Genomic DNA, 144,179 nt, shown 5'->3' with positions numbered 1-144,179 from the left:
TTTTTTGACGAAACGTAAGTGGGCTCTTCTCTTAGGTGCGAAATCAAGAGAGAGAGAGAGAGAGAGAGAGAGATAGAGACGGAGGGAGAGAGAGGAGAGAAAACGTTCCGTTCAAGCGGGTAACGTTGTGCTCGAGTTACTCTCGTCCCTAGTCTCTGTACGGGGAGAAAGGATAAAACGTTTTTAGTTTTATTCTCGTCCCCAGGCAATGTACGGTGAGAGATTGAAAACGTAGTTTTGAATGAACTAGTGTTTATTCTCTTCCCCAACCACTGAATTTTTTATCTTAAAAGATGTTTACTGTTTTTTTGCTGGTATTAATGTGCTTGCATTATACGACTGATTTCGCATTTACTACCTTTTGATGAGGGAAGAATTGCGTGCTTCAGGTAGAAATCAGTAAAAGTTTCGATTTCAGTGAAATAAGTGCAAAACAGAAAATCGTAGTGATAAAGTGATATTGCGCAAAGTGTTACAGTGTTGCGCCGAGGGTTCGTCTGTTCGTGCCTGTCGTTCACCTAGTCCGGGACCTCTTGCAAGCTCCCAAGCCCAGGGGAGAAGTAATGTCGTACGACTTATGGGTTCGAGAGGCCTTGATCAGCGAACAGACGTTTCCCTCTATGGTATCGGGTGTATCTTACCAAGATCTCCCCTACCATAAGGCGAGAGAGACAATTTTCTCCTCGTCATCCGAAGGCTTTTCGCATAAGAAACCTGAAACAAGGTTTCGAGGCCCTTAAGCGAAAGTCAGTCCTTTCAGGACAGGTCCAGCGTCCTGGTTGCAGCCATTAGGACAGCTCTGACCCTATGCAGTCATCGGATAACTGCTCGCCGCCTAACAAAAGCGTAACACAGACTCCGAGAGTCTTTTTGTTGGCAAAGTGTTGCGGTCACAGACGTTACCCTCGTCTCTTACCGCAACCATTTCCGTTGATCCTAAATGGGTTGTACGGCAAGACATGCAGAATAAGCTTGCCTCCCTTATGGAAGACTATTCTGCCGATTAGTCCGTTGAGCCTAGCCGTTTATCTCATCGAGATCCTGGCTTTCAGCCAACCTAACGTTCCTTTGTGCGTCCTGTTGACGTTGGCGTAGCTAAGTCACGTCAGTCAGGTTGTTTAGAACCACACTCGATGCGGTCTCGTGTGGATTTTCAGCCACATTTGGACGTTAGGCCACTTGCTGATGCTCCTGTTGACGTTCAGGACGTTCGCTAACAATCGGAGTTGACTTGTTTTGACGCTGTGCGTCAACCTCCGCATTCTAGAGTTGTTTTGACTGCTCAGTCTAGGCGGTCAAAGCAGTCTCGAGTGGACGCTGTGCGTCCTCACGCACCTGTTGTTGTTGACAGTTCACAGACTGTCAAGCAGTTACATGACGTTGCGTCCTGGTCTCTCGCACCTGTTGTTGTTGACAGTTCACAGACTGTCAAGCAGTTACATGACGTTGCGTCCTGGTCCGCTACTAATGCACCAGTGCGTGTGGACTCTGCTTGTAAAGCATTGCCACCACGGTAGGTCTCTCCCTTGCTTGAGACTCAGCTATTATCGGACAAGGTTCCTTTAGATGAGGAAGTTGCTGTTCCCCCTCCTACTGATATTCCCTTGAGGACTCTGTCAGACGGAGAGGAGCCTAAAGCTGCTTAGCCCTCTATGGACTTTAAATAAATCATGCTGATTTTTAAGGATCTTTGTCCGGATCTATTTGTAACTGCTGCTCCTCGTTCGCCTAAACGTCAGAGCTTACACTAGGCCTAGCTACTTCGAAGCCGTTGTTTTATAAGCTAGTGCTCTTTCGCTCTCCTAGAGAGCTTTACGTTTGCTAGGCGACTGGTTTATCACCAGGAGGAGTTTGGGGGATACAGCCTTTGCTTTCCCTTCTTTTAAACTGGCTTATAGAGCGAGAGTCTGATATGACACGAGAGAAGTTCTCGGCTTGGGAGTTCCTGCCTCTGCCCAGATAGACTTCTCAAATCTCGTAGACTCTCCCTGGCGCCTGGCCAGGAGACGCTCCAAGATTTTACAGGTCAACTTCACAGCTGTTTTTGAGCCTTTGAAGGTTTGCTGTACAATTATGTCATGCATAAACAAGGCTTTCAAGGATGGCTCCAATGATCTGACAGCCACGTTCTCTGCAGGGACAAGTCCCTCAGGGATGGCTCCATGATTTGGCAGCCATGTTTACTGCAGGAGTACGTAAGAGGCAAGTGCGCTCAATGTGTTCATTGTCAAGACAAACTTCACGATGAAGTCTACCAGGCTGTCTTGACAGCATTTATGGAAGGCGACTGGATGGTCTCTCTCGACCTTCAGGAGACATACTTCCACATTCCTATACACCCGGATTCCCAACCGTTTCTGAGGTTTGTTTACAGGAATGTGGGGTACCAGTTTCGAGCTATCGGAGATCAGAGCCTCCCTGTACTTGGACGTCTGGCTTCTCAGAGCCTCTTCCAGTCATCGCTGTCTGAAGGATCTCAGTTGGACTCTAGATCTGGCCAAGGAATTGGGACTCCTAGTCAATTTGGAAAAGTCACAGCTGGTCCCATCCCAAACTATTCTGTATTTAGGGATGGAGATTCACAGTCAAGTTTTTCGGGCTTTTCCGTCAGCCCCCAGAATAGATCAAGCCCTGCTCTCCATCCAGAAGATGCTGAAGAAAGAACGCTGCTCAGTCAGGCTGTGGATGAGTCTGGTAGGGACGCTGTCATCCCTGGAGCAATTTGTCTCGCTAGGAAGGCTACACCTCCGTCCTCTTCAATTCCATCTGGCTTTTCACTGGAAAAAGGACAAGACGCTAGAGGCGGTCTCGATCCCGATTTCCGAAAAGATAAGTCTTGTCTGACTTGGTGGAAGGACAATATCAGCCTACGAGAGGGTCTTCCCCTGGCAGTTCAGATACCCAACCACGTTCTCTTCTCGGACGCATCGGACTTGGGCTGGGGCGCGACGCTGGACGGTCGGGAATGCTCAGGTCTGTGGAACTCGAGTCAGAGGAGCATGCATATCAACAGCAAGGAGCTTTTGGCGGTTCATCTGGCCTTGATAAGCTTCGAGAATCTCCTTCGAGGCAAGGTGGTGGAGGTAAACTCGGACAACACCACGGCCTTGGCGTACATTTACAAACAGGAAGGTACCCACTCACTGACTTTGTACGAGGTCGCAAGGGACCTGCTCATCTGGTCAAAAGATCGAGGCATCTCCCTAGTAACGAGGTTCATCCAGGGCGACTTGAACGTCCTAGCAGATTGTCTCAGTCGGAGAGGTCAAGTAATTCCAATCGAATGGACCCTCCACAAGGATGTGTGCAAGAGACTTTGGGCGACTTGGGGTCAACCCACCATAGATCTCTTTGCAACCTCGCTGACCAAGAGGCTTCCAATCTATTGCTCTCCAGTCCCGGACCCAGCAGCAATACATATAGATGCCTTCCTCCTAGATTGGTCACATCTGGATCTTTACGCATTCCCACCATTCAAGATTGTCAACAAGGTACTGCAGAAGTTCGCCTCTCACGAAGGGACAAGGTTGACGTTAGTTGCTCCCCTCTGGCCCGCGAGAGAATGGTTCACCGAGGTACTTCGATGGTTAGTAGACGTTCCCAGAAGTCTTCCTCTAAGAGTAGACCTTCTACGTCAGCCACACGTAAAGAAGGTACACCAAAGCCTCCACGCTCTTCGTCTGACTGCCTTCAGACTATCGAAAGACTCTCGAGAGCTAGAGGCTTTTCGAAGGAGGCAGCCAGTGCGATTGCTAGAGCAAGGAGAGCTTCTACCATTAGAGTCTACCAATCGAAGTGGGAAGTCTTCCGAGACTGGTGCAAGTCAGTTTCTGTATCCTCGACCAGTACCTCTGTAGCCCAAATAGCTGATTTTCTCTTATACCTGAGAAAAGGACGATCCCTTTCAGCTCCCACTATCAAGGGCTACAGAAGCATGTTGGCATCGGTCTTCCGGCATAGAGGCTTAGATCTTTCCAACAATAAAGATCTGCAAGACCTCCTTAAGTCTTTCGAGACCACTAAGGAGCGTCGTTTGGCTACTCCTGGGTGGAATTTAGACATGGTCCTAAGATTCCTCATGTCAGACAGGTTTGAGCCTTTACAGTCAGCCTCCCTGAAAGATCTCACTCTTAAGACTCTTTTCCTGGTATGCTTAGCCTTAGCTAAAAGAGTCAGTGAGATTCATGCCTTCAGCAAGAACATCGGATTTTCGTCAGAAAAAGCCACTTGTTCTCTGCAACTTGGTTTTCTAGCCAAAAATGAGCTACCTTCTCGTCCTTGGCCTAAATCTTTCGATATTCCCAGCTTATCGGAGATCGTAGGCAATGAACTAGAAAGAGTCTTATGCCCTGTTAGAGCTCTTAAGTTCTACTTAGCTCGTACTAAACCTTTACGAGGCCAATCTGAAGCTTTATGGTGTTCGTTAAGAAACCATCCTTGCCTATGTCAAAGAATGCTTTGTCATGTTTTATCAGATTGTTAATACGAGAAGCTCATTCACACTTGAGTGAGGAAGACCGATCTTTGCTTAAGGTTAAGACGCACGAGGTTAGAGCTGTAGCAACTTCCGTGGCCTTTAAGCAAAATAGATCTCTGCAAAGTATCATGGACGCAACCTATTGGAGAAGCAAGTCAGTGTTCGCGTCATGTTACTTAAAAGATGTCCAGTCTCTTTACGAGAACTGCTACACACTGGGACCATTCGTAGCAGCAAGTGCAGTAGTGGGTGAGGGCTCAACCACTACAATTCCCTAATTCCATATCCTTTTAATCTGTCTCTTGAAATGTTTTAATGTTTTTATGGGTTGTCCGTAAGGCTAAGAAGCCTTTCGCATCCTGGTTGATTTGGCGGGTGGTCAAAGTCATTTCTTGAGAGCGCCCAGATTAGGGGTTTGATGAGGTCCTGTTGTATGGGTTGCAGCCCTTGATACTTCAGCTCCTGGGGGTCTGTCAGCATCCTAAGAGGATCGCGGGGCTCCGTAAGGAAGACGTACTTACAAGGCAGAGTAATTGTCTAAGTCGACTTCCTTACCAGGTACCTATTTATTTTGGTTTTGTTATATTGATAACTGTCAAAATGAAATAAAAAACTCTTAGCTTATACGATGTAAACATATTTAACTGGTCTCTACCCACCACCCTGGGTGTGAATCAGCTATTATATATTCACCGGCTAAGTTAAATATTTAAAAATGATATTTTAATTATAAAATAAATTTTTAAATATACTTACCCGGTGAATATATAAATTAAACGACCCTCCCTTCCTCCCCAATAGAGACGCAGTGGGATGAGAAGAAATTGAGTCTTTGTTTACATCGAGAGAGTGGTATCTGGCCGACAGTTGGCGCTGGTGGGCACACCCGCAACCTGTATAGCGATCGCTGGCGAGTTTTTACTGTTTTTTGTCTGTCGAGCAACAGAGTTGCAGCTATTATATATTCACCGGGTAAGTATATTCAAAAATTTATTTTATAATTAAAATATCATTTTTGAGTACTTGTTCTTATATGAATATCAGCTATCGTCCCTTAATAGGAGAATGATTTCAATGACAGGCATCAGAGTCTTCACATCGATTTCGGTTGTAGGGTAGCATTGTTATTACTACCTAAGCTGTGACTCTAGTTGGAAAGGCAGAATGCTACAAGAAGATGCTCTTGTGGTTGTTTCTGACCGATCTGGTCTAACACATTTCAACTACTCCTGATTGGTGATGCACCCTCTCACCTGTCTGGCCAGGGAAGTAGCACATCTAAGCCCTGTTTATTCCGTAACCAAAATACAAACCTTAGCTATTTAAATAGGGGATTACTTTCGGCGTAGCCAAAAGGATGAGCCATTAGAATTTTAACGAGGGTTTACTACCCCTCGCTAGTTAGCATGTAGGTAGGGGAGGGGTAGCTAGGTATCCCTCCCCCCCCTCACACACCGGTGACTAGCTCGCTTTGCTTTTGGCTCGGGTGATGAACAGACGTGTCTGCTCCCACTCTCGCTTGACAGCCTTTGATCTTTTTTTTTTTTTTTGCTTTTTCTTTGCAGTTGTGTGTTTGGAAGTTGGCCTCTGCTATGGATCTCCTACGCGCCCACGCCACCATCTCCTACGCGCCATCGCTCCCCAGCACGTCCACGCACCCACGAGCCTGCTCGCTATAGATCACCTGCGCGCAAGCGCACCGTCACCTGTGTGCAGTCACTCACCTGCGCGCCATCGCTCTCCTGCGCGCCATCGCTCGCCTGCGCGCCATCGCTCGCCTGCGCGCCATCGCTCGCCTGCGCGCCATCGCTTGCCTGCGCGCCATCGCTCGCCTGCTCGCCAGCGCTCACCCGCGTGCCCTCGCCCGCGCGCCCGCGCCTTCATCTCCACATGCGCGAACCTGGGATTATTCCATCGCGCCAGCGCGATTCCCACCGGGTTTCGCTGCACGAGCCCCCGAGCAAGACTTCAGGAACGAGATAAGCCCGGTCGTCTTCTTCACCCCACCCCTCCCCCCTCCCCCCCCGGCAAGTGCAGATCAGCGCGCTCGCAGGAGGAGGGGAGGTCTTAAGATAGGTCCAGGCACCAATCTTCTTCCCTTTCTTTCCAGGCAGGCCCCGTTGTAGTATCTACTCCGAAGGATCGCCCAATCCCCTTCCCTCCAGAGGGAGTCTCTGACACTGCGTCTGTCAGTAAGCAGCCATGGTTTGGGTCCCTTATCATAGCTGTCGTCCAGGCTGTCAAGCCTGCCTTCTCTGAGTTGGGCCTCAAACCAAGGGCAGCTCCGACCCCACTGAAGAGGAAGAGAGGAGTAGAGGTCTTTGTGACTTCTCCCAGGGTCAAGCTGGCTCCTAAGAAATCCGTAAGGAAGGCTCCTTCCCCCCTTCAGACTTTCTCTCCATCTCCTGTGGATGAGGATTTTCCGTCCTCAGGGGAGTCTACCGAGGTGAGGCCTTCTCCCATCGCACCAATGAGAGAAACCCCACCTCGAGCAGGAGAATCGTCTCGAGTTGGAGCGGAGAAGAGCCCTCAGACTTCGTTATTGGAGTCCTGTATCCTTCCTAGGAGGGAACCGAAGGACTCTATTAGACCATCCCTAAGTCTTCTTCCAGGATTCGACTGGAGCCAACGAGACCCGCGGAGAACGTCCACGTGTCCCCCCAAGTAGAGCCTTTGGAGACGGGAGACTTTGCTGCCAGTCCTCCAGGGGGGAGAGCAGCAGGAGTCAGACATACCTTCTGGCAGGTCTTGACCCTGATGAGGCATCTCAACGGGTTCCCAGACCCCAAGATTCCTCCTCGTAAGGGCAAGGACACGGTCCTGGACCGAGTCTTTGGCACTCAGAAACCCGCTAAGGCCATTGCGGCTTTTCCCTGTTCCCAAGGGGTGAAGAGTGCCAGGGATAAGGTTGAGGGCGAGCTCTCCGAGCTCGCCTCCTCCTGCCGTTCCACTGCTAGCAACAAGCTCCTCCCGCCTCCTCATGTCCACCAGAGGAGGTATTTTGAGATCATGGAGGAGTCTTGCTTAGCTCTTCCTTTGCACCACTCTGTGCTAGAGCTTACCAAGGGAGTCCCTCTTGAGAGACACTCTAGCCAGCAAGTGACTTTTTCGGCGACAGAGATCCTAAGCCAGGAGAAGGTCGCGAAGTGTGCCATGCAGGTTACTTCGTGGCTGGACGTCTGGTTGGGGTCTCATGACATCCTGCTGCGATCCGAGGATCTGTCCAAGGAGAGCACCAGGAAGGCCCTGGAGACCTTTCTTTCGGGCACTCGCACCATTGAGTTTCTGGCCCACCAAGTCTCGAATTTGTGGGCCAATTCGATCTTGAAACGACGTGATGCGGTGGCAGAAAGGTTCCATTCGAAGGTCCCGGCTGTCGAAGTCAGCAGGCTCAGACATTCTTCCCTTTTGGGAAAGAGTCTGTTTGAGCCCAAAGATGTGGAACAGGCAGCTGAGAGGTGGAGGAAATCCAATCAGGACTCTCTCCTCCAAAGGGCTCTCACAACGAAGCCCTACAAACCTCCAGCCCAGCCCCTCAACAACCTCGCCCGTCCAAGACGACGAAACCGGCAGTGGCAGCAAAGACGACGGTGTCCAAACAGCAGCCCTTTCCTGTCAAAGACAAGAAAGGCAAAAAGTCCTCCAGGTGAGGCAAGAATCCTAGAGGGAGTGGCCGAGGCCGCAAACACTACGATTGGCAGTCCCCCTGCATGTCCACTAGTGGGGGGATGCCTACAAAGTTGCGCAATCAGGTGGCAGCAACTCTGGGCCGATTCCTGGACGATTTCCATAATCGGTCAGGGATATCGCATCCCGTTCACAACATCTCTACCTCCCCTGACAGCGAATCCAGTGTCATTGAGCTCCTATGCCATGGGATCGGTAAAGGGGCTAGACCTACGGGCAGAAGTCAAGACCATGTTAAAGAAGGATGCTCTCCAAGAGGTCGTCGACGGTTCCCCAGGCTTCTTCAGTCGACACTTTCTTGTAAAGAAGGCGTCTTGAGGCTGGAGACCAGTCATCGACCTGTCAGCTCTGAACAGGTTTGTCAAACAGACATCGTTCAGCATGGAGACGGCAGACACGGTCAGACTTGCGGTGAAACCACAAGACTTCATGTGTACACTGGATCTGAAGGACGCGTACTTCCAGATCCCAGTCCATCCGTCTTCAAGGAAGTACCTAAGATTCTGCTTAGACAACAAGGTATACCAGTTCAAGGTGCTGTGATTCAGTCTCTCCACAGCACCACAGGTTTTCACCAGTGTTCACCCTAATATCATCGTGGGCACACAAGATCGGCATCCGTCTCCTCCGTTATCTGGACAACTGGCTGATCCTAGCAGAGTCGGAGTCAGCCCTTCTTCGACACCGAGACAAACTTCTGGGACTTTGCAAAGATCTAGGGATCATGGTAAATCTCAAGAAGTCTTCTCTGCTTCCTTCTCAAAGACTGGTATATCTAGGCATGATCATAAACACCAATCTCCACAAAGCCTTCCCATCAGACAACAGGATAGCAAGGCTGAGGAGGGTCGCGAATCCTTTCCTCAGACGAGAAGAGCTCCCAGCCCAATCGTGGTTACGTCTCCTCGGTCACCTCTCATCCCTGGCCCGTCTAGTTCCCAATGGTCGCCTCAGAATGAGATCTCTCCAGTGGCGACTCAAGTCCCGGTGGAATCAGGGTCTCAATTCCCCGGACGTCATGATCCCTATGGGTCCTGCGGAACAGACAGACTTTCAGTGGTGGGTGGCAGATGAAAACCTACAAAGGGGAGTGGATCTTCTCGTCCTCCCCCCCAGATTTGATGCTGTTTTCGGACGCCTCCAAGAAAGGGGGGGGGGGGGCATGTTCCGAATCACAGGACCTCAGGCTTGTGGTGAGAATCAGAAAAGTGCCTCCATATAAATCTGCCAGAAATGAAGGCCGTATTCCTGGCCCTTCAACAGTTCCAACAATACCTGGCGCGTCACTCTGTGGTGGTGATGAGCGACAACACCACAGTAGTGGCTTACATCAACAAGCAAGGAGGTACCTTTTCAAAGCAGCTATCCCATCTCGCAGTAGAGATACTGAGATGGACCGAAGTCCACTCGATTCCACTATTGGCTCGCTTCATTCCAGGCAAGAGGAATGTGCTCGCCGACAGTCTTAGCAGAGTGTCTCAGATAGTGAGTACCGAGTGGTCTTTGGATCATCTAGTAGCCAACAGAGTCCTGACTTTGTGGGGTTCCCTGACTGTGGATCTGTTCGCTACAGCGCTGAACTTCAAGCTCCCGCTGTACTGCTCCCCAGTCCCGGATCCCAAGGCACTCTGGCAAGATGCCTTCCAACAACGGTGGGACAACATCGACGTGTACGCCTTTCCCCCGTTCTGTCTGATGAGGAAGGTGCTCAACAAGACCAGAATATCGGTCAATCTCTCAATGACCCGTATAGCTCCGCTATGGCATCATGCGGAATGGTTTCCAGACCTTCTGCAATTCCTAACGGAACTTCCGAGAGAACTCCCTCCACGACACGAGCTACTCAATCAACCACACGCCAACATCTTTCACAAAGCCGTAGCTTCGCTTCGACTTCACACCTGGAGACTATCCAGCATCTCCTCACTGAGAGAGGATTTTCGCAACAAGTTGCGAACAGGATGTCTGGACACCTGCGAAAGTCATCCTCAGGGGTCTACCAGGCAAAGTGGCGAGTTTTCTGTGATTGGTGTCGTGGAAGGGGTATCTCTCCACTCGATGCCACTATTCCAGCAATAGCGGAGTTCCTCGTGTATTTGCGAGAAGAAATGCGCCTTTCAGTCTCGGCAGTGAAAGGCTATCGCTCAGCTTTAAGTCTTGCCATCAGGCTCAAAGGAGTGGACATTTCTTCTTCGCTGGAACTTTCCCTACTCATACGAAGTTATGAACTTACCTGCCCTCAGTCGGAAGTGAGACCTCCTCCATGGAACATGGTTCGAGTTCTCAGGTCTCTTAAGAGACCTCCCTACGAACCATTACGCTAGGCTTCAGATCGCCATCTAACTTGGAAGACGGTGTTCCTACTAGCTTTGGCCTCGGCCAAGCGAGTCAGCGAACTTAATTGTCTCTCGTATGACATCGCCCATTCAAGGGGATGGGGGGAGGTAACGTTCAGATTCGTCCCTGAGTTTGTTGCTAAGACTCAGAATCCGGGAGTGGCCGACCCTCGGTTCGACTCTTTCAGGTTTCGAGTCTTCGTTCTGTAACAGGTGACCCAGACCGTCTCCTACTGTGCCCAGTAAGGAGTCTGTGGCTATATCTCAAAAGAACGGCTGCAGTTCGTTCCCAAGTGCAGGCATTGTTTGTGAGCACTGGGAGAACAAAGAGGAGGGTTACCAAGAATACTATCTCAGCATGGATTCGTAGGGTAATCCATCTGTCCATGAATCCTGACCCTCCTCCGTCACGTCGCCCTAGAGCACATGATGTCAGGGGCGTAGCTACGTCGCTGGCCTTCAAGAAGAACTTCAGTGATGCAGGTTCTACAAGCAGGGGTGTGGAAGCATCAGATGACCTTCACAGCCCACTACCTACAAGACGTGACCCACAGGAGGCTCGATACGTTCGCTATCGTCCCTGTGGTGGCTGCACAACAGCTGGTTTAAACCTCATGCTCCTTAATGGACAAGTAGCAGAAGGTTGAGGGCATTATTACCTGGTCTTAGTCTGCATGAATAAAAAGGTTTGTCTGGCCCTTATTCTTTTCCTCATCCTCCCCTCTCTTGGGGAAAGCAGCATCCTGGGTTCTCTGCACAGCTGACCTCAAACCACTGCAGGTAAACCATGCTTCCTTGTGTTCCTAGTATTAAGCTAATACTGTCACATCCCCATACCCTGACGAGGTGGTATTGGGAGAGTCCTAGCCTAAAGTTTCCATCTAAAGGACTACAGGTCAACTTCTTAGGACAAGTTACACTTCAGACCTTCACACACAGCTTATGTAAGCTGCAGCCCTTGCGCAGCAAGGTTCTAGCGAGGTGCAGGGACTCCTTATTGTTGAGTGCTGACACACTCAGATACTGAGTCCCCGCAAAGCCAAAAGCCAGTACTGGCCGGGACTTGCCACCCTTCCTAAGGGGTGAGTCACCCATATCAAATAGCGTGGTTTGTATTTCAGTTACGGAACAAATGACAAATTTGTAGGTAATTTGTATTTTTCCTAACTATACGAACCTTAGCTATTTAATCAAACTTACCAGCCAGCCCTGTCCCCCTTGAAGTCCTACCTCCAAGCAAAGTGAGCTCAAGCACAGGTGTGTGTGGGGGGGGGGTTAGCAAGCTACCCTCCCTACTCCCCGCTAACTAGCGGTGGGGTAGTAAACCCTCGTTAAAATTCTAATGTGTCGTCATTTCAGCTACGCCGAAAGTAATTACCCATATTAAATAGCTAAGGTTTGTATAGTTAGGAAAAATACAAATTACCTACGAATTTGTCATTTTAGTATTGTAGCTTAGGATTTGTTGACATGGAATGAGATTAGATTATCCAGGTACATTTAACCTCAATTTAAGAAAGATGTCTACGTTATATTTTCAACTCTGTATGAATATAATGTGAGCCTCTGGAGGAAAATTGAGAGTAGCTACATTTTCTCTTAGTTTGCTGGAAAGGAAATCACTCTGAACGTTTCCTTTAGTTGCATGGGTTAAATAGGGAACCCATCCCTGTTTATTCTTGGCATAATGATTTCACATTGATTAATCTGTTATGGGACTTTGCTGAAACTGTTTCTTTTGTTATCACAGTATAATGGGTCTTGAGAAATTCTCAGTTTAATTTGCATCCGATGTGTTGGAGAAGTTTAGTTTGTTTTTGTTGTCGGTGTATCAGGATGCGGTTGGGACAGAATTTAGGTTGGCAAAATACAGTACCTTAAAATGGAAATAATTTAACCCTTTTACCCCTAGGCTATTTGGAAATTTCCAACCTTTAACCCCAAGGGGGTTATTTTTTTCCCAGCACATTTTGCAGTATATTTTTTTAAAATGCTCTTAACAGCCTTAATTTTTGTCATAGAGAGGTCAGGTTGGTCTCATTCTCTTGGAAAATGCCTGAAGTTTCTCAAAAAATTATCAAAAATCTGAAAAAAAAAAATTTTTATAGCATTTTTTTGCAAGGATGCACCGGTACATCCATGGGGGTAAAGGGATGGCTTTTGTGAAACGTACCAGTACGTCCTTAGGGGGGAAAAGGGTTAATAAGATGTGCAGTCGTACCGTAAATTATGAATTAAGGACAACCTGGTACAGTTATTGGAATCTGATCAACGCAAAGTGCTGAGGAGGAATGAGGATGGGGGGTGGGGAGATGGAGGGGTAGAGAGTGGGAATGTTGATGAAGGAGAGGTCTAATTGGTGAGGGATCTATGGTCGTGGTTCAATCACGCCCCAGTTTTCTATACCGACACTCAAAGAGTGAGTGAGCTGGGTTTATTCCTGGCATTCCGTGCATCTCTCTTTTTTTTCTCTGGTATATTCAGCAATAACTATGCCTTAGAAATGGTGCTAGAGGAGCATTTCACGGAGCGACACAGGTTCTTCGCCCAGAAATAGATTTTTCCTTTGTCAAAATCCCTTTATCTCTTGGTTTACAAAATAAGCAGGAAATAACTTTACTCTTCATTTTAATTTAATGTAAAGGTCAGGTAGTTGCCCTCCAAGGGAGGTACTGATAGCTGCATTTTGGTATCTAACCCTTCCACCCCCAATGGACGTACTGATACGTTTCACAAAACTCATCTCTTTACCCCCATGGACGTACTGGTACGTCCTTGCAAAAAAATGTTATTTACAATTTTTTGCATATTTTTTATAACTTTATAAGAAATTTCAGGCCTTTCACAAAATAATGAGACCAACTTGACCTCTCTATGACAAAAATTAAGGCTGTTAGAGCAATTTAAAAAATGTATATTGCAAAATGTGCTTGAAAAAAAAGAAACGCCTGGCGGTTAAGGGTTGGAAAGTTCCAAGTAGCCTGGGGGTAAAAGGGTTAAGGGTACCTTGGTACCAATACCACGCCTTTAGTGCCTTTCAGTCCCACCTTGAAGGGTGTGCGCTGCCTGTGCTAACTCGTCAGTGTAGGGGAATGTAAGAGCTGTCCCATCTGGCACATAACTGGCTGGAGTGAAGCTGGGGTGTCAGGGCAGTATTATTATTATTATTATTATTACTATCCAAGCTACAACCCTAGTTGGATAAGCAAGATGCTATAAGCCCAGGGGCTCCAACAGGGAAAAATAGCCCAGTGAGGAAAGGAAATAAATAAATGAAGAGAACAAATTAACAATAAATTGTTCTAAAAAAAGTAACGTCAAAACAGACATGTCACATATAAACTATAAACATCAAAAACAAATATGTCATAAATAAACTATAAAAAGACTCATGTCTGCCTGGTCAACAAAAAAGCATTTGTCATCCCCTTTTCCATAGTCTTTTTACGCATTTGAGAAGCATCACACAAACTTACCTTAGTCGTGTATTTGGTCTTACTGCTTCCTAGGGAGCTTTTATCATCCTTCATATAATGGACTGCTCTCGAAATAAGGACTCCTGTCCTCGGTGATGACTTGGGGACACTAAAGTAAACTATAATACATTAATGATAATTTGTTCACATTCAGGGTTTTATAAGGGCTTATTTCATACATTTATTTTGCTCATTTCCAATTTTTGTATTTAATGTGTGATGGCATTTACAAGTTTCTACTTCAATGTCAGTTGTAACCAAAGTAGCGTCTGAAATATTTCAATATAGCTATTTTTTTTTTCTTTTTTTTTCTTAATTAAAATCCTGTAAATCTTGTGGGTGTTGCAAGTGGCTTTATATTGTTCTTGAACGGATGCAATGATATATTCTTCTGGTTATTTACAGAATTCATCATATAAATCAATGCACAACCAACTTCTTAAGTATTTGCTAACACCTAAAAACTTTTCCCATTCAGGCCAAATTAAGGATATTTATCTGCTTGAAAAATAGGGAAATATTCAAACAATTGATAGTTCAAAGGTTGCATTTTAAAATACATTTTTGCTTTGACAATTATGCATTAATGCAGTTGAACGATTTCTGCTTATTAATGGCGTTGCTTTCAAAAAAGGTGTGGAAGAGTTCCGGCTAGTTCTTCGCGCTCTGAATTTTCTATTTTAAATATGTAACTTCCCTGGTAGTTACATATATATAGCTTAATCCCGCCGATTCGTCGCACGCAAGGCAGAAATGCAAAATTCGCGGCAATCGCCGACAGATTATTATTATTATTGTTATGTATTATTAAATGCTAAGCTACAACCCTAGTTGGAAAAGCAGGATGCTATAAGCCCAGGGGCCCCAAAAGAGAAAATAGCCCAGTGAGGAAAGGAAACAAGGAAAAATAGAATATTTTAAAAATAGTAACATCATTGAAATAAATATTTCCTATATAAACGATAAAAACTTCAACAAAACAGAAGGAAAATAAAAAAGATAGAACAGTGTGCCAGAGTGTACCCTTAAGCAAGAGAACTCTAACCCAAGACAGTGGAAGACCATGGTAAAGAGGCTATAGCACTACCTAAGACAAGGGAACAATGGTTTGATTTTGGAGCGTCCTTCTCCTAGAAGAGCTGCTTACCATAGCTAAAGAGTCTCTTCTACCCTTACCAAGAGGAAAGTAGCCACTGAACAATTAAATTGCCGTAGTTAACCCCTTGGGTGAAGAAGAATTGTTTGGTAATCTCATTGTTATCAGGTGTGTGAGGACTGAGGAGAATATCTAATGAATAGGCCAGACTATTCGGTGTCTGTGTAGGCAAAGGGAAAGATCCGTAACCAGAGAGAAGGATCAAATGTAGTACTGTTTGGCCAGTCAAAGGACCCCCTAACTCTCTAGCGGTAGTATCTCAGGTGCTCAGGTGGCCAGGTGATTATACCTGTGCGCCCTCTAACCAGGTACCTGGAACTATTCCCATGTATCCTCAGAAGTTCTATGCCGTCATTCTAGCAACACGTCGGAAATTCACTCTACTCTGTTTGGGTTTGCTTAACTACAAATTGGTGAAGTACCCATTGTTTTGTTTTTATGGCTTTCGCTGATATTGGATTTTCCTTTCTTTTTCTCACGAATAAGATAGTTTTTTTTGTTGGTCCAACTTGGACAGTTTATTTCAACTTGATTTTCAAGATGGCTGCCTCTGTTGTTAGATTTTTTGTGTAGGGCTGCAAGACCGGCTTCCAAAAGCTGCTCTTGATCCCCCACTGAGTATGTAGAAATGCAGAGGGCGTGTGTGTATTTTTCTTTTGGAATATGATCGCTATGTTCGTAAGCTTGAAAGGGATAGGATCAAGGATTTTTTCCCCCTACTTTAAAAACTAACGAACAACTCTTAAGGAAATCATTCCGTCAACACTATGACGTCACAATCATGTGACGTAAACTCTTAGCAGGGCGAGATCTGAATGCCTTGAAGGAAATCGTTCCGCCAGCGCTATTACGTCACAAATCATGTGACGTAAACGCTACGTAGAATGACTTGCAAATATGTAAATTCTTTTCTTTTTCTTGCAAGACATGTGAAAAATACTAACTAAGCATAAGTATTTTAATTCTTATAATGTAGGGAAATATATTTTTAAGTAAATATTTGTCCTATTAGTATACTTCCTTTAGTTAATCATCGATTTATATAGAGATTTCACTAGCGTACAGTCAATTTACGCTACGTAGTACTCTTGACGATCATTACAGTTTCACAATACTGTGTATCGTTATTTAATATTTCGATATTGAGAATACTAATATTAATCGTATAGCCTATTGAATTTTCATTCTAGCCCTTTGTGAAAGAGTATTTCTCTCGCATCGGGCAGGTCTAATTATGGTCTGATGTGAAATAGTTAAAAGTGCTAGTGTTCAGTGCTTAACAGTGCAGTGGAGGGTACGGCTGCTCGGACCTGTCTTTCTCCTAGCCCTGGACCTCTTCCATGCTCCCCAACCCCTGGGAGAAGGAATGTTGACATGCGAAGGGAGGCGAGAGGCGTTAGCCCCCAAGCAGTCGTCCCCTCGAGCGTACCTGTTGACGCTTCCCAGGACGCTCGCCCTTGCCATGGGAAAAGCGAGGTAAAAGTGCTCACAGGCGAGGCTGGTGTCTTGCGTTTTTCTCTTCCTGCTAGACAAGAAGAGAGTGGCTCGTCAGAAGCCTCGGACGTCTTGAGACCGAGAGTCAAGATCGCGAACGTCATAGACACTCCCTCGCAGCAGGCTGGACGCAAGCATGACGCACCACTAGCAGTATGCCTGTCAAAGATTCATCGGTCATTACGTCCCTGTTTGACATTTACAAGTCGCAAACAAAGGAAGCTCGCAATTGTATTCAGCCATGGTGGAGAGATGTCAGTGTAGGTGGGTGGACCAAGCGTCGGACTGTTGAGTGAAGGTTACTCCAGAGGCATATGGTCCGTGCGAATGACGAAAGGCATACCTTTAAAAAATGGCGAAAGTGACGGAGAGGTTAATACACCGCCAGTAAATTCATGGTTGAACGTTGAGTATCTGGATTCCACTTTGGACAGTTTTCTGTTGAAGAAGACCAGGCGCGGTGAGCCGTTGACCACCTCCCCGAGTACTGCACCAATAGCGACATCGCTGTTTTCGGTGGAGAGAAGGAGAGAGGCATGTGGCACAGAAAAAGTGAGAGCAGCAGCAGTTAATGGGGCATTCTTTTCATTGCAGAAGGCCTCTTCTTGAAGGGGACCCCTCTTGAGGTCTTTTGGCATGCCCTTAAGGGAAGTGTAGAGGGTTGTAAGAGTGGCGCCGATGGCTGGCAGGAAACGGTGATAGTAGTTGATCATGCCCAAGAATTCCTGCAATGTTTGGATGAAAGAGGTGGTGGGGAAGTTCTGAACGGCTGCTATCTCCTCAGGGAGGGGATGGACTCATTCAGGAGTGATACGGTACTCCAAGAATGATACTGTACTTTGTTGGGGCCGAAGGTACACTTGTAGCACCAAACTATAAGGTCGTACCGTTGTAGGCGGTGGAGCACGATGCGTAGATGACGGAGTTGTTCCTCTTTGGAGGAAGAGAGCACAAGTACTGTATTCGGTTAACGTAACATACACAGAAGGGGAGGTCCCCAAAGATGCCTTCCATAGGGTGTTGAAAAGTGGCCCCAGTATTATGAAGGTCAAAACAGGAGTAACTGAAGATGTATGTACCAAACGGGGTGGTGTTGGCAATCTACTATGCATATCAGACCCTATGACATACTGTTTTTCGCAAATATCTTTGAGACGAAGACTCGGATCAGCATGGTGCTTTGGCAAAGATTGTTTCACACACTCCGCTAATTTTTGACACTACTGTGCTTTGTCAAATGCTGCTAATTATGGCGTTGACTCTTGACTGTGAAGTCAAAAACCTGCGTGAGCCATTTACACATTCGAACAGGTGAGGCGTGATGTAGTAGTGACGTCCATTCATCCACTAACTCCGCCCCTGCCTTCCCGTACTACCACCATCCCTCCCTTTCCCTCCCTCCTACCCCACTCCTACTCTCTCTTCCCACCCTCTTTCTCCTCCATACCTCCCTTTCCTCTCCCTCAATCCCCCCTTCTCTCTCTCTCTCTCTCTCTCTCTCTCTCTCTCTCTCTCTCTCTCTCTCTCTCTCTCTCTCTCTCTCTCTCTCTCTCTCTCACACATGACTTATTTATAATGGCAGATAACTCGAATGTATATATGTTAAGTATGGTAGGGTGTTTTATGCACGACCCTGATTCCTGTTCCAGCGCAACTTGCTGTTGCTTAATTATTGTATGAGGTTTGTTTGACAATTATTCAACCATTGAAAGTTATACAAGTATGCGACCCTAATACCCATAGGTTACGTTGAACGTATGATGGGATGAAGTATGTAGCTGACGCTTGGTCATTTATAGGAAATCGTGTAAGAGATGGAAAGGAAAAGGGTGGAACTGAAATGGGTATCTGATGCAGAGTAAAAACTTGAAACGAAATTGAAGTGATAAATACAGTATATGAATAATTTATTCTATTGTTAGGAAAAGGCTGCCATATGTTAAAAAGTCATTGCAGACATAAATAGACAGCGAGTATATGATGGCTGGATTAATACTATAAATAACTGACCACATATTTTACTTTTAATATTCACTCTCGAGGTTGATGCAGACGGGATCAACACCTTCTCGTATGTTGTCAGAGGACCAATACTCGTCCTCGAAGGCTCTGGCTCGTCTCACCGCTCCTGCCCACACCTCCTTTGTTGCGCACAGCTTGGCTTCTTGCAGCCTCACTTGTAGATCTGCCCGGGTAAATCTCTGCAAGGTGGAGCGCACATACCGCTTCATGGCGCCCCACACCTGTTCAATGGCGTTAAGCTCGGGATGTGCAGGTGGTAGTCGGACGACTTCATGTCCACATTCACGGATGACATTGTCAACTGTGTACCTTGGTTCTGGTCGGTTCTTCCTGCAGAGTTGAAGAAGCTCCAGGCGTGTGGCGTGGTGCGGGAAGGGGATTATGCGGCTCGCCAGCCAATTCACCAACTCTGCTTTCTTGGTGGCGGTGGTGGTGCAGTGACTTTCCTCCGTCAACTGGCTGTGGTAAGGCGCGTTGTCCAACACCAAAACCGATGGTTCATCTAAGGACGGTAGAAGTTGCAACGTGAGCCAGCGGAGGAATAGAGTGCTGTTCATTTCCCCGTGGTATTTACCGGTTTTGTTTTTTGCAGGGAAGCACAGAAATGAATAATTTACAAAACCGTGTTCTGTGCCACCTGCTACTACCACAAATCACTCCCCTTCTGCAGGTGGCACTAGTAGCAGGCTGGGATGTGTCTACCCACTCCCTGTTGTGCTGCATTCGAGTGGTGAACCATGTCTCATCCACGTATACTACTTGTCTTCCCTCCTTACGATGTCGCTGGAGTGCTCGGAGAGCCCCAACACGGCGACACACAACATCTAGCGACTCCTTCCTTAGGTACGTTTTCCTCTGTGAAATCCCGTAGCGGAATCCCATGTTGTGCAGCACTCGCCACATCGTCATTTCTGAGGTTTCCCCTGGAATAATACTTGCCGTCTTCAAACTCTCAGTCAGGGTGCCAATAGTAAAGGTTTCCTTTGCTGCAAACTTGGCATGGACATGGCGGCAAATTGCACCAACAGTGAAACTGTCAAAAACAGGTGGTGTGGCAGGGGGCAGCGGTGTCACAAGGGGAGTGGCTGTCCCGCATGATGAATCTGGCCGAGAACGTGTGCTTCGCTGAACCAGCAACCGCACTGCATTTGTGGTCATTCCCATGACCTCTGCAACACGATCATAGGGCCTGTTGGGGAAAGGAAATTGGATAAGATAACATGTTCAAAACTATTATGTTGAGATTTTTTTTTTTTACCAGGCAACAATCAAAATAATGTTCCCTTTTATTTTCATAGATAGCTGTGAAAGATATTGACTGGTTCATCTGTAACTATGGAATACAACTTTGATTCATTTCTTAGCTATTCAAACTTATCCTCAGTTTCCTTTCAATATGCTCTTGCTTGAAGATAAGGAAGAGTCGTAGTGCGATGACTCCTTTGCACCCACGCGGACATCGCTGCATGTTGGCCATGGTTGATAGTGATGAAATACTTCTCCACAGGACTTTGCCATCAGCCGTATATCGGCCACACGCCAGTTACTTTCCATGTTACCTTCTGCACTTACCGAATACGGTATAACCGTCAAAGAAGCAAGAACATCGATTACGATTGTTTGCATAAACGATCAAACCTTACTCGGCATATAATTTTTATTAATAGTCATTAATTCGTCATACTTGTCTGGCTTCATATACCGTGTAGCCTCGAGAGAGAGAGAGAGAGAGAGAGAGAGAGAGAGAGAGAGAGAGGGGAAAATGAGGAAGGGGTAAGGGGGGTATGGAGGAGAAAGAGGTAGGGGGATAAGGAGGGTGCCAAGAGGGGAGGAAAAGGAGTAGGGGAAGCCGGGAGTGGAGGTAGTGGGTGGATAGACGTCACAAATACGTCACGCCTCACCTGTTCAAATGTGTAGTAGCTCACGCAGGTTTTTGACTTCACAGTCAAGAGTAAATGCCATAATTAGCCGCATTTTACAGTGTACAATGGTGTTAAAAATTAGCGGAGTGTGTGAAACAATCTGTGCTAAAGCACCATGCTGATCCGAGTCTTCCGTTTCAAAGATATTTGCGAAAAACAGTATGTCATAGGGTCTGATATGCATAGGAGGAGATGGCACCTGATAATACCCCTTTAGGAGGTCGAGCATGAAGAAAACCTTTACTTTGTGCAAGTAAGATGTCACGTTAGCGATGTTTGGGAGCAGGTAGTGATCCGGTTCTGTCTGCATGTTCAAATGCCTGTAATCCCCCATATGGACAAGAGAGTCATCTATCTTCAGGACGATGTGTAAGGGTGACGATCATGGGCTTGAGGCTTTTTGGCAAAGGCCCATTTCTTCCATTTCAGCGAACATTTGTTTAGCAGCTGCCAAATGATCTGGTGTAAGATGCCTGAATCTGGCTAACACTGGGAGCCCTGTTGTCTTGATATGGTGATAAATACTGTGTTTGCCAGGAACTGTGGGAGTTTGGTGAAGTTCTTGATGGAAGACTTCCGGGTACGAGTGAGGGGGTGAGCGTAGTCATCCGTGGAGAGCGAGGTTGGAAGGGGTGGGTTTAAGAGGTGCTGACGAGTAAGAGTCTGCGTCGAATAACCGTTAACGAGGAAGAGTCTGTATTGACTAACCGTCGGTGAGCGACATCAACCAGGCGGTAGAAATGTGAGAAGAAATCTGCACCCAGGATTGTCAATGTACCGTCAGCAACGAGAACTTCCAATGATATTTGGCGCTTCTAAACGATAATGTGAGGGTCTTGTATCTGTAGGTGGGCATCGCAGATCCATTGACAGCTACCAGGCAGGTGCCTGTACCTGCATCATGTAAAAAGAAAAGATTAGTGACAGGGGAGGCCACTGTCACAAGCAATGACCTACTTATACATTTTTTGGCTTCTGACAATCGTTTGCAATTTCTTCGCAGCAGCCATGTATCTGAATGATAGTGGCTGCTATCGATGGGCGTCAGTAAGTAGCAGTAGAGGTTGTTGGTTGGGGCGTAAGTGAGTTGTGGCATATATGGGTGGTGGGCGGCTTTGTCGTCGCTCGGACACATCACGGTGTGGGTATCTATGTCCTACTGCATTCACTTCGGCTTTGATCGATGTTGATTAGTTGTCCTCTTCGTCAGGAGTAGAGCTATTGGTGGAGGTCTTGAAGGTGGTGAAGTAGCTGTTCATTAGGATGTCGACTTTGGTCATCAGGTCCTTCATGGGCAAAATATTGTCATCGGATATGGTAGTGAGTAACCGTTTGGCTAGGCGTCGTACCCTAAGGGCATAAAGTAAGTTCACCTCTTGGGGAAAGCCATCTGCGGCATGTAGGCGAGCATTACTGGTCATTTCCGTGAAAGCGAGCGAAGCCTTGATCCCCCAACGGTTATTGAGAGAGCTGAAAAAGTTTGGCTGTACGGGCGATTGGCGATGGGGAGTACTGCTTCAGGGGGTATGTTTTGAAGGCGCCGTACGCTATTGGCGTGTCTCCTTGTCGCAAAGCCAATCTGAGATTTCCGGAAAAGTGTCTTCAGGGATCGCCGCAAGAACGTTAGTTTGCTTTTGTGTTTGGGTCAGTCAGACGAAACTGAACTTGGGCATGCTGGAACCAGGGGAACCCAAAGGGAACGCTTTTTGCTGATGAAGGGCGGCAGTTTCTTTGAGGCGGCGTGTGTCGAAGAGTCAGGTTCGGTGGGCGGCATTGTAACAAGTAGGATACAGGAGTGAGGGGGAAGGCAGGAGGAAGCTGGTACAGTGAACCCTCGTTTATCGCGGTAGATAGGTTCCAGACGCGGGCGCGATAGGTGAAAATCCGCGAAGTAGTGACATCATATTTACCTATTTATTTAACATGTATATTCGGACTTTTAAAACCTTCCCTTGTACGTAGTACTGTTAACAAACCACCCTTTAATGTACAGAACACTTAATGCATGTACTACAGCACCCTAAACTAAAACAGGCACAAATATTAAAGGCGATTTTATATCATGCGTTTCCTAAACACCTAAAAAGCACGATAAAAAATGGCAACCAATGTTTTGTTTACGTTCATCTCTGATCATAATGAAGAAACAAACTCATTTAGTGTACAGTACACATATATGTATAGGTTAGTTTTTGCATCGATTATATTGATTATACAGTACTGTACTGTATGTTGATTTGTTTATTACATGTACCAATGTTTTAGTTTACGTATTTTTCTTAGGACTTCCAAATGAAATGTTTTTCTTTATGACGCCGCCTGAAACAACGGCGTGTACGCTCAGTAAACAACCACGCTCAGAACAAACAAGGCATTTAACGCGCATGATGATAGTGATAAATAATGATACAGTACATACAGTATTTACAGTAAAAGCATTTACAAAATGTTACCTTACAAATATAAATTATACAGTATTGTACGTAGCAAAGCAGGAAAACAATTTACGAGAGAGAGAGAGAGAGAGAGAGAGAGAGAGAGAGAGAGAGAGAGAGATTGTTTTACGTACGTAAATGTAAATTTTAAACAAAAAAAATATGATAGGTTACAACATGTAGACTTTTAAAACCTTCCCTTTAACTTAATGCATACAGTACGTACATTACTAAACTATAAAACAGGCAGTAAGAATATTAAAGTAAAAAATAAAGATTGTTACTGTACTCACCACGAAAGAAGTTGAAGAAAAACTTGAATGGTGATGGCGATGAATTTGCTGCACAATAGAAATGATGATGATGAAGCTGATGATGTGTTCTACTGTGCAGCCAATGATAGTATTTTACGTCTCTTCAGACGGAGGTGTCTTTTCCTGGGACACCTCTTCAACTTCTTCCTGGGAAACTTCAATTTCTTCCGAAGGCGTACTAGCAGGAGGAACTGGCTCTTTTTTGCGAGGCTGGAAGAACATTGTGATCGGAAGTTGTTGCCGCTGCTTCTTTTTTCGATCCAAGAGCATTTTGTAGGGAATCATTATGTCATCAACCTTGTTGCAGAATTGCATCGAGCGAACCATATCCTCGTCCCACTCTTGCAACATTTCTTTCAACTCCTTCGCGTGGTTGCAGGCCTTGGCAAGCCGTTCTAATGTTAAGCCCGTTTCTTCGACATTTTCTTGGGTCTCTTCCTGGGTATCACTCTCTTCCTCACTTGCCGATTTCGTCAGGTCTTCGAGGTCTGCGTCAGTTAGGGGCTGGGAATGGCAGTCCAACAACTCGTCAACGTCTTCAGTCGTCATGTCGCCAAACCCCTCACCTCCAATTATGGCAGCCAACTGCACAGATTTCCGTATTGCAGAGTGTTGGATTTCCGACGGAGTAAATCCCTTGTCGTCGTAAACAATATCGGGCCACAACTTCTTCCAGCTCGCATTCACGGTTGCAGGTTTCATCTCTTGAAGTGCCTTCTGAATATTCTGCAGGCACGTGGCTATGGTGTACTGCCGCCAGTACGCCTTCAAGTTAAAATCTTCATCCTCGTCATCTTGGGCAGCATCCACACGCAACGAGGTCCGCCAAGGTATTCTTCGTGTAGAGGGCCTTGAACGCCCTGATAACCCCCTGGTCCATCGGTTGAATTAATGACGTGGTGTTGGGTGACAGGAACTCAACCTGAATGCCCTCATGCGACAGGTCAGTTGCGTGTCCACCAGCGTTATCCATAAGGAGAAGGATCTTGAATGGCAAGCCCTTCTCTAAGAGATATTTACTGACTTGCGGGATAAAACACTGGTGGAACCAGTTGGAGGTCAGCATCTTCGTAATCCATGCTTTTTGATTATGCATCCAGTACACGGGAAGGAGATTCTTATTTTTATTTTTCAAAGCGCGAGGATTTTTCGACTTATAAATAAGCCCCGGCTTTAACAAAAATCCAGCAGCATTGCCACACATCACGAGGGTAACGCGATCCTTGAATGCCTTAAAGCCAGAGGCTTTGGCTTCCTCTTTGAACAGGAAAGTTCGCGACGGCATTCTCTTCCAAAACAAGCCAGTCTCATCCATATTAAAGACTTGTTCCGGCTTGTATCCACCTTCGGCGATAATATTCTTGAACGTCTGGTTCACGTAAGTTTCAGCAGCGGCAGTGTCAGCGGAAGCAGACTCCCCATGCAGGGAAACGCTTTTCAGGGCGAAGCGTTTCTGAAACTTCGCGAACCATCCTTTGCTTGCGGAAAAACGTTTCTGAGGCTGGGAATCAGTGGATGTCCCTGGTTGAGGATCATCTGCATCATCATCATCTTCAGCATGGTTGCCGTCGTCGTCTTTAGGTTCCTTTGCAGCAAAATTCTCATATAAACTCAAAGCCTTTGTTTGGATGGTGTTCGTATCCAACGCTATGTTCTTCTTCCGGCAGTCGGCAATCCACACAGCTAAAGCACCTTCCATGCGTACGATCGTTTTATTACGCGTTGTAACGACTCGCTTCGCTGATCTGCTAAAGGTGATTGCAGCCGTCTTTCTAATGTTCGCCTCGTCCTTTTTGATAAAGCGAACGGTGGATTCGTTGATGCCAAAATGGCGGCCGGCGGCCGCGTAACTTCTACCATCTTTTAACATGTCGAGAAGCGTAACCTTCTCAGCTATCGTCATCATCCTTCGGTGGCGTTTAGGCTCACTACCAGCCTTAAGAGAAGCAGAACGCTTGGGAGCCATTACAGTAGGATTTACGTACAGTACTGTAACAAAAAGTTCAACTTAAAAAGGTCGCACACAGCACAGATTAAACTTCACAAACTTAAGAACGTCTACTCAGCGATACGCGGTAACAGAGAGTGAACGATCCAGCCCCGCGAGAACTTTGATGCTGCGGGTAGAAGATGCGGGCAAAACACCAATCACAGGCTAGATAACAAAACTTGAGTTCTGATTCGTCATCTATCAGCGCTTGAACCAATCACAACCCGTCTTACAGTACTATGATGCGTTGGTTACCTACTCATAGAAGATGCCCCGCGCATACTGAACGTACGTAGATTAAGTACAATACCGTAATAATAATAAATAATGATAATAATACTGTACAGTAATTATAATAATAATAATGATAATAATAATAACAATAATAATTTTATTAACAACAACAACAATAATAATAATGATAACAATAATAATAATACAGCTTTACGTACGCTATTTTACGCCTCTCTCTCTCTCTCTCTCTCTCTCTCTCTCTCTCTCTCTCTCTCTCTCGTATGCTTATTCGAAATGTGATTTTTGCAACAAAGAATATTATTGGATGCAGTACTGTACTACGTACGTATACATACAAAAGATTCATGGAAAAGAAGCACATCCATTACAGTACACACCATTCTAATATGGTATGACTGCATCTGATTTGCGTTTCATGTTCGATTTAATTTTACTACGTACTGAATTATCGTATGATCACATTCTCTTTTCGTGTTTTATTTCTTTCTGTGCTGAATTATATATCATATGTAATGCAATGAACAATCAGTAAGAGCAGATATTACTAATTACAGTATTAATGGAATTACAGGTAACAAAATATCGTATTTGGGGGTCTTCAGATTTCGCGGTATTTTCGAATTTTCCGGAAAATCCGCGATATGTATATATATATGGGTTATGGAAAAACCCCGCGAAGTGGTGAATCCGCGATTGTCGAACCGCGAAGTAGCGAGGGTTCACTGTAACTCAGATGGTCACTAATTGTGCATATTTAGGGTTAGACGAAATCCACAAACTCTTTAGTCTTTGAGATAAGACTAAGTTCAACATACTCTTTAGACTTTGGGTTAGACAGATCTCCATACTCTGTAAACTTTGGAGTTGGACAAGATCGACATACTCTTTAGACTTTGGGGTACAGTGAGCCCTCGCTACTTCGCGGATTCACGACTTCGCAGACTTTTTTCATTAAATACGGCATCCGATTTAATCAGCAAACCACTATTTTTTGGGAAACATCATTTTATTCTAGAAAATTGCTACTCTTTAAATAGTTAATTGCATATGAAGAAAGCGTGTACTTTTGTTTTTAAATTTCGGGTGTGTTTTAAAAATCGAGTATTGTTGACTTCTTTTTGTTTTACTTTTGGCTGTGATCAGATCAGCTGACGTCTAGCTGCCGCTCTTGAGAGCGTACGAATACACTAACAAAGTATCGTTTATACCATTTCTTAACTTATTCAAACCGTCTATACAGTTGATATTACATAAGCACCAATGTGTTATAACCTATCAAATTTTTTTTGTTTATTACATTTAAAACAACACACACACTCTCTCTCTCTCTCTCTCTCTCTCTCTCTCTCTCTCTCTCTCTCTCTCTCTCTCTCTCTCTCTCTCTGTGGGCTACTTTTCACTACCTCCCATTCCTTACCCCTCTCTATCTCTCTAACAAATGATATCTTTGTTGCTCCTCAAAGTTTCATTTATATTGAAAATCAATCATGATTCAATTTTCCCTACTTTCTCCAATCTCGCACCATCGGTCACATCGCGGTATTTTCGAAATTTCCGGAAAATCTGCGATATATATATATACATGCGTTATGAAAAAAAATCCGCGAATTGGTGAATCCGCGATAGTCGAACCGCGGAGTAGCGAGGGATCACTGTACATGTGATATGGGGCACTCGGCTCTTGAGAGGCATACTGTAGGTGGGTCATCTTGCAGGTTTTATGTGATCAATGGAGACCCAATGTTCTTTGCCACAAATGTGAATTGAGAAAGCCTTCGGATTGCAATGGATCATGAGGAAAGGGTTCCATAAGGGGGCGTTAGCGGTGGCTTGTTACTGTTGTTGCGCAGGAAAGTGTGCGTTGCAGAGTGCAAATCTATTGGTATGTGTTGCTTATCTGGGGACTTGTAAGTCTGTCACTATGGAGTAAATTTTCCTACAGTGTGATGTAGGTGCTGGTGATTCGACAGGGACAACCATGCACCATTTCAGCTGCCGAGACATCCTGGGCGTCTTTAGGAGTGGTTCTTAATCCCAGTGAGATCCAGGGAAGCAGAGTAAACCACTTGGAGTCATTGGAGCGAGACATCAAAGCTGCTTTGATGGTGCAATGAAAACGTTCAACCATTCCATTAGCAACAGGGCTGTAGGCATTTTTCTGATGTAGGGTGATACCCTGGAGATTTGCTAATGATGTCCACAATTGAGAATTGAAAGTGGTACCCCTGTCAGAAGTATATGCTCAGGGGTACCAAATCTCACCATCCACCCTGAGAGTAAGGAAGATGTACATAAGGCGGACGTTGCAGTTTCCGTGGGAATGGCTTCAGGCCAAAGAGTGGAGCGGTCAATGACTGTAAACAGATTACAATGTCCTTGTGATGTGGGTAGTGGTAGGGGAACCTACTACGTCGACCTGAACGTGGGCAAAACGACTTTGATGCTGATGAAAGGTTCCCACTCCTGAATCCGTATGTTGATGTACTTTTGAAGTTGGACATGAGGTACAGCCAAGGTCCCAATTCTTAGCATCCTTATTAGTGCTGTGCCAAATGAACTTTGTCTTCAGTAGCTGTGTAGTAGATCGGCGCTAGGGATGTGAAAGGCCATAAATGATATCAAACACTTGTTGGCGCATGGGAGCAGGTATCGATGGTCGTGGTCTATTGGTACTGATGTCACAGAGGAGGGTGGCGTTGGAGTCATCGAGGGAGACGTCTTCCCAATTGAGGGATGTGCATGGTGTCCTACATGCTTAGTACTTTGGATCTATTCATTGGGCCTCTGCCAAGGCTTCATAATACCATCCCAGGTAAATGGCGGCCAATGTGTTCCTTGACAAGGCTTTGGCAATGGAATTCATTTTCCCAGGTATGTGTTGAAGGGTGCAATTGTATTCAGCCACGGTGGAGAGATGTCGGTGTAGATGGGTGGACCAGGCGTTGGACTGTTGAGTGAAGGTTTGCACCAGAGGCATGTGGTCCGTGCGAATGACAAAGGGCGTACCTTTTAAGAAATGGCAAAAGTGATGGAGAGTTTAATGCACCGCCAGTAATTCGCGGTTGAACGTTGAGTATCTGGATTCCACTTTGGACAGTTTTCTGTTGAAGAAGACCAGGCGCGGTGAGCCGTTGACCACCTTCCCGAGTACTGCACCAATAGCGACATCGCTGTTTTCGGTGGAGAGAAGGAGAGAGGCATGTGGCACAGAAAAAGTGAGAGCAGCAGCAGTTGATGGGGCATTCTTTTCATTGCAGAAGGCCTGTTCTTGAAAGGGACCCCTCTTGAGGTCTTTTGGCATGCCCTTAAGGGAAGTGTAGAGGGTGGCAAGAGTGGCGGTGATGGCTGGCAGGAAACGGTGATAGTAGTAGATCATGCCCAAGAATTCTTTTATTGCTTTGATGATAGAGGGCGTGGGGAAGTTCTGAACGGCTGCTATCTCCTCAGGGAGGGGATGGACTCATTCAGGAGTGATACGGTACTCCAAGAATGATACTGTACTTTGTTGGTGCCGAAGGTACACTTGTCGCACCAAACTATAAGGTCGTACTGTTGTAGGTGGTGGAGCACGATGCGTAGGTGACGGAGTTGTTCCTCTTTGGAGGAAGAGAGCACAAGTACTGTATTCAGTCAACGTAACATACACAGAAGGAAAGGTCCCCAAAGATGCCTTCCATAGGGTGTTGAAAAGTGGCCCCAGTATTATGAAGGTCAAAACAGGAGTAACTGAAGATGTATGTACCAAAGGGGGTGGTGTTGGTGATCTACTATGCATATCAGACCCTATGACATACTGTTTTTCGCAAATATCTTTGAGACGAAGACTCGGATCAGCATGGTGCTTTGGCAAAGATTGTTTCACACACTCCGCTAATTTTTGACACTACTGTACATTGTCAAATGCTGCTAATTATGGCGTTTACTCTCAACTGTGAAGTCAAAAACCTGCGTGAGCCATTTACACATTCGAACAGGTGAGGCCTGACGTAGTAGTGACGTCCATTCATCCACTAACTCCGCCCCTTCCTTCCCGTACTACCACCATCCCTCCCTTTCCCTCCCTCCTACCCCACTCCTACTCTCTCTTCCCACCCTCTTTCTCCTCCATACCTCCCTTTCCTCTCCCTCAATCCCCCCTTCTCTCTCTCTCTCTCTCTCTCTCTCTCTCTCTCTCTCTCTCTCTCTCTCTCTCTCACGAAGAAATGAAGCTATGCACACATGACTTATTTATAATGGTGGATAACTCGAATGTATATATGTTAAGCATGGTAGGGTGTTTTATGCACGACCCTGATTCCTGTTCCAGCGCAACTTGCTGTTGCTTAATTATTGTATGAGGTTTGTTTGACAATTATTCAACCATTGAAAGTTATACGAGTGTGCGACCCTAATACCCATAGGTTACGTTGAACGTATGATGGGATGAAGTATGTAGCTGACGCTTGGTCATTTAAAGGAAATTGTGTAAGAGATGGAAAAGAAAAGGGTGGAACTGAAGTGGGAATCCGATGCAGAGTAAAAACTTGAAACGAAATTGAAGTGATAAATATATGAATAATTTATTCTATTGTTAAGAAAAGGCTGCCATATGTTAAAAAGTCATTGCAGACATAAATAGACAGCGAATATATGATGGCTGGATTAATACTATAAATAACTGACCACATATTTTACTTTTAATATTCACTCTCGAGGTTGATGCAGACAGGATCAACACCTTCTCGTATGTTGTCAGAGGACCAATACTCGTCCTCGAAGGCTCTGGCTCGTCGCACCGCTCCTGCCCACACCTCCTTTGTTGCGCACAGCTTGGCTTCTTGCAGCCTCACTTGTAGATCTACCCGGGTAAATCGCTGCAAGGTGGAGCGCACGTACCGCTTCATGGCGCCCCACACCTGTTCGATGGCATTAAGCTCGGGATGTGCAGGTGGTAGTCGGACGACTTCAGGTCCCCATTCACGGATGACATTGTCAACTGTGTACCTTGGTTCTGGTCGGTTCTTCCTGCAGAGTTGAAGAAGCTCCAGGCGTGTGGCGTGGTGCGGGAAGGGGATTATGCGGCTCGCCAGCCAATTCACCAACTCTGCTTTCTTGGTGGCGGTGGTGGGGCAGTGACTTTCCTCCGTCAACTGGCTGTGGTAAGGCGCGTTGTCCAACACCAAAACCGATGGTTCATCTAAGGACGGTAGAAGTTGCAACGTGAGCCAGCGGAGGAATAGAGTGCTGTTCATTTCCCCGTGGTATTTACCGGTTTTGTTTTTTGCAGGGAAGCACAGAAATGAATAATTTACAAAACCGTGTTCTGTGCCAACTGCTACTACCACAAATCACTCCCCTTCTCCAGGTGGCACCTGATGGCTGTAGGTGGCACTAGTAGCAGGCTGGGATGTGTCTACCCACTCCCTGTTGTGCTGCATTCGAGTGGTGAACCAAGTCTCATCCACGTATACTACTTGTCTTCCCTCCTTTCGATGTCGCTGGAGTGGTCGGAGAGCCCCAACACGGCGACACACAACATCTAGCGACTCCTTCCTTAGGTACATTTTCCTCTGTGAAATCCCGTAGCGGAATCCCATGTTGTGCAGCACTCGCCACATCGTCATTTCTGAGGTTTCCCCTGGAATAATACTTGCCGTCTTCAAACTTTCAGTCAGGGTGCCAATAGTAAAGGTTTCCTTTGCTGCAAACTTGGCATGGACATGGCGGCGAATGGCACCAACAGTGAAACTGTCCAAAACAGGTGCTGTGGCAGGGGGCGGCGGTGAGTGTGGCGGTGTCACAAGGGGAGTGGCTGTCCCGCATGATGAATCTGGCCGAGAACGTGTGCTTCGCTGAACCAGCAACCGCACTGCATTTGTGGTCATTCCCATGACCTCTGCAAAACGATCATAGGGCCTGTTGGGGAAAGGAAATCGGATAAGATAACATGTTCAAAACTATTATGTTGAGATTTTTTTTTTTTACCAGGCAACAATCAAAATAATGTTCCCTTTTATTATCATAGATAGCTGTGAAAGATATTGACTGGTTCATTGGTAACTATGGAATACAACTTTGATTCATTTCTTAGCTATTCAAACTTATCCTCAGTTTCCTTTCAATATGCTCTTGGTTGAAGATAAGGAAGAGTCCTAGTGCGATGACTCCTTTGCACCCACGCGGACATCGCTGCATGTTGGCCATGGTTGAGAGCGATGAAATACTTCCTCCAATGGACTTTGCCATCAGCCGTATATCAGCCACACGCCAGTTACTTATCATGTTACCTTCTGCACTTCCCAAATACGGTATAACCGTCAAAGAAGCAAGAACATCGATTACGATTGTTTGCATAAAAGATCAAACCTTACTCGGCATATAATTTTTATTAATCGTCATTAATTCGTCATACTTGTGTCTGGCTTCATATACCGTGTAGCCTCAAAAGAGAGAGAGAGAGAGAGAGAGAGAGAGAGAGAGAGAGAGAGAGAGAGAGGGGGGGGAGAGAGAGTGAGGAAGGGGTAAGGGACGTATGGAGGAGAAAGAGGTAGGGGGATAAGGAGGGGGCTAAGAGGGGAGGAAAGGGAGTAGGGGAAGCCAGGAGTGGAGGTAGTGGGTGGATAGACGTCACAAATACGTCACGCCTCACCTGTTCAAATGTGTAGTAGCTCACGCAGATTTTTGACTTCACAGTCAAGAGTAAATGCCATAATTAGCCGCATTTTACAGTGTACAATGGTGTTAAAAATTAGCGGAGTGTGTGAAACAATCTGTGCTAAAGCACCATGCTGATCCGAGTCTTCTGTTTCAAAGATATTTGGGAAAAACAGTATGTCATAGGGTCTGATATGCATAGGAGGAGATGGCACCTGATAATACCCCTTTAGGAGGTTGGGTATGAAGAAAACCTTTGCTTTGTGCAAGTAAGATGTCACGTTAGCGATGTTTGGGAGCAGGTAGTGATCCGGTTCTGTCTGCATGTTCAAATGCCTGTAATGCCCCATATGGACAAGGGAGCCATCTATCTTCAGGACGATGTGTAAGGGTGACGATCATGGGCTTGAGGCTTTTTGGCAAAGACCCATTTCTTCCATTTCAGCGAACATTTGTTTAGCAGCTGCCAAATGACCTGGTGTAAGATGCCTGAATCTGGCTAACATTGGGAGCCCTGTTGTCTTGATATGGTGATAAATACTATGTTTGCCAGGAACTGTGGGAGTTTGGTGAAGTTCTGGATGGAAGACTTCCGGGTACGAGTGAGGGGTGAGCGTAGTCATCCGTGGATAGCGAGGTTGGAAGGGGTGGGTTTAAGAGGTGTTGACGAGTAAGAGTCTGCGTCGAATAACCATTAACGAGGAAGCGTCTGTATTGGCTAACCGTCGGTGAGCGACATCAACCAGGAGGTGGAAATGTGAGAAGAAATCTGCACCCAGGATTGTCAATGTACCGTCAGCAACGAGAACTTCCAATGATATTTGGCGCTTCTAAACGATAATGTGAGGGTCTTGTATTTGTAGGTGGGCATCGCAGATCCATTGACAGCTACCAGGCGGGCGCCTGTACCTGCATCATGTAAAAAGAAAAGATTAGTAACAGGGGAGGCCACTGCCACACGCAATGACCTACTTATACATTTTTTGGCTTCTGACAACCGTTTGCAATTTCTTCGCAGCAGCCATGTATCTGAATGATAGTGGCATAACCACTGCTGTCGATGGGGCATCAGTAAGTAGCAGTAGAGGTTGTTGGTTGGGGCGTGAGTAAGTTGTGGCATATATGGGTGGTGGGCGGCTTTGTCGTTGCTCTGACACATCACGGTGTGGGCATCTATGTCCTACTGCATTCACTTCGGCTTTGGTCGATGTTGAATAGTTGTCCTCTTCGTCAGGAGTAGAGCTATTGATGGAGGTCTTGAAGGTGGTGAAGTAGCTGTTCATTAGGATGTCGACTTTGGTCATCATGGGCAAAATATTGTCATCGGATATGGTAGTGTCTAAACGTTTGGGTAGGCGTCATACCCTAAGAGCACAAAGTAAGTTCACCTCTGCGGCGGGTTGTAGGCGAGCATTACTGGTCATTTCCGTGAAAGCGAGCGAAGCCTTGATCCCCCAACGGTTGTTGAGAGAGCTGAAAAAGTTTGGCTGTACGGGCGATTGGCGATGGGGAGTACTGCTCCGGGGGGTATGTTTTGAAGGCGCCGTACGCTATTGGCGTGTCTCCTTGTCGCAAAGCCAATCTGAGATTACCGAAAAAGTGTCCTCAGGGATCGCCGCAAGAACATAGTTTGCTTTGGTGTTTGGGTCAGTCAGGCGAAACTGAACTTGGGCATGCTGGAACCAGGGGAACGCTTTTTGCTGATGAAGGGCGGCAGTTTCTTTGAGGCGGCGTGTGTCGAAGAGTCAGGTTCTGTAGGCGGCATTGTAAGAAGTAGGATACAGGAGTGAGGGGGAAGGCGGGAGGAAGCTGGTAACTCAGATGGTCAGTAATTGTGCATCTTTAGGGTTAGACGAAATCCACAAACTCTCTAGTCTTTGAGATAAGACTAAGTTCCACGTACTCTTTAGACTTTGGGTTAGACAAGATCTCCATACTCTTTAGACTTTGGAGTTGGACAAGATATACATACGCTTTAGACTTTTGGGTTAGACAAGATCTACATACTCTTTAGACTTTGAGGTTAGACAAGATCTGCATACTCTTTAGACTTTGGGGTTAGACAAAATATGCTTACCCTTTAGACTTTGGAGTTAGACAAGATTTACATACTGTATATCTTAAGACTTTGGAGTTAGACAAAATATACATACTCTTTAGACTTTGAGGTTAGACAAGATGTACATTCTCTCTCTCTCTCTCTCTCTCTCTCTCTCTCTCTCTCTCTCTCTCTCTCTCTCTCTCTCTCTCTCTCTCTCTCTCTCGACTCCTCAATGTGACATGAAATTGAGACACTTGTGAAATAAAAATTCATCTTTTGTCTTTCACTGTCTTGGGGTAGAGTTTTCTTGCTTGAGGGTACACTCAGGCACACTATCCAATAGGAAGAGCTTTCTCAGTACCTTTAGCCAAATGACGAAGCTTCTAGCCAATAGGAGGAGGCTATAGAATAGCCACGCAAGGTGGGGGCTTCTGATTGGCCAAAGCACCAGTTGAGAGTCTCTTCTAGAGACTCACTATCAGTCTTGTCTGGTATGAGGATTTATCCCTAGTTTTGGGATATACATTCTAATATACGGCATCTCAGATAAAAAAAAAAGACATGCACGTGTTAGCCCAACCATCAAGGCACACTTTCTAACACATAAACATGAAAAAAAAATCAATAATATACGGCAATTCCTTACTACGTAGTAATTTTTACAAATATTGAAAAAAAAAACAAATTGGTAACCGCAGTTAAATACCCAATATACCAATAACTACGTCGTATCTGACAAAAACAAAGTCATGCATGGGTAGCCAGATCATCTAGACACACTTTCCAACACTAAACAAGCAAAAGTTTTACGACACTATTTGGCAATATCTTACGGAAAAATGACTTGGCAAAAAAATGAAAAAAAATGAAAAAGGGGCACTCGCGGTAAAATGGTCCTCGTGGTGATGAACGACATTTTAACTAAAAAAAAAACATGCACATGGTAGCCAAACAATCCACCAAGACTTTCCACAACTGATAACCTATACAAGTTGCACCATTCTACGACAATTTCATAATACGTAATAACTTTGATAATTATGCAAACTACCTCAGAAGGGTAAACTCGGACGCGAACGACCCCGACGCGTCTCAGAAATCGGGGAAGGAGTACAGCTACAGCAATGCACATCTGGACACTACTAGAGCGTGTAGGGGAGACACCTCCTGCAGGTCGATCACCCACAAATTCAGTCACGGGTGAGTCACGTGAGAAAAACCTGTTTTTTTTTTGACGCTCGGGGTCGCAAACGACCCACCGTACCTATCCAGGGTTAATACACGTTTTGTCCCAGGTAAGACTACAGCAAATAATATAATATTGCATATTTAAGACTACAACAAATAACGATATAATATTGCGTATATTGTAATTATGTTCTTTTAGACATCATTTTGATAAGCGTTTTAGAAAGATGAAAAAACTTCATCTAAATAGGAGATAATTACATATGCAATCTAATACACTATAATATACCATTTTCCACTAGGCCTAACGTTAAATATAGGTGATATTATATCATTTGTAATAGGCCTTGTGTCGTTAACATGGACAAAATGGGTTATTTAAAACCAAGATAGGAACAAATATATGTTATATTGACAAATACCAAAATTCCATTGATAGAAATGTTCAGTATTTATGTAATATTGTGAAATTTTGTAGTCTCTTGAATGCTATTTGTTATGTAGTTTCTTATAAGAGTCGCTTAAATGCTATTTGTTTTGTTTTGTAGTCTCTTAAATAGCATTTAAAGAGACTACAAAACCAAAATAAATCGACTACAAAACAGCATTTATGAGACTAGAGAACAAATGCTCTTAAATGCTACTTGTTTTGTAGTCTGATTTATTTTGGTTTTGTAGTCTCTTAAATGCTATTTTAGAGACTACAAAACAAAACAAATATACATTTGAACCCTTTTCAGAGACTAAAAAAGCAAAACAAAAATGCTCTTAAATGCTATTATAAAACAAATAGCATTTAAGACCATTTGTTTTGTTTTTTAGTCTCTTAAAAGGGTTCAAATGTATATTATAAAACAAATAGCATTTAATTCACTATGCAAATATTCTCAAATTTGTTAACTAATTGTGATATTTCATATTTTGCAGGTATAGGCCTAAGCAGTTAAGTCAGCGTTGGAGCATAACTCATACCAGAAGATTGCAAAGAGTCGGAGACAAGAGGAGGATCGTCGACACCGAAGAAATCAATCAAAAGACGCTGGTAAATCCAGGGCAAAATTACGTAACATCTGGATCCATAATTGTACAAATTCATAGAAATTTTTTTTTTTTTGGTGGCTGTGACAAAACAGTATCTCAGTTTTAAAATATTTTTGGAATAATAAAAAGTAATGATATTTATTCTATAATTTTATTTTGACCCAAACAAATGATACAATTGAATTCTTTTTGTACAACAACAAAAAGATTTTGAACAATTGTAGTAGTATATATGGGTTGTATGACTGGCCAGAATTTTGAAATGTTGGCTAAAAGTTGCCAGGTAGGATATTTATCCTGAATTACTGGACATAGTCTCCAAATTCATATCTTTCCTCTATATAGGAGGGACGGCCAGGGGTCCCGCCTTAATGCTTCAGTAGATTATTACCAAATCCTCTATATCCATCCCAGGATACGAAAATCATCATCTTCAATTTCTGTAAAGAATATCACAGTTTACCATTAATAAAGAAAATGGGCATCATGGAAAACGAGATTCAAGATCACAGAATCACAGTTACTATACCCTCCTCATATCACTAAGGTCTGAACAAATAAATGAATAATATACTAATTCCTATAGAGATATTGTTGCCTACCATGTAACTATAAAGGGAGTACTGGGAACATTATATACAAAGAATATAAAACAGCAAGACATATCATTAAATTGGCAAAATCGATATACATAGATTAAGCAAAGGTAAAATTATATTTATATTAAAAATGAGAACTGAATAGATATACGAAAGAATGAAAATTATTTCTAGAATACTTATGCTCGTGGATATAATGAGTATTACAAATACATTGAAGAGATGAAAATATTAACACTGGATAACACAGATTATATATCTAAACACCTTTGTTAATGAGTAATAAATATTGCCAGTGTAGCAAGGTGCTTTTAACTGTGAAAACTATTTGCACAATAATGCCAGAAGAAAATAATTTGCATATATACTTTGTCTTTATATAACAATGTATGAAATATTAATAATGAATTACGAAGCATATGTTACAGAACATGGACAGTTAAATTTTAATAAGATACAAGCGAAGTACTAAAAAACAACTTGGTTTTTGCAACTTTTGTAGGTCAAAAATCTTCTGACACATTGAATGATACTTGATATTAAAAGCAAATATTATTGATTTTACAATGCAATATATAAAGACGGAAGTATGTCAATGAAAACCTCTACATGAATGTGAATGACATCGGCCTAGATTAGACAAGGGGTCTATCATTAAGGTCTGGGCTGATTACAGCTTATTCCAATGGATGAAGAAACCAGGAAATGTTTAAAAAGCTTTAAAAAGAAACAGTGAAGGTTTAAAGAAACTGATAAAAGCTTGAGACAAAGAAATAACAGATTAATTATTAGTTTTATGAAAGGAACTATGAAATCTCCAATGAAGAAGACAAGAGGTTACTTGCATGAGTAAATCAGGGGCTCATGGTTTAAACTTAGAGCATGTAGGCATTAACTTGGATGCAGTTGCTTTTAACCTTACATTTGAAGCTAGTAAAACTGCAATTACATTACAATTATCTTAAAGATTACATTGAAATCATGCAAATTACTCTAGCTAAGGTGATTCCCTTAAAAGATTAAACCCTGCAGGTGTATAATAAGAGTTAGTCAGGGTAAGAATTAAAATCTATCATGAGTCCTCCCTGTTTACCACGGGGATAAAAGTAGCAAAAGAAGACATTGAAACATCTAAGGCATCGGAGGAAGCAGCAGGGCCTACCGGAACTGCGTCACAATCGCTCGCCATTCATTCCTATTTCTAGCACGCTCTCTTGCCTCTCTCACATCTATCCTCCTATCACCCAGAGCTTCCTTCACTCCATCCATCCACCCAAACCTCGGCCTTCCTCTTGTACTTCTCCCATCACCTTCTTTAGCAGACATCCATATTCCATTCACAACATGGCCAAACCACCTCAACACATTCATATCCACTCTAACTGCTAACTCATTTCTTACACCCATTCTCACCCTCACCACTTCGTTCCTAACCGTATCTACTCGAGATACGCTAGCCATACTCCTTAGACACTTCATCTCAAACACATTCAATTTCTGTCTCTCCGTCACTTTCATTCCCCCCAACTCCAATCCATACATCACAGTTGGTACAATCACTTTCTCATACAGAACTCTCTCTACATTCATGCCCAACACTCTATTTTTTACTACTCCCTTAACTGCCCCCAACACTTGCATCCTTCATTCACTCTTTGACGTACATCTGCTTCCACTCCACCATTTGCTGCAACAACAGACCCCAAGTACATAAACTAATCCACCTTCTCAAGTAACTCTCCATTCAACATGACATTCAACCTCGCACCACCTTCCCTTCTCGTACATCTCATAACCTTACTCTTACCCACATTAACTCTCAACTTCCTTCTCTCACACACCCTGGCAAATTCTGTCACTAATCAGCCAAGCTTTTCTTCTGCGTCTGCAACCAGTACAGTATCATCCGCAAAAACAACAACTGATTTACCTCCCATTCATGGTCAGTCTCATCTACCAGTTTCAATCCTCATCCAAGCACTCGAGCATTCACCACTCCAACATACAAGTTAAACAACGACGGCGACATCACACATCCCTGTCTCAGTCCTCCCACTCTCACCGGAAACCAATCGCTCACTTCATTTCCTATCCTAACACATGCTTTACTACCTTTGTAGAAACTTTTCACTGCTTGCAACAACCTTCCACCAACTCCATATAACCTCATCACATTTCACATTGCTTCCCCATCAACTCTATCATACGCTTTCTCAAAAGTTCATGGAGAAGGAAATAGAGAATTTCAAATATAGGACGAAAGCCATTTGAACAATTAGCAAAGGATAATATGGATGAAACTGAGAAATGCTAAAATTTAAGACTAGCACAATGTACATTGGGACTATGAGGAGGAATTTCACCAAACATCAAATTTTGTGTTAAAAGGAGATTTGAAAATAGAATACTTCAATAACCTAAAAAGTAGAACACACTCAAAAATCTTATCTAGTTAACCACTAACCTTTGTTATCCTGGTGGCCTATTGGAAACATCCCTCTGCCTGGCAATTTCCAGACTGGAGTTCGAGTCACAAACTTAATAGTTTCTTGTTATCTACCTACTGGGTAATCAGCTGCCATTCCCTGTCCCTCCCTGGTCTTAGCTTGGGTGGAGAGGGGCCTTGGGTGCTGGTCATACGTATATATGGTTAGTCTTAAGGACACTGTCACTGTCCCTTTCATCTGCCACTCGTGAGATGCCTTTAAACCTTTGGAGTGTCTTGTGGTCTCCAGGTTCAACATCTGAAAAAGGAAATAAATTAATATTCTCATAATTCTATCTATATTTACATTAAGTCATTCAATACAAAATCACAAATTTTAAGTAATTTGTATTTTTCCTAACAGTACTTTTACCTCAAACTACTTTCTTAGGAGAGTCTGGGATCTCCTCCCATCCGACCAGAATTTTGTGTAGTTTACCCTATTCCCGTTTTCTATGGGGGGTAGTCTCTGGCGGAGTGATACGCGCCTAGAGACGACCCGGAGTCAGAGAGCATGCTTTCTCAGGTCTCGCTCCTCAGTAAGTTTTGGTAGAAAGAGGATCTCCTCTCTCTGTTAAGTCCTGTAAGGCACTCGGGGAAGTTCGGGTGGGCCATAACCCGAAAGTAGTTCGAGGTAAGTAGTTAGGAAAAATACAAATTACTTAAAATTTGTGATTTGTTCCAACACGGAGAACTTACCTCGAACTACTTTCTTAGGAGACTTATACCTTAGGAGGTGGGAGTGTACAGCAGGGATCAGACCGGGATGATGGAAGCAACAAGGGGGAAAACCTAGATAGGGGACTAGGTTCCGCTGACCCACCGATAGAAAACACTCAAAAATAGGGAAGACTACCCAAAAAAACTAACTTAGTGTCTAAGTGGCTTACCTCTGTAAAACAAACGCCTTGGAGACGTATTCTTTCACTGACGATGTATCCCATGGTAGTTAAAGGTATTCCGAGTCATTTTAGGGAAGGTAATTAGGTAACAGGGGGGGTAAGGAAAAGGAACCTGTCTCTCTTGGACTTACTGCCCGTGGGTTCCCTGGGGTTATACCTTTAAATCTTCTGAAGCGCTGAAATGACGGGACCGAGGGAGAATCCGTCCAAGGACCTCCTCGAGCATTCCTTCAAGTAGTGAGCTGTGAAGGTTGACTGACTGGTCCAAGTACCAGCCCTCAGGATTTGGCCGACTGCCATGTTCTTCTCAAAGGCCAGAGAGGTACTCAGACCCCTGATGTTGTGAGGTCTGGGTTTACCAGGAATAGGAATTCCTACACTACTGTAGGCTCTCCTGATCACTTGCCGTAACCAGAAGGAAATCGTGTTCTTGGATACCGGTTTCTTCACCAATCCTGAAGAAACGAACAGATTCTTGACTTCGGAACTCAACCTGGACGTCCTCTCCAAGTACTTCCGTACTGCTCTGACAGGGCACAGCCGCAAGTCCTTGGGGTTGTCTGAACGTGGGATTGCCGGCACCGAGAACTCTTCAAACTTGGGGTCCCAGACTGCTGGGTCCTGGGTCTTGGCCACGAAGGATGGTACGAACTTGAAGGTAGCTTCACGCCAGCCCTTCGAGTGTGACACCTGCTCGTTTTGCCGAAGCTAGTGTCTTGAGGGTGAGTTCTTTGTCTATGATGTCTTTTAGGGGTTCGAAGGGAGGTTCTGACAGCATCTTCAGGACCCTAGCCACGTCCCACTGGGCACTCTTACCGCGTGCGGAGGGCATGATTGCTCAAAGCTCTTGATGAGCATCGAGATGTGTGTGGAGGAACCTAGGTCGATGCCCTTAAGGAGAAAGACTTGACCTAGGGCTGCTCGAACTCCTTTAATGGCTGGGATGGACATGACTTCCTCGTCCCTGAGATAGACCAAGAAGTCGGCTATCTCCGGGATGGAGGCTCTCAACGGCTTGATATTCTTAGCGGCGCAGGAGAACAGAACACGGAGAGCTGTCCGTTTAGTCTCGTGGCGAAGAGGTCTATTACCGGCGAGCCCCACTTCTGGATCAGAGTCTTGGCCACTCGGACCCCACCACCTGACCCATTCAACTGAGGCCGTCGGCTAGGACGTTCCTTTTCCCTGGAATGAACCTGGCCGAGATCCTGATCTGTTTCCTTTCGGCCCATTCCAGAAATTCCAACGTGAGGCCGCACAACTCCTTTGATTTCAGTCCTCCTTGCTTCTTTATGTAGGCTACTATGGTAGCGTTGTCGCACATCAACGCCACGGTGTTTCCCCGGATCTTCTGGGCGAACTCCAGACACGCCCTTTGAACTGCCATCATTTCCAGCACATTGAAGTGCAGGTTTTTCTCCTCGGATCCCCACCTTCCTCTCGCTGTACTGTAGAGGAAGTGAGCACCCCAACCCTCCTTGAAGGCATCCGTGAAGAGGAGCATCTCTGGAGGGTCGGGTGCGAAGGGCATCCCCTTGAGGGTATTCGAAGCATCGAGCCACCACTCGAGGACCTCCTTCGTTTCCGTGGTCACCGGAACTACTTTGTGAGGGGAGTCTCTCTGGTTCCAGGCTTCTTTCAGGTTCCACTCAACTCCCCTGAGCTTGAGTCTCCCCTGAGGGACTAGCTTCTCCAATGACATGAGGTGACCTATCAGTCTCTGCCAGTCCTTGGCTCTCCTGGGCTGACCCGACAGAAAGGGCCGTAGGATCTGGCTCAGGTTTTCTAGCCTCTTCGCGGAAGGGAATGCTCTCGCCAACCGGGAGTCCAGGACCATCTCGAGGTAGTCATCCTGGTGGAGGGTATCAATTGGGACTTCTCCAGGTTGATGGTGATACCCAGGACGTTGCAGAACCGCAAGAGCTTCGCGCCTTGCCCCCTCAGTACTTCCCTCGAGTCTGGAAGCAACAACCAGTCGTCCAGGTACCGAATCAGGCGGATGCCCTGTTCGTGTGCCCAGGCTGAAACTGTCGCGAAGATCCTCGTGAAGACCTGAGGGGCCGTGGATAGACCGAAGCAGAGGGTCTTGAACTGCAACGTTTGGGTACCCCATTTCACCCTTAGATACTTCCTGCTGGAGGGGTGGACAGGGACCTGGAAGTATGAGTCCTTGAGGTCTATCGATATCATGAAGTCTCCTTCCCTCAAGGCCGCTAGGACCGACTTCTGAGTGTCCATCTTGAAGTCGGTTTTGCACACTAACTTGTTGAGGGCTGAGAGGTCTCTGACTGGTCTCCAGTCCCCTGTGGCTTTCTCCACCAGGAAGAGTCTGCTGTAGAACCCTGGGCCTGGGTTGTGGAGGATTTATTTTTGCTTTATTTTTATTTTTGGTTTTGCCAAATCCTGAGAGAGAGAGAGAGAGAGAGAGAGAGAGAGAGAGAGAGAGAGAGAGAGAGAGAGAGAGATTTCATTTGCTTTAGTTTTGCTAGATCGCGCGAGAGTGTGTGTGTTTGTGTGTGTTTGTGTGTGTTTGTGTGACTGCGGTGCGCGCCGAAGAGCAAGTGGTAGTTAGAGAATGATCGTTGGTGGTGAGAAAGACTGTTGGTACAAATGAGATTGTTTGTTTACATATTTTAGTTAGGTTACGACAGTGGTGAATGTTTCGGAGCGAAGGCTTTTTTATTTGACTGCAGCATAAGGCAGTTGTGTGTGAGCTGGATAATATAAATATTTTTTCGACCAGCGTGGAAGTGTTTTTTGATTTTCAAAGTAAGTACAGTTTTGTTTATCTTTGCTTGTCGTGATTGTGAATGATAGGAACAATTTATTATTTATCTTTGATTATAGTGCGATAGTTCAGTTAGCTAGAAGTGTTCGTAAGTGTTTTTCTTTTTTATTTTGGCAGGCTGCGATTCCTCCTTTGGAGAGACCCAAGTTTTTTGAAAGTGGATGTATTGTTGATGACTTGGCTTGTATTACGATTTTGTTTGGACTGCTCATTTGATTGATCAACTGTTGACGACCTGGCCTGTTTATTACAATTAAGATTTAGGATGATGATGATGATGATATCGACGACGATGACACCCATGACCCCGAGGAGTTAAGTCCGTTATGGAAATTGAAAACAATCTTCGGGTTTCATATAGTGGTGTTGTGCCATAAAAGACAGTTGGCTTGTGTGTATAGACAGTGTTGGTGTCTATAAAATATATATAAACATATTTATTTGGGTGTTGGTGTGCGGGTGATTTAAGTTTTGTTAGGGGTTTCGTTGATTATTTGAATAGTGGTTATTATATATTTAGTGTGAAGTTTATGATTAGTTGTAAGTGTGATTATTATTTTGATTGTGAATGGTTCCATGTTAAGTATTGTGGTATTAGGAAATATAGTTTTAAGGGTATGTTTTGTTTTGTTTGTCCTTTTGTCCAAGAGTCCAGTTGATAAAGTAAGGGGAAAGTTTGTGTTGTGGGACCATTGTCAGTAGGTGTGATTCAGGGTGTGGGGCTTGTTTTTTTTAACATCCCGCCACATTATTTTGGCGCCCGAACAGGGACTGCTGAGGTGGGATAGAAGCTGGACTGTTGGACGAAGGACGGAATTAGGTTAAGAATTTAGGATTAAGGTTGATGAAAAATGGAAGAGCAGAACAAGTTACTGAAGGAGGAATTGCGGCTGAGTAAGGAGCGTGAGGAGAGGTTGCTAATAGAGAATGAGAGGTTGAACTGGGAGAATGCGGCGATGCAGAAGGAGCTTAGGGAGTTAAAGGGGACAGTAGAGAGAGTGGAAGAATGTGTTGAGATGAGGATGCGAGAGAATGAAGAACGAATGGAGAAACGAATGGAAGATATGATGGGGCAAGTCATGGGGATGATGAAAACTATAATGGGTGAAGGTGCAGTCGGAGGAGTGTCCTCAGCTTCGGGTAATGGGTTGGTAGTGAAAGAGAAGGTTAAGGTAGGTGATAATGGGAAAGGAAGTGATAGTGATAGTAGTAATAGTGATGGTGATATTGAAGATAAGGGAATTAGGCATAGTAAGGATGAACAGAAAGGGGAGAGGAAAGATGAAAGGAAAGGTAAAAGTGATGTGAAGAAAGAGAAGAAAAAGTATCAGGCTGATAGCAAGGACGATCGTGAATGGGTGAAAGTGGTAAGTAAGAAAAAGGGTAAGAAGGGAATGGTTAAGGATAGGAATTTAAGTGTGGAAGTGGATTCATTATATTCGAATGAGGAAGAAGGTAACAAGGGAGTAGACAGTGATGATAGCAGTGAGAATGAACGTGATGTGTGTAAGACTGTGTTTATGAGAGAGGTACCTCGGTGTGAAAGGTTCAATGAGCATAGCAGTAGGGATGTAAATGATTTTTTCAAGGAGTATGAGAGGTATTGTCAGGATAAGTATGGTGATAGTAAAAGAGTTTGGGCTAGGGAGTTAGGAGAATATTTGACTGGGTATTTGTTGACGATGTATGGAGTGATAATGAGTGTAGGGGACGTTGATTATGAAAGTGTGAAAACGAGAATAATTGAGCAGGTAAAACGTATGAAAGGGAGTGTTAAGTATAAGCGTAAGAATGATTTTGATGAGGCAAGGATGAATGCAGGAGAAGCTATATCAATGTACGTATGTAGGTTGGAAACTTTAGCTAGGAAGAAGTATGGGGATGAAGGTATAAATGAGAATAAGGAGTTAATGAGGAAGTTTTTGGCAACAGTACCTGAGAATGTGTGTGAATTTATTAATTTGAAACGCAAAGAGAAAATGAGGTGGACGCAAGAGAGATTGACATGGGATGATATATTAGAGATAGTTGAGGATTATGAGTTAGATAGGTGCATGAAAGAAAGTAAATCTGTGAGTGTAAGAACTGGAATGGAAGAAAGTGTAATAGAATTTGGTAGTTATAAGGACGCAATTTTGAGAGGACCAATGAGGGTAGCTGATAATGTAGTAGATAGGAGTGTTTGGGCAAGTAATGTGGGAATACCTGTAAGGACAAATGAAGGATTTAGGCAGGGTAATTGGCGCAATAGGGATAGGAGTGTGAGTGCACATCGAGGTATGTCAGATAGCCGTGTCCGTGATGAAAAGTGTTATAGGTGTGGGAAAGTAGGACATAAGAAGAATGAATGTAGATGGGCTCTTGGTGCTTGTTTTGGATGTGGTGAGGTAGGGCATAGAATTAGCGAGTGCACGAAAGAGAAAGGGGTAAAATGTTATCGGTGTGGTATGACTGGGCACGTAGCAAGTGGATGTAGGAGTAATCGTATGAATGTGATTTGTGGTAATTGTGGTAAGGATGGTCATTATGCTAGAATGTGCAAGGAGCCGCGGGGTAAGTGTACTGAATGTGGTGCAGATGGGCATGTAGCTAGAGTATGTAGGGAGAAGGGAGTAAGTCAGCCAGGATGTTCGGGAAACTAGAGTGTGAGAGGGTTCAGCTGGGTGAGTCCTCCTGTGTGTGTGGAAGGAATAGGATCAATGTTTGTGAGAATGGGATGAATAATTGGTTAGAAATGAGCAAGTATGAATCTAGTATGCATAAAAAGTTAGGGCTGGAAAATAAACAATTAGTGTTAGTTGAATATAGGAAAAAGAGGCGTTTGAAAGTTTTACGTAAGGATGAAAAAAGGGAAAATTTTATAAGTAAAAGTGAGACTAGAAATAAGTATGACAAGGGTGTAAATGTGCAAGTGTGTATGGAAGATAAATGTGTTAATACAGATGAATCATGGCCGAGTATGAATGATACCTATAGTGTGTGTGGCTTTTCCTTAGGTGATGTAAAAGAAAGGATGACGAATGCGAGAGTGAGAGATAGGAGAATGATTAGTAGTATGAATGAATCTTTTACTAAAGTTGAGAATGTTTTTGATGAAATGGATGAACTGTTTACAGAAATGAGTGTAATTATAGGGCCAGATGAGAACGAGGTAGATATGATTGTACATGATATATTAGATGATAGGGATTTAGATAGGAATAGTGTTAATGTAGCTAATGATTGTGATAAGGAAGAAGTGAATAAGAGAGTATATGGAGGCCCAGTTACTCGGAGTAGAGGTCCCGTTCCCGACTGCGACTGGGTTATGAAAAAAATAATGTAAGTGTTGTGTGAGAAGGATTTGGCAAAGTAAGGGGGGAGGAATGTGGAGGATTTATTTTTGCTTTATTTTTATTTTTGGTTTTGCCAAATCCTGAGAGAGAGAGAGAGAGAGAGAGAGAGAGAGAGAGAGAGAGAGAGAGAGAGAGAGAGAGAGAGAGAGAGAGAGAGAGAGAGAATTTCATTTGCTTTAGTTTTGCTAGATCGCGCGAGATTGTGTGTGTTTGTGTGTGTTTGTGTGTGTTTGTGTGTGTTTGTGTGACTGCGGTGCGCGCCGAAGAGCAAGTGGTAGTTAGAGAATGATCGTTGGTGGTGAGAAAGACTGTTGGTACAAATGAGATTGTTTGTTTACATATTTTAGTTAGGTTACGACAGTGGTGAATGTTTCGGAGCGAAGGCTTTTTTATTTGACTGCAGCATAAGGCAGTTGTGTGTGAGCTGGATAATATAAATATTTTTTCGACCAGCGTGGAAGTGTTTTTTGATTTTCAAAGTAAGTACAGTTTTGTTTATCTTTGCTTGTCGTGATTGTGAATGATAGGAACAATTTATTATTTATCTTTGATTATAGTGCGATAGTTCAGTTAGCTAGAAGTGTTCGTAAGTGTTTTTCTTTTTTATTTTGGCAGGCTGCGATTCCTCCTTTGGAGAGACCCAAGTTTTTTGAAAGTGGATGTATTGTTGATGACTTGGCTTGTATTACGATTTTGTTTGGACTGCTCATTTGATTGATCAACTGTTGACGACCTGGCCTGTTTATTACAATTAAGATTTAGGATGATGATGATGATGATATCGACGACGATGACACCCATGACCCCGAGGAGTTAAGTCCGTTATGGAAATTGAAAACAATCTTCGGGTTTCATATAGTGGTGTTGTGCCATAAAAGACAGTTGGCTTGTGTGTATAGACAGTGTTGGTGTCTATAAAATATATATAAACATATTTATTTGGGTGTTGGTGTGCGGGTGATTTAAGTTTTGTTAGGGGTTTCGTTGATTATTTGAATAGTGGTTATTATATATTTAGTGTGAAGTTTATGATTAGTTGTAAGTGTGATTATTATTTTGATTGTGAATGGTTCCATGTTAAGTATTGTGGTATTAGGAAATATAGTTTTAAGGGTATGTTTTGTTTTGTTTGTCCTTTTGTCCAAGAGTCCAGTTGATAAAGTAAGGGGAAAGTTTGTGTTGTGGGACCATTGTCAGTAGGTGTGATTCAGGGTGTGGGGCTTGTTTTTTTTAACATCCCGCCACAGGGTTCTTGACTGGCTCCATTGCCCCTTTCGCTAGCATAGCAAAGACTTCTTCTTGTAGGGCTGTCCTTCTCAGGGGGTCTTTCGGTGCCAACCGTTCCGACTGTAGATCTGGTATCAGAGGTGGGGGTTCCGCCAGGAAGGGCAATCTGTATCCTTCCTTCAGGACCGTCTCACGGTCCACGGATCTGACCCATGGTCCCGCCATGCTTGCCAAGAATTTCTGAGGCATCCCCCCCACCTGAGGCTTCGGCAGGAGTAGGGGGCCTCCCTCCCTATCTCCTTCGGGAGGCACGGCCCGAACGCCCTCTTCTGGAGGCCGAATAGGAGGGCCTGAATGTTGACTGAGTGGCTGAAGATCTTCTACGGGAGGGCTGTGACGGCTGCTGCCAAGACGTAGCAGGAACGTCTCTCCTGGGCTGGCTAGGTGAGGCGCGGGGAGGAAGAGGGACGTCCAAAGGAGGTCTCCTATGGATGGATCTTCTTGCTGGAGGAAGTCTCGGTTTGCCCACATCCTTTAGCTTTCTCACCCTCTCCATCGCTTCCTCTACTTCCTTGATGGGGAAGACAGTCTCGCTCCACAGTGGAAGACTCCTCAGGGACCTCGCCTCTCTGTCGGGGAGCCGCCTTACCAGTTTGCTGAGTACAGTGTCCCTTTTTCTCAGTATCCAGTTGGCGGTTTGTGTAACTGACTGATAGGACAGGAACTTCAAGGCCTTACTCCCCGTGCTAATCAGCTCTTTCAGCAGGGCCTGATTTTCCGGGACCGCTAGGTCGTGCGAGGATTGTAACGCTACCAGAGTGGCGGCCCACCAATCCAGCCAGGATGACACATGCACCAGGTCCCTGGACAACTCCTCCATCATGGCGGTCTCCGCTGGCGAGAAACAAACCGGGGCTGTGGTGGCCCTCTCTTCTGCTGCGCCTTGTCCCAAGTTGGCGACAGCTGGTTCTACTCCGCAGGGGCCTGCGCGGTGTCCTTCCGGGAGGTAAAACCGCGACAGAATCTTCAGGCCCTGGAGAAGTCTAGAGGCGCTCTGGTTCTTGGGGCCTCCGCATGGTTGGCCACTACCTTGCTCACGTGTGCCAGTCCCAGCTTCACGTCTCTAGCCACCTGGAGAGCTAGTGAGGGCTTCTGTTGAATGGGCGCATCCACCATCCTGTTGAGGCTCGAGAGCCAGAACTCGTCAGACGAGGGCTCCAGTTCATCCAGCCTATGGTGTCGTCGGATGAGGCCTATGACTCTACGGTATGCGGAAACCTCCGCTGGAGAGCCCTCTTCCCCATCCTCTCTCTTGTCCGTGGGGGGTCCTGGTTCTCGTGACGAAGGACCTCCGACGGGGGGAGCCGTACCAGGAGGTGGCATCCTCTTGGATTGGTCCGATTCCCTCGTTACAGGCCGTAGGACGGGCATCGCCGCTGGGATGGAGCTTGCCCGTCGAGGAAAAGAACCTCTCCCGTTCTGGACATCTCCTTGGAGATCTTGACGGAGGGACGCGGCTGCCAGACCGAAGGGGCGACTCTCCCCGCTGGGCGGGTGGAGTCGGAACCTTCGCGGCCCTATGCCTGTCCCTCGACGTCTGATGAGACGAGCTCCTCCGTCGGTCAAATCTGCCCTCGTCGATGAAACCTACAGGTGAGCGGTGTCTAGGGAGCCATCCCGAGGTGCCCGCAACGCCTGCCGCCCCCAAGAGTTGGCTACGTGGGATGGAAACCCGCACCCACTCTTCCTCCGGCGAAAGACTTCTCCTAAACTTCCTCCTGGGGGACCTTGGACGTCTATCCACGTGGCGGGGTCTTGAACTCAAACGCGAGCGTGAACGTCTCCTGCGAGACCTATCCCGCCGCCTTCTATGGTCTCTCAGGGCTCCTTCATCTGACGAGTAGGAGTAGGCTTCAACCGAAGAAGCTGAGGACCTGTAGGGCCTCGGAGGGTCCGAAAGTAGACGTGCGTTGGTTCTGCATGGGGCCCGGCCAACGACGCAGGCTCCATAAAATCCGCCGGGAACGACGCCGACGGTGTTGGAGGGGAACGGGGGGGCTCTTCGTTGGGGAACCAGGCCTCAAAATCCTCTTCCATTCTGTGGGGTGATCTGAAGGGCGTCTTGGGAGGCGCCCACACGTGGGCGTCAGATGGCGGCGATTCGTCCTTCTCGGCGGCACCCTCGGGTGCTGACGCACCTGAAAAGCCCACCCAAGAGGCGGGAGAAGAAACTGCTGCCGTTTTTCCCCACATAGGATTGTCCGAAGATACGGGGCCTGCTTTGTCCAGGGCCCCGTCCCCCGAAAACACACCCGCCCCTCCCTTGCCTGGACAGACGACACAATACCACTGTCTGGAAATTCCGACTCCTGGGGAAGGGCCACCGGCCGCTTCCCCGCAACAGACTTACCTCGACCCCTACCCTGGGTAGGGGGAGAAGGTAGAGAATCTCTATCCAACGGAACGCCGGGCGAAGCGAGAGGCGAAGAGACGTTGGGCTTCCTAGGCAACCGTCGAGAGGATTTCTTCTTTTTCGTGCCGTAACGCACCCACTGCACTTCATTCCAGGACTCGCACTCCGGACATGTGGCCGTAGGGGAACACACACTGCCCCTACACGACAAACACAAGGAGTGCGGGTCAACTTCGGGTTTTGAGAGAAAAGTGCCACACAATTTGCCGGCCATAGGCCCAAGGCAACGACGGGGCTGCTCCATAACGCACTAGCAATATACCGCGAGAAACAGGAACACAGAGGGAAAGGAAGGGAAGCACACAAAGGGACCACGTGGGGAACACATGGGACACAAAGGGTCGCACTGGGTTAAGAGAGTGTCGGTGTGTTAACGCTGACGCGACCAGAAACTTACTGAGGAGCGAGACCTGAGAAAGCATGCTCTCTGACCCCGGGTCGTCTCTGGGCCTGTATCACTCTGCCAGAGACTACCCCCATAGAAAACAGGAATAGGGTAAACTACACAAAATTCTGGTCGGATGGGAGGAGATCCCAGACTCTCCTAAGAAAGTAGTTTGAGGTAAGTACTCCGTGTTGGAACAAATAAAATTCATAGTGGAGAGAGAGAGAGAGAGAGAGAGAGAGAGAGAGAGAGAGAGAGAGAGAGAGAGAGAGAGAGAGAGAGAGAGAGAAATTACCAATCTAGAAAACTCATTTCCCCCCAAAAAATATTCAAAAGTATTTTTCAATTTAACTCATATTTACAACTACAACAATAACCAGGTTCCTCGTTGCTCACTCCACTTCGTATTTCTCTACAGCCAAACAAATGCTCTATCCTTCTATCTGCTTCTCTACACGACACACAAATCCTATAATTAAATCCTATTGTTAAAAGGACCTTTTAATCGGTTCTGAAAATACCTTTTATTATTATTATTATTATTATTAAGCCACAACCCTAGTTGGAGAAGCAGGATGCTATGAGCCCAAGGGCTCCAACAGGGAAAATAGCCCAGTGAGGAAAGGAAGCAAAGAAAAATAAAATATTCTAATTAACAGCATTAAAACAAAAGTTTAAACAAAATACGAGGATTGAACAACTGGCGCAAGAATTGGCCAACTTGCACATGAATTGACAAACTTACATGAGAATTGGCCAACTTGCACGAGAATTGACAAACTTACACTGGAATTGACAAACTTACACGAGAATTGACAAACTTACACGAGAATTGGCCAACTTTCACGAGAATTGACAAACTTACACGAGAATTGGCCAACTTGCACGAGAATTGACAAACTTACACGAGAACTGGCCAACTTGCACGAGAATTGACAAACTTGCATGAGAATTGGCCAACTTGCACGAGAATTGGCCAACTTGCACGAGAATTGACAAACTTACATGAGAATTGGCCAACTGGCACAAGAATTGGCCAACTTGCACAAGAACTGGCCAACTTGCACAAGAATTGACAAACTTACATGAGAATTGACAAACTTACACGAGAACTGGCCAACTTGCACGGGAATTGGCCAACTTGCACGAGAATTGACAAACTTACACGAGAATTGGCCAACTTGCACGAGAATTGACAAACTTACACGAGAATTGACAAACTTGCACGAGAATTGGCCAACTTGCATGAGAATTGGCCAACTTGCACGAGAATTTACAAACTTACACGAGAATTGGCCAACTTGCATTAGAATTGGCCAACTTGCACGATAATTTACAAACTTACACGAGAATTGGCCAACTTGCATGAGAATTGGCCAACTTGCACGAGAATTTACAAACTTACACGAGAATTGGCCAACTGGCACAAGTATTGTCCAACTTGCATGAGAATTGGCCAACTTGCATGAGAATTGACAAACTTACACGAGAATTGACAAACTTACACGAGAATTGGCCAACTTGCACGAGAATTGACAAACTTACACGAGAATTGACAAAGTTACATGAGAATTGGCCAACTTGCACAAGAATTGGCAAACTTGCATGAGAATTGGCCAACTGGCACAAGTACTGGCCAACTTACACGAGAATTGACAAACTTGTACAAGAATTGGCCAACTTGCACGAGAATTGACAAACTTACATGAGAATTGGCCAACTTGCACAAGAATTGGCCAACTGGCACAAGTATTGGCCAACTTGCACGAGAATTGACACTCTTACACGAGAATTGACACTTACACGAGAATACACAAACTTACACGAGAATTGGCCAACTTGCACAAGAATTGACAAACTTACATGAGAATTGAAAAACTTACATGAGAATTGAGAATTGGCCAACTTGCACGAGAATTGGCCAACTTGCACGAGAATTGGCCAACTGGCACAAGTATTGGCCAACTTGCACGAAAATTGGCCAACTTGCACGAGAAATGGCCAACTGGCACAAGTATTGGCCAACTGGCACGAAAATTGACAAACTTACACGAGAATACACAAACTTACGCGAGAATTGGCCAACTTGCACAAGAATTGACAAACTTACATGAGAATATAGAATTGGCCAACTGGCACAAGTATTGGCCAACTTGCACAAGAATTGGCCAACTTGCACGAGAATTGGCCAACTTGCACGAGAATTGGCCAACTGGCACAAGTATTGGCCAACTTGCACGAAAATTGGCCAACTTGCACGAGAAATGGCCAACTGGCACAAGTATTGGCCAACTGGCACGAAAATTGACAAACTTACACGAGAATACACAAACTTACGCGAGAATTGGCCAACTTGCACAAGAATTGACAAACTTACATGAGAATATAGAATTGGCCAACTGGCACAAGTATTGGCCAACTTGCACAAGCATTGGCCAACTTGCACGAGAATTGGCCAACTGGCACAAGTATTGGCCAACTTGCACAAAAATTGACAAACTTACACGAGAATTGACAAACTTACACGAGAATTGGCCAACTTGCACAAGAATTGGCCAACTTGCACGAGAATTGACAAACTTACACGAGAATTGACAAACTTACATGAGAATTGGCCAGCTTGCACAAGAATTGGCCAACTGGCACGAGAATTGGCCAAGTTGCACGAGAATTGACAAACTTGCACGAGAATTGGCCAACTGGCACGAGAATTGGCCAAGTTGCACGAGAATTGACAAACTTGCACGAGAATTGGCCAACTGGCACGAGAATTGGCCAACTTGCATGAGAATTGGCCAACTTGCACGAAAATTGGCCAACTGGCACAAGTATTGGCCAACTTGCACGAAAATTGACAAACTTACACGAGAATTGACAAACTTACACGAGAATTGGCCAACTTGCACAAGAATTGGCCAACTTGCACGAGAATTGACAAACTTACACGAGAATTGACAAACTTACATGAGAATTGGCCAGCTTGCACAAGAATTGGCCAACTGGCACGAGAATTGGCCAAGTTGCACGAGAATTGACAAACTTGCACGAGAATTGGCCAACTGGCACGAGAATTGGCCAAGTTGCACGAGAATTGACAAACTTGCACGAGAATTGGCCAACTGGCACGAGAATTGGCCAACTTGCATGAGAATTGGCCAACTTGCACGAAAATTGGCCAACTGGCACAAGTATTGGCCAACTTGCACGAAAATTGACAAACTTACACGAGAATTGACAAACTTACACGAGAATTGGCCAACTTGCACAAGAATTGGCCAACTTGCACGAGAATTGACAAACTTCCACGAGAATTGACAAACTTACATGAGAATTGGCCAGCTTGCACAAGAATTGGCCAACTGGCACGAGAATTGAACAAGTTGCACGAGAATTGACAAACTTGCACGAGAATTGGCCAACTTGCATGAGAATTGGCCAAATTGTACGAGAATTTACAAACTTGCACGAGAATTGGCCAACTGGCACGAGAATTGGCCAAGTTGCACGAGAATTGACAAACTTGCACGAGAATTGGCCAACTGGCACGAGAATTGGCCAAGTTGCACGAGAATTGACAAACTTGCACGAGAATTGGCCAACTGGCACGAGAATTGGCCAAGTTGCACGACAATTGACAAACTTACACAAGAATTGGCCAACTTGCATGAGAATTGGCCAAATTGTACGAGAATTTACAAACTTGCACGAGAATTGGCCAACTTGCATGAGAATTGGCCAAGTTGCACGAGATTTTACAAACTTGCACGAGAATTGGCCAACTGGCACGAGAATTGGCCAAGTTGCACGAGAATTGACAAACTTACACAAGAATTGGCCAACTTGCATGAGAATTGGCCAAATTGTACGAGAATTTACAAACTTGCACGAGAATTGGCCAACTTCCACGAGAATTGACAAACTTACACAAGAATTGGCCAACTTGCATGAGAATTGGCCAAATTGTACGAGAATTTACAAACTTGCACGAGAATTGGCCAACTGGCACGAGAATTGACAAACTTACACAAGAATTCGCCAACTTGCATGAGAATTGGCCAAATTGTACGAGAATTTACAAACTTGCACGAGAATTGGCCAACTTCCACGAGAATTGACAAACTTACACAAGAATTGGCCAACTTGCATGAGAATTGGCCAAATTGTATGAGAATTTACAAACTTGCACGAGAATTGGCCAACTTGCATGAGAATTGGCCAAGTTGCACGAGAATTTACAAACTTGCACGAGAATTGGCCAACTGCCACGAGAATTGGCCAAGTTGCACGAGAATTGACAAACTTACACAAGAATTGGCCAACTTGCATGAGAATTGGCCAAATTGTACGAGAATTGACAAACTTGCACGAGAATTGGCCAACTGGCACGAGAATTGGCCAAGTTGCACGACAATTGACAAACTTACACAAGAATTGGCCAACTTGCATGAGAATTGGTCAAATTGTACGAGAATTTACAAACTTGCACGAGAATTGGCCAACTTCCACGAGAATTGACAAACTTACACAAGAATTGGCCAACTTGCATGAGAATTGGCCAAATTGTACGAGAATTTACAAACATGCACGAGAATTGGCCAACTTCCACGAGAATTGACAAACTTACACAAGAATTGGCCAACTTGCATGAGAATTGGCCAAATTGTACGAGAATTTACAAACTTGCACGAGAATTGGCCAACTGGCACGAGAAATTACAAACTTGCACGAGAATTGGCCAACTGGCACGAGAATTTACAAACTTGCACGAGAATTGGCCAACTGGCACGAGAATTGGCCAACTGGCACGAGAATTGGCCAAGTTGCACAAGAATTGACCAACATGCACGAGAATTGGCCAACTGGCACGAGAATTGGCCAACTGGCCCGAGAATTGGCCAAGTTGCACAAGAATTGACCAACATGCACGAGAATTGACCAACCTTGCACGAGAATTAGTCAACTGGTACGAGAATTGGCCAACCTGCTCAAGAATTGACAAACTTGTACAAGAATTGGCCAACTTGACCGAGAATTGAGAAACGATGTATTGCAATGCTGGCTTATAAAGGTTTTGGTCCTGAATCACTTTTGATTTGGCCAAATTTGGCCAAATCATTCATAAAGTCACTTAAACTCAGTCTCTATAACATTTACTTAATTTAATTGGAGCAATATTCAATATATCAAAGTCGTTTTACAATATCACTAACCTCAAAATCACTAAGAATATATAATTAATGAACCAGGTATTTAAAAAGATTGACAATAAAATAATTACTTGAAAAAAAGACATTTTGGAGATCAGGGGGGTATTTTAACCCCCCCCCATTTAATTTACCAAAAAAGATACAATAAGTAAGGTGTTATCAATTAGTATAAGTAATTAAGTAATATAAGTAAGCACAAACTATCAAATACCAACTATCTTATCTGTCACACCTGGATAGGTAGGTACTATTTAACACCGGCTGATACTATCTTTCCAGTAATACCTACTACAATAGTTAAATGTATTAAATGTATTTCATACAGTATATCTGACCTCATTAAAATAGATTAAGATGTATCAGTGACCTTAAGACACAAAATAAATGCTCCTATACCTTATAAAATTTTGAGATTTCTTGCCATGGTGACCCCTTACCTCTATTAAAGGAGAATATTAATAAAATTCCTATAATATTTTGACTAATATATAAATGAATAACATTTCCTCTATATATATGATCATTTCGAAGTACAAACTTACCTATAATAATGAAATTTCACTCAAATTTTGAGGATTTTCCACTCAAAGACTCCACTCAAAGACACCACTGACCTTCACTCCTTCAGGGATCCTATGCTAATGGTCTTAGTTCTCTGAAAATCAGGGTATTTTCCTTCAGCCAATCAGAGGCCTCCAACGGAAAGCATTTGTATAACCATCTCTCATTGGTTTAAACTTCCGTCATGTGGCTAAGATGCTTAGAAGCTCTCTTCCTATTGGCTAGCATATTTCAGTCATTTTTGACACCAGGGGCTACTTTCCAAAGAACCAAATGTCATATTTCCCCTAAAATCAGAGCTCATTTCCCTAGAATTCTTCTTTATAATCTAAATTCAGTTTTATATATACTTCTGTATCTTTTAGTTATGTTATAATATATAATTTCTTTCATGTTGTATTTTTTGTAACCTTAAATACAAAATATTTCCTTAAAGCATCTAAATTATCTTTAAAAACTTGTCCCCAGAAATCACTGATTTCCTCGATTTAGGGACAATTTTCCTAAAAGTAGACGCCATGAAAAATATATTAGAATCTTTTAGTCAAGTCTAAATACAAAATATCTTACAAAAATCATATATAAATATTAATTAAAATTCTATAACCTCCTATTAACAGTTAAAATAACTAAAATTTCAAATCTTAACTTGCTTATGAAAAACTATTGTATAAACTTAAAAATTTTGCTTATCAAATATTTTTATAAAATATATCGTAAATGAGACTTAAAACTTAATAAAGATATAAATTTTATACCAATAATTCTCCCCTTATCTTTAAAATATGATATAATAAAGGTACATTGCAAATATTAGTTGGTAAAACCGAAAATAAAATTTTATTTTTTACCAACAAATGATAAAAAATGAAAAATATTGAGAAAAAAATTAAATTTTCAATAATATTGGTAGATTTTATCAAAGTTTAATTTCGATCAAGAAAATTAGCTAATGAATCTATATTTTCTAAAATTTTGAATAATTTAATTATTTTGTAGTTTTAATTTGGCGTAAAATTCTCAAGTGAAAATAGCCATTTTGACAAAAGCTATTAATGTATAGTTCGAAATAATAATTATATAAAACTATTAAAATCACATTGAAAATAAATAAAGTAGGTAGAAAACTTAAGACTAGAAAGCTTAGCTAATATATATCTATACTTATAACTTCAAATTTTGATATATAAAATGTATTTTTAATACAGATAGACTATAAAACTTTTGGAACAGTAACTATGTATGGAGAAAATGACTATGTTCACTAATTATTTGTTATATAAATTTCAAAGGTTTAATTTTGAATTAAATTTCTCTGGGTCTCCAATACTAGGTTGGTTTGCTTTGAGCGATCAGAGAAAAGTCTCCCACCATCACCAAAACGCAGTTGCTTAGTTTGAAAAAAACTGGACATGTTTGAAGTTTTTGTCCTACAGTGGACTAGAAACCTCTCTCTCAGCAATGCAGTTTATTTCCTTTCCTCATTGGGCTATTTTCCCTCTTGGAGACCTAATAGGACTTCTAGCATAATGCTTATCAACTAGGGTTGTAGCTTTGCTAATAATAATAATTATAATTTCCTCCCAAGCCTTCCTCACCACATGGCCACACCATCTCAGTCGTGGCACTATCACCTCCGTAATCTCTAGGGACCCATTCTATTATTCTTAATGTCCATCTATTGTCTGTCATTTTCATCATATGTCCTACATATGTGGCATTTTACTTAGCATAACCTAATTTTATTTTCAATAAGCTCGCCTTACCATGCTCATCCTTATTTTAATTTTGGGTTTGTGTCCTTGAGAAACACAATGTCTCCCCTAAGATGAGGAGCGCTTAGGATTAAACTAACAATTTTTTGGCTCGGGCCATGTCGTCCTGATGGAAGGTTCCTTTAAGTAGCTTCCTAGGGTATATTTGACTACAGTGATATTCCAAGAGAATTTACCTTTAGGTCTCCAGAATTCTAACTCCTGGCGCGAATATCCTTAAAATTTCTCTCAAGGATATCGCATATCAGGGGACGTATATCTTGATACGACACATAGCAATCTTCACCTCGAGGGGGAAAGTGGTAAAAATAGAAGGGGAGCCGTTATCAAGGTACCCTTCCTCCGTTGCTACCTTGAATATCTAGACGGCACCATCGTCGCCGCCATGTTTATTCCTTTAAGCGTAGCGCTACTAGCTCGGTGATTTTCCTGTTCGCTCTCGTGTTTTCGTTTATCTCATTGGATTTATCAAGCAATCTCCAGCCTCTTCTGCCTCTGGAAAATTGAGTATTTGATCATTACATCGTGTAAATTTTAGCTCGTGTCTCACAGTGAAATTAGGTTAAATTAAGTGGAAGAGCTGTTGCCTGAACCGGAGGCGTCATGGGCGCTGTCGTTCATAACGCACGAGTTATTTAGTAAGCCAGAACGACTTTCCCGGTATAAATAGCATGAATAATAATAGCTATTCAGTCTTCATTGCTAGGAGTTGATTATATTATGCCGATTGTATTCGTAAAAGTTTCGGCGATTTAGGTAACCGAACCTTGCTTACGCTAGGCTTCCTAGCCTAGGCGTTTTAGTTTACTTTCATGCATGATATAATAGACATTCCTAGTGTTATTAAATTTAAATGAAGCTATTTAGGCAATTTATACATGTAAGATACATTGATTGCATATAAATTTTCCTCTTCTGAGATAGAATACGAGTGAGTTTCAGTGATTAAGGTAGTCGATTCTCGCCTGCCACTAGGCTACTAGCCTAGTGGCTTTAGTATACTTTCATACATGTTCCCCGGTTACCCTCGTGTATCGTTTCATCAATTCAGTAGGAGATAGATATCTCCTAGAATTATTATATAAACCGATACTCGTCTCCAGTGGAGATTTAAGGGTAATCCCTCCTTCCCTCTGAGTGTAGCCTTAGGCTACAACCCAAGTTAGTCGTGCCTCGAGTTGTCATTCAGGCAGGACTAGGCTAGGGTTTTCTGTCCCTTCCCATAGCCGCAGATAGCAGGTTTTGGATTTCGGTCAGAACCTCAGAGTATATAGTCTTGTGCCAGCGGCGCCGGCATAGGAGGCTAGACCTCCCTAGACCGCACCTGAAGGGGTTATATGATATTGCCACCTTCTCCCTGCGGTCTAGTAGACTAGTCCTGTGCTCGCAGACCCTAGGCTGAAGAATAGACATTCTTCTGCCGCCTAGCATGGCGCCGATACCGAAACAGAGTTTCTTAAAGGCGTGGATGGACTGGCAACCCTGTCGGCTCCTTCCACACCTCATACAGGACCCTTTCCCCCCACCCCCTCTGTCCTTTAGTGATGGCCTAGCCATTGCAACCCTCTGGCAGTTGTCCTACAATCTCACCGCTTGCCGGCAGGTTGTGGGGCCGGCCGGGGCTTCTGCTTGTAGTTGCTTAGTCGCTCAGCTTTCCCTTATGGACGCAATGCTCCGAGAAAGCTGTGCCGGCTGCCGGCAGGAGATCCCTTTACTGTAGAGTGTTCTTCAGTCCTCTCTTGGACTGCCATTCACAGACCTGTGGCCGGCAGAGACCGGCAATGGTTTGTGGGAGGGTGGAAGCCTGAATGATATATTCTCCCCTTCCATTTGAACCCTCATTCTGGATTAAGGTAGTAAGACTGAGCTCTTACATCACCCTTCACTACTTGCTTTCTCTCTCTCTATTGGTTAGTGCCACCGGGTACTAACCTAGCCGGCAGCTGCCGGCCACTACCCTAGCTGGCAAGCCGCCGGCAGCCGGCGAGTTGCCGGCACAACTGACTTTCCGGCGACCCGCCGGCAGCCGGCCACCAACCCAGCTGGCAATGCGCCAGCTGAACTGTGCCCCAGGGGCTAGATTTGCCGGCAACATGCCGGCTAGACCTACAGCATATGATTATACAGTGGCCAGTATATTTGCAGTATAAATCATACTGCAAGCAGGAAGCTATAGTATAAAGTATACAGTAGTTAATTTTCCAACATTCCCTGTGTGTCCATGCACAGTCTATTGTTGAGACCATACTATATAAGGTAAGGAAGATTTCTTTCCATATACTGATAGAGGATCAGTTACGAATGACCCTCATTATTAAACCTTTGGGAAGTCAGTGTTAAGTTACACTTATCTATCCTAACAGGGTAGAACTCTTTCATCGGGCTTCCTGAATAGGATAACCCTAGAATTTAATTTTGAGGGAGGTCACAGCAATTAGCTGGACAGGAAACACATGTATGTGTCTTTCCTAATTCTTTTCTAGCTTGTCTATCCTAAGCTATATGCAATAAAAATGCAAAAATATTAATAATAATATTCATATAGTTTATCAGGTGAGATGAACTACCATATACTCATTTAGTTTTCCTCTCTTTACAGGAGGACCACCCTAAGTGTGCGCGAGTCTTCTGCAACGTTAGCAGCAGGGACTTCTGCGGCCACGAGGAGTGCAGGGTGCACTCCCTCTGTTCCATCACCAAGGGAACTCTCAAGTATTGGGACCCCCAGGTATGTAATGTATGCAAAGCCTTAGTTACTGAGGCCTTTGATGACCCCAAGACAACGGAGTCAGGGGATGCAGCACGGAGTAAGCTGCGCAGATGGGTTCGCGGCTTCCAGAAGGATGCCACGGGGCCTTACCTTCCGAATGAACGGATGCGGGCCTATCTGTTCCACAAGGCAACTGCGGATGCCGTCATCCCACAGCCTCAACCTGAGATCCCTTGCGTCCAGATTTCTGTGGATACGGATGTTTCGGACGCGATGAAGGACATCCATCTAGATGAGAGGATGTCAGAGGTGTCGGAAGACACCGAGATGGACTTTCTTGCAGAGGGTGAAGAAAAGGAGTCTACCTTGGCTCCTGAGACTGAAGAGGATGACGTCGAATCGGAGTCCGTTTCGTTGGTTCCGGCCCCAGAACCAGTGCCCTCTACGTTTTCTGCTCCTCCATCTAACGAAATGGGAAAAGCCCTGGCTAGTCTCATGACGATGATGGAGAGTCTTCATAAGCAAAACGAAGAAAGGGAAGCTGCATTGAGGAAGGAGATACACCATCTCGCAGCATCCCGTGGGTCTCACAACACATTCAATGTGAAGGATCTTCCTTCATGTTCTGAAGTAAACCCTTGGAGGCATGCAGAGTACATGCCAATTACAAACGGGATCTTTATTTCAGAGAAGTGGGGAGCCTTCCTCATTGAGGATGTCAACTTTTGGCCCAGCTTCGAGTCTTACCCAGACTGCTTCGTCCGTCTGAAGGAGAAACCTGTGTTCAAGGAGGAGACAGAGCCGAAAGAGGTCATAGTTCTTGACCATAGGAAAGCTAAAGCTTTGATGGCTAGCAGTCTGAAAGATAGGGGCTTCTTTAATTCTAAAGTGCCAGTCCTGAGTAAGAAACACCCTTCTTTTCTTGCTCCAGCTAAACTAGCCTTTCCCTTTGCGGAAAAAGGATTCAAGGCAGTAATGAAGGCAGAAGAAGCAGGGAAACCTTGTCCTACACTTGAGGAATGTAGACCCTTATCCCTACCTCTGCCTACAGACCATAAGGACTGGAAGGAAATACACCCTACCTTCTCAGTCGGGAAGTTGGAGGCGGATATTGCTGGACGCCAGTTCAGTGAGAACCTCCCTAAGTTGTCCGAATTTCTCTTGTGTAGAGAGCAAGAGACAAAAGAAAGGCTTGCCGCATCTCTTTCCCTCCAGACCACCTTGGAGGCAATGGCAAGTGACCATAGAACCCCAGATATGTTTATGGTCGTGGCCAAGACAAACTTGGCAACACCAATCAAGGACCTGTATGGCTTCGTTAGGGCCAGAAGGGCTTGTAGGGAGTTCATGTTTGCTTCGGCTGCGGTGAAGCACGAACCCAGGAAGTTGATATCTTCCAATATATGGGGAAAGGACCTCTTCCCTAGCGAAGTTGTCAAGGAAATAGTCGACAAGGCTGCCACAGAGAACAGGAATCTTCTCCAAAAGTGGGGCATGTCGTCTAAAAGGAAGTCTTCCCCGGATGAGGGTCCCCAACCAAAAAGGAAGACAAAGAGGCCAAGGCTGCCCTCTCACCCTGCCAGACAACAACAACAACAACTACTTCCCATGACCGTGGGGCCCCAGATGGTGGCACAACCCCAACCCACCTACCAGATGGTACCCCAGCAGGTGGTGACCCAGTCACCAGCCTTTATTCCCGCCTATGAAAGGCAGACCACTACCTTTCGCCCTAAAGGTAGAGGGTCATATAGAGGTTCCACTAGACGCCCCTCAAGAGGAAGAGGAGGTAGGGGAGGGTGCGGTCAAGGAGGCAAGTCCTCCAGTCAACCGAAGCAATGAGATGCTTCCGGTAGGAGGAAGACTCCATTCATTTCGGGATCGCTGGACCTTCGATCCCTGGGCCCACAGCCTGATCAAGAATGGACTAGGGTGGAGCTGGAAGATAGCTTCACCATCATTTCCTCAATTCTTCCAACACTCCACCCTCGTTCGGGAAGAATATACCTGAGAACTCTTGAGCAAAAGGGTAATAAGGAGGGCAAAGTCCATCAAATTCCAAGGAAGGCTGTTTTGTGTTCCCAAGGACTCAGACAAACTCAGTCATTCTGGACTTGTCGCCACTCAACAAGTTCAGGATGCTGACCCTTCAACACATAAGGACCCTGCTGCCAAAAAGGGCGTACAGTCTTCATAGACATGGCAGATGCCTATGGACACATTCCAATCAATCGCCAACTTTCCTCCTAACTAGGATTCGGGCTACAGAAGAAGAAGTACATCTTCAGAGCCATGCCCTTTGGGCTAAACATAGCCCCAAGGATCTTTACAAAGCTTGCAGATGCAGTCGTTCAACAACTACACCTAGAAGGTGTCCAGGTGGTAGCCTACCTGGACGATTGGTTGGTGTGGGCAGCATCCGAGATGGAATGCATGCAAGCATCCAAGAAAGTGATCCAGTTCCTGGAACATTTGGGATTCAAGATCAACGTCAAAAAGTCTCGACTATCTCCAGCTCACACTGCCTCTCCATTCCATCAAAGTAGAGGAGAGAGATAGCGGGATCTGTCAAGAGACTTCTGAAATCCGATTGGATATCAAGACGCCAACAGGAGAGAGTGCTGGGCTCCCTTCAGTTTACATCAGCGACAGACCCAGTGCTAAGAGCGCAGCTAAAAGATGCATCAGGAGTCTGGAGAAGATACGCATCAAACGCTCGAAGAGATCCAAAAGACCAATACCGACTCAACTACGATCACTTCTCAAGCCAAGGTCGAAGACCAAGAACCTGAAGAAGTCGGTAACTCTGCAACCACCTCCACCTTCAGTCATCATCCACACGGATGCATCAAAGGAAGGATGGGGAGGTCACTCTCACCAACGGAAAGTCCAAGGGACTTGGTCCTCTCTATTCAAGACCTTCCACATCAACATTTTGGAAGCCATGGCAGTCTTTCTCACGCTGAAGAAATTGTCCCCTCGCCATTCAGTCCACATAAGACTGATTCTGGACAGCGAGGTGATAGTGAGATGTTTGAATCGTCAAGGTTCGAAATCACCCCAAATTAACCAAGAGATGTTGGCCATCTTCCGCTTGGCGGGAAAGAAGAGATGGCACTTATCAGCAGTTCACCTTCAAGGGTTCCGCATTGTGACGGCAGACGCTCTATCCAGGCTCACGCTGATAGAGTCAGAATGGTCCCTAGACGCAGGATCATTCTCCTTCATCTTACATCAAGTCCCAGAATTGCAAATCGACCTCTTAGCAACGAGCGACAACAAGAAGCTACCTCGTTATGTGGCCCCATACGAGGACCCTCTAGCGGAAGCAGTGGACGCCATGTCCCTCGACTAGAACAGATGGACCTGTGTTTACTTGTTCCCTCCAGCCAACCTTCTGTTGAAGTTCCTCAACAAGCCGAGATCCTTTCAGGGAACGGCAGCTCTAGTGGCTCCCAAGTGGCCGAAGAGCAATTGGTTCCCTCTAGTATTGGAATTGAAGCTGAGGCTGGTCCCTCTGCTGGACCCAGCAATGTCTCAACAGGTCCAGAAGTTGACTGTCTTCGCTTCATCACAGAGAACCCAAAACCTTCATCTCATGATTTTCTCTCCTTAGCAGTTAAGAAAAGGTTTGGGATCTCGAGACAGTATAGACTTCTTAGAGTATGTCTAAATCTACCAGAAGGCAATATGAGTCGTTTTGGAAGAAGTGGGTTACTTTTGTCAAGGCAAGAAGACCAAAAGAGATCACAACAGATTTCTGTTTATCCTTCTTTATTCACCTTCATGGACAAGGTTTAGCAGCCAACACGATAACAACGTGTAAATCAGCCTTGACTAGACCTCTGCTTTAGGCTTTTCAAGTACACTTATCCAATGGAATCTTTGATAAGATCCCTAAGGCCTGTGCTAGACTTAGGCCTGCAGCACCTCCAAGGCCTATCTCATGGTCCTTGGATAAGGTCCTACACTTTGCCTCAACAGTGAACAATGAGGATTGATGAAAGACCTGACCGAAAATGCTATGTTCTTGTTTGCTCTAGCCTCGGGGGCCAGAGTTAGTGAAATAGTGGCCCTTCCCAGAGATGAGGGCCATATTCAGTTCACAGAAGCGGGAGAACTGAATCTCTTTCCTGACCCAACGTTTCTCGCCAAGAACGAGCTACCTACCAAAAGGTGGGGTCCCTGGAGAATCTGCCCTCTGAAGGAAGATGCCTCGCTGTGTCCAGTAGTGTGTCTAAAGGTCTATCTTCGTAGAATTTCAGACTTCAGGGGAGGAGAGCTCTTTAAAGGAGAAAACTCAGGCTCAAACTTATCCCTAAAACAGCTAAGGGCGAAGATCACCTATTTCATTCGCAGAGTGGATCCTGACAGTACACCCGCAGGTCAGGATCCCAGAAAAATGGCTTCGTTATTGAACTTTTTCCAATACATGGATTTTGAGCGTCTTCCAGAGTATTCCTTAAACACTACGCGAAGCAAGCGCAAGAGCTGAAAATGTATGTGGTGACGGCAGGTAGTGTGCTAAAACCTATCGCTTAGCGCTGCGAGGAACAGTGAATTGATTAGGACTGTTAAGAATCGGGTAAAGGTGTTGACACCTCACAGCGCAACACCTGAAGATAAGTGTCACCAAGATGACACTATGGACTGTTCCAGTTATTAAAGGTGAAGAAACAGAGAGATAACACTTGTGCCATGTGTTTCTTACACTGGGAAAAGACAGTTATTCATAGAAATGCATATTAGAATATTTTTCAAATTTTCAGTTTTGTGGCATTAATTATTATTCCTTTTCAGGTGAAGTAAGCATTTCTGGTCTTGTCTGTATGATATGTTTCTTAAGTATTCACCAGCATTTTATGTTAACGCTATATGATGTTGAATTACTATTTATTGATTACCAATAAATATTTGATTGGTATTTGCGTCTTACTTCGTCCCAAATTTGAATGAATAAAGATATGTATGAGCTTCATCTGTGGTGGATAATGTGGGAGGTTGGGCTGTGGCACCCTAGCAGTACCAGCTGAACTCGGTTGAGTCCCTGGTTAGGCTGAAGGAACGTAGAGAGTAGAGGTCCCTTTTTTGTTGTTTCATTGTTGATGTCGGCTACCCCCCAAAATTGGGGGAAGTGCCTTTGGTATATGTATGTATGTATGATTATTTAACATCTGCATATGGACATGTGAACATAATAGAGAACTTGTTCTAACATGGATACAACCTTTCTCTACCTATGCATACTTTGTTCCTACACTGGTACAACCTTTGTCTGAATCGGCATACAGCTAATCCTGTATGATCTGGATGCTATGGTGGCTCATATAAACCTTTATTTGTAGTGAGAATACAACCTTCGACTGGCTATGCATACTGTGAGACCCGTGTGCTCTTGTTGCTAGGTTTGTTCATATAGTATATGCAAACCTCAAGACTTTTTTCCCGAGTCTAGGATGACTCTTCCCTGCAGGGGGCAGGAAGCACTAACATAGTTCACGATTGGAAGTAATGACATATAACAGTAACGTCATATGTCTCTATGGTCTGAATGACCAAGGAAATATTGTCTTGAGGTTAAGGCACATTTGGAGAATCCACAGATACAGTACTTTCTATATAATGCTCTGGTAACCTTCCATCAGGACGACATGGCCCGAGCCCAAAACACGGATTTTGAGCGAAACGAAATATCTATTTTTGGGTGAGATAGCCATGTCGTCCTGATGGACCCGCCCTCCTTTTTATAGAAAGGGCCTTGGCAGGATCCCTCCCGAAACTACTATCTCTGTAGCACCTTGCTCAACGCTACAAGGAATAAACATGGCGGCGACGATAGCGCCATCTAGATATTCAAGGTACTAACGGAGGAAGGGTACCTTGATAACGGCTCCCCTTCTATTTTTGCCACTTTCCCCCTCGAAGCGAACACGCTATTCGGGGTGAAGATTGCTATGTGTCACATCAAGATATACGTCCCCTGATATGCGATATCCTTGAGAGAAATTTTAAGGATATTCCCGCCAGGAATATCACTGTAGTCAAATATACCGTAGGAAGCTACTTAAAGGAACCTTCCATCAGGACGACATGGTTATCTCACCTAAAAATAGATTTTTTGCTTTGCTCAAAATCAGTTTTATAACCTTTAACAATGATTGAAGCATCAAAATTGCATGAATTTTTATCAGGATCAAAGGCAACAAACAGCTAAAATAGATGTTTATGTTCTACGAAAATACATTCTCTGAAAAATAAATTTTTCTGCAGTAATAATTACTATTTTCTGGCAATTCCAAAAGTTTATTAAACATGACTATGAAAATCTGCAATGGAAATTTCAAAAGAATTAAAAAGTGGGGTTATTTCATCAATGAGTACTACACACTGTACTGTATGTGAGAGAGAGAGAGAGAGAGAGAGAGAGATAGAGAGAGAGAGAGAGAGAGAGAGAGAGAGAGAGAGAGAGAGAGAGAGAGTGATAAGGAACATGACAAACCTAGATGCACTGGTTACTCAATGTGTTCTCTTTATATTACAGAGTTTAACCCTGCATAGGTACGGTCCTCGGACACCCCTTTAAGGGTATACTCGGACGCGAACGACCCCGACGCCAAAAAAAATTCTTGAAAAATCAGTTTTTGCAGTAACCTCCTTTTTTCTTTTGCCAAAAAAAACTTCAATGAATGCTTAAAACAACTGTATAGATAAATACTACTCATCTGCAGAAAAACTATTTATTATAAATATTTTAAAAAATTAAGTAGAAAAAAAAAAAAGACCTGACATAAAAATTCATAAAAAAAAAGTTTATACATATATACACAAATCCTTTTAGGAATTGATTCTTGAATGTTTAGGACACATCTTGATGTATTTTGGATGAAGTCAGACCCATGGAGGTGAAGATCTGAAATGAGAAAAAAAGGGTAACTTTTTTTGGCCAAAAAAATTTGTCCAAATTTCATGAATTTTTTTGGGTACCCAAATGAAATAGGAAGTGGCTAATTTTTTTAGGGAATAAACATATGTTATCCTAAAATAGAAATATGTAAAAAAATCTTCATTATTTTGTAAATTACATTTATATCAGGGGCCATATCTAAAGGTAATTTTTTGAGTACTTAGAAATTCCGTAAAAAAATACATATATTTAATATATAATATGATATTTATGCAGGTAAAAATATACCAAAATATCACAAATTCTATAGGGAACAAGAATATATATAGATAGGGCAGCTTACGCTTCGGATATGTCCACAAAATGGCCGCCAACCACACTGACTCAGACTCCCTAATCTGCCACTTGAAATGTAGGAAGGGTATGTCAATTTCAAGGTGTTATTTACTAATCTAATTATTATTGGATATGCATAAAAATTGTATGGTGGGTTGCTGGATAATTGTCGATTATTTTACGAATATAAAATTAAAATTCTGACCCAAAAAAATTTTTTTGAAGGGAAATAAAATCGAAAAAAAAAATGTAAAACAATATTTTAGCTAAAAAAATTTGATGATATTCAATCAAAAAAAAAGTAAACAAAATTTTCCGACAAATAAACATCTAGAGGAATCATTACTCTGTGATAGTTCCTTAGTACGTAGTAATTTTGAAAGAATTGGGAAAAAACGAAAAAATGGCAATCACCGGAAAATCGAACACATACCTATATATACGCCATATCTGGCTAAAAAAAAGATAGGCATGGGTAGCCAGATCATCTAGAAACACTTTCCAACACTATAAAAATATAAGTTTTGCGACACTACTTGCCAATTCCTTACGGTAACATGACTAAGCAAAAAAATGCAAAACAAATAAAAAGGGGCACTCGAGGAAAAATGGCTAACATTCTAATATACGGCATTTCAGAAAAAAAAAATTCAGCCACGTGCTAGTCAAACCATCAAGGCACATTTTCCGACAAATAAACATCTAAATGAATAATTACTCTGTGATAGTTCCTTAGTACGTAGTAATTTTGAAAGAAATGGGAAAAAACGAAAAAATGGCAATCACAGGAAAATCGAACACATACCTATATATACGCCATATCTGGCTAAAAAAAGAAGATAGGCATGGGTAGCCAGATCATCTAGAAACACTTTCCAACACTATAAAATTATAAGTTTTGCGACACTACTTGCCAATTCCTTACGGTAACATGACTAAGCAAAAAAATGCAAAACAAATAAAAAGGGGCACTCGTGGAAAAATGGCCATTCTAATATACGGCATTTCAGAAAAAAAAATTTCAGCCACGTGCTAGGCAAACCATCAAGGCATATTTTCCGACAAATAAACATATAAATGAAATATTACTCTGTGATAGTTCCTTAGTACGTAGTAATTTTGAAAGAAATGGGAAAAAACGAAAAAATGGCAATCACAGGAAAATCGAACACATACTTATATATACGCCATATCTGGCTAAAAAAAAAATAGGCATGGGTAGCCAGATCATCTAGAAACACTTTCCAACACTATAAAAATATAAGTTTTGCGACACTACTTGCCAATTCCTTACGGTAACATGACTAAGCAAAAAAATGCAAAACAAATAATAAGGGGCACTCGCGGAAAAATGCCCAACATTCTAATATACGGCATCTCAGATAAAAAAAAAGACATGCACGTGTTAGCCCAACCATCAAGGCACACTTTCTAACACATAAACATGAAAAAAAAAAATCAATAATATACGGTAATTCCTTACTACGTAGTAAATTTTTACAAATATTGAAAAAAAAACAGAAATTGGCAACCGCAGTTAAATACCCAATATACCAATAACTACGTCGTATCTGACAAAAACAAAATCACGCATGGGTAGCCAGATCATCTAGACACACTTTCCAACACTAAAAAAGCAAAAGTTTTACGACACTATTTCGCAATATCTTACGGAAAAATGACTTGGCAAAAAAATGAAAAAAAAGGAAAAAGGGACACTCGCGGTAAAATGCCCGACATTCTAATATACGACATCTCAGATAAAAAAAAAGACATGCACGTGTTAGCCCAACCATCAAGGCACACTTTCTAACACATAAACATGAAAAAAAAATGAATAATATACGGCAATTCCTTACTACGTAGTAATTTTTACAAATATTGAAAAAAAAACAGAAATTGGTAACCGCAGTTAAATACCCAATATACCAATAACTACGTCGTATCTGACAAAAACAAAGTCATGCATGGGTAGCCAGATCATCTAGACACACTTTCCAACACTAAACAAGCGAAAGTTTTACGACACTATTTGGCAATATCTTACGGAAAAATGACTTGGCAAAAAAATGAAAAAAAATGAAAAAGGGGCACTCGCGGTAAAATGGTCCTCGTGGTGATGAACGACATTTTAACTAAAAAAAAAAACATGCACATGGTAGCCAAACAATCCACCAAGACTTTCCACAACTGATAACCTATACAAGTTGCACCATTCTACGACAATTTCATAATACGTAATAACTTTGATAATTATGCAAACTACCCTAGAAGGGTAAACTCGGACGCGAACGACCCCGACGCGTCTCAGAAATCGGGGAAGGAGTACAGCTACAGCAATGCACATCTGGACACTACTAGAGCGTGTAGGGGAGACACCTCCTGCAGGTCGATCACCCACAAATTCAGTCACGGGGGTGAGTCACGTGAGAAAAACCTGTTTTTTTTTTACGCTCGGGGTCGCAAACGACCCACCGTACCTATCCAGGGTTAAGCAACACACACTCCTTGCTCAAGGCTTCTTAAATTTAGAGAAAAGTGTTTTCTTCATTTTCCTTTAAATTTCACACTGTTCTCTGCAAAAATTATTTGCATAACCATTTTCAGTGTTAAATAAAAATTACTATTATGAAAATAACCTGTGGACATTAAGCAAACCTGTGTTAGTATCCTGTTCCAAGTCTTTTCATCAATTTGATTTATATCTCCTCCTCCAACACCTTCTGACGTAAAGGGACTAATAGTTTTCGACAGTCTTATTCTGAGCCAATTCAGTATATCTCTAATAATCTAGCTCAGTACTCAACCATGTAGGCCTGTGCCTTCCAATATTTTCTAGTACCTTGAGGAGCCCAGATTTAAGTTTGAACTAATCTCTTGTGGAGTGTGAAAAAGCATGCCCGAAACAATCTCCTACCAAGTAATCTGTTGCTAGGCTAGTACCTGGTGGCATCGGTCTATGCCGGCTAGGTTAGTACCTGACGGCACTAGGTGAGAGAGAGAAAGCATGGAAAGAAGGGCTACCTTATTAATATAGTTTAGTACAATAAATAAGGTTGTAGGTGTTGTTATCCCTACTGCCTTCCTCCAGAATGAGGGTTCAAATGGAAGGGGGGAATGAATCATTCTAGCTTCCACCCAGCCACAAGATCTGTTGCCGGCTATTGCCGGTTTCAGGGATGTGGATGGCAGTCCAAGGGAGGACTGAAGAATACTCAAAGACAAAGGGTCTCCCACCGGCACAACCCTTCCCGGAGCCTTGAGTCCGTATGGGGAAGGTTAAAATGGCTATCAAGCCGCCTATGTAGGAGCCCGGCTGCTGCCAGTGTCTATCCAGCAAGCGGGGAGATTGTAGGACACCAGCCAAAGACATGCGATGGCTAGGATATTGCTAAAGGACAGAGGGGCAGGGAAAGGGTCTTGTGTATTGCGTTGGGAGAAGGCGGCAGGATTGTCGGCAATTTCCACTCACAAAAACATAGTTTCAGTATCGGCGCCGTCCTGGGCGGCAGAATATAGATTCTTCAGCTCCAGTACCTTGCCAAAACAAGACTTGTCTTCTAGACCGCAAAGGAGAAGGTGGCGGCATCGTACTACCACTTCGGATGCAGGCTAAGGGAAGGTAGGCTTCCTATGCCTGCAACTGTAAGCCGGCAGGGAAGTGACTACTCCCCCAGCAGCCGAGTTGTCGGCACAAAGACTGAATACTCTCGAGTTACTGTCGTAAAACCAAGCCGGGATACGCGCCGGCAAGTGTTACAGAAAAACACTAGCCTAGTCAAGCCGGAGTATACTACTCTATGGCAAGACCAAGATAGGGTTGTCGCCTAATAGCGGCACTGAGGGAAGGAGGATTTACCCTTAAATCTCTAAAAAGATGAGTATCGAATTATATAATTAATTCTAGGAGATATTCTATCTCCTGTTGAATTGATAAAACGATACGCGAGGATAAACGGGGAAAATGTACGAAAGCATACTAAAGCACGTAGGCTAGGTTAGCCTAACACAGGGCGAGATCTCGGTGACGCTATATCACCGAGACTAACGTATACGATCGATATGTTTAAGGAAGAGGAAAAATTACGTGCATGATCTTATCTTCACTAGTATAATTCTGCCTGAATATCTATAATTCATTAAAGCTAAATACCGGGAATGGTTTTGCTAACTAAATAAGTCGTGTATGATGACAAAAGCGTTCAAAATGGCACCTCCGGTTACTGGCTATGCTCTGATAAACATGACAAATTCGAAGATAATTTGTATTTTTCCTAACCATACAAACCTTAGCTATTTACAAAGGGTTATTACTTTTAGCGTAGCTGAAATGGCGAGCCATTAGAATTTAACGAGGGTGTATTACCCCCCGCGCTAGTTAGCGGGGGGGTAGGGGAGTGGTAGCTAGCTACCCCTCCTCCCCCTCACACACACGTGAATACTCACTTTCACTTAGAGGTAGGACTTGTCTTGGGGGACAGGGCTGGCGGGCAAATATGTGTAAATAGCTAAGGTTCGTATGGTTAGGAAAAATACAAATTATCTTCGAATTTGTCATTTGTTCCGTAACCGAAATACAAACCACGCTATTTACAAAGGGTGACTTATCCCTTAGGAAGGGTGGAAAGTCCCCAGCCATACTGGCTTTGGCTTTACCCGGGGACTCAGAATCCGAGTGAGTCGCACTCGAGAAAAGGAGTCCCTGCACCTCACAAGTTCCTTGCTCCGCAAGGAACCATGTGGCCTACGTAAGCTTGTGTGTGAAGGAAGAAGTGTGACCCGTCTTAGGCAGTTGACCTGGAGTTCCAGAAGGAACTCTGGGTTAGGACGTTCCCAATACCACCTCGTCAGGGTATGGGGGACGCGACAGTATTGACTCAATACTCGGAACATAAGGAAGCATGGTATACCTGCAGAGGTTCGAGGTCAGCTATGCAGAGACCAGGATGCTGCTTCCCCGTAGAGGGGATGATGAAGAAAGAAGTAAGGGCCAGACATACTTCTTTCGTTCATGCAGACTAAAACCTGATAACAATGCCCTCAACCTTCTGCTACCTGTCCAAAAAGGAGCCTGAGGTTAGACCAGCTGTTGTGTAGCCACCACAGAGCGATAGAAAACGTATCGAGACTCCTGTGGGTCACGCCCTGCAGGAAGCGGGCTGCGAAGGTCATCAGACGCTTCCAGACTCCAGCTTGTAGCACCTGCGTCACAGAGTAGTATTACTCGAAGGCGAGGACGTTGCGATGTATCCAACATCGTGCTGTAGGGCGACGTGACGGGGGAGGGTTTGAAGACAGGTCGAGATGAATGTACTCGAGTCCGGGCTGAAGAGGTATACTGGTGACTCTCCCCCCATGTCCTCCATGTGTTCCCAAATCGGCTGCAACTGAGGCCAAACTGCAGCTGTTCCCAGCGCTAACCTCTCGATTCCTTACTGGCAAGAAAGAGAAGGTCTTGGGACATAACACACAGAATGGAGACTCGAAATCTTGAATGAATCGGACCGAAGGGTCGGGACCCTCAGATTCTGAGTCTAGCCAACAACTCAGGAGCGAGCCTGAATGTTGCCTTCCCCTCTTCCTTAGAAAGGGGGGAGTAGTAAGAGACCAAGAAGATTGCTTACACACTGGCCGTGGCCAGAGTGAGCAGAAGACCCAAGGCGGAATACAATCCGAGGCCTGTCGTAAAAGGGTCTTGAGAAGATCTCTTAAAGGACTAAAAGTCCGAGCCATGCTCCAAGTTGGAGGTCTTCCTCCGACTAGGGCAGGGACGATCGTAGCTTCGCATGAGCGAGGATAGATCCAGCGGGCAGGAAAAAGTTATTCCTTTAAGCCTGAAGGTCAGGGAAAGGCTGAGCGACAGGCTTCATTGCCGAGAGCGGAAAGGAGCTTCCTCCAGCCGAAAGGCAATAAGACCGTTATTGCTGGAGAAGAGGCCTCACGGGAAGAGGTATATCTCCCACGGCACCCACCACCTTAGACTCTTCACTTTGCCTGGGAGACCCTTGTGGATGACTATCGCAGATGACGCGACCTCCGTACCGCGACTGTAGCGGGTTGTCTCTTCTAGAGGAGGAAGCGTAGTGTCTCCAGGTATGAAGCCGAAGCGATGCCCCGGTTCGGGAGAGATGTCGCAGTGTGGTTGCTTGAGTAGTCTGCGCCGTGGGAGAAGCTCTCCCGGGAGTTCCGTCAGGGGAAGCAGAGGGTCCAGAAACCGTTCTGCGCATAGTCCCAGTGGAGCTCTCCCATTGAAAGGTTGACAGACAACCTGGTTTTGTTGAGACCCATTGTCCGCAGACAAAAAGGAGGGAAGACGCAGGCGTCGAATTTGTCCCACCATCACCGGAATGCATCTTGCCAGAGTCTCGGGGTCTGAGACTGGGGGTACGACTAGTGGAAGCTTGAGGTTCCAAGGTGTTGCGATCAGGTCCCCCAGACCAGCACTTGCTGGTTACCCAAGGTCAAAGACCCCTAGGTACACTCTCTCTATGAGGCTCTGCTTGGATAGTCTGAGAGAGACATTCCCCTGCCTGGAATGAGAGAGCCGATGGTGGAATTGAGAGAATCTCAATCATCCCGGTATCTCTACTACAAGATGTGAAGGTGTGAAAATGCGTCCCCTGCTGGTTAGAATGAAGTCGACGCGCCACGGGGCGACTTGGCAGGAGCTGTAGGATCTGAAGAGGGGCCAGACTAAGGCCCTTAAGCCTGCCTGAATGATGGAGAGGTATCCTTCAGGTCTTGACCATAGGCCTGGACCGGAACATGCCCCCCCCCCCCCCCCCTTTCCTTTGACGAGTCCGAGAACCGCATCAAGAATGTGGGGAAAGGACGAGAATATCCACTACCATCAAGAGGCTCCATAGGTCAACACCCATTGCAGGTTTAATAGTTCCGCTGGTCCCATAGGGCCAGGGAGTCCGGTTAAACATTGCCTGAAGCCACCGGGACTTGGATCGCCCCACATGGAACTTATCCTGAGGCGACCGTTCGGACTATAGACGGGTCAATGAGGAAAGAAGAACTAGGAAACGTTCCAAGGTAGGGCTGAAAGCTCTGCTTGACTGAGAACAGGTACTGCGACTCTCCTCAGTCTTGCCACAGTCAACCGAAAGGAAGGCTCGGAGGATGCGGTAACAGAATCTGGCGTCCCCAGGTGGTCACCCATCCAAGTACCGACGTTGCTTAACCTCGCTGGACGGACGAGGAGCGGGGTTTCCAATGTGGTAAGGCGGTTGACTCAAAATCATGGCCAGATACTCCAGATGTTGAGGCAGAGGAAGAGAAGGCTCCAAGCAAAATACCATGAGCCCACACTCATGGTCACATTCCGGAAGCTAGTCCCGGCGCTGAAGAAGGTCGAAACCCGAGCCTACCGGAGTTGACCAGCCCTCCAAACAGCAGAGGAGGCGGAAGCCTGCACCTGAGCGGCCAAGAGGAAGGCAGGGAGAGTTCTCTGGGGAAACAAACCTGCTATGCCACAGCGGGATAGCCACACTGCATCATAAGCAGGAATACTTGCAGTCTAGGCTGAATTCGACGAGCACCCTGGAAGATGGATGGAATGGAAACTGAAAGTACCCGTCCTTCCGATCCAGGGTTAAAGGAGTCCTGTCGCCTCGTTACCAGTCTGATCGATTCTGCTGGTCTACGCTGGCCGAAGTTTGTTCGACAAACTTGATCAGGGCTGAGAGGTCGACTACGGACATCCCCTCTCAGATCCTTCCTTACAAGAAAGGATCGACTGAGGGGACCGGGGGTGAAGCCGTCGATGATCCTAAGGAAGACCTTCGCCTAAGGTATGGATCATTCTGCCCAACCGGGCAACTCTGCTGACGCTATGGCATAGAGGTTCAGAGACACTGAATTCGCTGACAGAGACAGCAGGCGCGATATCCTTGGCTACTCACAGAGATTGTGCGGGAATGGGCATCGGGAAGCTGTCATTCGGATGAGTAACCTTAAGCATCCTCCCAGCGAAAAAACCTGCAATCCTAGAGTTCGTGAACTCCTTTTAGGACTATGCCCCCCCGGGGGAATCTCCCGTGCCATCTGTTCCTGACAGGAGGAAACTGCAATTGGACACCTTGTCCCAGTTGTCGTAGCCGATAACTTAGGCCGACATGGTTGAAAGAAAAGGGCGCTGGAGCCCTGCAGAGTCTGGAAGAAAGCGCCTTGGAGGAGCGAAACCGGAAGTCGATTTACTCCGCACAGCAGCTGTCTAAGTCTCTGTCCTTGGGCACAGACAAAACTCTTCTCAAGGATGGAAGGGTGTCTGAGGTCGTCGACCTCCACAGATGAGACACCCGAAGGAAGCCTTCAGTCAGCGCGTCCAGATGGTACAACATCGAGCTTGTCCGCAAGTAGATACTTAACGACGAAAGGCCAAGGTGTCTGAGCTCGAGAGGAGGAAAGTACCCTTGATCTTCCTGTAGCTTCCTTGAACCAAACCTCGGGCCATAACCGAGGAGGGAAAGAACCTGGTAAGCTCCCAGAGGAAGAGGTAAGCAGTCACCCCTTGTCCGATGGAGAAATCTTGAACGGAAAGCCCCCCCGCCAAAAATCCTTTCAGGGCAGGAGAAGGAGAGAGTACTCGTACAGGAGAGGGGACCCTCGAGACCGACCTCTTGGGAACCAACTTCGCCCTGGGGGAAGTCACCACGAAGTCCACTCCTCTCTTTCTCTTCAGCGTAGGAGAGACAGCCGCTGGTTTGTTACCCTGGCCGGCGAGTACTGGTTTCATAACCCTCATTAACGCCCGTGCCAGCGGACCAAACCATGTCTGCTGCTCCAAGGACACAGAGTCCGAAATCCTCGCTAAGGTGAAAGGGATCGGGCGATCCTTTGGAGTGGACCCGACGGTACCTGCCTGAAAAGAAGGTGGGGAAGAATGCTGTACTGACCTGTCTTCGTCCTGCACTACCAACCTGTGCTTGGATGGAGGTGATCCCGAGTGCCGTCTAGGAGCACGCGTCCCTGCTGCTACCACCGGCTGTGGAATTCGCCGCGAACTATGGTCGCGCGAGGGCGAACGGTTGCGCAAAGGCGAACAGTCGCGCAAAGGCGAATGGTCGCGCGGGCGCGCAGGCGAGCGGTCGCGCGGGCGCGCAGGCGAGCGATCGCGCGGGCGCGCAGGCGAGCGATAGCGCGGGCGCGCGGGCGCGCAGGCGAGCGATCGCGCGGGCGCGCAATCGCGCGGGCGCGCAGGCGAGCGATCGCGCAGGCGAGTGGGCAGGTAAATGAACACGTGTCCGAGGCGACGAACGCAAGCGATGGCGTGACGGCGAGGGATCGTGCTGCCGCGTAGGTGAAGAAGATCGCTGGCGATAATGACCGCGTGATGGTAAGCGATGGCGAGCAGCATGTGTAGGTGAATGATCGCGTGAAAGGGTGCGATGGTGATCAGCATCCGCAGGAGGGCGATCGTTCAGGGTTGTGCGATGAGGAGCAGCATGCGTAAGCGGGCAATCGTGCAGGGTTGTGCGATGGCGAGCAGCATGCGCAGGTGAATGATCGCGTGAAAGGGTGCGATGGTGATCAGCATCCGCAGGAGGGCGATGGTGATCAGCATCCGCAGGAGGGCGATCGTTCAGGGTTGTGCGATGAGGAGCAGCATGCGTAAGCGGGCGATCGTGCAGGGTTGTGCGATGGCGAGCAGCATGCGCAGGTGAATGATCGCGTGAAAGGGTGCGATGGTGATCAGCATCCGCAGGAGGGCGATCGTTCAGGGTTGTGCGATGAGGAGCAGCATGCGTAAGCGGGCAATCGTGCAGGGTTGTGCGATGGCGAGCAGCATGCGCAGGTGAATGATCGCGTGAAAAGGTGCGATGGTGATCAGCATCCGCAGGAGGGCGATCGTTCAGGGTTGTGCGATGAGGAGCAGCATGCGTAAGCGGGCAATCGTGCAGGGTTGTGCGATGGCGAGCAGCATGCGCAGGTGAATGATCGCGTGAAAGGGTGCGATGGTGATCAGCATCCGCAGGAGGGCGATCATTCAGGGTTGTGCGATGAGGAGCAGCATGCGTAATCAGCATCTGCAGTTGAGGGTCGCGCGATGGCGATCAGCATCCGCAGTTGAGGGTCGCGCGATGGCGATCAGCATCCGCAGTTGAGGGTCGTGCGATGGCGATCAGCATGCGCAGGTGAGCTAGTAGCTGGCGAACCATGTTCCTTCAGAAGTGTTGGAGAACGTTGGCGTGCCAGCTGTAACACACGTGGGCGATCCGGAGATCGCTGGCGAGCTGATGATCGCTGACGAGCTGATGATCGCTGGCGAGCTGATGATCGCTGACGAGCTGATGATCGCTGGCGAGCTGATGATCGCTGGCGAGCTGATGATCGCTGACGAGCAGAAGGCTACGCGTGGAAGCCTGCGCAAAGAAGAAGTCCTTGACCCCGACCTGAACCGAAGTTCTAGATCGCGAGGGCGAACGTGGGCGCACAGGGCACGTAACAGGAACCGCAGGGAAGATCATCTTGAAAGCGCTGATGAGCAGAAGGGCGCGCAGGGAAACCCTGACACGCAAGGGAAGAACCCCCGTGGGGGCAACCCTTTGCCCCGAAGGAATCGTTGTCCGCCGGGAGACTGATGTCCGTCGGAAGACTGATGTCCGTCGGAAGACCGCTGTCCGTCGGGCAGACCGTTGTCCGTCGGGAAGACCGTTGCCCGTCGGAAGACGAGATCAGACTGCTGTCCATCTGCACCAAGGCGGAAGATCGAGAAAAAAAAAGGAGTGTAGGCTGCAAACGGAGATCCAAAAGGGCGCCTCAAGCACCCTTATAGGGAGATGAGAGGCCCTTACGACGAGGCGGACGGAGGGCCTTACGGCGAGGGAGGCCAACAGCAACAGCAACAGAAGAAACCTCCGAAGAGGAGTCTCTATGAGTGTACTCTCTCGCGAACGAAAGAGAAACACTTCGAGGAAGAGCTCCTGCAGTTGCCCAGCCCCTTGAGCGAAACTGCAGGTGCGACCGCTCAGCACCAAGAGCATAGTCGCACGAAAAAAAGGCAAGAGAAGAACCCCCCAAAAGGGGAAAAACTCAAGCCTGGACAGGAAAAACTTCCCTCGGAAGGAAAGTTATCCGCCCAAGGAGGCAAGCCTCCTGACTGTTCTAAAATGAACTGGAGAGCTGTCCGTCGACACGGGAGTACTACCAGTAGGAGACACGCCCCTGACGAAAATACAAGGGGGGAGGCAGCAACAGCCGAATCCCCAGGACTCAACCAGACAGCTCACACCATTGCTATATTACAGAAACGAACTAGATCGGTAACTGTAAAAAATAAAACAAATAATATTAGTACACATTCATTCCCCCGGGAAGGCTCCGAAGAGGAATCCCGAGGGAAAGGAACAAGAATTACACAACAGGCACGTGCCCTCACAACCACTTACACTCGCGGAAGGAGAGCTGTAACCAAAACAGAATTATAACTATTATAATTATGTAACTATGTAATTATGTAATTTAAAAATGAATGAACACTAAAGAAAGAACGAAAACCCCGAAAGGAATCGTTCTACAAGCTGAAAAAAACAACTACAATTAGATTCATAACTAATTGATACAAACGTACGCGTAGCAACCCCCCACACGGAAAGGAAGCTAGGCTACAAGGGCGTAGTAACATGTAGTTAAAGGGTGAACGACCTCAAGAGAGAGAGAGAGAGAGAAAGACATAAGTCAAACTCGATCGCCACCCATAAAATACGCCGTGGTGGCCTAACTGCCGAGGCCTCCACGTAGATATCGTACACTACACACACACATCTGAAAAGGAAACTTACTTATTTCTATACTCAAATATATATACAAACATGAAAACATGTTTACATATATATTGAGTAAAAGAAAAGTAAGCGATTAAGTAAAGACAAAACAGACAATGGCTGCCAAGCGAGGACCAAGACAGAGACGTCTGTCACAGTCCGAGCCAAAAGTGAAAGTGAGTATTCACGTGTGTGTGAGGGGGAGGAGGGGTAGCTAGCTACCACTCCCCTACCCCCCCGCTAACTAGCGCGGGGGGTAATACACCCTCGTTAAATTCTAATGGCTCGCCATTTCAGCTACGCTAAAAGTAATAACCCTTTGTAAATAGCGTGGTTTGTATTTCGGTTACGGAACAAATTAAAATTATGCTAATTTCACTGTGAGAAGTGAGCTGAAAATTATACACAGAGGCAGATGATGCTGGAGAATGAATGTTAAATTCCTCAAAATAGCGGTCTAGAACACTAGATAAGCAGGGAGATTCACCGTGCAAAAGCTCTACTGAATAAGGAATGAGCCGCCATTTTGGGCCCTGTAGTAGTAGGGGAGGAAGGGTAACCTTGATAACGGCTCCCCTTCGATTTCGCCACTCTTCCCCCTCAGAGCAAAAACGCTATTTGGGGTGAAGATTGCCATGTGTCGTATCAAGATATACGTCCCCTGATATTATGCGATATCCTTAAGGATAATTTTAAGGGAGTTAGAATTCTGGAGACCTATGGTCAATTCTCTGGGAGTATCACTACTGTAGCCAAATATCCCTTAGAAAGCTTCCATCAGGACGACATGGCTTGAGCCCAAAAATACATTTTTCGCTTTGTTTCAAAATCCGTTTTCTAATCCTGTCTTGCCATTTAACTCTTCTTCTGAGGCCATTGTTCTGAAATTTACTAAATCCGTTGCAGCCGATTTCATAGTTATACCATGACTCATGTCCATACATTAACACCAACTTCACTAAACTGATATATACCCCGATCTTTACACGCAATTCCAGGCGATGTTATTAATTGCTAAGCTACAACCATAGTTGGAAAAGCAGGATGCTAGAAGCCCAGGGGGCCCCAACAGGGAAAACAGCCCAGTGAGGAAACGGAAAATTAATTAATTTCAAAACATTAAATATCTCCTATATAAAATAGAACTTTAACAAAAAAGAAAACCAAGATAGTGTGCCCGAGTGCACCCTCAAGCAAGAGAACTCTAATCAAAGACCGTGGAACAGAAAGTAACATTAAAATATGATACATATATGAAGGAGTTACTCATCTGTGTCCACTTCTTTGAATGACTAAGTTTGTGACAACCTTAGAACAAGGCTTTAATACTATTAAAGGTCGAAGATTTGTACGTATAGGAACCAAATTTCCCTTTCCAAACCCACAACTTAAACCAAGATAAAAAATGAAACTTCGACAAAATTTCATTTTTTTTCTCTTTTTATTAGACTTATGTTTAATTTAATACAGGAATGGAGTCGCCATTATTCTCTTTTTCTATTTCACAAACAGCTCTTTTTTTTGATGCAGGCAATGATGGCGTTAACGAGACTGTACACACAACGACGCATCCCAATATTCTCTTTTTTTTAAATTATATAGAAAATATAGACACTGAATTGAGAAGAGGTTTTTTTTCTGTAGTTATCTTATTATATCTCCAACAACACCAAGTAAATAAAAAGACTATACAACCCCTCTCCCCCCATTGCTTGTCGCTCCCTCCCCTACCAGCCCGGAGGCTTATATCGCGCACCCACCCCCCCTCATCACGACATTCCCTCTTTCAACCCAGATGTCCCGGCGATGCGAAGCACCAGGGTCGGGAAAACCGGCCGGGCCTTACTCTCCGCCGCCGGACTTGGTTCCGAAGAGGAGGAGCTGGATCTCGTCGTACATGACGAGGACGAGGGCGCCGCCGGTACCTCTGAGGACGTTGGAGAAGGCTCCCTTGAAGGAGGCGGAGCCACCCTCCTGGGCTGCGATCTTCCTCCAGCAGTCGATGGTGTTCTTGTACATGATGTCGGCGCCCTTGCGGCCGGACTGCATCATCATGCGCCTACGCACGGTGTCGAAGGAATAGGAGATGATGCCGGAGATGGTGGTGACGGTCTGGGCGATGGCCCAGGAGATGAGGATGCCGACGTTGCCTGGGATCATGCCCTTGGCGGTGTCGTAGAGACCGAAGAAGGCGGCGCGGTAGATGATGATGCCCTGGACGGACACTCCGAAGCCACGGTAGAGACCGCCGATGCCGTCGGCCTTGGCAATTCTGACGAGGCAGTCGCCAAGTCCCTTGAATTCTCTCTGTTCGGGGCCCTTGCCAATATCGGCAGCCAACCTACGGAGAGAAGTTTCGTTTAGTCACTAATAACCTGAAGACAATCTTAAAATATAGACATTAGAAAGTACCATGTTGTAAAACTAAAAATATCTTGATAGCATTCCTAAGTTAATATAAAACTCTTAATGACGCTAAGAAGAATAATAGGCGGTGCTTTGGTATATACCATTTATGCTTTGGTATGCAACCTCAATATTTTTAATGAAGAAAAAAAAAAAAAAAAAAAAAAGACTAGAAAATTGAACTGTTCTCGATTCGTTTGTGAAAAAAGAAAAACCTCAAGGTCCGTATGTACTGGCAATGGGTAATGTTAAGCTGTGCATGCTAACATCAATGAATGATCATCATTTCTCAGATAATTATTCCTGGAAAATCTAATGGTTCTTGTTTTGCCGTGAAGTGAAATCGCTATCTGGCGAGACCATAAACCAAAGCAAAAACAATACTTTGAAATCGCACACCAAAACAGCACCGAATAATACTTTACTATAATCTTACTTAATTTGACCTAGACTAAAGTACTAGAAGACTTTAAATATTTCTTAAAAATGCAACCATGACCATTAAAATCTTTGGATACAAGCCGTAGTCTCTACTGAGAAAATTTAAAAGCAATAGAATAAAACAGGGGTGGCCAATCATTAGTTTACCATGCACCAATTTTGCATCTGAACGAGGAAAAATAAGAAAAAATTAAGAAAAAATTCATTGAAAAAAAGGAAAATCGACAATCTGGTCGACAGAATTATTCGGTTTAAAAAGGAATTTGATGGTATGATTTTCATTACAATTGGTGTCATTAGTGGAGAAAATTGTACCTCAATTTATTTTGAAAATCATGATTTTTGCTAATGAATAAATTTTGATCAAGACTTGAAACTTGTATATGATGAAGGTATTATATATCTCTAAACTCTGAAACATATATAGCAATGGTGTATTTTGAATTAAGAATAAAAATGTAGGACATAGCAAATCGTCCCCTTAAATTCTTTTGGTATTTTTTCTAGAAATCAGTATTTTTTTTTTTGAGCAGGTATATTTTTTTTCTTTTATCATCTCTGGGGTATAGTGCGCCACTTGTTATCGTGCAATGCGTCACTGTCGGCGCATGCGCCATAGGTTGGCCACCCCTGGTATAAGTAACGGCATTATTATTTTAATTGCCAAGCTACAACCCTAGTTGGAAAAGCACGATGCTATAAGCCCAGGGGCTCCAACAGGGAAAATAGCATATTATCACTAACAAACAAGGACATTCCAATGTCTTAAGCGGAGTTTACACGGGCGAACGATTCATAACGGACAAGTGTTGGCAGTGATGTTCGAATGTGTAAACGGGGTATTTAGTTACCGAACATTTTGACAGAATCCAAGTCCTCAAACCGTTTGACTAGCAGGTCTGACGAACAGTTCGACCGCGTAAAACCGCCTCAACGCGGAACGGATTCCGCAAATTCTCACCTGGTTCGAGCGAAGTCAAGAGGATACACAAAGCAGAGGGAGGTTGCACCGGCAGCACCGCCAGAAGCGAGGTTACCTAAGAAGAAACGCCAGAACTGCGTCTTCTTGTCAACGCCGCCAAGGAAATTCTGCGGAGAAGGACGGAGTTTAAAAAAGGGGGTTTATAATAAAATCATTGGTATTATTATGAAAATGATTAATATTTAGTAACTAACATATGTGAATAAAGTTATCAAGCATAAAATGTTGTACAGAGAAGCGTAAACTTGTCGAAAATTGTCAACTTTACCAAAAAAAGTAAGTCATTTCCCACTTAATGATTAAAAAAAAAACCTACAAACTGTTGATTTTCCGACAACCACGTCCATACACGACCGATTGTCTCCACAAAGCACCTGGCAAGAAGCTACATAAGCATTTGCCTGACCTAATGCGATGGAAATCTCTCTCGCACAGCTCTCGATTCTGACAGATCTGGGAGTCACCTGGCAGGTCAGTTAAGCATGCGTTCATGGATCACGAACTTTCAAAGGAATCTTCTTATCCTCGATTTAGGCAAGATTCGGACCAGACCAAAGATATAAACATATCGAGGATGGAAAAATGACTGCTCAAATTACTAAGGGACATTAAAATTAAAAAACTAACAGCGACAAATCTATTGTAGTAACTAGTTCTAGCAGAGGTTGGACATTAAGGTGCAAGAAATGAAATGGTATTTGAGGAAAGACTAAAAAATAAAAGCAAATAGGGGGCAATGGGTTACTAGACACTTAATTATGCATACAGTACACCTCACGAGGTACATTTATGCCACTATTACCCACCCCCCCCTAAGAGATGGAACTTGAAATAGATGAAAGAGTTTTAGTGAAATAATTTGGGGTCTTGAATCTCAACAGTAAAAGAGAAAAAATGCATATAGTTCACAGCTAGAGGAACACTGAAGGCACCATGGTTAAGGCCTTTCAAGTCCCCCCTCCTTGTTCCTTTTCTACTCTTCGGACAACCTCATTCATATTCGTCCCTCTGTCTCCGCAACGCACCTGGCAAGAAACTACTCAAGTGATTGCCTGACCTTAATGCGATGGAGTTTATCGCGCACAGCTCTCGATTCTGACAGATATGGGGGTCACCTGGCAGGTCAGTTAAGCATGCGTGGATAGAGTCCTTAAAACCTGATACCATTTTAAAAAACAAAGGTATTTCAATAAGGTTTCTTGTGAATTACTTTTAGTACTTTTCAGTAATTTTGTTACTGTGACTTGAGAATGTGATATAAAACTTTTTATTGCTCAAGGAGAGCGATGTATGTTACAAACCGACAAAGAAAAACGACGGGGCAATATCAATACTGCATTCTTTTTAAAATTTAATGATTAATACTGGTTCTAAATTATTTTGGTAATATTTGCCCACAGTACCTCTATACTGACAAGTCACGACAATTTAAAACAAGTTGAAATAATGATAAAACTAGCAACATATTTAATTCACAAAACGTTTCAACCAATTTACTTGAGCCTGCTCAAGGTTATCAACATTAATAGTACGTTTAAACTCTGCATTTGGTGAAATTGAATCATAGTCATTGGGTTAACTAGATAATATTGAGAAGCCACTCACGGTAGACATTTCAGGTGATTTCATATAGAGATAAACACAAAACTGTCACTGAATCTGTAGTAAAAGAATGCATATAATTCTTTATATCTTGCACATAATAACGATAGGAACTTTTTTGCAAAGAAATAGTCTAGAAGATAAGGAATTACTTTCGGAGCATTTTTTTTCATGTTTTGGCCGCTAAACCCCAAATGTTATGAAAGGAATAAAGATTATGCAACTGGAATGATTTTAAAATTAAAATGCATAGCTATATGAAATTAGGGCATTGGTGTTACTCCTGAAAGTACAGCCTGAAGGAACATTTGCGAGACTAGACAAGATGGAAAAAATGCCTAGACTGTAATACTGCTAAAGGAAGACGAGGCAAAAAGTCCCTTGTCCCTTTCTACTCCGACAATGGCATTCGTCCCACTGTCTCCACAACGCACCTGGCCAGAAACTATAGAAGCAAATTGCCTGACCTTAATGCAATGGAAATCTCTCTCGCACAGCTCTCGATTCTGACAGATATGGGGTTCACCTGGCAGGTCAGTTAAGCATGCGTGGGCAGATTACAGACTAAAAGATTCAAGTCATTTGATTAAAACTTACGACCAAAAAATAGTACACCGAGGGACATAAAAACAACTCTTAACAAATTACAGACTAACAATTATAATAACGGCAACCAATTTTACCTTTCTTAAATTCGGCATTGAAAAACTTATGCAACACCTCAAGGCAAGAGAGGAACCAGGTAAAACAACGCCAGCTGGACATTGCTAAATGGTGGCAAGTTTCTCGCATTATACAGTCAATTGACAATACTTCTCTATAACAAAAATACTTTATGCTTCCATAAATTGCAAGTTATCAAAATTTTTTATTTTAAATATAGTACTCGAAATTACACGCGGTTATCATTAGAACGTCTAAAATCACAAATTTTAAGTCATTTGTATTTTTCCTAACAGTACTTACCTCGAACTACTTTCTTAGGAGTATCTGGGATCTCCTCCCTAACCCACAAAGAATTTTGCGCAGTTCCCCCTATCTCCGTTTTCCCTTGTCGGGTCCCTCCGTGGCGGATGGATACTCGCCCTGAGGCGACCTGGGGTCAGCGCGCGAGTGCGCGCTACTAGGTCTGTGTCGCCAGTAAGCATGTGTTAGGTTCTACTTCAAACTCCTGTAAGGCTCCCGGGGCAGGATGGGTGGGCAATAACCCGAAAGTAGTTCGAGGTAAGCAATATTGGGAAAAATACAAATCACTTAAGATTTGTGATTTGTTCCAACACGGAATACTTACCTCGAACTACTTTCTTAGGAGACTTACACTTTAGGAGGCGGGGGTGGACTTACAGGATGGAAGACCCACCACTACCATTCCAGGACACGGGACCTAGATAGGAGGCTAGGTCCAGACGACACAACGGACAGGGTAGGAGAGTCGGGGGACGCACGCTAAAGTCTACCTGTTTGTATAACACACTTTTATAAATAATCCGGACATGGGCTTCCACAACATCCATCTCTCACATGGGAGGAGGAAAGGAAAGGGAAAAAGGGTAGCAAGGAAGGGGAGGAAGGAGGAAACTTGTGTCGCTTGCAATTACTTCCCTCGGGCTACCCGGGGCTTTTAGCTTTAAACTTGTTGCATGGCGGAAATCACTGGTCCAATGGAGAAGGAGTCCAGGGACTTCCTCGTACAGTCTTTCAGGTAGTGGGCCGTAAAGGTGGACTGCCTGGACCATGTGCCTGCCCGCATGATTTGACCTACTGCCATGTTGCTGTCAAATGGCAAAGAAGTGCTAAGACCTCTAATATCATGGGGTCGCGGGGTACCAGGGACTGCAGACCCCTCACTGTCGGAAGCTCTCTTGATGACTTGCCGAAGCCAGAAGGAGATTGTGTTCTTTGACACTGCCCTCTTTACTGGGCCTGAGGAGACAAACAGACTTTTGATGGCCGGCCGGAGTCTGGCTGTCCTGCTAAGGTATTTCCTGCCTGTTCTCACTGGGCACAGGAGCAAGTCTTCAGGGTTGTCTGAGTGAGGGATCGCCGGGTCCGAGAACCCCTCGAACCTCGGGTCTGCAATGGCCGGGTTCTGAGTCTTGGCCACAAATTCAGGCAGAAACTTAAAGGACAGGTCCTTCCATCCTTTCGAGTGCGAGACCTCAACAACAAGCCGTGCAGCTCACTCACACGCTTGGCTGAGGCTAGAGCTAGTAAGAACACTGTCTTGAGGGTGAGGTCTTTATCCAGGATATCCTTGAGGGGTTCGAAGGGAGGCCTTATCAAAACCTTGAGAACCTTGGCCGCGTCCCACTGCGGGACCCGAGAGGCGCGGGGGAACAAGATTGCTCGAAACTTCTGATGAGCATGGAAATCTGGCGAGAGCCCCCCAGGTCGATGCCTCCGAGTTGAAATACCTGACCCAGAGCCGCTCGGACCCCCTTGATGGCTGGAATAGAGACCCCTTGGTCGTCCCTCAGGTGGACCAGGAAGTCTGCAATCTTGTGGACTGATGCATCCAGAGGTCTCAGATTCTGTGTGGCACACCACTTCACAAACGTGGCCCACTTGGCCTGGTACACCACGCTCGAGGACTTCCGAAGATACCCTGACATCCTCGAAGTTGTCTTCTCCGAGTATCCTTCTTTCCTTAATAGACGCTCGATAACCTCCACGCGTGTAGCTGAAGGCACTGAGGGTTTTCGTGAAACCTTCGAAAGTGGGGCTGGTGCAGCAGATCTTCCCTTATTGGCAGGGGCCACGGAGGAAGGGTGGCCAGGTCCTGTAGATCCGCGAACCACTCCCTCTCTGGCCACCAGGGCGCTACCAAAGTCATCCTTGTAGCCCTTGATTGTCTGAGCCTGTTGAGCACCTGCCTGAGAATCCCGAAGGGGGGAAAGGCATACACGTCGAGTCCGTCCCACGAGTGCTGGAAGGCGTCCTCGAACGCTGCTGCCGGGTCTGGCACAGGAGAACAGAACAGGGGGAGCTGAGTGTTGAGCCTCGTGGTGAACAGGTCTATCACCGGTGAGCCCCACAACTGGAGGACCTTCTGGGCCACTTGCGGGTGTAGGGACCACTCCGACCCCACTACTTGCCCTGCCCTGCTGAGGCCGTCGGCTAGAACGTTTCCTTTCCCTGGAATGAACCTGGCTGTGAGAATGATGTGATTTCTCTCGTCCCATTCCAGGATCTGAGACGTGAGATCGCACAGCTCCCTTGACTTCAATCTTCCTTGTTTCTTTATGTAGGCCACCACGGTGGCGTTGTCGCACATGAGGGCTATTGTGTTTCCCTGAAGGCGATGGGCGAATATTGAGAGGGCCTTTTGAGCTGCCAGAAGCTCGAGCAGCTTTATGTGGAGGAGCTTCTCCTCCGGGGACCACTTTCCCTCTGCTGTCTCTTCGAGCAGATGGGCTCCCCACCCCTCCTTTGACGCGTCCGTGAAGAGCAACATCTCCGGAGGAGCGGATGCGAACGGCAATCCCCGTAGGGTCTTCGCCCTGTAGGACCATCAGAGGAGCATGTTCCTGGAGGCCGGAGTCATCCTGACTAAGTCCTGAGGCGGGTCTCCCGGTGACCAAGAGGTCCTTCAGATTCCACTGGACCGGCCTCAGCTTGAGCCTCCCCTGAGGAACTAGCTTCTCCAGCGAGACCTGGTGGCCCACGAGTCTCTGCCAATCCTTGGCTCTCCTTGGTGCATTTGTTAGGAATGGTCGTATCACATGATCCGGATTGTCCAGCCTCTCTTGAGAGGGGAACACCCTCGCTAACTGGGAGTCCAGGACCATCCCTAGGTATGTCATCCAGGTGGTGGGGACTACCTGGGACTTCTCTAAATTGATGGTAACCCCCAGTTCTCTGCAGAACTGTAACAGCTTTGCCCCCTGCTCCTTTAAGGCTGCCTCTGAGGCTGAAAGCAGCAACCAGTCGTCGAGATACCTGATCAGCCTGATGGCCTGCTTGTGTGCCCAAGCTGAAACCACAGTGAACATCCTCGTGAACACCTGAGGAGCCGTAGACAGGCCGAAGCAAAGGGTCCTGAACTGTAGAGACAGGGATCCCCACTTCACCCTGAGAAGCTTCCTGCTGGAGGGGTGTACGGGGATCTGAAAGTAGGCGTCCTTGAGGTCTAGGGACATCATGAAATCCCCTTCTATCAAGGCTGCCAGTACCAACTTCAGCGTGTCCATCTTGAAGGACGTCTTCTTGATGAATTTGTTCAGGGCCAAGAGGTCGATAACTGGTCTCCAACCTCCCGTAGCTTTCTCTACCAGGGAGAGTCTGCTGTAGAACCCCGGGGACGATTCCTGGACGGGTTGCAGTGCTCCTTTGTCCAACATGGCTGACACCTCCTCCTGCAAGGCTGCTTTCTTCCTGTGATCCTTGGGTGCCAGCCACTCTGCCCGATGTTCGGGAATCAGAGTGGGCGGGTCTGTCAGGAAGGGAATAATGTATCCCTCTCTGAGGACTGTCACAGACCACGGGTCTGCACCGTTGTCCCGCCATGCTTGCCAATAACGTTTGTGGCATCCCCCCACCTGTGGTGTGGGAAGGTGTAGGGGGCCTCCCTTCCTATCTCCTTCTGGGGAGACGGTTTGAGCGACCTCGTCTTGAACCGGCGTATTTCTGCCAAAAGGACGCCTGAGCTGGGGCACCACTTCTGCGGGAGGGCCGTGGGGATTGATGCCAGGAAGGGGAGGGGACCTCCTGTCTAGCTGGTGGCGTAGGTGGGTAGGCCCCGTCCACCGATGGTCTCCTATGGGGAGGACGTCTTGCCGCTGGCTGTCTGGGCTCCGTCAAGTCTTTAAGCTTCCCCAGTCTCTCCATCGTTTCCGCTACTGTCTGAAGGGGGAACAAGGTCTCACCCCACACCGGAGCATTTCTCAGGAACTTTGCCTCACGTTCGGGAAGTCTACGGGGAGCCTGTTCAGAATCGTATCTCTCCTCCTTAACACCCAGCTTGCCGTCTGGGTCAGGGACTGGAATGTAAGGAACTTCATGGCCTTCCCTCCCGAACATATGAGTTCTTGTAGTAGGGCCTGATTCTCCGGCACTGAGAGATCGTGGGAGAGCTGGAACCCTGTCAGGGTATATGCCCACCAGTCCAGCCAGGAGGTCACATTTCTGATATCCTGTGATGTGTCCTCCGCCTGAGAGAAGACCACTGGGGCAGTAAGGCTCCTGTCATCTGCACTGCCCTGGTTTAACGTCGCGACGGCTTCTTCCAACGTCCGAGGTCCCGCATGATGCCCGTCTGGCACATAAAACTTTTTCTGGGTCCTCAGTCCAGGCAGAAGCTTGAAGGACCCTTGGGCTCTTAGGGAGTTCTTATGCCCTGCGACAAATCAGTGCCCAGGGCCACGTCCGGAGCCAGAGGTAGGGTTAAGGATGGTTTCTGTTGAACTGGATTATCTACCATCCTTCCCAACACGAAAGCCAAGCATGTTCTGATGACGGTTTAGGCTTGTCTAGCCTGCGGTGGTGCCGGATCAATGCCAGGACCTTCCTGTAGGAGGACACTTCATCTGGGGAACATATAAGCCCTCTACCACTTGAACCCGTGGGGGCGGCCATATCCCTTACCTCTGGCTGGCTCGACGGAGCGGCTGCCTCCATCACGGATAGAGCCGCCGGGGCGGAGGTAGCCGTCATGGATCTACCCCCTCCCGGGGGAGTCCGTGGAAAGTAACTGTCCTGTTGTGATAGCGGCTGCATCCGATGCCTGGATGGAGCCGGTGAGACATTGGGCGTGGGCACCATGCTGCCGGGCCGAGCCAACGGCTGCCTCCACTGAACAGATGGAGCCGGTGACTTGCCGGGCAAGGGCAAGGTGAAAGTTTAAAGTGCGCCAACGGGTGCATCCGACGCGTGGACGGAGCCAAAGAGACACTGGGCAAGGGTGCAGAAGCGGCTCCAGCGGCCACCAAGGCAGGCACTGGAGCGGCAAGGGAGAAAAGCCACTTTAACCCACTTCTTCCTGGAAGAACTCCTCTTCTTGTTCTTCCTCCTCGTAACCTTGGCCTTCTTCCTCGAAGGGCCTGCGTTTGAGCTCGACTTCTTCCTCTTAGACCTCTTTCTCTTCTTTCTCGTCTCCCGGCCGCTGGAATCCTCCGACGATGACGAGCTGGAGGACGAGGAAACGTCCGAGGTAGATGAAGAGGAAGAGGAGCTATCCGAGTCCTCTGTGTCTTCTGCCACCAACCTAGGGGCTTGTAATTGTGCTACCGGGGTGATGGGTTGCATGAAGTCCAGCGGTAGAGAAGCCGAAGGCGCCGGGGGTGTGCGTAGTGCCCCACGTGTGGCAAACCAGCCAGAAAACTCCTCCTCTTGCCGCATGGGTGACCTGAAGGGCGTCCTTGGCGCCGTCCACACAATGGAGTCGGGGTCCGAAGAGCACGTGGCTTGCCTTTCTCTGTCTAGCCCGCCCCTGGAAACCGCTGTTCTTGAAAAGCGCTGCCACGATGGAGGGGAAGGAGCTCTTTCTGACCTCCCCCACACCAGGTCTTCACTCGAGACGGGTCCTACGGGCACCAGAACCTCGTCTATGGAACACACTTCCGTCACGCTAGCACGTAGGCACAATACAATTAAGATCAATGACATCAGACTCATGGGGAACGGCAATGGGCCGTTTCCCCGCAACAGACTTACCTCGTCCCCTACTCTGGGTAGGGGAAAGGGAAGGAGAACCTCTCTCCGAAGGGGCTGAAGGCGACGTCAACGGCAAGCTGATACCCGGCTTCCTTGGAGACCTCTTCGACGCCTTTTTCTTCTTTGTTGCATACAAGGTCCACTGCAGCTCCGGCCAGGACGCACACTCCGGACACGTGGAGGCAGGCGAGGACACCCTGCCTCTACACGAGGAGCACAGCCTGTGCGGGTCGACATCCGGCTTAGAAAGCCAAGCCCCGCATGACTTACCAGCCTTGGGCCCGGGACAACGACGTTGGGATTCCATACGGGAATACACAAGCAACACAAGTAACACAAGGAAAGGATGTAAAATGATATTTTCATAATAAAATGACAAATTCGTAGATAATTTGTATTTTTCCTAACTATACAAACCTTAGCTATTTAATAGGGGTTATTATTTTCGGCGTAGCTGAAATGACGAGCCATTAGAATTTTAACGAGGGTTCACTACCCCGCCACTAGTCAGCAGGGGTAGGGAGGGTAGCTTGCTAACCACTCCCCCCCCCTCACACACAACTGTGCTTGAGCTCACTTTGCTTGGAGGTAGGACTTCAAGGGGGATATGGCTGGCAGGCAAGTTTGATTAAATAGCTAAGGTTTGTATAGTTAGGAAAAATACAAATTATCTACGAATTTGTCATTTGTTCCGTAACTGACATACAAACCATGCTATTTAATAGGGGTGACTCACCCATTAGGAAGGGTGGAAAGTCCCAGCCAGTACTGGCTTTTGGCTTTGCCCGGAGACATTATTTGACACTCAACAATAAAGAATCGCTGCACCTCGCTAGAACCTTGCAACGCAAGGACTGCGGCCTACGCAAGCTGTGTGTGAAGGTATAATAAAGTGTGACTCGTCCTAGGAAGTTGACCTGTAGTCCTTTAGATGGAAACTTTAGGCTAGGACTCTCCCAATACCACCTCGCCAGGGTATGGGGACGTGACAGTATTAGCTTAATACTAAGAACACAAGGAAACATGGTTTACCTGCAGTGGTTTGAGGTCTGTGCAGAGAACCCAGGATGCTGCTTTCCCCAAGAGAGGGGAAGATGAAGAAAAGAATAAGAGTCAGACAAACCTTTTCATTCATGCAGACTAAGACCGGGTAACAATGCCCTCAACCTTCTGCTACTTGTCCATTAAGGAGCCTGAGGTTCTAAACCAGCTGTTGTGCAGCCACCACAGGACCGATAGAGAAAGTATCAAATCTCCTGTGGGTCACGTCTTGCAGGTAATGGGATGTGAAGGTCGTCTGACGCTTCCACACTCCAGCCTGAAGAACCTGCGTCACTGAGAAATTCTTCTTGAAGGCCAGGGACGTAGCTACGCCCCTGATATCATGTGCTCTAGGGCGACGTGACGGAGGAGGGTCTGGATTCAGGGACAGATGGAACACCCTACGAATCCATGCCGAAATGGTATTCTTGGTGACCCTCCTCTTAGTCCTCCCAGTGCTAACAAACAATGTTTGCACTTGAGGACGGACTGCAGCCGTTCTTTTGAGATATAGCCTCAGACTCCTTACTGGGCACAGTAGGAGATGGTCTGGGTCATCTGTTACAGAACGAAGACTCGAAATCTGGAAGGAGTCGAACTGAGTATCCGGCACCCCCAGATTCTGAGTCTTAGCAATAAACTCAGGGACGAATTTGAACATTACCTCCCCCCCATCCCCTTGAATGGGCGATGTCATATGAAAGACCATGAAGTTCACTGACTCGCTTGGCCGATGCCAAAGCTAGTAGGAACACCATCTTCCAAGTTAGGTGGTGATCTGAAGCCTGGCGTAATGATTCATAGGGAGGTCTCTTAAGAGACCTGAGAACTCGAACCACGTTCCATGGAGGAAGTCTCACTTCCGACTGAGGGCAGGTAAGTTCATAACTTCATATGAGTAGGGAAAGTTCCAGCGAGGAAGAAAAGTCCATTCCTTTGAGCCTGAAGGCTAGACTTAAGGCTGAGCGATAGCCTTTCACCGCCGAGACTGAAAGGCGCATTTCTTCCTGCAAATACACGAGGAACTCCGCTATTGTTGGAATAGTGGCATTGAGTGGAGAGATACCCCTTCCACGATACCAACCACAGAAGACTTTCCACTTTGCCTGGCAGACAGATGCGGATGATTTTCGCAGATGTCCAGACATCCTAATCGCAACTTGTTGCGAAAATCTTCTCTCAGCGAGGAGATGCTGGATAGTCTCCAGGCGTGAAGTCGTAGCGAAGCTATGGTTTTGTGGAAGATGTTGGCATGTGGTTGTCTGAGTAGATCGTGTCGTGGAGGGAGTTCTCTCGAAAGTTCCGTTAGGAGTTGCAGAAGGTCCGGAAACCATTCCGCGTGATGCCATAGCGGAGCTATGAGGATCATTGAAAGATTGACCGATATTCTGGTCTTGTTGAGCACCCTCCTCATCAGACAGAACGGGGGAAAGGCGTACACGTTGATGTTGTCCCACCGTTGTTGGAAGGCATCTTGCCAGAGCGCCTTGGGATCCGGGACTGGGGAGCAGTATAGTGGAAGCTCGAAGTTCAATGCTGTCGCAAACAGATCCGCAGTCGGGGAACCCCACAAAGTCAGGACTTTGTTGACTACTAGATGATCCAAAGACCACTCGGTACTCACTATCTGAGACGCTCTGCTCAGATTGTCGGCGAGCACATTCCTCTTGCCTGGAATGAAGCGTGCCGATAGTGGAATCGAGTGGACTTCGGTCCATCTCAGTATCTCTACTGCTAGATGGGATAGCTGCTTCGAAAAGGTACCTCCTTGCTTGTTGATATAAGCCACTACTGTGGTGTTGTCGCTCATCACTACCACAGTGACCCGCCAGGTATTGTTGGAACTGCTGAAGGGCCAAGAAAACGGCCTTCATCTCTAGAAGATTTATATGGAGGCACTTTTCTGATTCTGACCACAGGCCTGAGGTCCTGTGGTGTAGAATGTGGGCCCCCCCTCCCCTTTCTTTGAGGCATCCGAAAACAGCATCAAATCCGAGGGGAGGACGAGAAGGTCCACTCCTCTTCGTAGGTTCTCGTCTGTCAACCCCCACTGGAGCTCCGTCCGTTCCGCAGGTCCCAAAGGGATCATGACGTCCGGGGAATCGCAACCTTGATTCCACCGGGACTTGAGTCGCCACTGGAGGGATCTCATCCTGAGGCGACCGTTGGGAACTAGATGAGCCAAAGATGAGAGGTGACCGAGGAGACGTAACCACGATTGGGCTGGAAGCTCTTCTGAGAAAAGGGCTTGCGACCTTCCTCAGCCTTGCTATCCTGTCGTCTGATGGAAAGGCTTTATGGAGATTAGTGTCTATAATCATGCCTAGGTATACCAGTCTTTGAGTTGGAAGCAGAGAGGACTTCTTGAGATTTACCATGATCCCCAGATCTTGGCAAAGTCCCAGAAGTTTGTCTCAGTGTTGAAGAAGGGATGACTCTGAGTCTGCTAGAATCAGCCAGTCGTCCAGATAACGGAGGAGACGGATGCCGATCCTGTGTACCCACGATGATATTAGGGTGAACACTCTGATGGAAACCTGTGGTGCTGTGGAGAGACCGAAACACAGCACCTTGAACTGGTACTCCTTGTTGTCTAGGCTGAATCTTAAGTACTTCCTTAAAGACGGATGGATTGGGATCTGGAAGTATGCGTCCTTCAGATCAGTCTTGAGGTCTCACTGCAAGTCTGACCGTGTCTGCGGTCTCCAAGCTGAACGGAGTTTGCTTGACAAACTTTTTCAGAGCCGAGAGGTCGATGACTGGCCTCCAGCCTCCAGACGCCTTCTTTACAAGAAAGTCGACTGAAGAAGCCTGGGGACCCGTCGAGGACCTCCTGGAGAGCGCCCTTCTTCAACATGGTCTGGACTTCTGCCCGAAGGGCCTGCTCCCTTACTGATCCCATGGCAAGGGAGCTCAATGACACTGGATTCATCGTCAGGGGAGGTAGAGATGTTGTGAACGGGACGTGATATCCCTGACTGATTACGGAAATCGTCCAGGAATTGGCCCCGAGTTGCTGCCACCTGTCTGCGCAACTTTGAAGGCATCCCCCCACTGGTGGACATGCAGGGGGACTGCCAATCCTAGCGTTTGCGGCCTTGGCTGCTCCCTCTAGGATTCTTCCCTCCCCTGGAGGGCTTCTTGCCTTTCCTGTCCTTGACAGGAAAGGGCTCAGACACCACTGTCTTCGCTGCCGTTGTCAGTTTTGTGGTCTTGGTAGGACGGGGCTACTGGGGTGCTGGAGGCTTATAGGTCTTGGATGTTAAAGCCCTATGTAGGAGGGAGTCTTGGTGGGACTTCCTACGCCTCTCAGCAGCATGCTCCACGTCCTTAGGCTCAAACAGGTTCGTTCCCATCACGGAAGAATGTCTGAGCCTGCTTATCTCGGTGCTAGGGACCTTCTGATGGAACCTCTCAGACACCACATCCCGACGTTTCAGGATGGTGTTTGCCCACAAGTTTGAGACTTGGTGGGCCAGAAACTCGATCGTGCAAGTGCCTGAGAGTAAAAAGGTCTCCATAGCTTTCCTGGTACGTTCTTTGGATAAATCCTCCGAACGTATCAGGATACCTAAGGTCCCTAACCAGATATCCAGCCACGAAGTGGCCTGCACGGCACACTTCGCAACCTTTTCCTGATTAAGGATCTCAGTCGCCGAGAATGAGACCTGCCGGTTGGAGTCTCTCTCAAGAGGGACTCCCCTGGTAAGCTCTTCCAAGGAATGGTGAAGAGGAAGAGCTAAACAAGGCTCCTCTAAGATCTCGAAGTACCTCCTCTGCTGTACACGAGGAGGTGGGAGAAACTTGTTGCCGGCACTGGATCGGCTGGAGGAGGCTAGCTCAGAGAGCTGGACCGCGATCTTGTCCCTGGTACTCTTAACCCCCTGAGACAAGGGCAAAGCTGCACTGGCCTTAGAGGATTTTGAGTCCCAAATACTCTTTGCCCTCTCGAGGAGGAATCTCTGGGTCAGCAAACCCATTGAGAGTCCTCATAAGGGTCAGAGCCTGCCAAAATGCACGTTCTGACTCCTGCAGCTCTCTTCCAGAAGGACTAGCAGCGAAGTCTCCTGTCCCCAAAGGGTCTTCTTGGGGAGACCGCGGACGTTCTCCGAGAGACTGGCTGGCTCCGGTCTAAGTCTTGACGAGGACTTCAGTACTGTCTTGGAGTCCTTCGACTCCCTCCTGGGAGGAATGCAGGACTCCAATAACGACAGAGGTAGGCTCTTCTCTGACCCTACCCGAGAAGACTTTTCAGCGAGAGGTGGGGTTTCCCTCAATGGTGCGGTAGGAGAACGTCTCGCCTCTCGTGACTCCCCTGAGGACGGGTAATCCTCGTCCGAAGGGGAGGGAGAAAAAGTCTGGGGGGGAGGGGGCCTGCCTCAAAGGCATACGAGGAGACAGCTTAGTCCTCGGAGAAGTCACCGCTTCCGAAACTCCTCTTTTTCTCTTCAGGGGAGTAGACGCAGCCAAGGATTTGTGGGCCAATTCAGAGAGAACAGGCTTGACAGCCTGCGTGACTGCTCTGATTAGTGCCCCAAACCAAGGCTGCTGGCTGACGGCTGCGCTGTCAGACACTCCCTCTGGAGGGACAGGGATCGATCGATCCCTGGGAGGAGTTTCCATAGGGGGGTTCGCCTGAAAAGAAAAAGAAGACAAAGAAGAAATGTCCCTGGACCTTTCTGGACCCTTCCCCCCTACCAGCAGGCGCGCTGTTCTGCGCTTGCGGGGGGGGGGGGATGTGGCGATGGCGACCTTATCGTGCGTTGTCCTGCAGCCTCGCACGTGGGAGGATATTGACGATCGCGCTGGCGCTCGCGCAATGGGGAATACCCAGGGTCGCGTGCGGGAGACTGATGGCGGCGCGAATGCGAGGGCGCGTAGGAGCGTGTGCAGGAGACATCGGAGAGTGCGCAGGAAGCAGATTGCGTGCTCGCGCGCGCGAGGGTGAATGTGTGGGCGCGCAAGATCAGGATGAAGAGCTCGTGCGGGCGAGAGATCGTGCGCTCTAGAAGATGTCGTTGGGCGCGCGCAGGAGAGATATCTCTTGCGCGCGGGCGTGCAGCTGGAACTTGCGTGCGTTGGCGCACCTCTAGTGGGCGCACATCAGGCTGGCGATGCATAGCTGCTGTGAGAGATGGGCGTGGGCGCGTGTACGTGACTGCACACGATTGCGCGCTGGCGAGCATTGGCGAGTAGGGGAAGTCCTAAACTTCCCTACCGCACCCAGATCCGAAGATCGTGGGCGCGCAGGAGATCGTTGGCGTGGAGAGCGCTGGCACGCAGGAGAGTACTGGCGCGTTGGTGAGTGCTGACGCGCAGTAGGTTGAAGGCACGCAGGTGAGCGCTGGCGTGCTTTATCAGGAACATCAGCAGCAGGTGAGCGCTGGTGTGCTACATCAGCAACAGCAGCAGCAGGTGAGCGCTGGTGCGCTACATCAGCAACAGCAACAGCAGGAGAGCGCTGATGCGCTATCTCTGAAACCTCCATGAGGTCAGGAGAACGTTGGCGCGCATGCTTGGCATGGCGCGTAAGGGACGTAAGCGCTAATTGGTGCGTACGCCCTTATTGCCCCGAAGGGACCTGTGCCTGTTTTTTAAAAACAGGTTTGGTTGGCGCATAAAGCGCATCAGCAGCCAGGAACGGCGACGGCAGTTCAGCAGGTCGACCTTCCACCGAAGGGGATCGCGAATGATCCGCAGAGAGGTCCAGGGTTGTAGCAGGAACAGTCGGAGAGCGATGACGAGGCTCCTCTGCGGCAGACTGCAACGATGATGATGAACCGAAGAGGCGCCTCCTCACCGACTTATAAGGTGAAGGAAGGCCTCTCCGGCGAAGAGGAAGGCGAACCTTACGACATATGCGCCCTCTGGGGCCGTTGGGTCACCAAGCTGACCTTCAGCAGTCCTCCGAAGAGGAATCTCTGTGAGTGAACTCCCCGGAGGAGGAGAATCACCGGCAGGAGACTGTTGGACTTAGTTCCTCCCTCGTAGGTTGAGCAGGAACGGGAGAAACTAAGCCTTCAGCTACTGCGGGTTGAAAAGTTGCAGAGGTATTAGGAGATACCATATTGGATACCTCTGCCACCACAACGTCGACGATAGACAGAGGATCAACCTCTGCCAAAGTCGGCGATTGCTTGACAGCGGCACCCAACCGGATGATGTCAAACAAGGCTTCCTTGGAGGGCGAACCTTTGAGCCCCAAGGAAGACCAAAGCTGAAATAAATCAGTTACACTAACATTTAAATCCTCCCCCGGGGGAAGAGGTGGAGCTGCCTCGCTAGGGGAGGCAACGCCATCTCTCGAACCCCGAGATCGGGAAACAGAACCACGGTCTACGCTACCACTCGCCTGTCTCTCGAAAGAAACGGATCGAGTGGGAGCTTCGGAGGAGGTTTGGGCAACGGAAGAAGAGTCCTAGGGTTTTTCTCCTTTCAAAGAAATCTTCGAAGGAGAAATATCCCGCCTGGACTACTTCTTCCGTCGTCGAGAAAACCTCTCCCACTGGGAGGTAGACCACTCCCTACACTCACCACACTTATTACTACTATCACACCGTTGGCCCCTACAGTAAGGACAAAGGGTATGAGGGTCCGTCTCGACCGCCGACATAAATGTACCACAAGGGCGGTCGGGTGATCCAGGACATTTGCGCATGTTCGCAGAGGCCAACTTCACACTCAAACCTGTAGGAGAGAAAGCAAAAAGACATTAATGGCTGTCAGAGAGGCGAGAATGAGAGCGGACACGTCCGACTACCACCCGAGCCGAGAGCAAAGTGAGCTCAAGCACAGGTGTGTGAGGGGGGTGGGGGGGGGGGGGGGTAGCAGGCTACCCTCCCTACCCCCTGCAAACTAGCAGTGGGGTAGTAAATCCTCATTAAAATTCTAATGGCTCGTCATATCAGCTACGCCGAAAGTAATAACCCCTATTAAACATGCTGTGTATCTTTTTGGTGACTTCTAAAGCTTTTATTATTGTCACTAATCATGGGATTCCTATAGCCACAGTAGACAGATTCTACTCTATACCACTTCATTTCTCTATACCTTACCTCTGTCATTTCTTCATTTCACTCATGAAAAAGTCAAGCAATTCATTTCCTTGGCTTACGTGAGTATCCAGATCCTACCTTTAATCACCACAGTTGTAACTAACTGGCAACATCTCACTCATAAACTGTACTCTTGAGGAATTCTACAATCTATGACCATCGAAAGTCAATAGAACTCTTGATCTTCAGTGTCCAGACAACAATACTACAACAGACTACTGTAATTAGTTTCATCATGCCAGTAATAGCCGTCCCACAGCTTGAACCGAGTGATACTCCTTCCTCGAGGGGCTTTTAACTATGGCTGAATTACGTTCAACTCTTTTCACCTCAAGGTACAAATTACATCAAAACCTCTTCTCCTCCTCTCCATCAAACCAAGCGGAGATGCACTTGACCCTTTTACCCCCAAAGGACGTACTGGTACGTTTCACAAAACTCATCCCTTTACCCCCATGGACGTACCGGTACGTCCTTGCAAAAAAATGCTATAAATTTTTTTTTTCATATTTTTGATAATTTTTTGAGAAAATTCAGGCATTTTCCAAGAGAATGAGACCAACCTGACCTCTCTATGACAAAAATTAAGGCTGTTAGAGCAATTTAAAAAAATATATACTGCAAAATGTGCTGGGGAAAAAATAACCCCCTGGGGGTTAAGGGTTGGAAATTTCCAAATAGCCTGGGGGTAAAAGGGTTAATCAATAGTCAAACTTCAAAATGAGAAAGATGGAAACTTAAGATTTAAGTTTCTAAAGAATTCTCATTTGAAAGGGATGTTTGGCTCCTTGGTAAACTTTCAAGTATCATTCTTCTAAATATCAAAATAAAATGGCTCAAGTGATTTAAATTTTGGTATATATAAAACACAGTCTTAAAAATCAATAGAATTAGACAAAGTAAAAGCCGAATATGACAAATTCGAAGATAATTTGTATTTTTCCTAACCATACAAACCTTAGCTATTTACAAAGGGGTTATCTTTTAGCGCAGCTGAAATGGCGAGCCATTAGAATTTAACGAGGGTGTATTACCCCCGCGCTAGTTAGCGGGGGGGTAGGGGAGTGGTAGCTAGCTACCCCTCCTCCCCCTCACACACAGGTGAATACTCACTTTCACTTAGAGGTAGGACTTGTCTTGGGGGACAGGGCTGGCGGGCAAATATGTGTAAATAGCTAAGGTTTGTATGGTTAGGAAAAATACAAATTATCTTCGAATTTGTCATTTGTTCCGTAACCGAAATACAAACCACGCTATTTACATTGGGTGACTTACCCCTTAGGAAGGGGGGAAAGTCCCCAGCCATACTGGCTTTGGCTTTACCCGGGGACTCAGAATCCGAGTGAGTCGCACTCGAGAAAAGGAGTCCCTGCACCTCACAAGTTCCTTACTCTGCAAGGAACCATGTGGCCTACGTAAGCTTGTGTGTGAAGGAAGAAGTGTGACCCGTCCTAAGCAGTTGACCTGGAGTTCCAGAAGGAACTCTGGGTTAGGACGTTCCCAATACCACCTCGTCAGGGTATGGGGGACGCGACAGTATTGACTCAATACTCGGAACACAAGGAAGCATGGTTTACCTGCAGAGGTTCGAGATCAGCTATGCAGAGACCAGGATGCTGCTTCCCCGTAGAGGGGATGATGAAGAAAGAAGTAAGGGCCAGACATACTTCTTTCGTTCATGCAGACTAAAACCTGATAACAATGCCCTCAACCTTCTGCTACCTGTCCAAAAAGGAGCCTGAGGTTAGACCAGCTGTTGTGTAGCCACCACAGAGCGATAGAAAACGTATCGAGACTCCTGTGGGTCACGCCCTGCAGGAAGCGGGCTGCGAAGGTCATCAGACGCTTCCAGACTCCAGCTTGTAGCACCTGCGTCACAGAGTAGTATTACTCGAAGGCGAGGGACGTTGCGATGTATCCAACATCGTGCTGTAGGGCGACGTGACGGGGGAGGGTCTGAAGACAGGTCGAGATGAATGTCCTTGAGTCCGGGCTGAAGAGGTATACTGGTGACTCTCCCCCCATGTCCTCCTTGTGTTCCCAAATCGGCTGCAACTGAGGCCAAACTGCAGCTGTTCCCAGCGCTAACCTCTCGATTCCTGTACTGGCAAGAAAGAGAAGGTCTTGGGACATCAGACACAGAATGGAGACTCAAAATCTTGAATGAATCGGACCGAAGGGTCGGGACCCTCAGATTCTGAGTCTAGCCAACAACTCAGGAGCGAGCCTGAATGTTGCCTTCCCCTCTTCCTTAGAAAGGGGGGGGGAGTAGTAAGAGACCAAGAAGATTGCTTACACACTGGCCGTGGCCAGAGTGAGCAGAAGACCCAAGGCGGAATACAATCCGAGGCCTGTCATAAAAGGGTCTTGAGAAGATCTCTTAAAGGACTAAAAGTCCGAGCCATGCTCCAAGTTGGAGGTCTTCCTCCGACTAGGGCAGGGACGATCGTAGCTTCGCATGAGCGAGGATAGATCCAGCGGGCAGGAAAAAGTTATTCCTTTAAGCCTGAAGGTCAGGGAAAGGCTGAGCGACAGGCTTCATTGCCAAGAGCGGAAGGAGTTTCCTCCCGCCGAAAGGCAATAAGACCGTTATTGCTGGAGAAGAGGCCTCACGGGAAGAGGTATATCTCCCACGGCACCAACCACCTTAGACTCTTCACTTTGCCTGGGAGACCCCTGTGGATGACTATCGCAGATGACGCGACCTCCGTACCGCGACTGTAGCGGGTTGTCTCTTCTAGAGGAGGAAGCGTAGTGTCTCCAGGCATGAAGCCGAAGCGACGTCCCGGTTCGGGAGAGATGTCGCAGTGTGGTTGCTTGAGTAGTCTGCGCCGTGGGAGAAGCTCTCCCGGGAGTTCCGTCAGGGGAAGCAGAGGGTCCAGAAACCGTTCTGCGCATAGTCCCAGTGGAGCTCTCCCATTGAAAGGTTGACAGACAGCCTGGTTTTGTTGAGACCCATTGTCCGCAGACAAAAAGGAGGGAAGACGCAGGCGTCGAAGTTGTCCCACCATCACCGGAATGCATCTTGCCAGAGTCTCGGGGTCTGAGACTGGGGGGAAAACTAGCGGAAGCTTGAGGTTCCAAGCTGTCGCGATCAGGTCCCCCAGACCAGCACTTGCTGGTTACCCAAGGTCAAAGACCCTTAGGTACACTCTCTCTATGAGGCTCTGCTCGGATAGTCTGAGAGAAACATTCCCCTGCCTGGAATGAGAGAGCCGATGGTGGAATTGAGAGAATCTCAATCATCCCGGTATCTCTACTGCAAGATGTGAAGGTGTGAAAATGCGTCCCCTGCTGGTTAGCATGAAGTCGACACGCAACGGGGCGACTTGGCAGGAGCGGTAGGATCTGAAGAGGGGCCAGACTAAGGCCCTTAAGCCTGCCTGAATGATGGAGAGGTATCCTTCAGGTCTTGACCATAGGCCTGGACCGGAACATGCCCCCCCCCCCTTTCCTTTGACGAGTCCGAGAACCGCATCAAGAATGTGGGGAAAGGACGAGAATATCCACTACCATCAAGAGGCTCCATAGGTCAACACCCATTGCAGGTTTAATAGTTCCGCTGGTCCCATAGGGCCAGGGAGTCCGGTTAAACATTGCCTGAAGCCACCGGAACTTGGATCGCCCCACATGGAACTTATCCTGAGGCGACCGTTCGGACTATAAACGGGTCAATGAGGAAAGAAGAACTAGGAAACGTTTCAAGGTAGGGCTGAAAACTCTGCTTGACTGAGAACAGGTACTGCGACTCTCCTCAGTCTTGCCACAGTCAACCGAAAGGAAGGCTCGGAGGATGTGGTAACAGAATCTGGCGTCCCCAGGTGGTCACCCATCCAAGTACCGACGTTGCTTAACCTCGCTGGACGGACGAGAAGCGGGGTTTCCAACGTGGTAAGGCGGTTGACTCAATATCATGGCCAGATACTCCAGATGTTGAGGCAGAGGAAGAGAAGGCTCCAAGCAAAATACCATGAGCCCACACTCATGGTCAGCATTCGGAAGCTTTTCCCGGCGCTGAAGAAGGTCGAAACCCGAGCCTAGGAATACTTGCAGTTTAGGCTGAATTCGACGAGCACCCTGGAAGATGGATGGAATGGAAACTGAAAGTACCCGTCCTTCCGATCCAGGGTTAAAGGAGTCCTGTCGCCTCGTTACCAGTCTGATCGATTCTGCTGGTCTACGCTGGCCAAAGTTTGTTCGACAAACTTGATCAGGGCTGAGAGGTCGACTATGGACATCCCCTCTCAGATCCTTCCTTACAAGAAAGGATCGACTGAGGGGGCCGGGGGTGAAGCCGTCGATGATCCTAAGGAAGACCTTCGCCTAAGGTATGGATCATTCTGCCCAACCGGGCAACTCTGCTGATGCTATGGCATAGAGGTTCAGAGACACTGAATTCGCTGACAGAGACGGCAGGCGCGATATCCTTGGCTACTCACAGAGATTGTGCGGGAATGGGCATCGGGAAGCTGTCATTCGGATGAGTAACCTTAAGCATCCTCCCAGCGAAAAAACCTGCAATCCTAGAGTTCGTGAACTCCTTTTAGGACTATGCCCCCCCGGGGGAGTCTCCCGTGCCATCTGTTCCTGACAGGAGGAAACTGCAATTGGACACCTTGTCCCAGTTGTCGTAGCCGATAACTTAGGCCGACGAGGTTGAAAGAAAAGGGAGCTGGAGCCCTGCAGAGTCTGGAAGAAAGCGCCTTGGAGGAGTGAAACCGGAAGTCGATTTACTCCGCACAGCAGATGTTTAAGTCTCTGTCCTTGGGCAAAGACAAAACTCTTCTCAAGGATGGAAGGGTGTCTGAGGTCGTTGACCTCCACAGATGAGACACCCGAAGGAAGCCTTCAGTCAGTGCGTCCAGATGGTACAACATCGAGCTTGTCCGCAAGTAGATACTTAACGACGAAAGGCCAAGGTGCCTGAGCTCGAGAGGAGGAAAGTACCCTTGATCTTCCTGTAGCTTCCTTGAACCAAACCTCGGGCCGTAACCGAGGAGGGAAAGAACCTGGTAAGCTCCCAGAGGAAGAGGTAAGCAGTCACCCCTTGTCCGATGGAGAAATCTTTAACGGAAAGCCCCCCCGCCAAAAATCCTTCCAGGGCGGGAGAAGGAGAGAGTACTCGTGCAGGAGAGGGGACCCTCGAGACCGACCTCTTGGGAACCAACTTCGCCCTGGGGGAAGTCACCACGAAGTCCACTCCTCTCTTTCTCTTCAGCGTAGGAGAGACAGCCGCTGGTTTGTTACCCTGGCCGGTGAGTGCTGGTTTCATAACCCTCATTAACGCCCGTGCCAGCGGATCAAACCATGTCTGCTGCTCCAAGGACACAGAGTCCGAAATCCTCGCTAAGGTGAAAGGGATCGGGCGATCCTTTGGAGAGGACACGACGGTTCCTGCCTGAAAAGAAGGTGGGAAGAATGCTGTACTGACCTGTCTTCGTCCTGCACTACCAACCTGTGCTTGGATGGAGGTGATCCCGAGTGCCGCCTAGGAGCACGCGTCCCTGCTGCTACCACCGGCTGTGGAATTCGCCGCGAACTATGGTCGCGCGAGGGCGAACGGTCGCGCAAAGGCGAATGGTCGCGCGGGCGCACAGGCGAGTGGTCGCGCGGGCGCGCAGGCGAGCGATCGCGCGGGCGCGCAGGCGAGCGATCGCGCGGGCGCGCAGGCGAGCGATCGCGCGGGCGCGCAGGCGAATGGGCGTGACGGCGAGGGATCGTGCTGCCGCGTAGGTGAAGAAGATCGCTGGCGGTAAGCGATGGCGAGCAGCATGTGTAGGTGAATGATCGCGTGAAAGGGTGCGATGGTGATCAGCATCCGCAAGAGGGCGAGCGTTTCAGGGTTGTGCGATGAGGAGCAGCATGCGTAAGCGGGCAATCGTGCAGGGTTGTGCGATGGCGAGCAGCATGCGCAGGTGAATGATCGCGTGAAAGGGTGCGATGGTGATCAGCATCTGCAGGAGGGCGATCGTTCAGGGTTGTGCGATGAGGAGCAGCATGCGTAAGCGGGCAATCGTTCAGGGTTGTGCGATGGCGAGCAGCATGCGCAGGTGAATGATCGCGTGAAAGGGTGCGATGGTGATCAGCATCTGCAGGAGGGCGATCGTTCAGGGTTGTGCGATGAGGAGCAGCATGCGTAAGCGGGCAATCGTTCAGGGTTGTGCGATGGCGATCAGCATCCGCAGTTGAGGGTCGCGCGATGGCGATCAGCATCCGCAGTTGAGGGTCGCGCGATGGCGATCAGCATCCGCAGTTGAGGGTCGCGCGATGGCGATCAGCATCCGCAGTTGAGGGTCGCGCGATGGCGATCAGCATCCGCAGTTGAGGGTCGCGCGATGGCGATCAGCATCCGCAGTTGAGGGTCGCGCGATGGCGATCAGCATCCGCAGTTGAGGGTCGCGCGATGGCGATCAGCATCCGCAGTTGAGGGTCGCGCGATGGCGATCAGCATCCGCAGTTGAGGGTCGCGCGATGGCGATCAGCATCCGCAGTTGAGGGTCGCGCGATGGCGATCAGCATCCGCAGTTGAGGGTCGCGCGATGGCGATCAGCATCCGCAGTTGAGGGTCGCGCGATGGCGATCAGCATCCGCAGTTGAGGGTCGCGCGATGGCGATCAGCATCCGCAGTTGAGGGTCGCGCGATGGCGATCAGCATCCGCAGTTGAGGGTCGCGCGATGGCGATCAGCATCCGCAGTTGAGGGTCGCGCGATGGCGATCAGCATCCGCAGTTGAGGGTCGCGCGATGGCGATCAGCATCCGCAGTTGAGGGTCGCGCGATGGCGATCAGCATCCGCAGTTGAGGGTCGCGCGATGGCGATCAGCATCCGCAGTTGAGCTAGTAGCTGGCGAACCATGTTCCTTCAGAAGTGTTGGAGAACGTTGGCGTGCCAGCTGTAACACACATGGGCGATCCGGAGATCGCTGGCGAGCTGATGATCGCTGACGAGCTGACGATCGCTGGCGAGCTGATGATCGCTGACGAGCTGATGATCGCTGACAAGCAGAAGGCTACGCGTGGAAGCCTGCGCAAAGAAGAGTCCTTGACCCCGACCTGAACCGAAGTTCTAGATCGCGAGGGCGAACGTGGGCGCACAGGGCACGTAACAGGAACCGCAGGGAAGATCATCTTGAAAGCGCTGACGAACAGAAGGGCGCGCAGGGAAACCCTGACACGCAAGGGAAGAACCCCCGTGGGGGCAACCCTTTGCCCCGAAGGGATCGTTGTCCGCCGGGAGACTGATGTCCGTCGGAAGACCGCTGTCCGTCGGGAAGACCGTTGTCCGTCGGGAAGACCGTTGCCCGTCGGGAGACGAGATTAGACTGCTGTCCATCTGCACCAAGACGGAAGATCGAGAAAAAGAAGTTGTAGGCTGCAAACGGAGATTCAAAAAGGCGCCTCAAGCACCCTTATAGGGAGATGAGAGGCCCTTACGACGAGGCGGACGGAGGGCCTTACGGCGAGGGAGGCCAACAGCAACAGCAACAGAAGAAACCTCCGAAGAGGAGTCTCTATGAGTGTACTCTCTCGCGAACGACAGAGAAACACTTCGTGGAAGAGACTGGTCAGCCAGTGACCTAAAAGGGGCAATCCTCCGAAGAGGAGCCCCTGCAGTTGCCCAGCCCCTTGAGCGAAACTGCAGGTGCGACCGCTCAGCACCAAGAGCATAGTCGCACGAAAAAAAGGCAAGAGAAGAACCCCCCAAAAGAGGAAAAGCTCAAGCCTGGACAGGAAAAAACTTCCCTCGGAAGGAAAGTTATCCGCCCAAGGAGGCAAGCCTCCTGACTGTTCTAAAATCAACTGGAGAGCTGTCCGTCGACACGGGAGTACTACCAGTAGAAGGAGACACGCCCCTGACGACAATACAAGGGGGGAGGCAGCAACAGCCGAATCCCCAGGACTCAACCAGACAGCTCACACCGTTGCTATATTACAGAAACGAACTAGATCGGTAACTGTAAAAAAATAAAACAAATAATATTAGTACACATTCATTCCCCCGGGAAGGCTCCGAAGAGGAATCCCGAGGAAAAGGAACAAGAATTACACAACAGGCACGTGCCCTCACAACCACTTACACTCGCGGAAGGAGAGCTGTAACCAAAACAGAATTATAACAATTATAATTATGTAACTATGTAATTATGTAATTTAAAAATGAATGAACACTAAAGAAAAAAACGAAAACCCCGAAAGGAATCGTTCTACAAGCTGAAATATTAACAACTACAATTAGATTCATAAACTAATTGAGACAAAATGTACGGCGTAGCAACCCCACCCACACGGGAAGGAAGCTACAAGGGCGTAGTAAAACATAGTAAAAGGGTGAACGACCTCAAGAGAGAGAGAGAGAGAAAGACCGAAGTCAAACTCGATCGCAACCCATAAAATTAGGCCGTGGTGGCCTAACTGCCGAGGCCTCCACGTAGATATCGTACACTACACACACACATCTGAAAAGGAAACTTACTTATTTCTATACTCAAATATATATACAAACATGAAAACATGTTTACATATATATTGAGTAAAAGAAAAGTAAGCGATTAAGTAAAGACAAAACAGACAATGGCTGCCAAGCGAGGACCAAGACAGAGACGTCTGTCACAGTCCGAGCCAAAAGTGAAAGTGAGTATTCACCTGTGTGTGAGGGGGAGGAGGGGTAGCTAGCTACCACTCCCCTACCCCCCCGCTAACTAGCGCGGGGGTAATACACCCTCGTTAAATTCTAATGGCTCGCCATTTCAGCTACGCTAAAAGTAATAACCCTTTGTAAATAGCGTGGTTTGTATTTCGGTTACGGAACAACTTTTTATTTTGAATATAGTACTCGAAATTACACGCGGTATCATTAGAACGTCTAAAATCACAAATTTTAAGTCATTTGTATTTTTCCTAACAGTACTTACCTCGAACTACTTTCTTAGGAGTATCTGGGATCTCCTCCCTACCCCACCAAGAATTTTGCGCAGTTCCCCCTATCTCCGTTTTCCCTTGTCGGGTCCCTCCGTGCCGGATGGATACTCGCCCTGAGGCGACCTGGGGTCAGCGCGCGAGAGTGCGCTACTAGGTCTGTGTCGCCAGTAAGCGTATGTTAGGTATTACTTCGAACTCCTGTAAGGCTCTCGGGGCAGGATGGGTGGGCCATAACCCGAAAGTAGTTCGAGGTAAGCACTGTTGGGAAAAATACAAATCGATTAAAATTTGTGATTTGTTCCAACACGGATTACTTACCTCGAACTACTTTCTTAGGAGACTTACACTTTAGGAGGCGGGGGTGGACTTACAGGCCGGAAGACCCACCACTACCATTCCAGGACACGGGACCTAGATAGGAGGCTAGGTCCAGACGACACAACGGACAGGGTAGGAGAGTCGGGGGAAGCACGCTAAAGTCTACCTTTTGTATAACACACTTTTATAAATAATCCGGACATGGGCTTCCACAACATCCATCTCTCACATGGGAGGAGGAAAGGAAAGGGAAAAAGGGTGGCAAGGAAGGGGAGGAAGGAGGAAACTTGTGTCGCTTGCAATTACTTCCCTCGGGCTACCCGGGGCTTTCAGCTTTAAACTTGTTGCATGGCGGAAATCACTGGTCCAATGGAGAAGGAGTCCAGGGACTCCCTCGTGCAGTCTTTCAGGTAGTGGGCCGTAAAGGTGGACTGCCTGGACCATGTGCCTGCCCGCATGATTTGACCTACTGCCATGTTGCTGTCAAATGGCAAAGAAGTGCTAAGACCTCTAATATCATGGGGTCGCGGGGTACCAGGGACTGCAGACCCCTCACTGTCGTAAGCTCTCTTGATGACTTGCCGAAGCCAGAAGGAGAACGTGTTCTTTGACACTGCCCTCTTTACTGGGCCTGAGGAGACAAACAGACTTTTGATGGCCAGCCGGAGTCTGGCTGTCCTGCTAAGGTATTTCCTGACTGTTCTCACTGGGCACAGGAGCAAGTCTTCCGGGTTGTCTGAGTGAGGGATCGCCGGGACCGAGAACCCCTCGAACCTCGGGTCTGCAATGGCCGGGTTCTGAGTCTTGGCCACAAATTCAGGCAGAAACTTAAAGGACAGGTCCTTCCATCCTTTCAAGTCAAGACCTCGAACGACAAGCCGTGGAGCTCACTCACACTCTTGGCTGAGGCTAGAGCTAGTAAGAACACTGTCTTGAGGGTGAGGTCTTTATCCAGGATATCCTTGAGGGGTTCGAAGGGAGGCCTTATCAAAACCTTGAGAACCTTGGCCACGTCCCAGTGCGGGACCCGAGAGGCGCATGGGGAACAAGATTGCTCGAAACTTCTGATGAGCATGGAAATCTGGCGAGAGGCCCCCAGGTCAATGCCTCCGAGTTGAAATACCTGACCCAGAGCCGCTCGGACCCCCTTGATGGCTGGAATGGAGACCCCCTGGTCGTCCCTCAGGTGGACCAGGAAGTCTGCAATCTTGTGGACTGATGCATCCAGAGGTCTCAGATTCTGTGTGGCACACCACTTCACAAACGTGGCCCACTTGGCCTGGTACACCACGCTCGAGGACTTCCGAAGATACCCTGACATCCTCGAAGCTGTCTTCTCCGAGTATCCTTCTTTCCTTAATAGACGCTCGATGACCTCCACGCGTGTAGCTGAAGGCACTGAGGGTTTTTGTGAAACCTTCAAAAGTGGGGCTGGTGCAGCAGATCTTCGCTTATTGGCAGGGGCCACGGAGGAAGGGTGGCCAGGTCCTGTAGATCCGCGAACCACTCCCTCTCCCGCCACCAGGGCGCTACCAAAGTCATCCTTTTAGCCCTTGATTGTCTGAGCCTGTTGAGCACCTGCCTGAGAATCCCGAAGGGGGGAAAGGCATACACGTCGAGTCCGTCCCACAAGTGCTGGAAGGCGTCCTCGAACGCTGCTGCCGGGTCTGACACAGTTGAATAGAACACGGGGAGCTGAGTGTTGAGCCTCGTGGTGAACAGGTCTATCACCGGTGAGCCCCACAACTGGAGGACCTTCTGGGCCACTTGCGGGTGTAGGGACCAATCCGACCCCACTACTTGCCCTGCCCTGCTGAGGCCGTCGGCTAGAACGTTTCTCTTCCCCTGAATGAACCTGGCTGTGAGAATGATGTGATTCCTCTCGGCCCATTCCAGGATCTGAGACGTGAGATCGCACAGCTCCCTTGACTTCAATCTTCCTTGTTTCTTATGTAGGCCACCACGGTGGCGTTGTCGCACGAGGGCTATTGTGTTTCCCTGAAGGCAATGGGCGAATATTGCGAGGGCCTGTTGAGCCGCCAGAAGCTCGAGCAGGTTTATGTGGAGGAGCTTCTCCTCCGGGGACCACTTTCCCTCTGCTGTCTCTTTGAGCAGATGGGCTCCCCACCCCTCCTTTGACTCGTCCGTGAAGAGCAACATCTCTGGAGGAGCGAACGCGAACGGCAACCCCCGTAGGATGTTCGCCCTGTAGGACCATCAAAGGAGCATGTTCCTGGAGGCCAGAGTCATCCTGACTAAGTCTTGAAGCGGGTCTCCTGGTGACCAGAGGTCCTTCAGATTCCACTGGACCGGCCTCAACTTGAGCCTCCCCTGAGGAACTAGCGAGACCAGGTGGCCCGCGAGTCTCTGCCAATCCTTGGCTCTCCTTGGTGCATTTGTTAGGATTGGTTGTATCACATGATCCAGATTGTCCAGCCTCTCTTGAGAGGAGAATACCCTTGCTAACTGGGAGTCCAGGACCATCCCTAGGTACGTCATCCAGTTGGTGGGGGCTAACTGGGACTTCTCTAAATTGATGGTAACCCCCAGTTCTCTGCAGAGCTGTAACAGCTTTGCCCCCTGCTCCTTTAAGGCTGCCTCTGAGGCTGAAAGCAGCAACCAGTCGTCGAGATACCTGATCAGCCTGATGCCCTGCTTGTGTGCCCAGGCTGAAACCACGGTGAACATCCTCGTGAACACCTGAGGAGCTGTAGACAGGCCGAAGCAGAGGGTCCTGAACTGTAGAGACTGGGATCCCCACTTCACCCTGAGAAGCTTCCTGCTGGAGGGGTGTACGGGGATATGAAAGTAGGCATCCTTGAGGTCCAGGGACATCATGAAATCCCCTTCTCTCAAGGCTGCCAGTACCAACTTTGGCGTGTCCATCTTGAAGGACGTCTTCTTGATGAATTTGTTCAGGGCCAAGAGGTCGATAACTGGTCTCCAACCTCCCGTAGCTTTCTCTACCAGGGAGAGCCTGCTGTAGAACCCCGGGGATGATTTCTGGACGGGTTGCAGTGCTCCTTTGTCCAACATGGCTGACACCTCCTCCTGCAAGGCTGCTCTCTTCTTGTGATCCTTGGGTGCCAGACACTCTGCCCGATGTTCGGGAATCAGAGGGGGCGGGTCTGTCAGGAAGGGAATCCTGTATCCCTCTCTGAGGACTGTCACGGACCACGGGTCCGCACCGTTGTCCCGCCATGCTTGCCAATAACGTTTGAGGCAATCCCCCACCTGTGGCGTGGGAAGGTGTAAGGGGCCTCCCTTCCTATCTCCTTCTGGGGAGACGGTTTGAGCGGCCTCGTCTTGAACCGGCATATTTCTGCCTAAAGGAGGCCTGGGCTGGGGCACCACTTCTGCGGGAGGGCCGCGGGTATTGATGCCAGGAAGGGGAGGGGGCCTCCTGTCTAGCTAGTGGCGTAGGTGGGTAGGCCCCGTCCACTGATGGTCTCCTATGGGGAAGACGTCTTGCCGCTGGCTGTCTGGGCTCCGTCAAGTCTTTAAGCTTCCCCACTCTCTCCATTGTTTCCGCTACTGTCTGAAGGGGGAACAAGGTCTCACCCCACACCGGAGCATTTCTCAGGAACTTTGCCTCACGTTCGGGAAGTCTACGGGGAGCCTGTTCAGAATCGTATCTCTCCTCCTTAACACCCAGTTTGCCGTCTGGGTCAGGGACTGGAATGTAAGGAACTTCATGGCCTTCCCTCCCGAACGTATGAGTTCTTGCAGTAGGGCCTAATTCTCCGGCACTGAGAGATCGTGGGAGAGCTGGAACCCTGCCAGAGTACATGCCCAACAGTCCAGCCAGGAGGTTACATTTATGATATCCTGAGATGTGTCCTCCATCATAGCGGCCTCCGCCTGAGAGAAGACTACTGGGGCAGTAAGGCTCCTGTCATCTGCACTGCCCTGGTTTGACGTCGCGACGGCTTCTTCCAACGTCCGAGGTCCACATGACGCCCGTCTGGCACATAAAACTTTTTCTGGGTCCTCAGTCCAGGCAGAAGCTTGAAGGACCCTTAGGCTCTTAGGGAGTTCTTATGCCCTGCGACCAACCAGTCGACGTGGTCCATGCCCAGGGCCACGTCCAGAGCCAGAGGTAGGGTTAAGGATGGTTTTTGTTGAACTGGATTATCTACCATCCTTCCCAACCCGAAAGCCAAGCCTGTTCTGATGACGGTTTAGGCTCGTCTAGCCTGCGGTGGTGCCGGATCAGTGCCAGGACCTTCCTGTAGGAGGACACTTCATCGGGGGAACATTCGCCGGTGTCCAATAAGCCCTCTACCACTTGATCCTCCGTGTCGGCTGTATCCTCGATCACGGATGAACCCGTGGGGGCGGCCGTATCCCTCACCTCCGGCTGGCTCGACGGAGCGGCTGCCTCCATCACGGATAGAGCCGCCGGGGCGGAGGTAGCCGTCATGGATGTACCCCCTCCCGGGGGAATCCGTGGAAAGTAACTGTCCTGTTGTGATAGCGGCTGCATCTGATGCCTGGATGGAGCCGGTGAGACTTTGGGCGTGGGCACCATGCTGCCGGGCCGAGCCAGCGGCTGCCTCCGCTGAACAGATGGAGCCAGTGACTTGCCGGGCAAGGGCAAGGTGAAAGTTAAAGTGTGCCAATGGGTGCATCCGACGCGTGGACGGAGCCGAAGAGACACTGGGCAAGGGCGCAGAAGCGGCTCCAGCGGCCAACAAGGCAGGCACTGGAGCGGCAAGAGCCCTGTTCGACCCGCAAGGGAGAAAAGCCACTTTAACCCACTTCTTCCTGGAAGAACTCCTCTTCTTGTTCTTCCTCCTCGTAACCTTGGCCTTCTTCCTCGAAGGGCCTGCGTTTGAGCTTGACTTCTTCCTCTTAGACCTCTTTCTCTTCTTTCTCGTCTCCTGGCCGCTGGAATCCTCTGACGATGATGAGCTGGAGGACGAGGAAACGTCCAAGGTAGAGGAAGAGGAAGAGGAGCTATCCGAGTCCTCCGTGTCTTCTGCCACCAACCTAGGGGCTTGTAATTGTGCTACCGGGGTGATGGGTTGCATGAAGTCCGGCGGTAGAGAAGCCGAAGGCGCCGGGGGTGTGCGTAGTGGCCCACGTTGCAATATATAAGGTGTTTGTATCTATGAAAACTTAGTGGAGTTGTATTTTATGAAACATAGTCATTTTTTTTAAACCTGTATATATATATATTGATATCCCTCTGTGCCCATATATATAAAAAATGCTTTGATCTGTTATTATTCCTTTCTAGGTATTGACAGCAGCCCCTACACTCAGTAGGGAGTGTAAGGGAGAGAGAATTAGGGTATTGCCTCTTACTAGTGTGTAGTGGTCTGTTTAACTGTTATAACTGAAGGTCTGCAATGACTCATGGATACCTTCATCGTCAGACTGATAAGGGCCAACTTGTAAAAGAGATTGGGATGACAGGGAATCCTGCCGATTGGAGGTCTGAGACTCCTGCTGAAAAAAAAAAGGTTTATGGTGACTGAGTTTTCCATATTCATGATATGAGAGAGATGTGGGACAAGAATTAAATTATGGTATGTTAGAGTCCTGCGATCAAGGGAAAAACTGTATTGAGGTGTTGTATTAAGTAAAGTGCAATATTTTTCATACTTTCCCATCAATGTGATGTCAACACTTCTGAAAGCTTACAGAAACTTTAGTGTAAGAATGAATTGTGTGATGTGATTGTAAGTAATGAGGGAAGACAGACACTGGCCCTCAGCTGTATTTTGGCATGCCATTCTTCAGTTTTAGCTGCCGTTCTTCAAAGCAGATTTGACGGCAGAACATGACTGGTCAATATTAAGGCCATTGATTAATAACATTGGGGAAGTTTTCAGTAAAGAATTCGGGCATTGAGGGTTCTGCAGTCATGTTTTGTTAGGATTTTAATGTTCCGTTTTGTAACTGTGTGGTGATATATCTTGCATGCAGCTTAGTATTTTTTTCTCTTGCTGGTACAATATGCAAAGGGAATGTTAATTTTGCCTTAACTGATATATTAATGTATTCTTAATAGTTTAATTTTCAAATAAATATATTTTTTTTGCCTGTTTTATGTATACAGCATTTAATTTCAGAACCTCTCACCACGGTTTCTTTTCCCCAGCCACTGTTTTTTAAGATCTCTTAAGTACAGTATTTTATCATAATTCTTTCCTCCCACAGTGTGTTCCTTTATTAATTATAATATTCCCTTTCACCTAATGTTCTTATATCTTTACTTATAATCAGCAAGCCAAAGGCAAGAGAAGGAAAGGTATGATAAATAACAAGGTTCAAGCTGGGTCCCCTTGCCCAGTATAAATCAAGGGGTGGTGCCCAGAGCTCCGTTCTCTTGACCTGTTACTTGGGTTTTTTTGGGTATTACACCATTGTATATTTGTTGTGTAGTGAACGGCGGGTTGTGGTAGGCATTCGGACACTAGGCAGTTTGGGTGCTACCTCTGGCCACATTCCGCAAACCACTACAACGTGAGGCAAACCAGCCAGAAAACTCCTCCTCTTGCCGCATGGGTGACCTGAAGCGCGTCCTTGGCGCTGTCCACACAATGGAGTCGGGGTCCGAAGAGCACGTGGCTTGCCTTTCTCTGTCTAGCCCGCCCCTGGAAACCGCTGTTCCTGAAAAGCACTGCCACGATGGAGGGGAAGGAGCTCTTTCTGACCTCCCCCACACCAGGTCTTCACTTGAGACGGGTCCTGCGTGCACCAGAACCTCATCTACGGAACACACTTCCGTCACGCTAGCAGACTTCCCACCCATCTGCGTAGGCATAATACAATTAAGATCAATGACATCAGACTCATGGGGAACGGCAATGGGCCGTTTCCCCGCAACGGACTTACCTCGTCCCCTACTCTGGGTAGGGGAAGGGGAAGGAGAACCTCTCTCCGAAGGAGCTGAAGGCGACGTCAACGGCGAGCTGATACCCGGCTTCCTTGGAGACCGCTTCGATGCCTTTTTCTTCTTTGTTGCGTACAAGGTCCACTGCAGCTCCGGCTAGGACGCATACTCCGGACACGTGGAGGCAGGTGATGACACCCTGCCTCTACACGAGGAGCACAACGTGTGCAGGTCGACATCCGGCTTAGAAAGCCAAGCCCCGCATGACTTACCGGCCTTGGGCCCGGGAGAACGACGTTAGGATTCCATACGGGAATACACAAGCAACACAAGTAACACAAGGAAAGGATGTAAAATGATATTTTCATAATAAAATGACAAATTAGTAGATAATTTGTATTTTTCCTAACTATACAAACCTTAGCTATTTAATAGGGGTTATTACTTTCGGCGTAGCTGAAATGACGAGCCATTAGAATTTTAACGAGGGTTTACTACGCCGCCACTAGTTAGCGGGGGGGTAGGAAGGGTAGCTTGCTACCCCTCCCCCCCCTCACACACACCTGTGCTTGAGCTCACTTTGCTTGGAGGTAGGACTTCAAGGGGGATATGGCCGGCGGGCAAGTTTGATTAAATAGCTAAGGTTTGTATAGTGAGGAAAAATACAAATTATCTACGAATTTGTCATATGTTCTGTAACTGACATACAAACCATGCTATTTAATAGGGGTGACTCACCCATTAGGAAGGGTGGAAAGTCCCAGCCGGTACTGTATTTTGGCTTTGCCCGGGGACTCATTATTTGACACTCAACAATAAGGAGTCCCTGCACCTCGCTGGAACCTTGCTACGCAAGGTCTGCAGCCTACGCAAGCTGTGTGTGAAGGTATAATAAAGTGTGACTCGTCCTAGGAAGTTGACCTGTAGTCATTTAGATGGAAACTTTAGGCTAGGACTCTCCCAATACCACCTCGTCAGGGTATGGGGACGTGACAGTATTAGCTTAATACTAGGAACACAAGGAAACATGGTTTACCTACAGTGGTTTGAGGTCAGCTATGCAGAGAACCCCGGATGCTGCTTTCCCCAAGAGAGGGGAGGATGAGGAAAAGAATAAGGGCCAGACAAACCTTTTCATTCATGCAGACCAAGACTGGGTAACAATGCCCTCAACCTTCTGCTACCTGTCCATTAAGGAGCCTGAGGTTTAAACCAGCTGTTGTGCAGCCACCACATGGATCGATAGAGAATGTATCGAGCCTCCTGTGGGTCACGTCTTACAGGTAGTGGGCTGTGAAGGTCGTCTAACGCTTCCACACCCCAGCCTGAAGAACCTGCGTCACTGAGAAATTCTTCTTGAAGGCCAGGGACGTAGCTACGCCCCTGAAATCATGTGCTCTAGGGCGACGTGATGGAGGAGGGTCTGAATTCAGGGACAGATCGAACACCTTACGAATCCATGCCGAAATGGTATTCTTGGTGACCCTCCTCTTAGTCTTCCCTTTGCTAACAAACAATTCTTGCACTTGAGGACGTACTGCAGCCGTTCATTTGAGATATAGCCTCAGACTCCTTACTGGGCACAGTAGGAGATGGTCTGGGTCATCTGTTACAGAACGAAGACTAAAAATCTGGAAGGAGTCGAACCGAGGATCCGGCACCCCCGGATTCTGAGTCTTAGCAATTAAACTCAGGGACGAATTTGAACGTTACCTCCCCCCATCCCCTTGAATGGGCGATGTCATATGAGAGACCATGAAGTTCACTGACTCGCTTGGCCGAAGCCAAAGCTAGTAGGAACACCGTCATCCAAGTTAGGTGGCGATCTGAAGCCTGGCGTAATGGTTCGTAGGGAGGTCTTTTAAGAGACCTGAGGACTCAACCACGTTCCATGGAGGTGGTCTCACTTTCGACTGAGGGCAGGTAAGTTCATAACTTCGTATGAGTAGGGAAAGTTCCAGCGAGGAAGAAATGTCCATTCCTTTGAGCCTGAAGGCTGGACTTAAGGCTGAGCGATAGCCTTTCACCGCCGAGAGTGAAAGGCGCATTTTTTCCCGCAAATACACGAGGAACTCTGCTATTGTTGGAATAGTGGCATCGAGTGGAGAGATACCCCTTCCACGACACCAACCACAGAAGACTTTCCACTTTGCCTGGTAGCCAGATGCGGATGATTTTCGCAGATGTCCAGACATCCTAATCGCAACTTGTTGCGAAAATCCTCTCTCAGCGAGGAGATGCTAGAGTGTCTCCAGGCGTGAAGTCGTAGCGAAGCTACGGCTTTGTGGAAGATGTTGGCATGTGGTTGTCTGAGTAGATCGTGTCGTGGAGGGAGTTCTCTCGGAAGTTCCGTTAGGAGTTGCGGAAGGTCTGGAAACCGTTCCGCGTGATGCTATAGCGGAGCTATGAGGGTCATTGAAAGATTGACAGATATTCTGGTCTTGTTGAGCACCCTCCTCATCAGACAGAACGGGGGAAAGGCGTACACGTCGATGTTGTCTCACCGTTGTTGGAAGGCATTTTGCCAGAGTGCCTTCGGATCCGGGACTGGGGGTGCGGAGAGCGCTGGCGCATTGGTGAATGCTGGCGCGCAGGAGAACGTTGGTGCGCATGGCGCGCTGTAGGTTGAGGGCGCACAGTAGCGCGTTGGCGAGCAGGTGAGCGCTGGCTCCCTTTTCAGGAACCTTGGCAGCAGGAGCGCGCTGGCGCGCTATATCAGCAACAGTAGGAGCGCCTGTGGGCTAACTCCGAAACCTCAGAGAGGTTAGCTGAACATTGGCGCGCATGCTTGGCATGGCGCCTAAGGAACGTATGCGCTAATTTGCGCGTACGCCCTTGTTGCCCCAAAGAGACCTGTGCCTGTTTTATAAAAACAGGTTTAGTTGGCGCCCACAGCGCATCAGCAGCCAGGAATGGCAACGGCAGGTCAGCAGGTCTGACGGGTAGAAGGTCGGCGTGTCCTTTGTAAGGACGACCTTCCACCGAAGGGGATCGCGAACGATCCGCAGAGAGGTCCAGGGTTGTAGCAGGAACAGTCGGAGATCGATGACGAGGCTCCTCTGCGGTGGACTGCAACGATGATGATGAACCAAAGAGGCGCCTCCTCACACCCTTATAAGGTGAAGGAAGGCCTCTCCGACGAAGAGTAAGGCGAGCCTTACGACGTATGCGCCCTCTGTGGGCCGTTGGGTCAGCAAGCTGACCATCAGCAGTCCTCCGAAGAGGAGTCTCTATGAGTGAACTCCCCCGAAGGGGAGAATCACCGGCAGGAGAGACTGTTGGACTTAGTTCCTCCCTCGAAGGTTGAGCAGAGGGAGAAACTAAGCCTTCAGCTACAGTAGGTTGAGCAGTTGCAGAGGTATTAGGAGATACCGCATCGGATACCTCTGCCACCACAACGTCGACGATAGACAGAAGATCAACCTCTGCCAACATCGGCCATTGCTTGACAGCGGCACCCAACCGGATGATGTCAAACAAGGCTTCCTTGGAGGGCGAACCTTCGAGCCCCAAAGGAAGACCAAAGCTGAAATAAATCAGTTACATTAACATTTAAATTTAATTCCTCCCCCGGGGGAAGAGGTGGAGCTGCCTCGCTAGGGGAGGCAACGCCATCTCTCGAACCCCGAGATCGGGAAACAGAACCATGGTCTACGCTACCACTCGACGGTTTCTCGGAAGAAACCGATCGAGTGAGAGCTTCGGTGGTGGTTTGGGCAACGGAAGAAGAGTCCTTGGGTTTTTCTCCTTTCAAAGAAATCTTCGAAGGAGAAATATCCCGCCTGGACTTCTTCTTCCGTCGCTGAGAAAACCTCTCCCACTGGGAGATAGACCACTCCCTACACTCACCACACTTATTACTACTATCACACCGTTGGCCCCTACAGTAAGGACAAAGGGTGTGAGGGTCCGTCTCGACCGCCGACATAAATGTACCACAAGGGCGGTCGGGTAATCCAGGACATTTGCGCATGATAGCAGAGGCCAACTTCACAAACAAACCTGTAGGAGAGAATGCAAAAAGACATTAATGGCTGTCAGAGAGGCGAGGGTGAGAGCGGACACGTCCGACTACCACCCGAGCCGAGAGCAAAGTGAGCTCAAGCACAGGTGTGTGTGAGAGGGGGGGGGGTAGCAAGCTACCCTCCCTACCCCCCTTTAACTAGCGGTGGGGTAGTAAACCCTCGTTAAAATTCTAATGGCTCGTCATTTCAGCTACGCCGAAAGTAATAACCCCAATTAAATAGCGTGCTTTATATGTCAGTTACGGAACAAATAAATGTTTGAACATACTTACCAGCTGGTTATATAAAAATAGCTTTAGTCTCTGATGTCCAGCAGAAATTCAAAAACTTGCGACAATCGCAGATAGAGTTGCCAGGTGTACACTAGCGCCCTCACGGGAGATAGGCCGAACCATTCCATACTTCACCAGATCTTCCATGCCCATAGGTCTCTAGAGGGGAGGAGGGTGGGAATAAAAGTTATATAACCAGCGGGTAAGTATGTTCAAAAATTTATTTTATGAAAATATAATTTTCAAACATTAAACTTACCCGCTGGTTATATAAAAATACCTGATTGACACCCTTGGTGGAGGGTCAGAGACAGCAACATTGTTGGAATATTACTTAAGAGTTAATTAAAACAAGCTTAAAGGTTCGTACCCGTTAAGGAAGCTACCTTCAATGATTCTCTGCCTCATTATGTCTGCTATCCTTATGAGATCCAGCGGTCCATCCAGGGGGCTGAAGATCTCTAGGAGCTGTCAAACAGGTAATAACCTTTAAGCTGACAGGACCTCAGCTAATACCCTTGTTCCGGGCGCTCTCAAGGAACAAAATGACCACCTGACTAAATCAAAGATTGCGGAAGATTGTCGACCAATCTCCACATACAACCATAAAAATATATTAAAGTTCCAAGAGAAGAACATGGGTACTAGGGATTAGGGGAACGTAGTGGTAGATCCTTCACCTACTATTGCACTCGTTGCTACGAATGGTCCCAAAGTGTAGCAGTCCTCATAAAGAGTCTGGACACGTTTCAAGTAATGCGAGGTGAATAGATTTACTCCTCCAAAAGGTTGTATCCATGATGCTTTGCAGAGAACGATTTTGTTTAAAATCTACAGAAGTTGCCACAGCTCTAACTTCATGAGTCATTACTTTTAGCAGCTTAAGGTCTGCCTCACCAGTGTGAGTGAGCCTCTCTAATTAAAAGTCTTATAAAAAATGATAGGGCGTTTTTAGACATAGGTAACGCAGGCTTCCTGACTGCGCACCAAAGAGCTTCTGAATTGCCTCTTAAATCTTTAATTCTGTCCAGATAGAACTTCAGTGCTCTAACAGGACACAGAACTTTCTCCAACTCTTCACCAACCATATCAGAGGTTAGCAATCAGATTTAGGCCATGGATGAGAAGGACGTTCGTTTTTGGCCAGGAATCCAAGTTGCAAGGAGCATATGGCCTTTCCCTCTCTGAAGCCAGTATTCTTGCTAAAAGCGTGAACTTCACTGACTCTCCTAGCTGTTGCCAGACTTACTAAGAAAAGAGTCTTCAAAGTCAGATCTTTAAAAGAAGCCGAGTGTAAAGGATCGAATCTGTCACTCATGAGGAATTTTAAAACATGGAATTTTTATTATAAAATAAATTTTTAAATATACTTACCTGGTAGTTACATATATATAGCTTAAATCCCGCATTTCGACGCGGCATGACAGAAATTCAAAATTCGTGGCGATTGCCGCCATGACAGTAGGTGGTCATACATGAGCGCCATCACTCGTAGGTTATTAGAACCATTCCCAACATCTTCAGAAATTCGATGTCTCTGTTTTCAGAGAGGAGGAGGGAGGGCCCTTTTATATATGTAACTACCAGGTAAGTATATTTAAAAATTTATTTTATAATAAAAATACCATTTTTAAATATGTAACTTCCCTGGTAGTTACATATATATAGCTGATTCACACAGTTGGAGGTGGGTTGAAAACCTCATCCCCTTGGGAATTCGTATAATTATCAATAACTACAATAGTAGTACTAACAATCTGGTTCTAACCTGATAAGAAAGCTGGCTTCACAATGATAGTGCCTCATTTCGCCTGCATTCCTTAAGAGACTCAGCGATCCACTCAGTGGGCTGTAAAAGTCTCTTGGGGCTGCCAAAAGGTCCACGACCCTCAGAGTGGCTAGACCACCACCCTTGCTAACCTGCCCACATTACTCTATCCTAGGAAGAGAAGTCTTGCTTCTTAGGAATCCACTCCTTAGGATTCTGAATTCAGACCTCAATGCTTATAGGTTTTAATTCTAGTTCTCTCAACCAAGAGCTAGCCCAGCAGGACCTTGAATATAATCTCTTTCAAGTTAAGATTTATTTCTTAATATAGCGTCTGGAGCAACAATATCTCAATGCTAGACGATCAAGGTTAGGTAGACATTAAAGTCTCTTGTCATAGGTAGCGAAGCGTCCACACTGATGCTGAAGCTTCCATACTGGCGCTGAAGCGTCCACACTGGAGCTGAAGCGTCCACACTGGAGCTGAAGTGTCCACACTGACGCTGAAGCGTCCACATTGACACTGAAGCGCGCTGAAGCGTCCACACTGACGCTGAAGCGCCTACCTGGCACTGAAGCGTCCACACTGACGCTCCGTTCCGTTGACATTCCGCTTCCTTGCCACACTGTTCCGCTGACGCTTCGCCGGCTCTGTTGTCTGTCATGATGCTTGGTAGCATGCTCTGCTGCCTGGCGAACGTCGGCGCGCCTGAATAGACTGATACTAGGCGCTATGAACGGTCGTTTTGCGTTGAGCAGGTAATCGAAGTAATGCATCCACTTCCTCCCACCGTTGAACATTGCGGGTGGTAGGCCGCCTGTGCGACAACGAGTCATCACCGTTAAAGACACGTCTCTTGTGCGACCGTGTCAAGACCGGAAACGTGACGCCCAACCGCACTGTCAACGGCAGGCTGATAAGACTGAATAAATGAAGATAATTGCTTTGCTGTTTCACGCCTAACAGCAAAGATCAGAATCAACCTTAGGCGAAATGTAATCAGCATTATCTTCGTCGATCCCTAGCGCTTGCCACTGTCGGGAGACGACACCCATCAGGTGGAGGCGGCGGCACTAAGTCTGCGCCGTATGAAATGTAAATACGCAGAACGAATCTAATTTTGTTTTCAGCTTAGCGCCTGAAGCGCGCGTATAATGTTTGAAAACACTAATACCTCGCTTTATCTATAGCGAGAGTGAGCGTTCTGGGGGACGACAGAAAACGTACGAGAGGACTTCTGTTCGGGTCTTAAAAGATTGTAACGCCCGGCTACCCTCTCGATTCCTTTCGCTGTTCGACCTAACTTCTCCCCTGGGTCCGGGAGCTTGACAGAGGTCTAAGGCTAGGATCACGACAGGTCCGAACAGAAGCACTCTCCACTGAATAAAATTCACTGCATAATTTAGCACTAAAAAATTTGCATTATACTCTTTGGTAAAAAGAAAGTTTCACGATCATTTGAGAAACAAAGTATACGTTCTCTCAAACGAATAGAACTCTTAGAGAGAGACTTACAATTCTGTTAATCATTTGAATGGGAATGAAAAGTCACTGAATCCCATATAAATGCAGCGAAATATTAAATATTAAATATTACCTTCATAGAAATAATATTTTAAATCAAAGTAAACCCTTAAATTAAGGGATTCCAATTAAAGATGAATCATCACTCGTATTCACTTGAACATTTACACTTAATATACGAACAATCTTAGTATTCCACTAAGGATACAACGATACATAGAATCGTGCGCTACATCGATTGTAAAGAATACTGCATCGTATAAACATTAGGTGAACTTTAACTTCCTTCAATCTCTGACTAAGGAAAAATACTGAAAGGACCAATTAATTGCAAAATAAAATGTTCCTTTTATATAGTACAACTAAAAAACTTGGAATAGTAAGAAGAATGTACTATTCATAAAAATTGCTACAAAATATTGTAACATTGTAACGATACTGACAACTGCGTAACAAAAATGAACTGAATGCTAGTTAATCTTTGCTAGTTAATTGAAGATTAACCTAAAGAAAAAACTATTAAAAGGATAAAATTTTCTCAAAATAATAATCCTTTAATTTAATTTATAACTTAATAATTCAATAGTCTATGTCATAAGGCTGTGACGTCATCAATGGAAGAGATGTTTACATCCCGACCCAGCCTTTTGTGAGGTTTAAAATAGGTTATAAATACGTGATCACAGATCAAATAAAACAAACAAGCGAAAGCCCAAAGTCAAAAACGTTAATACATCACCAAATAACGTCCAAACAGAGTAAGAAAACGAGAGAATTTCCAGCTATGGCGGCAGAGAAAATCTGAAGAAGTTGGGTATAGTTCTACCTGTAGTACCGCAAGGGCGCTAGTGTACACCTGGCATATCTGCGATAGCCGCGCGCGATTTTGAATTTCCTGCCGGGCGTCCAGGGACTTTAGCCATTCTTATATAACCAGCGGGTGAGTTTTATATTTAAAATAATATATTTCCCTACATTATAAACATACTTATGCTTAGAAAGCTAATATTTTAAAAATTTCTTGCAAGAAAGAAAATAATTCATAAAATGCAAGTTATACTGAACGGACTCTGACTTCATCACGAAGACGGACTGAATTCCTACAAGGTACAGTGATACCTCGGTAGTCGAACGACTCTATACTCGAACAATTCGGAGTTCGACCAAAATTTTCGAGAAATTTTTGCTGCGGTGCTCGACCAAAAATTCGGTACTCGACCAGCCGAACACGTGACGACCGCATGGGCTTTGTGATGATCGCGCCATCTCGGCCACTCTCGCTTGTTCGGGAAGCATCAGTTCTCTCGAGAGCGTCACTCAGACAACGCGCGATCAGCATTCGTTGTGATTTAGTGATTTTCAGTGCTTTTAATTGCTTTTTTAGCTTTCATAATGAGTCCCAAGAAAGTAATGAGTGTTAAGGGGAAGGAGAAGAGGAAAACAGTGCGAACAACGATCGAGTTGAAGAAGGAAATTATAGCGAAATATGAGAATGGTGTACGAGTGTCCGATTTAGCGGTAGAATACGGAATGGCGAAGTCGACCATTTCTACGTTTTTAAAGCATAAAGAAATGATTAAGAAGGCGAATGTTGCAACGGGAGTTACGGCGGTAACTAAGCAAAGGCCACAAGTGATTGAGGAGATGGAAAAGTTGCTTTTAATATTTATTAAAGAAAAACAGTTGGCCGGGGAAAGTGTTAGTGAAGCGTTCATTTGTGAAAAAGCGTTGCATATCTATGAAGAATTAGTGAAGAAAAGTCCGAGTACCAGTGAAAGTGATTCATTTACATTTAAAGCGAGCAGGGGTTGGTTTGAAAAGTTTCGTAATAGAACAGGTATTCATCGTGTTACTAGGCATGGGGAGGCAGCTAGTTCGGATCAAATTGCAGCCGATAAATACGTGGGGGAATTCGATCGGTACATAAATGAACAAAATTTGATCGCACAACAAGTCTTTAATTGTGATGAGACTGGGTTATTTTGGAAGAAAATGCCAGCCAATACGTACATTACCAAGGACGAGACGAAGATGCCAGGTCACAAGCCAATGAAAGATAGGCTAACATTGTTGCTGTGTGCAAATGCAAGTGGCGATTGCAAGATCAAACCCTTGTTAGTGTACCACTCGGACAACCCCCGGGTGTTCAAACGAAATAATATTTGTAAAAGTGCACTACCAGTTATGTGGCGCTAGAACACTAAATCTTGGGTCACAAGACAATTCTTTACTGAGTGGATAAACGAAGTGTTTGCCCCCCAGGTTAAGGCTTACCTCATTGAAAAGAGCTTGCCAATGAAATGTCTTCTGGTTATGGACAATGCTCCTGCACATCCTCCAGGTCTCGAGGATGACTTGAAAGAAGAATACAGCTTTATCAAAATCAAATTCTTGCCCCCCAATACTACTCCCATACTCCAGCCCATGGACCAACAGGTCATTTCAAACTTCAAAAAACTCTATACCAAGGCCCTTTTCAGAAAGTGTTTTGAAGTGACCAGTGACACGAAGTTGACCCTAAAGGAATTCTGGAAGGAACACTTCAGCATCCTCAACTCTGTTAACATGATTGACCAAGCTTGGCGAGGTGTGACCTATAGGACATTGAACTCTGCCTGGCGTAAGCTGTGGCCATCATGTGTCACAGAGAGGGAGTTTGAAGGTTTCCAACCAGAGGCGGGTCCAAGCACTGCTACCCCTGTAATTTCTGATGACACTGATGTCGTTGAGGAAATTGTTGTCATGGGCAGGAGTTTGGGGCTTGAGGTCGACAAGGATGATATTGATGAGCTTGTAGAAAGCCATTCTACCGAGTTGACTGTGGAGGAATTGTTGCACCTGCAACAACAACAGCAGCAGGATCTGATTGTGGAGCAGGAATCTTCAGAAGAGGATGAGGTAAGGGAGGATGTTCCAAGTTCTCTCATCAATGAAATTTGTTCCAAGTGGGCAGATGTGCAGGCTTTTGCTGAAAAATACCACCCAGAAATTGCAGTAGCAAACCGGGCAGTGCATATGTTTAATGATAGTGTCATGTATCATTTTCGAAGAATACTGCAGAGGAGGAAGAAACAATTAACAATAGACCAGTTTTTCACAAAAGAAAAGAAAGCTGCTACATCAAAGCCTGTTTCTCCTCCAAAGAAGAGACAAAGAAGAGAAGAAACCCCTGAAATAGATCTGCCCACCCTTTCATTGGAGAGAGAAACAACTCCTGAAGGAGAACTACCCCGCCACATCATGGAAGGGGACTCTCCTTCCAAGCAGTAACCTCCCCCTTCCATCCTCTCCACATCCATCCCTGTATGCCATCGAACCGCTGCTCAAAGGTATGTTCACTACAGTACAGAAAATGGTTTAAAATTGTTTTATTTTAGTACAGTAAATGGTTTAAAATTGTTTTATAGGATTTTCTGACCAATTTCATACACATTTAGATAATTATTGTTGTTTAGGTACACGTTTTATTAATATTTTGGGCCTGTTCGAGTGCTTGGGAACGGAATAGAATATATACCATTATTTCTTATGGGGAAAAAAAATTCGGTACTCGAACAAATCGGAGGTCGAACACGGATCTCGAACGGATTATGGTCGAGTACCGAGGTATCACTGTAATCACATTCCGCTCTGCTAAGAGTTACGTTACAAAATAGTAACATCACAATGTTTAATGTAGAAAATATCTTCCTTCCATTATAACTTTAAGAGTTGTTCGTTAATAAAGTAGGGGGAAAAAATCTTTGATCCCTCAATACAAGGAAGGAAAACAAATACATACATGCTCCCTGTTCATTACAGTGAGGGAAGAAAGAGCAGCTCGAAAGCTGGTTTAGCCCAACAACCAAAGTTTAACAACAGAAGAGCCATTACTGGGTCTGGACATCTTTGTTTGAAATCAAGTTCACTTAAACTGTCCAAGTTGGACCCGCAATAAAAAAAAAAAAAACTATCCTATACAATATCTTCGATAGTTGAAAGGCAGCTATTAACAATAATCAGACAAAAGGTACTTCACCAAATTGTGGAATAAAGTAATATATCCACGAAAAGAATTCCCGAGGTGTTGACTCGATCAACGACAGAGAATTTCTGAAGATGTTGGGAATGGTTCTAATAACCTACGACTGATGGCGCTCATGTAAGACTACCTACTGTCATGGCGTCGGTCGCCACGAATTTTGAATTTCTGTCGTGCCGCGTCGAAACGCGGGATTTAAGCTATATATATGTAACTACCAGGGAAGTTACATATTTAAAAACAGATTAATGACTGACAAGCGAGGGTGAGAGTGGACACGTCCGTCTGCCACCCGAGCCAAAAGCAAAGTGAAGTATTCACAGGTGTGTGTGTGTGTGGGGGGGGGTAGCAAGCTACCCCTCCCTACCCCCGCTAACTAGCGATGGGGGTAGTAAACCCTCGTTAAAATTCTAATGGCTCGTCATTTCAGCCACGCCGAAAGTAATAACCCCTATTAAATAGCGTGGTTTGTATTTCAGTTACGGAACAAATGATTTTTCTTGTCCTGATTTTTATAGCAAGACCAGTATCAACATGGCAAAATATTCAGTTATACAAATATACAGCAATACACAAATTCAAAACAAGTCTATCATCATGACCACTTGGATTCTATCAACACAGAACACCAAATGATACACTACTCACCTTTGATCATTGGACCAGCCCAAGGCCCTTCTGATCTCAAGCCTTTTCATGACCAGCTAAGATAGTATCGAGCAACACAGATGTCGTCTCACGTCCTTGTCGCCAGAGGAGCTCGGTTCGACTCGGAACACGACGCTGCGCAGCCTCAGAACTTTGTCTTCCCCGTCTTCCGCATCCTTCACGTCGTCTCCTTTCTCCAGCACCCAGACTTTCCAGACACGAACGGAGGAGTCCTTCAAACCGCTGGCAAGCAATCATCCGCCATTATCTGAAAGGAGATAATATTGATGCTCAAAATGCATTCTCAAAACAAGTCAAAAGAGCTCCCTGAATATTTCCAACATTTGATTCAAGTCTAGGGACCAACCTTCCCCTTTTTCATACGTTGACCTTTTGCATAATCTACTGTCTATATATAATAGCAATCATAACTAGAATTGTGATCTTGCTGTGGTTTACCTTCAAAATTCAATGGGTTCATCCAAAGCATAATAATACCTATCAGTGGTTCAAAGTTGGTGGAAATCAAGTAGGACGTTTCAACATAATCTTGCTGACAGACAACAAACAAACGTATAAATATGACAAATTCGAAGATAATTTGTATTTTTCCTAACCATACAAACCTTAGCTATTTACATTGGGTTTACCTTTAAGCGTAGCTGAAATGGCGAGCCATTAGAATATAACGAGGGTGTATTACCCCCGCGCTAGTTAGCAGGGGGGTAGGGGAGTGGTAGCTAGCTACCCCTCCCTCCCTCACAAACCAATGAATTGCTTCACTTTCACTTAGAGGTAGGACTTGTCTTGGGGGACAGGGCTGGCGGGCAAATATATGTAAATAGCTAAGGTTTGTATGGTTAGGAAAAATACAAATTATCTTCGAATTTGTCATTTGTTCCGTAACCGAAATACAAACCACGCTATTTACATTGGGTGACTTACCCCTTAGGAAGGGTGGAAAGTCCCCAGCCATACTGGCTTTGGCTTTACCCAGGGACTCAGAATCCGAGTGAGTCGCACTCGAGAAAAGGAGTCCCTGCACCTCACAAGTTCCTTGCTCCGCAAGGAACCGTGTAGCCTACATAAGCTTGTGTGTGAAGGAAGAAGTGTGACCCGTCCTAGGCAGTTGACCTGGAGTTCAAGAAGGAACTCTGGGTTAGGCCGTTCCCAATACCACCTCGTCAGGGTATGGTGGACGCGACAGTATTGACTCAATACTCGGAACACAAGGAAGCATGGTTTACCTGCAGAGGCTCGAGGTCAGCTATGCAGAGACCAGGATGCTGCTTCCCAGTAGAGGGGATGATGAAGAAAGAAGTAAGGGCCAGACATACTTCTTTCGTTCATGCAGACTAAAACCTGATAACAATGCCCTCAACCTTCTGCTACCTGTCCAAAAAGGAGCCTGAGGTTAGACCAGCTGTTGTGTAGCCACCACAGGCCGATAGAAAAACGTATCGAGGCTCCTGTGGGTCACGTCCTGTAGGTAGTGGACTGTGAAGGTCGTCCGACGCTTCCAGACTCCAGTTTGTAGCACCTGCGTCACAGAGTAGTTTTCTTGAAGACCAGTGACGTTGCGATGCCTCCGACATCGTGTGCTCCAAGGCTACATGACGGAGGAGGGTCTGGATTCAGGGCGAGATGGATGGTCCTTGAATCCAGGCTGCAAAGGTATTCTTGGTGACCCTCCTCTCCGTCCTTCCTGTGCTCCCAAACAGGGCTTGCACGTGAGGACGAACTGCAGCGGTTCTTCAAGATAACACCTCCGACTCCTTACTGGGCATAGTAGGAGAAGGCCTGGGTCATCTGTTACAGAACGGAGACTCGAAATCCTGAAGGAGTCGAACTGAAGGTTTGGGACTCCAAGATCTTGAGTCTAGTAACCGACTCAGGGACGAACCCAAACGTTACCTCTCCCTACCTTCTTGAATGGGCGAAGTCGTACGAGAGACCATGAAGTACGCTGATACGCTTGGCCGAAGCCAGAGCGAGCCGGAGCACCGTCTTCCAAGTCAGGTGCCTATCAGATGACTAGCGTAATGGTTCACAGGGAGAAGTCTTAAGATCCCTAAGAACCCGAGCCATGTTCCATGGAGGAGGTCTCACTTCCGACTGGGTGTAGGTAAGTTCGTAGCTTTGTATGAGCGAAGAAAGATCCCGCGAGGAGGAATTGTTTAACCTTAGAGCCTGAAGGCCAGGCTTGAGGCTGAGCGATAGGCTTTACCGCCGAGAGCAAAAGGCGTATTTCCTCCCGCAGATGGACAATAACTCCGCTAACGCTGGAATAGTGGCATCGAGGGGAGAGATACCTCTCCCACAACACCAACCACAGAAGACTCTCCACCTCGCCTGGTGGACCCCTGCGGATGATTCGCAGGTATCAAGACATCCGCTCCGCGACCTGTTGCGGAACGCCTCTCTCTGTGAGGAGATGCTGGATGGACTCCAGGCGTGGAGCCGAAGCGGAGCTACGGCTTGTGGAAGATGTAGTGGTGTGGTTGCTTTAGCTCTTGTCGTGGGGGAAGCTCTCTTGGGAGTTCCATCAAGGGATGCAGAAGGCCCGGAAACCACTCTGCATGATGCCGTAGCGGAGCTATCAGAGTCATCGACAGGTTGACCGATAGTCTGGTCTTGTTGAGCCCCCTTTCCCCTCGAACCCAACGGTGGCAAGGCGTAGACATCGATGTTGTCCTACCGATGTGGGAAGACATCTCGGCAGGGTGCCTTGGGGTCCGGGGCTGGGGAGAAGTACAGCGACAGCTTGAAATTCAAGGTTGTCGCGAACAGGACCACAAGGTCAGAGCTTGTTGGCTACTGGGGGTTCCAAAGACCACTCGGTACTCTCTATCTGCGATGCTCTGTTCCGACTGTCGGAGAGCACATTCCTTTGTCTGGAATGAAGCGAGCCGATAGTGGTATTGAGTGGACTTCGGCTCATCTCAGTATCTCTACTGTAAGATGGGAAGACTGTTATGAAAAGGTACCTCCCCGCTTGATGAAATAAGCAACTACCGTGGTGTTGTTGCTCACAGAGTGACTCGCCGGGGCCTGTTGGAATTGTTGACAGGCCAGAATATGGCCTTCATCCCTAGCCAACTGATGTGGAGGTACCCTTCTAGTTCTGGCCATAGGCTTGAGATCCTTTGGTTCAGAACTTGCCCCCCCCCCCCCCCTTCTTTGACACGTCCGAGGACAGCATCAAATGCGGAGGAGGGACGAGAAGATCCACTCTCTAGCAAAGGCTTCGTAGGTCAACCACCACTGCAGGATCCCTCGTTCGGCAGGTCCCATAGGACCAGAATGTCTGTGGAATCGTAGTCTTGATTCCACCGGGACTTGAGTCGCCAAAGCAGGAGACTCATCCTGAGGGGAGTGTTTGGGACTAGAGGGGTCAAGAAGGAAGGTGACCTAGGAGGCGTAACCAGAAAAAGGCTAAAGACTCTCCTCACCTGAGGAATGGTTCTACTACTCTCCTCCGCCTTGCTATCCTGTCATCCGGTGGGAAGGCTCAACGGAGATTGGAGTCTAAAAATAAGCCTAGATATCCCGGTTGTTGCGATGGAAACAGAGAAAACTTCTCGAGATTTACCATGATCCTTAGATCTTGCCAAAGTCCCAGAGGCTTGTCTCGGAGTCGAAGAAGGGTCGATACCGAAACTGCTGGGGTAGCCAGTCATCCAGAAAGCGAAGGAGGCGGATGCCGCTCCTGTGTGGACATGAGGATTCGGGATGAACTTCCAGGTGAATGCCTGCGGTGCTGTGGAGAGATCGAAGCACAGCACCTTGAACTGGTATATCTGTTGTCTAAGCTGAATTGCAAGTACTTCCTGTAAAGACGGATGGATTGGGATCTGGCAGTACATGTCTTTCTAATCCAATATGCACATGAAGTCTTGTGGTTTCCCTAAAAGTCTGATCAAAACTGTTGTACCATACTGACCGAAGTTTGTACACCAAACTTGTTCAGGGCTAAGAGGACGATGGCGGGTCTCCAGCCTTCAGGCGTTTCTTACAAGAAACAGTCGTTTGAAAAACCTTGGGGGGAGCCGCCGACAACCTTGGAGAGCATCCTTCTACAGCATGGTCTTGCCCTCTGCCCGAGGGGCTAGCCCCCTTTGCCGATCCCATGGCATAGGGGCTCAGCGACACTGGATTCGCTGACAGGGGAGGTAGAGATGCTACAAAACGGGACACGAAATCCCTGGCTGATCATGGAGATCGTTCAGGAATCGGCCCCGAGTTGCTGCCACTTGAAGGCGCAACTCCAGGCATCCCCCCCCCAATGGGGGATGCAGGTAGGGGTTGCCAATCCTAGCGTTTGTGGCTTAGATTATTGCCTCCCCAGGAGGGCTCCTCGCCCTTTGTCCCCGACAGGAGGGGGGAAGTTGCATAGACACCTTGTCTAGCTGCCCGTGCCGGTTCTGATGTCCTAGGCTGAACGAGGCTGTTGAAGTTGAGGCGCTGGAAGCTTGTAGGGACTGGATGTAAGCGCCTTGGAGGAGCGAATCGTGATACGATTTTCTCCACCTCTCAGTCGCTCGTTCCTTGTCCTTGGGCTGAAACAAGCCCCTTCCAAGGATGGAAGAGTGTCTGGGTCTGCCGATATCCACGGTAGGGACCCTCAAGAGAAAACCTCTCGGTCACTGCATCTCAATGCTTCAACATCGAGTTTTTCCCCAAGTTCGACACTTGGTGTCGGGAAACGAAAGGTGCACGTGTTCGAGAGGAGGAAAGCTCCATAACCTTCCCGGAGCTTCCTTGAATAAAACCTCGAGTCGCGACCGGATGGCCAGAGACTCAAGCTCAACGATCAGCCACGAGGTGGCCTGCCTGGTACCCTTTGCCGCTTCCTCCAGGTTCAAGATTCCCGAAGTCGAGAATGTCACCTGCCGGGCAGAGAGTTTCTCGAGGGAAAAACCCCCGGAAGGCCCGTTGCACTTAACCCTTTTACCCCAAAAGGACGTACTGGTAAGTTTCACAAAAGCCATCCCTTTACCCCCATGTACGTACCGGTACGTCCTTCCAAAAAAATGCTATAATTTTTTTTCATATTTTTGATAATTTTTTGAGAAAATTTAGGCATTTTCCAAGAGAATGAGACCAACCTGACCTCTCTATGACGAAAATTAAGGCTGTTAGAGCAATTTAAAATAAATATACTGCAAAATGTGCTGGGAAAAAAATAACCCCCTGGGGGTTAAGGGTTAGAAATTTCCAAATAGCCTGGGGGTAAAAGGGTTAATCAATAGTCAAACTTCAAAATGAGAAAGATGGAAACAAGATTTAAGTTTATGCAATTCTCATTTACAATGACAAATTCGAAGATAATTTGTATTTTTCCTAACCATACAAACCTTAGCTATTTACAAAGGGTATTACTTTTAGCGTAGCTGAAATGGCGAGCCATTAGAATTTTACGAGGGTGTATTACCCCCGCGCTAGTTAGCGGGGGGTAGGGGAGTGGTAGCTAGCTACCCCTCCTCCCCCTCACACACAGGTGAATACTCACTTTCACTTAGAGGTAGGACTTGTCTTGGGGGACAGGGCTGGCGGGCAAATATGTGTAAATAGCTAAGGTTTGTATGGTTGGGAAAAATACAAATTATCTTCGAATTTGTCATTTGTTCCGTAACCGAAATACAAACCACGCTATTTACAAAGGGTGACTTATCCCTTAGGAAGGGTGGAAAGTCCCCAGCCATACTGGCTTTGGCTTTACCCGGGGACTCAGAATCCGAGTGAGTCGCACTCGAGAAAAGGAGTCCCTGCACCTCACAAGTTCCTTGCTCCGCAAGGAACCATGTGGCCTACGTAAGCTTGTGTGTGAAGGAAGAAGTGTGACTCGTCCTAGGCAGTTGACCTGGAGTTCCAGAAGGAACTCTGGGTTAGGACGTTCCCAATACCACCTCGTCAGGGTATGGGGGACACGACAGTATTGACTCAATACTCGGAACACAAGGAAGCATGGTTTACCTGCAGAGGTTCGAGGTCAGCTATGCAGAGACCAGGATGCTGCTTCCCCGTAGAGGGGATGATGAAGAAAGAAGTAAGGGCCAGACATACTTCTTTCGTTCATGCAGACTAAAACCTGATAACAATGCCCTCAACCTTCTGCTACCTGTCCAAAAAGGAGCGTGAGGTTAGACCAGCTGTTGTGTAGCCACCACAGAGCGATAGAAACGTATCGATACTCCTGTGGGTCACGTCCTGCAGGAAGCGGGCTGCGAAGGTCATTAGACGCTTCCAGACTCCAGTTTGTAGCACCTGCGTCACAGAGTAGTATTACTCGAAAGCGAGGGACGTTGCGATGTATCCAACATCGTGCTGTAGGGCGAGGTGACGGGGGAGGGTCTGAAGACAGGACGAGATGAATGTCCTTGAGTCCGGGCTGAAGAGGTATACTGGTGACTCTCCCCCCATGTCCTCCTTGTGTTCCCAAATCGGCTGCAACTGAGGACAAACTGCAGCTGTTCCCAGCGCTAACCTCTCGATTCCTTACTGGCAAGAAAGAGAAGGTCTTGGGACATCAGACACAGAATGGAGACTCGAAATCTTGAATGAATCGGACCGAAGGGCCGGGACCCTCAGATTCTGAGTCTAGCCAACAACTCAGGAGCGAGCCTGAATGTTGCCTTCCCCTCTTCCTTAAAAAGGGGGGAGTAGTAAGAGACCAAGAAGATTGCTTACACACTGGCCGTGGCCAGAGTGAGCAGAAGACCCAAGGCGGAATACAATCCGAGGCCTGTCGTAAAAGGGTCTTGAGAAGATCTCTTAAAGGACTAAAAGTCCGAGCCATGCTCCAAGTTGGAGGTCTTCCTCCGACTAGGGCAGGGACGATCGTAGCTTCGCATGAGCGAGGATAGATCCAGCGGGCAGGAAAAAGTTATTCCTTTAAGCCTGAAGGTCAGGGAAAGGCTGAGCGACAGGCTTCATTGCCGAGAGCGGAAAGGAGTTTCCTCCCGCCGAAAGGCAATAAGACTGTTATTGTTGGAGAAGAGGCCTCAAGGGAAGAGGTATATCTCCCACGGCACCAACCACCTTAGACTCTTCACTTTGCCTGGGAGACCCCTGTGGATGACTATCGCAGATGACGCGACCTCCGTACCGCGACTGTAGCGGGTTGTCTCTTCTAGAGGAGGAAGCGTAGTGTCTCCAGGCATGAAGCCGAAGCGACGTCCCGGTTCGGGAGAGATGTCGCAGTGTGGTTGCTTGAGTAGTCTGCGCCGTGGGAGAAGCTCTCCCGGGAGATCCGTCAGGGGAAGCAGAGGGTCCAGAAACCGTTCTGCGCGTAGTCCCAGTGGAGCTCTCCCATTGAAAGGTTGACAGACAACCTGGTCTTGTTGAGGCCCATTGTCCGCAGACAAAAAGGAGGGAAGACGCAGGCGTCGAAGTTGTCCCACCATCACCGGAATGCATCTTGCCAGTGTCTCGGGGTCTGAGACTGGGGGGAAGACTAGCGGAAGCTTGAGGTTCCAAGCTGTCGCGATCAGGTCCCCCAGACCAGCACTTGCTGGTTATCCAAGATCAAAGACCCCTAGGTACACTCTCTCTATGAGGCTCTGCTCGGATAGTCTGAGAGAAAAATTCCCCTGCCTGGAATGAGAGAGCCGATGGTGGTATTGAGAAAATCTCAATCATCCCGGTATCTCTACTGCAAGATGTGAAGGTGTGAAAATGCGTCCCCTGCTGGTTAGAATGAAGTCGACGCGCAACGGGGAGACTCGGCAGTAGCTGTAGGATCTGAAGAGGGGCCAGACTAAGGCCCCTAAGCCTGCCTGAATGATGGAGGGGTATCCTTCAGGTCTTGACCATAGGCCTGGACCGGAACATGCCCCCCCCCCCTTTCCTTTGACGAGTCCGAGAACCGCATCAAGAATGTGGGGAAAGGACGAGAATATCCACTACCATCAAGAGGCTCCATAGGTCAACACCCATTGCAGGTCTAATAGTTCCGCTGGTCCCATAGGGCCAGGGAGTCCGGTTAAACATTGCCTGAAGCCACCGGAACTTGGATCGCCCCACATGGAACTTATCCTGAGGCGACCGTTCGGACTATAGACGGGTCAATGAGGAAAGAAGAACTAGGAAACGTTTCAAGGTAGGGCTGAAAGCTCTGCTTGACTGAGAACAGGTACCGCGACTCTCCTCAGTCTTGCCACAGTCAACCGAAAGGAAGGCTCGGAGGATGTGGTAACAGAATCTGGCGTCCCCAGGTGGTCACCCATCCAAGTACCGACGTTGCTTAACCTCGCTGGATGGACGAGAAGCGGGGTTTCCAATGTGGTAAGGCGGTTGACTCAATATCATGGCCAGATACTCCAGATGTTGAGGCAGAGGAAGAGAAGGCTCCAAGCAAAATACCATGAGCCCACACTCATGGTAAGCATCCGGAAGCTTGTCCCGGCGCTGAAGAAGGTCGAAACCCGAGCCTACAGGAGTTGACCAGCCCTCCAAACAGCAGAGGAGGCGGAAGCCTGCCCCTGAGCGGCCAAGAGGAAGGCAGGGAGAGTTCTCTGGGGAAACAAACCTGCTATGCCACGGCGGGATAGCCACACTGCATCATAAGCAGGAATACTTGCAGTCTAGGCTGAATTCGACGAGCACCCTGGAAGATGGATGGAATGGAAACTGAAAGTACCCGTCCTTCCGATCCAGGGTTTTTAAGGAGTCCTGTCTGATCGATTCTGCTGGCCGAAGTTTGTTCGACAAACTTGATCGGGGCTGAGAGGTCGACTATGGACATCCCCTCTCAGATACTTCCTTACAAGAAAGGATCGACTGAGGGGGCCGGGGGGTGAAGCCGTCGATGATCCTAAGGAAGACCTTCGCCTAAGGTATGGATCATTCTGCCCAACCGGGCAACTCTGCTGACGCTATGGCATAGAGGTTCAGAGACACTGAATTCGCTGACAGAGACGGCAGGCGCGATATCCTTGGCTACTCACAGAGAATATGCGGGAATGGGCATCGGGAAGCTGTCATTCGGATGAGTAACCTTAAGCATCCTCCCAGCGAAAAACCTGCAATCCTAGAGTTCGTGAACTCCTTTTAGGACTATGCCCCCCGGTGGAGTCTCCCGTGCCATCTGTTCCTGACAGGAGAAAACTGCAATTGGACACCTTGTCCCAGTTGTCGTAGCCGATAACTTAGGCCGACGTGGTTGAAAGAAAAGGCGCTGGAGCCCTGCAGAGTCTGGAAGAAAGCGCCTTGGAGCAGTGAAACCGGAAGTCGATTTACTCCGCACAGCAGCTGTCTAAGTCTCTGTCCTTGGGCACAAACAAACTCTTCTCAAGGATGGAAGGGTGTCTGAGGTCGTCGACCTCCACAGATGAGACACCCGAAGGAAGCCCTCAGTCAGCGCGTCCAGATGGTACAACATCGAGCTTGTCCGCAAGTTAGATACTTAACGACGAAAGGCCAAGGTGCCTGAGCTCGAGAGGAGGAAAGTACCCTTGATCTTCCTGTAGCTTCCTTGAACCAAACCTCGGGCCGTAACCGAGGAGGGAAAGAACCTGGTAAGCTCCCAGAGGAAGAGGTAAGCAGTCACCCTTTGTCCGATGGAGAAATCTCGAACGGAAAGCCCCCCCCCCCGCCAAAAATCCTTCCAGGGAATGACGGGGAAGGGCTAACCCAGGTTCAGGAATGGAGGAGTGTTGCTCAGATCTCCCTTAAGTTTCTCCTATTCTGCAAGTGCCATGCTCTGTGTTTACGGGGTGAGACAGTGTTCTGGAAATACGCTCCAGAAGAACTCGCCAGGCTGGTCATGCTGCGAAAACCCCATTGGGAATCGTGGTCGCAATTGCCCTGGAGCTTGCGCGACGGGAATTCCTGGTGGTCGGCGGGCGATAACCCATAGACGAGCAATGGATACTGCAAGAAATAAGCCGACATTTGTGCGAAGAAACACTGTAGGTTCGCGCGACGGAACACCATCCGTCTGCGCGATGGAAAAAACCGTTGGTTCGCGCGTGGGCGAACATTGGAGAGCATGAGCGTAGACGTGCAGGCACGTGGGCGAGTGGACGCGCGGTTGCACGGGCGAGCGGTCGCGCGGGCGCGCAGGCGAGCGGTCGTGAGGGTGGGCAGGTGGATGAGAGCGAGTCCGAGGCGGCGAACGCAAGCGTTAGCGCGATGGCGAGGAAACGCGCTGCCGCGTGGGCGAGGAGGACTGCTGGCGATATGGATCAACAAGCGATCGGTGGTGAGCGCTAACGCGCAGGTTGGCGATGGCGCGTTGTGATATGCTGACGCGATGGTCGAGCAGTATGCGCAGGTGAGTGATCGTGCGATGGCGAGCAGTATGCGAAGGTGAGCGATCGCGAGCAGTGATCAGCATGCGCAGGGTCGCGCGATGGTGATCAGTATGCGCAGGGTCGCGTGATGGTGATCAGCATGCCAGGGTCGCGCGATGGCGATCAGCATGCGCAGGTTGGCGGTCGCGCGATGGCGAACAGCATCTGCAGGTGGGCGATCGCGTGATGGGGAACAGCATACGCAGTTGAGGGTCGCGCGATGGTGATCAGCATGCGCAGGGTTGAGCGATGGTGATCAGCATCCGCAGGTGTGCGGTCGCGCGATGGCGATCAGCATCCGCAGTTGAGGGTCGCGCGATGGCGATCAGCATCCGCAGGTGAGGGTCGCGCGATGGCGATCAGCATCCTCAGGTGAGGGTCGCGCGATGACGATCAGCATCCGCCGTTGAGGGTCGCGCGATGGCGATCAGCATCCGCAGTTGAGGGTAGCGCGATGGCGATCAGCATCCGCAGTTGAGGGTCGCGCGATGGCGATCAGCATGCGCAGGTTGGCGGTCGCGCGATGGCGAACAGCATCTGCAGGTGGGCGATCGCGTGATGGGGAACAGCATACGCAGTTGAGGGTCGCGCGATGGTGATCAGCATGCGCAGGGTTGAGCGATGGTGATCAGCATCCGCAGGTGTGCGGTCGCGCGATGGCGATCAGCATCCGCAGTTGAGGGTCGCGCGATGGCGATCAGCATCCGCAGGTGAGGGTCGCGCGATGGCGATCAGCATCCTCAGGTGAGGGTCGCGCGATGGCGATCAGCATCCGCCGTTGAGGGTCGCGCGATGGCGATCAGCATCCGCAGTTGAGGGTCGCGCGATGGCGATCAGCATCCGCAGTTGAGGGTCGCGCGATGGCGATCAGCATCCGCAGTTGAGGGTCGCGCGATGGCGATCAGCATCCGCAGTTGAGGGTCGCGCGATGGCGATCAGCATCCGCAGTTGAGGGTCGCGCGATGGCGATCAGCATCCGCAGTTGAGGGTCGCGCGATGGCGATCAGCATCCGCAGTTGAGGGTCGCGCGATGGCGATCAGCATCCGCAGTTGAGGGTCGCGCGATGGCGATCAGCATCCGCAGTTGAGGGTCGCGCGATGGCGATCAGCATCCGCAGTTGAGGGTCGCGCGATGGCGATCAGCATCCGCAGTTGAGGGTCGCGCGATGGCGATCAGCATCCGCAGTTGAGGGTCGCGCGATGGCGATCAGCATCCGCAGTTGAGGGTCGCGCGATGGCGATCAGCATCCGCAGTTGAGGGTCGCGCGATGGCGATCAGCATCCGCAGTTGAGGGTCGCGCGATGGCGATCAGCATCCGCAGTTGAGGGTCGCGCGATGGCGATCAGCATCCGCAGTTGAGGGTCGCGCGATGGCGATCAGCATGCGCAGGTGAGCTAGTAGCTGGCGAACCATGTTCCTTCAGAAGTGTTGGAGAACGTTGGCGTGCCGGCTGTAACACACGTAGGCGATCCGGAGATCGCTGGCGAGCTGATGATCGCTGGCGGGCTGATGATCGCTGGCGAGCTGATGATCGCTGACGAGCAGAAGGCTACGCGTGGAAGCTTGCGCAAAGAAGAAGAGTCCTTGACCCCGACCTGAACCGAAGTTCTAGATCGCGAGGGCGAACGTTGGCGCACAGGGCGCGTAACAGGAACCAACAGGAACAGCAGGGAAGATCATCTTGAAAGCGCTGACGAACAGGAGAGCGCTGATGAGCAGAAGGGCACGCAGGGAAACCCTGACACGCAAGGGAAGAACCCCCGTGGGGGCAACCCTTTGCCCCGAAGGGATCGTTGTCCACCGGGAGACTGATGTCCGTCGGAAGACCGCTGTCCGTCGGGCAGACCGTTGTCCGTCGGGAAGACCGTTGCCCGTCGGAAGACGAGATCAGACTGCTGTCCATCTGCACCAAGGCGGAAGATCGAGAAAAAGGAGTTGTAGGCTGCAAACGGAGATCCAAAAGGCGCCTCAAGCACCCTTATAGGGAGATGAGAGGCCCTTACGACGAGGCAGACGGTGGGCCTTACGGCGAGGGAGGCCAACAGCAACAGAAGAAACCTCCGAAGAGGAGTCTCTATGAGTGTACTCTCTCGCGAACGAAAGAGAAACACTTCGTGGAAAAGACTGGTCAGCCAGTGACCTAAAAGGAGCAATCCTCCAAAGAGGAGCTCCTGCAGTTGCCCAGCCCCTTGAGCGAAACTGCAGGTGCGACCGCTCAGCACCAAGAGCATAGTCGCACGAAAAAAAAGGCAAGAGAAGAACCCCCCAAAAGGGGAAAAACTCAAGCCTGGACAGGAAAAACTTCCCTCGGAAGGAAAGTTATGCGCCCAAGGAGGCAAGCCTCCTGACTGTTCTAAAATGAACTGGAGAGCTGTCCGTCGACACGGGAGTACTACCAGTAGAAGGAGACACGCCCCTGACGAAAATACAAGGGGGGAGGCAGCAACAGCCGAATCCCCAGGACTCCACCAGACAGCTCACACCGTTGCTATATTACAGAAACGAACTAGATCGGTAACTGTAAAAAAATAAAACAAATAATATTAGTACACATTCATTCCCCCGGGAAGGCTCCGAAGAGGAATCCTGAGGGAAAGGAACAAGAATTACACAACAGGCACGTGCCCTCACAACCACTTACACTCGCGGAAGGAGAGCTGTAACCAAAACAGAATTATAACAATTATAATTATGTAACTATGTAATTATGTAATTTAAAAATGAATGAACACTAAAGAAAGAACGAAAACCCCGAAAGGAATCGTTCTACAAGCTGAAAAACAAAAAACAACTACAATTAGATTCATGACTAATTGATACAAACGTACGGCGTAGCAACCCCCCACACGGAAAGGAAGCTAGGCTACAAGGGCATAGTAACACGTAGTAAAAGGGTGAACGACCTCAAGAGAGAGAGAGAGAGAAAGACATAAGTCAAACTCAATCGCCACCCATAAAATATGCCGTGGTGGCCTAACTGCCGAGGCCTCCACGTAGATATCGTACACTACACACACACATCTGAAAAGGAAACTTACTTATTTCTATACTCAAATATATATACAAACATGAAAACATGTTTACATATATATTGAGTAAATGAAAAGTAAGCAATTAAGTAAAGACAAAACAGACAATGGCTGCCAAGCGAGGACCAAGACAGAGACGTCTGTCACAGTCCGAGCCAAAAGTTAAAGTGAGTATTCACCTGTGTGTGAGGGGGAGGAGGGGTAGCTAGCTACCACTCCCCTACCCCCCCCCCCGCTAACTAGCGCGGGGGTAATACACCCTCGTAAAATTCTAATGGCTCGCCATTTCAGCTACGCTAAAAGTAATACCCTTTGTAAATAGCGTGGTTTGTATTTCGGTTACGGAACAAAGGGATGTTTGGCTCCTTGGTAAACTTACAAGTATCATTCTTCTAAATATCAAAATAAAATGGCTCAAGTGATTTAAATTTTGGTATTTCTAAAACACAGTCTTAAAAATCAATGAAATTAGACAAAGTAAAATCCGAATATAGAACATATAAAATAATGCTCAAGTAGGAAGCATTTATTGCTCTTACATATTATGACAATGAATCAAAATCAAGTCTGGTACTTTATGATTAAATTGTACGCAAGAAGGTTCTACTGTACGATGAAAAACAAGATTTTCAAGTGTAGACATTTGAATCAAATACGAGGCACTAATCTTACCTAAAGTTGTAATGCATTTCAGCGTACGGAGCCCTTTGACTTCTTCATCACTAAGGGTCTAAACTACCGCCAGCGAATCAGATCCTGTGCTGATCAACGTCTGTCCAGTTGAAGGGCTCGGCTGAATCCACCGCACTGAGGTAATCTCACCCTTGTGTCCTTTGGGTGGGTGATGCTCTAACGACATTGCTGTCCTGAAGTTGAAAGTCAAATCTTAGATCTACAACTGACTGAAATATATATAAACAGGGTCACTTTACTAACTCAATCTCTTAAGTCCATGTTCAGTATGGAACATTTATTCCTGAAATTCTAAAAAAAAAAAGGTAAAACAAAATTACCAATAAAATTCTGGTGTGTATAACATAATTATCTGAAGTACTGTATCAACCGTACAACTAGAAATATGTCTGTATGCTTTAATAAGGAATTGATGCAGGATTCATTAAAACAGAATAACACACAGACAGATACAAAATGGAAATAAAATCTATGACAAAACTAACAAATACCCAAATCCTCTTAGGTTAATATATAGTATCTGCTACAAGGCCTACTAGGGTATGCTTCCATGAAATGACTCAGACAAGAGTGCAAAAACTTGGCCTTTGCAAGTCGTCTTATTAATGAGAAAAAACGATGAAGTTGTCTGTTGTCAAGAAGATGCAATCCCAAGAATCCAACTTGGGTGACTGAAAATAATGTAAGTAGAGTCAAGCTATATTTGTTCCTGTTAGTATTTATCATGGGAAGATTGTCATTTCATCCGTAATAACATCAATCAATTCGTCAACTTAAAGTTAGTCGGATTGGTTGATCTGTTTGTTTCCAGTTGAAATGAAGGTCAAATTTGGTTAAATCACGTTATTTACTAAAGGAAATCATATATTTTCTGTGCGAAAATCACACCCTGTAATACAATACAAAATTACCCAGTTTAATTACTCTCTTGTCTTTACCTGTGCATTGCAAACTTGGGGAACAGGATGGAAATTTTCGTTTTTTGGGGGAAGGCAAATTAACATCATATATCTAAGAAAATTCCCCTAAACTGGCGAATGCAGAAGTAAGGTCTAAACTCCAGATCATTCGGTTATTCACCAAATAAAATATATATATATATCTATATCAGTAGGGTTTAATTCACATATGAAATGCAGTTCTAGAAAGGTATCAATATTTAATCTATATTAACGCATTACTACTTAAAGGTATTTCAAGGGAAGTCTTGAAGAAAGTTCCCTCATTTAATTAAAATAGTTTTTCTTATGAATAGCTAATGCTTAACCAGTATATATATTAATGTCTTCTTGAGACGCCTTTGTTATTTCTTCAGAGTTTGGCGAAATCCTTTCCTCTGCCCCACGGAGTCTGTCTTGAAGAAGCACATAAGGATTCTTCTGCAGGCAAAAGACATTTAATCTCTCCACCGTTGAAAGTCTTCTTCTCTACACCTCACATTTGTCCTGAAAGTCACTTCCACAATCACTCCTTCACTTCCATAATATGATTAATATCAATAGTTTTAAATTAAAGCTGTTTTCACTTCAAGCACACTCTCCATGTTTGAAGGAAAGGAGGCCACTGAGAATGCTGTCATTGTTTTGGTATTAAAAACGGGTCTTGTGATAAATTAATATATTTTAAACGTAATTCTAAAAGGTTATCTTGTTTAATTAGTATTTACAAAAATAAATATACAACATAAAAGTATATATAGACATATTTAAGCCAAATATG

The 144,179-nt window shown here is 47.0% G+C and overlaps 2 protein-coding genes, 1 long non-coding RNA gene and 1 pseudogene across 3 annotated transcripts; all 4 read right to left on the bottom strand.

Moving 5' to 3' along the window:
• Window positions 1–18,615: 18,615 nt before the first annotated feature.
• Window positions 18,616–20,125, bottom strand: LOC137633647 (uncharacterized). The gene is given in 3 exon segments (XM_068365898.1): window positions 18,616–19,326; window positions 19,328–19,842; window positions 20,018–20,125. Coding segments are annotated over 3 exon segments (1,299 nt in total). The 3' UTR covers window positions 18,616–18,650.
• A 10,115-nt stretch (window positions 20,126–30,240) lies between these two features.
• On the bottom strand, window positions 30,241–31,747 carry LOC137633489 (uncharacterized; annotated as a pseudogene).
• A 7,789-nt stretch (window positions 31,748–39,536) lies between these two features.
• On the bottom strand, window positions 39,537–142,678 carry LOC137633652 (uncharacterized). The gene is made up of 3 exons (XR_011042335.1): window positions 142,440–142,678; window positions 128,443–128,710; window positions 39,537–39,810 (listed from the first exon to the last, which is right to left on the bottom strand). It is a non-coding gene; the product is annotated as an uncharacterized lncRNA (long non-coding RNA).
• Window positions 81,676–88,868, bottom strand: LOC137633488 (ADP/ATP translocase 3-like). Its single transcript, XM_068365787.1, has 3 exons — window positions 88,452–88,868; window positions 83,734–83,867; window positions 81,676–82,266 (listed from the first exon to the last, which is right to left on the bottom strand). Exons 1-3 carry the CDS (start codon window positions 88,866–88,868, stop codon window positions 81,768–81,770), a joined length of 1,050 nt encoding a protein of 349 aa, XP_068221888.1. The 3' UTR covers window positions 81,676–81,767.
• Window positions 142,679–144,179: the final 1,501 nt, after the last annotated feature.

The sequence above is a fragment of the Palaemon carinicauda genome, chromosome 43 (genome assembly GCF_036898095.1).
Source record: "Palaemon carinicauda isolate YSFRI2023 chromosome 43, ASM3689809v2, whole genome shotgun sequence".
Lineage (NCBI taxonomy): Eukaryota > Metazoa > Arthropoda > Malacostraca > Decapoda > Palaemonidae > Palaemon > Palaemon carinicauda.
This window is presented reverse-complemented; position numbering and strand designations above follow the sequence as displayed.

What these genes read in the sequence shown, in the direction of transcription:
- LOC137633488 (XM_068365787.1), bottom strand. Translation starts at nt 88,868, where the DNA reads ATGGTCCTACAGGGCGAAGACCCTACGGGGATTGCCGTTCGCATCCGC. An exon ending in GACGGCCTCAGCAGGGCAGG is followed by an intron (nt 83,868 to 88,451) that starts GCAAGTAGTGGG and finishes CTCCGTCCTTCT; the next exon opens with CCGCAGAATTTCCTTGGCGG. An exon ending in CTTGACTTCGCTCGAACCAG is followed by an intron (nt 82,267 to 83,733) that starts GTGAGAATTTGC and finishes TTCTCTCCGTAG; the next exon opens with GTTGGCTGCCGATATTGGCA.